Source organism: Cupressus sempervirens, chromosome 10, assembly GCF_028749045.1.
Source record: "Cupressus sempervirens isolate cs-2001-9-10 chromosome 10, ASM2874904v1, whole genome shotgun sequence".
NCBI lineage: Eukaryota > Viridiplantae > Streptophyta > Pinopsida > Cupressales > Cupressaceae > Cupressus > Cupressus sempervirens.
Genome location: NC_143127.1, coordinates 77,644,701 through 77,788,879, shown reverse-complemented (window position 1 = coordinate 77,788,879; position 144,179 = coordinate 77,644,701). Strand labels below are relative to the sequence as shown.

At 35.6% G+C, this 144,179-nt stretch overlaps 1 protein-coding gene across 4 annotated transcripts; it reads right to left on the bottom strand.

The window, feature by feature from the left end:
- Window positions 1-68,456: 68,456 nt before the first annotated feature.
- On the bottom strand, window positions 68,457-130,691 carry LIP2 (lipoyltransferase 2). 4 transcript variants are annotated; one of them, XM_089805500.1, is made up of 4 exons: window positions 130,460-130,690; window positions 130,163-130,333; window positions 122,243-122,306; window positions 68,457-69,275 (listed from the first exon to the last, which is right to left on the bottom strand). In XM_089805500.1, the coding sequence occupies exon 4, from the start codon at window positions 69,222-69,224 to the stop codon at window positions 68,517-68,519; it is 708 nt and encodes a 235-aa protein (XP_089661626.1). In that variant the 5' UTR covers window positions 69,225-69,275; window positions 122,243-122,306; window positions 130,163-130,333; window positions 130,460-130,690; the 3' UTR covers window positions 68,457-68,516. The 4 variants fall into 4 exon arrangements, with proteins under 4 accessions (XP_089661626.1, XP_089661625.1, XP_089661627.1 ...); XM_089805499.1 differs by having other exon boundaries at window positions 130,163-130,690; XM_089805501.1 differs by lacking the exon at window positions 122,243-122,306 and having other exon boundaries at window positions 130,163-130,691.
- Between the last annotated feature and the right edge of the window lie 13,488 nt (window positions 130,692-144,179).

Here is a 144,179-nt window from a genome sequence, read left to right as displayed (position 1 = left end):
AATGAAATGACCTAAATGAGATGCAACTAAAATTTTTGACTGCAAATCTATATTCTACTCCACTAGATCCTTTCTGATCAAATATATATTTGTTAATCCTCAAGGATATCTAACCATCCTTCAAATTTTGTTCTTACAAATAATCAATCCACTTGCATGCTTGCCCATTCATTCATTCACTTTCACATTCACTTGCACATTTAGAATTCACAACTTGACCTTTCATATATACCATTCAAATTGTCAAGTTGGATCATTTACAAGTTACAATCACCAATAACTATTACCATAGTTGACTGAAAATAATACTTAAAACATTTAAGCCTTAATTCACAATTTAACAAATTCCTTCATTGGTCGACCCTACTCAGTAAATGTTGTTCCAAAAATGATTTCTTGAGTTAATGATTAGAAGCTCGATTAACACTATGAACCATGCAAAATCCTTTGGTTATCGAGTGAACTCTGTAAATACTAACTTTTCTTTGCTAACCTTGCGAGCTCGGTAAACATTGACTTCTACCATACTTTCCTTCGACGCTCAAGTGAACTTGGTAGACACTGTCTGTGCAAGGTAATGTCCAAGAATGCTCGGTAGACACTAAAAATCATCCTGTAGACCAAGTGATCTCGGTAGATGCTGATAGATAATCGGTATGACATTTGTGTAACATCAAAGACAACACACAATTGGATAATTGTATCCAACACCTATCTTCATAGGATTTTCATTCTCCTAATACAATGGCTAGAAAGTATAGTAGAATGTTTTGACCTGATCACTTACTATCTTGAATTGCTGATTTCAGATCGATGTTCTTTCCATTTTGATCTAATCCTTATTGATCTGATATGACTCTGTTCAAAGTGTTGATGCTTTATTCTATTGCTAACTAATCTGACAATTCCTCTACTTTTCTAAGTCGCCTGTACTCTTCACCTTCCTACTCTTCACTCTCTTTCACTCTTCTTAATCTTCTCAATTCTTGAATTATGAGGCTTTTTCCTTCGTAAAAAGGTTTTGTGACTTAGGGTTAGGTATGAATCTATGACTAAGATTCATCCATTTCACCTCTTTATCTTTTCAATTACTTGATTGGTTGCATGCAAGGTGCATGGGAACTCTAAAAGATTCAATCTTATTTTTAGAATTTGAAATCTATATATTAGCTATCATGAAACATGATTTGCATCTGATTTTGTGAAGGCACAAACTCATATGTTGATACTGTGTCACTCGACACTTGTTGATTACTGATGGTCGACATATATAGGAATTTTGTATTGGTCAGCACCTATAGTTTACTTTGCACATATAGTGGCTCAGCATCTATTGTCACTCGGCACTTGAAAATTGCTTGGCACTGTCTATCTACTTGGCATCTAAATAATTCGACACTTGATGAATTTTTGACTCGGCACATACTGTAACTCGGCATCTATATTATACTCAGCATCAACTTAGAAAATTTCTTAAGTGTGTTGACACTCAATTGTCAAAACCAATCTGAGATAAAAAATCTCCCCCTATGACATGAGTGTCAAAAACACTTAACTAAACATTATGAATCTGATCTCTTCAAGTATAATATACATTTTGTTTGGCATATGTACAAAACTTCAAAAATTTCTCAAAATTTTGTAAAAGACTTTATACCTCAAAACTTGTAACTCCCCCTGAGTTGATGTGCCTTTTTTGTATCCAAAACTTCTCATGTTGGATTTGTCTCATGCTAATTATGATACTATTTATCTCTATCTTTCCTTGCAATTCTTTCTCTATTTGCTCTATACTAACTCCCCCTTTCACACATTTCCCCTTGTAGTTTTGATTTCCTTTTGGCATTTCTATTTCTCCCCCTTGAAAATTTATCTCCTCAAAATTTTATCTCCCCCAATTTATAATATCTCCCCCTTTTTTATACTTATGTCAAAGGGTTCTATACATTAACTGAATATTTATCCAAAAAGGATTTATTTACCTCCATAATTACTCTTAGAGTAGCATCCCAATTTTCAAGTGTAATTTCCAATGATTTAAGCTAGATGACTAACTTTGCTATAAGGTGAACTAGGCCTTCCAATGTAGAAATATTGGGATCTTTCTTCAACACATTCTTAGCATAGGCTAGTTCCTTTTGCAAAACTTCCATGTGTGGGGTGATGGCAGATTGAATCTATATTAACTTGGCCTTTACATTTGCCCCATATGTTGTTAACACGGCTAGTTCCTTCTAAGTTGAAGAATAGTTTGAAAATGCTTCTCACTTTGAGATGGATCCTTGGGCAGTTGCATGCTTGATATTTTTAGGTTCCTCTCCAAGCTCATTATTCATTGGTTGGTTTCTTGTGTGAAAATTCATGGGTCACACAATTTGGAGTACAATGAGAATATGTTCTTAAGTACTGTCTTCACCTTTTCTATCTTCTTTGCTAGCTCTGATTGTGAGATTTCTATTTCACTAAATATTCTTTCATTCACCTTCATTTGGAAATTCTTTTCAGACCATTCTAACAATTTTACATTAGTGTCTAGGTCTTCTTTCTGTACCTGGTCCACTATACTAGATAGTCATTCCATGATTGGCTTGGTTTCATCAGGTACCTACAAGCTGAATGCATCTAGAAAGATGTCTTTTATCTCTATTAATGCTTGCTTTCATTTATACTCATTTCTGATTATCTCTTGTTTCTTTTTCTTTTCCAATGCCTCTTGCACTTCATTTATATATTCAATATTCATGGTTGCATAGTCATACTTAGGAATGACTATTTCTTCAACAAGATTAGGGTCTCCATAGTGAAGTACCCTTGCAACCTTAGTAGAGCTCGAGCCTAGTGCTGAAATTTGGAGTGGTATTGCTTCATTGCTCGATTGTTGAGTTGTTCTAGTTGGAGTCCCTGTTGTAGATAAATTTATCAATGTTTGTATTGCACCTTTTTCCTTCTCCTTAGGACTTTCCTCCTTTGTTCCACCTTGATAAATTATTGTTATTTGAGGTAATGCACCTTTTTCTTCTGTTATAGAGACAAGGGTATCCATCTATCATGCTTGATCCTTTGTTTACTACTCGGCAGTTGTAGTGACTGCAATTGTGGAGTCAACCTTAGCTGATGTATCTTGTGTAGCTTGCTCTTTAGGTTGTCCACTTGTAGTAGTTTGGATATGAGAAAGTTATTCTTATTGATTCACCTTCTCCTTTGTGAAATTAGCTATAGCATTTTATAGTTCTTCGACACTCACCAAAACTAGATTCGTACATAATTGGGCTTGTAGTGTATTCTAGTGAAGGATCTTTTTAAGGTCCTCTATAGTTAATGGGTTTATGTTCTGACTAGAAGTGTCAAGAATATCTTGTACAGTGACTATGTCTACAGGTGTGGATGTAACATGTAGAGGACTTGGTCGTGGCAATTGTGTGTCTTACACACTCTGATCTGTTTGCTATTGTTCAGCAATTGCCATATCATCTTTTTGTATTTCCTTCTACACTATAACATCTACGTTATCTTTTTCACCTTATTCTTTCTTATCATTTTCCTTTTCATCTCCATTATTTCTTCCCTCAAAGGGATCTTCTTGTCCTTCTTTCACAATTGTGAGGCCATAGATTAACTTCCACATTAAAGTAGACTTCTTCACAACATCCTCAATTTTATTCTATAAAATATTGAAGGCTCTATACTTGGGTGCAAATTTTCTCCCATGTTTCTTATTTGCTTTTTTTATTTTCCCTTTAGTGAGTTTAGGCATCACTCGAGCCAATGTTGACTCTCTTATTTCTTTTTCCATATTTAAGCAATAATGTCATTTATTCCCTACAATAGAATATAACTCCTTAGGCATTGAATTGTCAAGTTCAAGTGGAGTGTTCTTGAACTTTTCTATCATGGTGTAGACTAATTCTTCAACCATGTTTTGTTCCTCTCTATTCAACTTATTAAACTCAATATTTTTTAAACTTGAAAAGTCTACATTATCTCTAATATTATCACATATATTCTCTGAGTCAGACTTGGTGGTGTGACTTACCACTCTAGATTGGCTATTGTCATCAAATTTTATCCTTTCTGTAGACACCTAAAAACCTTTAGAAAATAAAGTATTTTTATTTTCTTAAAAAGTCCTGATGACATCATCATTTATTAATTAATTATTTATTTATTTTATTTATTTATTTTTATGCCATTAAATCCCTTTATCTTAATTAAAAATATTTAATTAAGGAATCCCTCCCAAAAATGTTTAAATCTTATTTAAACATTATTTCCTTATTTATTAATTATTTAATTAATAAATTGACCAAAAAACCCAAAATAAATAAAAAAATTATTTTTTGCCCAACACTTGGCCAATTTCCTTAAGACCACTAACCTCTTCCAAAATCTTCTAATCCTTCTTTAATTTTGATTAAAGGCTAATCCCATCATTTCCTACCCCTAATCCCAACTCAAAATATTTAATTAAGATTAAATATTAATCTTCATGTTTATTAAAAAAATTTTAATAAATATCTCCTCAACCCAAACCCTTGAAATAAATAAAACTTTATTTATTTCCTAAAAATCTAATTTATCCTCATCCTAAGAAGTTCTAGACTCTTCTAGAAAGTCTTCATCCTCATCCTAGGAAGTTCTAGACTATTCTAGAAAGTCTTTATCCTCATCCAAAGTCTAGACTCTTCTAGAAGATGTCTTTAAACCTAATCCTAATCCCCTCCTAACCTTGTCACATTCCCTAAAAATGGTTTAAGACTTACTAACCCAAGCCAAAGTTAACAAATATCTCCTCCTTCATCCACCCTCATTAAATGCCATCCACTTGCCTATCCCTAAGCTAATCCTAAACCATCCTTATCCATCTTCTAATCATTTTCACAATCCTAAGCAAGCTTAAAACCCTCCTAATCAAGTCCAAGTCGAAATTCCTCTCATCTCCTTCAAAATATCTCAACCATAAAACTTTATGAAGCCCATTAGGCCATAAATGACTCTTCCAAGCCCTTTTATTGCTCTTACAAGCCATTATGAGGGTCTTTATGAAGATTTTATCCCTTGAGCCTCCTTTGTTGACTCATCCTTCCCCTTTCCTCCATCCTCTCACCATGTGACATGTGTCACTCCTTGATTGGTTGTAAGGAAGCACAATCCATGTGCTCTCCTCTCATGCAATCTGAGCCCTCCATGAGCTTTTTCCCATCCTTGCATCTTAGCCCTCAATCCCTCAAGCCTCTTGCCTATAAATTGGATCCTTCCCCTTTGCAAAATAACACAATCCATGAAGTAAAGTCATAATGCCATTTTAAGAAGCCATTTTACATCAAAATCATACACTCACACCCAAATTCCAACTCCATTTGAAGCCCTTTTTGAAGCATAAGCTTGAGCATACATCCTATCTATTTAGACAAAGCCACTCAACAAGAGAGCTTCTCATTGAGAGAGCCCATTAATGGCTCATATTCTCAATTGAGAGCTCATCTTAGTCTATCTCGAAGTTTATGAATTTTTTTTAGTTTGTAGAAGCTTTATTTAAATTTGGTTTCTATTAGAATACTAACATTGCTCATATACACTTTCCTCATCTGATTTAGGAGGTGCAACATATTTTCTTCTCAACTTCTTCTTGGTTGGACCTCCCTATTTAGTAGCCTTCTTTTCTTGATCCTTTGTCTCCTTTGTTATAGCCCGTGTACTTTCCCTTGTAGTAGATTTTGATGGGCTTGGCTTGGCTATTTTTTTGCCTTTTGGCTTAGATATAGGCATTTTTTGTGTTTTTATCTTCTTAGGCTCTAGCTTCAATGCTTCCTTGGCTTGCTCTTCCTCCTTGACACCTTCTTGTTCTTCTACATCTTCTCCCATGCCTTGGGTTAATGTAAGTGGCTCTTGGCCCTATTCCTCTTCTTCTTCTTCTTCTTCTTCTTCTTCTTCTTCTTCCTCTTCTTCTTCTTCTTCTTCTTCTTCTTCTTCCTCTTCTTCTGCAATCCCTTCACCAAATCTAACTTTTAGCTTCTTTACCAATCTATCCTAATTTCTTCAAGGTAGAGGCAATTTTCAACTCCATTTCAACTTTTGACTTCACAACATCAAAAGTGCCAAAAGGCTTTGTACTTTTGTCAATGTCTTCAACTAGCAATGTTGTGATTGTTGTAGAAGCCTCATCAATGTTGATTTCATATCCAAGTGGCTTTAGCAAGCTTACCCTTGGTATTTCTGCTTGGATGTATGTGAAATCAATTTCAACCAAGAAACATATGTCATTTATGTGTTGTTCAACAAGAGATACTGGTATCCTTAGTCTCTGTTTCATTGACTTCTTGAAATCCTCAAAGTAGCTGGTCATTATAGTTTCAAAATTTGCCCCCATCTGCTCTATATATTCATTAACCTACACTACCACTAACCTGTTTGTCTTCCAGCTTACTTTTCCAAAAGAGGGGAATTCATTTTGTACATAGAAGAATAAACATATCAAAATTGATCCAAACTTGTATTGTGCACTCTTGGATCTCCTTATAGCTCCCAGATTCTCCATAATCTATTGTAATTGCAATTTTGCCATATCATAAGTATGATCCTTCTTTAAAAATTTGTATCCAACATCTACTACAATACAAGGTACACTATTCAGTCAGCTTGACTGGTAGAGTTTATGGGATATGACCCTAACAGAAAATTCTACAAGTGGATCCTTGATTGTGTCTATTGTCATCCCTCTCTTATTCCATTTTGCCTCAATGTTCTTTTTAATTGCTTCTTTAGAATCATTCCTTAAGGTTTTTGGCCATTCTAGGGTTGGATACCCAGTTACCCTATGTATAATTCTTTTAGACAATTTTACAGGCTCATCCTCCAACCACAAACACCCATCATGTATTCTACTCAACATAATTCTAATCCATTCTATTTTGAATACAGTAGGGAAATCAAGGGCACGGGTTAAGCCCTTCCCCTCAACAATTTGAAACTCTTCCTTCAATACCTTGTTCTCACACAGTTTATTATATGCTTCCCTAATCTCCATATCACCAATAGCACCTATCTTTCAATTGTAGCATCTTCTTACATCTTGTACCATCACAACTTTGAGTGGAATTATGGATAAATCTCCGGCAGGGTCATTTTTATAAGCAAATTTGGGAATTGGTCTAAAGTCTAGTTGTTTGACTTCATTACTGACCATTGGACCTCAAAAATCTCCTTATCCTAGGGTTTCCTAGTGTTGGAGTACATTTCTATAAACTAGGGTTTCAAAATGTAGAACTTACTTAACTACATAGCTTGGCACAAGTGTAAATACCTTGAATTGATGAAACAATGTTGAATCTATGTTAGAATCTTCTTAAATGTGTCAATCTCTACATGGAAGTCATTTTTGTGCTCTTCTTACTCTTGCTTTTGGTTCACAATGATGAAAAATGAGCAAAATTTTGACCTTATACCCTTCATTTCATAGCATTTAATGCTTAATGCATATATAGTTGTCCACTTGGCTTCACAAGCAATTTTGTTTCACTCGATTTCCACTGATTTTCCAACACTTAGCATACACTAGAGTTTCCCTTACTTGGCTTCAATAGGAATTTACCCTTCACTCAAGATCCACTACTAACTCTGCTTCTAATGACTTTGGCAAACAACTCAGCTACACTAGGATTTTACTCAGCATCTAAAGGAAACTTTCCTTACTCGACAACAATGTGAAGATTTTGAAGATTTAACCTTGCATCTTTATTCATGTTCATCTATCCTTTTCAGTGATAATTTATTCATGGAACTGATGTATGATAAAATATTTAAGTATCAATCCCACATACCTTCTTCTCCTTAATTGGATGAAGTGTGACCACTTGACCTTTTAGGTGAAGTGATCCCTCCATTGGATGTGCTGCCTCCATCTCTACTTTTCCATGTCTTATTCATCTCTCCTCTAATGTGTTCAACATCAACTTTTCCTTTTCCTTTGTTGAACTTAGAGTTGGGTGCCTTTGACCTAGTTTGGAAATACTTGCTGATGTGTCTTGTCTTTAGATGGTTGAAACAAGTGGTGTGACTCAACCATCTATTGTAGTTGCCACTAAAATATGTTCTTATGCAGTTCTCAAGAACGTGTCCATATTCTTGATGGTGGTGATAGCTCTACCTAGTGTTGTAGTCCTAATTGTATTGATGTCTATGATTATATGTCTTTGCTGGTTGATTTGATGTCCACATAGGCTTTGATCTACATTCAAAGGCTCTATGTCCATACTTCTTGCAATTTTAGCAATGACCTTCAAATCTTGGTGTGTTGATGGTTCTAGTCCTACAGTCATGTGCCTAATGACCTTGCTTATTGCACTTGTGACAGTGACCCATATTTTTGAGCTTGTCATGCTGATTGGAATTCTTACTCTTGCACACATTAGAGGTATGTCCCTTTTTACCACAAAAATGACAAGTGAGTTTTGTGTTCTTACCTATGTCACTTCTTTCTTCTATAGTCTTGGATGACTCTCCTTCTTCAGTGCTAGTGTATCCTAGTCCTGAAGTGTCATTGATGGATCTTGGTGATTTTAGTAGCTATTCAAAGTTTTTGATAGCTTCATTAGGTTTGTTGAAGCTTTTTGCAATCTCCTTCTCTCTTCTCAAGTCATTTTGTAGTTTTTCATTTTGCATCTTCAGTGTGGAGATCTCAATGTCCTTGACATTCAGCACATGATAGGCATTCATCATTTGGCTTAGGGTGTCTAGCTGCATGTTGGAAACTCTTGCAAGCTCAATTCACTTTTCCTCTAGTTTATTGGCAAGGTTTCTCTTGTCATCTTCTATCATAGCTTTATCTTCAATGGCTCTCTTCTTCTGTTCAGTTACTTCACAAAGCATCATGGCTTCTGATTCTTGCTCAATCTTGAGAGATCTAATCTCTTCTACTTGAGCTCTATTCTTCTCCATCAGGTCTGTAATTACTACATCAAACTCCTTGGAATCTCCATTAGCAAACACTTTTGAGGTGTCAATCTCCTTATACTATGTATCATTATCAACTATGGCAATTTCTCTTCTTCTCTTTATAGATTTCCTCAATTCTTCCCTAGCTTCTTCCATTGAATGTAGAATGAGATTTATCTCAATCTCCTGGTTTTCTATGATCTTCCCTAGTTTGTAGACTTCCATTTTTGGATCTTTTCTTCAAGTTTTAAGGATTCTCCTTGTAAGAACTTGGCTCTGATACCAATTGCTGAAATTCACAAGTGGGGATATTTACTTCTGAGAGGGGGGTGAATCAGAACTAACAAACTTTATGCTATAAAAATTTTAACTAAAATCAATACATGCATACAACATTTCTAATTAACATGAAAGTAAATACATGCATGAAAATAGACAACACACTATTTGATCACCCTGAAACCCTCCAAAATGAAAAGGTAAAACTGGGGTGGGGATGACGCCCACAACTTATCACTAGAGCAATATTTAACTGGTTAAGGTTACAATGTTTGACCATCAATAATGGTCTGCCCTGTGAGAGGCCTGTCCTATTAAAGGCTCTAATACCCTATTAAAAGTGCACCTATCTAAATGATTTACAAACATTCACTTGGAATCTCACCTTGTTAAAGGATTTACAAAATAGTTGTTAAACCAACCTATCTTCATAGGATTTTCATTCTCCTAATATAATGGCTAGAAATTATAGTAGAATGTTTTGATCTAATCACTTACAATCTTGAATTGTTGATTTCAAATTGATGTTCTGTCCATTCTGATCTTATCCTCTTTGATCTAATATGACTCTGTTTGAAGTGATGATGCTCTATTATGTTGCTAACTCATCTAACAACTCCTCTTCTTTTCTAAGTCACCTATACTCTTCACCCTTCTACTCTTCACTCTCTTTCACTTTTCTTAATCTTCTCAACACTTGAATTATGAGGCTTCATCCTTCTTAAAAAGGTTTTGTGACTTAGGGTTAGGTATGAATCTATGGTTGAGATTCATCCATTTTTCTCTTTAGCTTTACAATTATTTGATTGGTTGCATGCAGGGTGCATAAGAACTCTAAAGGATTTGATCTTATCTTTAGAATTATAAATCTATATATTAATTGTCATGCAACATGATTTGAATCTAATTTTGTGAAGGCACAAACTCATATGTTGATACTATGTCACTCAGCACTTGTTGATTATTGATGCTCGACAAATATAGGAATTATGTCTTGCTCGGCACCTATAGTTTACTTGGCACATATAGTGGCTCAGCATCTATTATCACTTGGCACTTGAAACTTTCTCAACACTATCTATCTACTTGACATCTGAATAACTCGGCACTTGATGAATTTCTAACTCAACACATACTATAACTTGGCATCTATATTATACTCGACATCAACTTAGAAAATTTCTTAAGTGTGTTGAAACTCAATTGTCAAAACCACTCTAAGATCAACATAGATTTGAAAAGGTACTAGAGGCCTATTAGGAATGAGGAAGTAGAATAAATCAATTGGGGGCTCAAATTTCTCAAATGGACAAGCAATTGGGAAAGAGAAAAGTAGGAGAATCTAGCCAAACCAGGATTACTTATCCTCCTCATCCTCCAATTGAACCTTTCAAGTCAAAACCCCTTGTAGAAATACTAGCTACCCCACAAGGACTTCAAGAATGCACAGCTAAATATCTTGAATAAGAAAGGGCTAAAATATGGTGATTACATGTGGAGTTGGGTGTCTAGTATGAAAATAAATTAAGCAATTCCATTATGTATGTAGTAGACAAGTAGAATGGCATGTATTTTATGATAAATTGTTAAAACTAATGGATATATGGAATGAGTTAAAAGGTAATGAGGACGTCTTGAAGCCTATTGTCAAAAAATGGAATAGTAGGTATAACGATGTCACAATTTTGTGTTGTTCAGTCATTGATCTTTCTTGTGACCAAATAGAGAAGACTTTTGACATGACTAATGACCTCTTTGATTTTGATAATAAGAGAGTTTCATTGCAGAGGTGGATTGTTAATTATTTTTCAAAGTATCTTAGTGAAAGTTTAGAACTTTTCCCTCGTGCACTCAAGGCCATGGATAAATTAAAAGATAAAGAAGAGTGGACCAAGAATCTTGATGAACTAATATGTATCAGATTGAACAAAGTTGTCAATGAAAAGGGTCACGCATGGTTTGCCAAAAAAACCAAAGAAGTTGTTAGAATTCAAATATTCTTTGATTCTTTTAGAAAGGGGATTTATTAAACTGATAAACTTGGAGAAGATGTTCTAAAGAAGTAGTAGGAAATATTGAATTTTAATTAGCCAAATGACTCATTGTTCAACAAATGGATGTCAAATCGTGGCCAATAAAATCAATTGATAGCTGATTAAACTGATGAAAGTATTGTAGACCCATATGAATTAAAAATATTAAATGCACAAAAAGAAAGAAAAGAAGATCAATCGGTTGTACACAATGAAGCACTTAGTCAAACTGATGATATGGCAATAGAAAAACCAATTGTAACTATTGGCTTGTCAGTTTAGGGTATTTTGGAGGGAGATCCACAAGTTATATTGAGTTTCTAAATATTAGAACTAGACACCTCATATGTAGATCAAGCTATCTCATAGTTGAAAAAGAAACGACAACATGTAGTGCCTACCCTCATTCACACCTTTTCTGGACATATTGTTGCTATTATTATCATACTATGATGGACTAGTTTTATGTTAATGGATTAGTGGTATTTTTTTGAGACTATCAGACATTATGTTATGGATTCAAAGGTTATGTGATGAGATCATTTAGACTTTACATTTCATGCATACATGATGATCATTATATTTTTTTCAGCTATTGTTGATGATTAGTTGATGGTTATTATCTCATGTGTTTTATTATGGATACTTACCCCATACTTGCATGTGTATGGTGTGCATGTTTTCTTATTGTATGGTGTTTCTGATGTGGTTAAGGAAGGGAGTCGTAGTCACCTGCTTAGTCAGGATCTACACGATGCACCACTTCTTTCCATTTTCTGTTTAGCTTAGCATTATATATTGTATGTACATGCATGGTTTTTCTGCAGGTTGCAGGAACTGGGTATCGACTTCGCTGAATTGCCAGGATGAGCGTACACTATTACACTATCTCAATGATAAGAGAAGGGAGATAAATTCTCAAGTCCAAATCTCAAACCTTTAAGCCAATTGTCCTAGTGAGGTAGGACAAGTATCTGGATATTTTACCCACCGAATGTGTCGGATGACATAATTCGTGATTTTTAACCCTTTAGACTAATTTTGAGTGATTTGCTCTATGATGGGTTTTCATATTTTATCTTGGAGGTCTATGGTGAATCTTCTATTAATTAAGTCTTAATAAATAGATTTAATTAATAAATTAATTATTTGAGAAAATTAATATAAAATATCATGTTATTTGATATTTTGATTATAATTAATTAAATGGGAATTAATTGAAGAAAAAGAATTAAATAAAAGAGAATTAGAAATTAAAATTTATAATAATAATAAAATAATAATAAAGTAATAAATAAATAATAATAATTAAAGTTATAAAAAATTAAAATGAAAGTTATAAAGATTAAAATGGAAGTTATAAATATTTAATAGAAAATTATATTAGAAGTGAATTGGAGTTGTAAGCTTGCATGGGAGTTAACGCACTTTTCTATTTCTCAAGTGTCAACAACATGGAGGTTTGTGCATCAATTAAGCACATAGTTTCTACAACCCTATGGCTCATCTTGAAAGTTGGAAAAGACCCATGTTTAGTTGGTGACACCTTCCAGCTATTTCTAGAAGCATTCTAGATGTTTCCTGAGAGCTCTTTATATTCAGGCATTCTTATAGGCTTAGACATAGCGTTTGGAGTGCAATTGGAGCATTGGAGGACTCGAGAACTCTGAAGAAGGGAGGAGCTTGCTCTGTGGGTTTTCTGAGAAAGAGCGATTTAGCATCAGAATCTGAGTAGATTCTTGTGATTTTACTTATGCTATTCTGCATCATGCATTCCCTGTCTTCTTCGTGTCTTCCATATGTTTTCTGAGAAATTTCATATTTCTATTGTATGCATTCTCAATATGGGTGGTTTAATTTATTTGAGAATTTTATGCAAAAATCTGAAAAAACACGGAGCTAGGGTTTAAATTTGTAGCCAAAACCATTAGATGATTTATTGGATAAATTTTGAGACCAAATAGTTTATTGGAATAATCTGAAAATTGAGATCTTTAAATGAATTGTGTATATGCTCATTATAAAATATACATGTTCATAATTTTCACATCTACATATGTGTGTGTGTGTGTGTGTGTGTGTGTGTGTGTGTGTGTGTGTGTGTGTGTGTGTGTGTGTGTGTGTGTGTGTGTGTGTGTGCTATGATGTTTAATTTTGCGAGTACATATAAATACACATATGTATATATGTATATATATATATATATATATATATATATATACATTGTAATCGTACTTTATAAATCGCAGTAAAAATATATATATAAACGCATTGCAATTTATATGAGATCAATGTTTGAAAAAATGTTATTGATATCATTTGTTAAAAAAATGTATATAATAATGTGTGGAGGGGCGGGTTATACCCGTACCCCCCCTTTTTCTCCCCACTGATCTTTACATAGGCGGGTCATAGGGTACCTACATGCACAGTGTAACTGCAACATCGTACTGCCATACGACAGTGGTCGTAGGGTACCTGCAGATGCTAAGTACCCGCGACAGGTTTAAGTCACACGCTAGCAATATGATCGGCGGCGAATTCAATATAAATTGCCTTTGGTTTGGTTATTAATTGTTATATATGGAAATCAATTTTTATAATTCAATATTGTATTTCGTTTTAATGTGAATATTAATAATTTTATATATATATATATATATATATATATATATATATATATATGTATATATATGTATATATGTATATATGTATATATATGTATATATGTATATATATGTATATATGTATATATATGTATATATGTAAGTATGTATATATGTAAATTTAAGTTATTGTAAAAGATTTAATAATATGAATAATAACTTATCAATTACTATTAAAATAAAGAGATATTAATAATTAACTTAATTAAACTTAGTTTAATTAAGGTTGATTATTAGAACGTGTCATAAATTGAAGTTTTGAAATATGTAGATTTTGTTGATAATATTGGAATCATTGGGAATGTTATTTTCAAACAATGTTTATATAAATAAAATATTATTAGATCAATTAGAAAATTGAGTCTAATGGTTTTGGGAAGAAACTTTTATCTATTAAACAAAAACATGGGTTAGGTTAAACATGAAATTTCTCCACTTGATATTTAAATTGGAAAACTTAAACCGAGACTCTTGCATTTAAATTCAAGTATGTAAATTTAGCAAAACCAAAACATGTGTTTGCATTGTGTATTCTTTATGCTATTGTTTTGTGTTTTGGGTTGACTACTGTTGACCAGTTATAGGACGTCTACCAGAGGCTTGGGAGTTATGTGATTGTGATGTCACGATGATGTTTTAATCTCGATCTTTATAAACCCAACCATGGTTATGTGATGGAATACTCTATGTATTGGATGTGATTACTGATTGTTATAGTTGAGATTTTTATGTATGAGACACTTGACTTAACCATTATTTTTGGTCATCGATCAGTTATCCTTGGTTATTTTCTAGTCACCATGATGGGACTGTGATGTGGATTTATTCTTGATGATGTCATGTTGTGACATGTTTGACTCAACCATTTTTGGAGTCTTCGATCAGTATGATTGAGATATATTTTGGTTATTGAGAACCATTGGATACTTGATTATCAGTGATACTTCAATTGCCAATAGAGAGTTGTTGTGTTCATGATTTTCTATGGATGTTTGCTCATGGAGATTTGATGCTTTTATGCATATTTGATGATTTTATTATGGATTTATCTTTGTGATTTTGAGATTTATGATTTCATGAGCATTAGGGTAGGATATCTACATGTAGTGACGAGAAGTGGCTTGCAATGGGGGTCGGGGCCCTAAGAGGCTACCAAGGTAACTCATTGTAAGTTGGATTAATAAGTGATAACATTCACACCTAATACTAACTAAATGAACCTAAAAAGATAAGTTTTTTGTTCTCACCCATGCCTTGAGTGCTTGTACAGGCTAGGATGGGAGTAGTGAGATGCATGGTTGTGACCTTGCATTCCGTAGTATGCCTCGTCAGTATGAGAGGATACTAGTGGCCACATGAGATCAGTATGGACCTGTGGAGTTTAGCTAACTTTCAGGGTAACTTGTATGTGATAAATGCGATGACACTTTCCCACTTGCATAGTAGGTTCCTACATGTCATTGTGTGCCTCTGGGATTAGATGTCAGATTTTGTGTTTGGAACCTCTGAGTTAGTTTACTTTTAAGATTCCTGGACTTATATAGATTTATGCTATGTGATTTTGATAGCCTGTTTGGGACTTGAGATTATCTCCTTAGCACGGTGGGAGTGGACCACTTAGGTACCACACAATCAGTTGGTAGTGTATTTTCCACTCTTATCATTTGAGATTCATTGAGACATCGTGGCTGATGTGTCCTTCATGATGGTGGTTATGTAACCTTTTGCTGATGATTAGCATATGTTAGATGATGTTATCTTTTGTTAGATTACTTTCTGCATATGATGTAGTATGATTTAGGTGTGACATTTCTCCTATGTTAATATTGATGATCTCTTCGATGATTTGGAATGTTACGCACCGAGGGATGGCTAGGATCCACAATGATCTAATGATGCTATTAATGGTTGGGAGGAACCGTGCACTTAGTTTATTATGTTTGATCTTTATGATGGATGTATATGTCTTCTATGAAGATGTATCATGTATTTCATGTGATTATCTTTACTTTGGTGTATCATGGATTAGAATAGGATGATGTACCTTATTCTATGTATGTATATTCTTTTGAACTTTTCATACCCTATGACATGTACAGTGGATGATTGAGCATTTTGAAATGTAATGAGTAAACATTGGACTTATCATTATTATTTCATGTGGTTGTTGTACTAGATGGATTCATGTATGTTAGTTAATTTGGATGTAATTCAATGTTAAGGGATCTTAAAGAATGTAATCTATTTTGTATGTTATGTTTATTTTCAGATGGACATTACTATTGCTTTCGTTATTGTGCATAAGTTATATGTGGTATTTACTTTCATGTTGGGAAAAAAAAAAAAAACCTACTACCAAACTTAGTGAAATTCTAGGTTAATTCTTTGGATCCCTTGGCGGGGCATTACACAACAAGACACTGCAACAAAATTGGCCTCACAAAAAGAAGATTCATGATGTAAATTTTATGTTACACAATTTTTTGTCTTATTATGACAGTAACCTTTTGTATGTAATATCTTTATGTCTTAAGGATAGCTATCACTTTTCTCTTAGTGTGAAGCTTGTTGTATCTCATGCTATATAAATGAGATCCCAAGCCTATAGAAAGGGTTTGAACTCTTATGTAATTTTTAGTATTTTCTAGTCTTGCATTCAATCCATTTTTCTTGATGTTAACTTTGTGATGTATATTTCTCTGCAAATCTAAGAGTACATTAACATTAAAGGATCATGTTGTCTTGTCCTAGATTGTTTTGAGTTTTACATATTATTGTGTGGTTTTAAATGAAAATTAATACAAAGAAGAGTTACCACCATATATGTTATCTATGAGTCTTGTCTCCATTTTTATTAGCTGGTTATTAGCAAAGCTTATTCAACTTAATGCAACTAGGATAGGTTTTATATCAGTTTTCTATTGCTTTTAATCTAATGAATTAAGTAAATGCTTTAGTAAGGTGATAGGATTTCCAATCAGTAAGAAGGATATGATTAAGAATGAGGTTTAGGGTAAATTGTTGATAATATTGATTGTAATACATTTGATTAGATCAAAATTTCTAGGTAGACTCTGAATGCCAATGGATGAGGCACTGATCATTTATTTAGATTGCATGAGAAGAGATCATAGAATTGCATGAAGAAGAAATTCAAAATCTGTGAGGCCTCACCCTGACTCATCATAGCATAGACTTTTTATTACATTTTGATATTCAAGACTTCGATATTTTGACAGCTATTCAAGACTTAGATGGATAGTGGATTGTTTTATCTATTGATTTTGATACTACAGTAGTATTTTACATTATGATATGCACTGACAACCTGTTATTGTGTATGAAATGATTGAACACATATGGATGCAATTTTATGACATGATACTATTAGATTTTGATGCGATGCAAAATGTTAATTTGATTATGATGACTTATGATTTGTAGATAAATGTTAATTTGATTATGATACTTTATGAGATGAATGATTATGATATGCAGATAATTGTTAATTTCATAGTGATGACTTATGACATGCAAATTTTGATATTTTAACATTTTGAATGGAATAATTGAAATGACTATGAAAAGAAAATTTATTTGGATTATGTTAATATGGATTTTGTAAAATTTGAATTATGCATTTATGATATACATTTTATATGACATCCTTAGACTATTGATGCTTGAGTTTAATGTGCAAAAAGTGGAACCATGGAAATTCTTAGGGGGAAACAAGTTCCAAACCTATGTGAACATAGTTTAACCATGGCGAATCTTTGGAAGGTTCAAAAGCCTCGTTGTGAAAGTATTTTGTTTTGTAATGTAAGTTTTCTTGTATGAGGAAATGCTTAACCATAATGCATGAAGGACATGTCATGGTGAAGTGTAATATATTTTAATGTGTCACTTGACACTTGTAACTGTCTATGTATTGATGACATGTCACCTAGAGTGTTGGTCACAAGGTCACTTAATCTAAGTCCTTTCCTTTTCTTCTAATTAATGTTTAAGTACACCCGCTAGGGGGAGAGTGTTAGGATGGGTCACCATCATGTTGATTTTCGAATTCAAACTTGTCAGGAATGTTAGAGGGCCTAAATGGGATCCTAAAGTGCCATTTTATTGAAAACAAGCCACCCTAATGGTAGTATAACATGTTAGGCACCTAAATTCAACCATTTTAGTGCTTAGCTAACTTAGGGGACCTCTTAAACAATGCATTCTTGAACCAATTCGAAATTTGGGTTTTCCCCATGAGTGTACCTTCACAATCCCACTTGGTCAACTTTCTTATTTTGAAGGAGCAACAATGTAAGAAATGGGGGGGCTAATGTTCCTACTAAAAAAAGGTTGGAAGAGAGTCTTTTTAGGGGAATTGTGACAAATTAGTGGTTGTTCACCCACTTTCTAAGTTTAGAGACAATTAAGTTTTGGATGGAGATTGAGGGAGCTCTACTACAACCATCATTGCCTTAGCTTGGATCAAGTTTGGTGTTTCAAACCATGCTTCATTTTCTTTCTTTTAGTATTGCAAAATAAATCTGCAAGTATGGAAAATTTTCCAATGGAGTATGCATTTTATTCTGAGCCTTTTCTTTGTGGATTTTGGTATGGTGTTGTGGCAATGTGAATGTGTATTGTGTTCTTGAAGATTTCTTGGTTTTCCTTTTTGATTTTTTTCTTGTTTGTATTGGAATGTGAATGTGATCATAGGTGTGAGGGCTTCACTCACCCTTTTGGGAAGGGAAGAGAAGTCCAAGGTGAAGGGCATAGTTGGGCTTGAAATATAGTTGAGGACCTTGGAGTATGGGCTCCATTGTATGCCATTTTCATTCATATCTTTCTTTGGGGGTGATAAGGGAAAAATGGTGAAGAAAGGAAGTTAATGAAGTATGGGTTTTCAAGGAAGCTATAGTTGTCGATAGTGTGTTTTGGAGGATGTTTGTGGAAGCCCCAAAAGAGCATGGTATTTTTTTTATTTATGAAGCATCGAAAGGGCATGAAAGTTTTTTATTGTAGATATGATATGATATGGCAAACCTCCTTTTGAAAAGCACACCTTCACCCTATGGTTAAGGTTCCATTGGTTAACCATTTTGAAATACCTTGGGATGGGATTGTTGAAACTTGTAATGTGATGTTTATGCATTTGTAAGCTTGGAATGAAACCCGGTTTCTATCTTGTTTCCCCTGCTTGGTGGGTGGCTTCATAGAAGCCTAGGATGGGAGGTGAGCCTCCATGGTTCCTATTTTGTGAGTTATATGCAAGTTTTCAGATGATGGATTTTCCTTGAAGGTGTTAGAGTTTCACCCTTGACAAGTTGAAAAAAACCAATTGTGCAAAGAGAGACCAATGTTTTATGTTATCTTAAATGTGTGGTGATTCTAAGTCTCCATTGTTATTTCAATATGATGTAAAATGAAAATTTTATATTATTGTATATTGATGAAAGGAGGAAGGATATCATTGAGAAGTTGTATATAATTTTACTTGCAAGGAAATATACATTGTAAGATTTGATGTATTAGGAGGAAGTTATGTATGAGATCTATCTTCTCATTTTATTTGTAAAATAATCGGTAGACATATGTAAAAAATGTTTTGTGGAAGAAAATTATGGATATAGTTGGCAAATGAAAAACCATAGTCGTTTGCTTTGCAATTTTATATGCACTCAATAAGATAGAATAAAATTGTTATGTTGGATAGCTCTTTGTATATGCATGATTATTTTTTCCTTTGGATTCCAAGTAGATAACAACATCTTCTTATCAAAATGATCACTAAAATTCATGGTAGGATAAACCAAAATTTTCTTGAAAAAAAAAAATCCAAATCTATGAGAAAGTCTTGTTGTAGGTATACATTTCCTCTCTAGAAAATATATGGGGGAACAAATTAAGTCTCTCCCCAAAATATAGAGGATTAAAATAATCAACAGAATATACCCTAGAACCAAGTACATTAAATATTAATAGTATAACATATATCCTATGAACAATATATATATATATTTTACCTATATATAAGCTAACACTATGTCAAGGTACCTACCCCTTAATACTAGCTTCTCCTATGTCAAATTCCTAAAGTCACTATACTTTTAAAAGTGACATATATAATAATACAAATCGATATGGTACAAAAAAATAATAATAAAGAAAAAAAAATCAACATCAAGAACCGAATCCAAAATGCTAATATATTTACAAACAAGTTTGCAACATTGGTTTTCCTTGCCCAACCTAGGTGTTACCTTTTTGTTGCATATCATCATATTTAAATATGGAAGTGGGGTTGTGGTCTGCCCCCCCCCACTAGGCATCCTAGCCTTGCCACATCTCATGCTCATGTGAACAAGATAATGATGGGTAGGCCTCTTTCCTAGGCACCATCAAATCTTAATTAAACTTGCAATGTCCTTGTTGTTGACTTCCACCCAACCAAAATTTACCTAGGGAGGATTCAAGAGGTGGGGAAAAGTGTATGTTAGTTTAAGTGTTCCTTGGGATCAATGATGACCCATTCTTCAACTTAGGTTCCTATGGAGGGAGTTTGATGGAAAAGTCCCATCACTTTGAAAAGGGAGGATGAAAGGGTCACGTGGCCCAAATTGTATGGAATTTTCACATGGGATATGGGATTTTAATAAAAGGGAAAAGTTGCAAGACATGGTGAAGGTAATTAGGATGGGGTTAGAAGTAACAAGGTGGTTAGCAGATAAGTTAAGGATTAACGTTTGATTAGATAGGTGATTTAAGAATGTGGTGGGTTGTTAGAAACTTAATAAGCCTAATTGTATAATACTAGTTACCTAATTACATAACTAGAGGGTTGGGAGGTGAGTAGACTTGGTTATTCTAATGTAACTATGAAACAATTTAAGAAGGGATAAACTTTATAAAATATAACTTATGGTGTAAAAAATTTAATGGTTAAGTTAAAATTAATTATTTATGTAGGACTTAGAATTATTTTGTAGGTTTTGTTTTTAATAAGAAGCAGCCAATTATAGGATGATTCTTTTGTCATAAAAGACTTGGGATTATGGAATTTACATAGTAAGCTAACTGATTCATGCATATGTCTATATACGTTAAAATATTGAAAATAAATTTATTTCCTTTCTTACCATTGAGTGTAGCTTGGTTTAGAAATGAGTATTTCGTATTTGGGTAAAAGTAAAGTATGACATAAGAATAATAATAATAATAATAATAATAGTAATAGTAATAGTAATAATATTAATAATAAATATTACGTTAAGATGGGACATGCAAAAGATTGATTTAATATGTATATCATTCGATGATGATTAAGTACGTGTATTATATAATATTAGGGCTATCTAAGAGTAACACATAATAAAAACTTTGAGGCAGAAGTAATTTTTCAGTAGAATTGAAATGCCTAGTCAAAAGACATTGAGTTGGTTAGATTTAATAATGAAAAGATAAATAAATGAAAATTAAAAATTAAAAATTTAAAAAAAAAATTAAAGAAAAAACCGGTTGAGTTTTGCCTCATAAATTTAGGGCATGACAAAATCCAAATCAAATTTGCTTTCATGTATGACGAATTTAATAGTTGGTCATCACTTGTTTGCATTTAAGCTCTATGTGTTTTGGATAGCTATTGTAACCCAAACTTACCTGTAAATCTGAGAAGAATTATGGCCAAATATCTACTATAGAGGATAATTATTGTGAAATAATATCATTAAGTGAGTGAAGTGCGAAGATAATATATAGTATTGAACCCTTTTATCCATCTGGTGCACCCACCTTGGTTTTACAAAACCTAAAGAATAAAAAATCCTTGTGATTTTGTTGAAGTTGGGTCTAGATCTGGGGACTTCTTATTTGAATATAGGAAATAGCTAAACCTTAGACTAATTTGGTCTTCATTATCCTAGTATCAAGTATTTTGTTGCTTGGTAGTTTTGAAACATTAACAAACCTGACAGAAATTGTCTAGCAAAGATTAATCCCCTATTGTTGAGCATAACAATTATAGATCTATGATTAGTGGATTGCAGTATTTGACAAATACTAGACCTAATATAGCTAGTACAATTGGAATTGTTGAAAGATTTTAGGAAGATCCTAACAATACATGTTATGCACAAGTGAAAATTATTTTCAAACATTTGAAAGGCATGCTTGATTATGGACTATGGTATGATATATCACATGATTTTACTTTATGTGTGTAGACTAATGCTAATTGGATAGGAAGCATTAATGACGGAAAAAGAACCAGCAATGGAGCAATTTTCTTGTGAAGAAGATTGGTTTCTTGGCTAAGAAATAAATAGTATTTTATTTTAGAGTATACATCAGAAACAGAGTATATAGCAGCAGCAAATAGTTTTAATTAGATTATTTGGATGAAGGAAATATTGATAGACAATAGAAATTATCTTATAGAGATTGTTATTATACAATGTGATAATACAAGCACAATGAGTATGTCAAAGATTCTATTATTACATTGAAAGACAAAATGTATATCTATTAAGTGTTGTTTTTTGAGAGAGAAAACTACAAAAAAAGGCATCAGGTTGGAGTTTGTTAGCACAATGGAACAGATAGTGTAGACATATTTAACAAACCTTTGGTGAAAGAAACATTTAATTACTTGAAAGGTATGCCTTGGGTTATGCCTCAACCTATTTTAGAGAAGTTGATGTAGAGACTAAATTAGTCCAGTTGTAATAGGGCACTAACTCTTTATTTGGACTAGATGTTTGATGCCTCTCCTTTGGGGGAGTATCTATTTTTCAACTTTTTCATGAAGGATTGTTAGTAATAATATTTAATAGTTTCTTTGGACACTTGAGATTATTGTATATCATAATTAGAAAATTTACATAATGATACATTTTTCATTGATGTTTTGATTAAGTAAAAATAGGTTTTGAAAGGACCCAAAATCTTGTACAAAGGTACAAGAAAGATATAACAATGAGGATTTTAAAACAACTATGGAAAACCACTTGAAAAACTAGAGGGACACACTAAGTTTTCCAACAAGAGGGAAAACAACCAAAGAGACCATAGACCATCAAGATTTACATTTTGGTCCATTCTTTTGAGAATGTGAGGACATATCAAATGAAGGTTTAGAGGATTTTCCTTTTTTTTCTTTAACTGAAGTCCAACCATCCTCCACCTTTCCCACAACTTTTTGTCAATCCCCACTAACCCCCAAAATGCCCATAGTAGTAGAACTAGTAACAGTGTTCTGGACAGAGTTAGTAGTAGAAGGGATGGCAACAAAATTTTCACTCAAAGATATCAAAGGAACAGTAGAGTCAGCAACAAGAAATGGGTCAGCAATAACCTTTTGTGTCAAAATTGTCGTAGGGACAACATGTGAATCATCAGAGACATTAATAGAATCATTTTTCATTGATGTTAATGGGGTAGACTAATATACATAAAAAAACATCCTTTGATATGAATTTTTGCAGACACTATTAGCATGAATGTTGATTATACTATATTAGGGCAATATCCTAAGCATTGGAGAGCATTGGCATATTACATTCATGACTGTGTTTTTCATTGATGTCAACATAGCAGTAAGTCTATAAAGAATGGCAGAGTAATAAAGAGAGATTGTAGTTGTACAAACAAGGTTATTCTTGTTTGGTGATGCGTTACAGACATGTTTAGTATAGTATTCTAATGACATGGTTCAATGCACAGCACATAAGTCAAAGACTTACAGACATTTTACTTAATTTACAAAGAACAAATGAGAGACGAGGTGCTTGGAAAGTAATTTTTGATGTTTGTATTATATCTTTTATCTAAGATGTAATGAGAAGATGCACAGTCAAAAAGTGACAAAGGAAAGTCAGATGATGACATCAGTGGATATGCAAGCCCTATTATCACACGTGTGAAGTTTTCTATAGAGTGCGAGCTAATAGTGTTATTGTAATTATTATTAATTAATTATCTTATAATAATTAATTGAGAAAGCCTCAAAGCTGACTCAAGGAATTATTTTGAAGATATAGTATAGAGGAATTTTTTTTACTTGTTTTTAAATGAATTAAGCATTATATGAAGTGTGAAGTGAGAAAAGGAGCAAAGTGTTTACTGAATGCAAGTAAGTAATCGAAGGGATTATTAGATGCAATTTTTGTGATCTAGTTACAAGATCAAAAGGAGAAAAGTTTTGGTTGATAGGATAGAAGAAGGAAGTACTATTCAAATATATTATTCGACAAGGAATAATACAAAGATCATTTTGACAGTGGGTTCATTGGTCTTTCCCTTGAAGTTGTTTGGGCAGTGGGTCCAGCTGTCTTCTACAACTCCTAATAGGGTTGGCACAACTCCTAACAGGGTTGGAATCTCCTAACAGGGATCCAAAGTCTCCTAATAGGGATTGATATGTACTGAATTTCTTAATAGACTCCTAACAGGGTCCATTCTCTAACAAGGAAAATTTATATAAGTATAATATCGTGTGGGTAGCAACCCCACTGAGTTTTTCCCTCTAATCAAGGGTTTCCCTTATTAACATATCTATTGTTACTTTCTATGAGTATCTTGTTGTGGTTTCTAATTATATTATTCATATGGTTAAGTTTTTTTTAATTTGATAATTGTGATATTAGCTAGATAACTTATTCACACCCCCCCTCTTAGTTATATTGATGGACTAAATATTCTAAAAATTGGTATCAGAGCATCAGATCCTTGAAGGATAAGCTTAACATCTTTAGGATATTGATGAAAAATATTTTTAAAAAGGATAGTCCTATATTTGATGGGGCCACCTATGATGTATAGTTGGAAGGAGAAGATGAAGACTCATGTGTTGTGCATGGGTTTGAGTTATTGGATCTTGACAAAGAATCATAAGATGATTGTGAAAGAAGAGAAGATTGAAGATTGCAGTGAAGTAGAGAGAGATTTTTTCATGTGCAACATGAGATCTAGAGAATCCCTACTCTCATCTCTTCTAGAGAATGTTCATACAGTTACTTAAAGAAACTTCAAACATCTCATGAAATTTGGAAAGCATTAGAATCTATTTTTGAAGTTGATACACATACAAAGATAGTAAGATTAAAAATTGGATATGTACATTTAAAGAGGTTAAAATGATGTAAGATGAATCTATAAAAATTTATATTGGTAGGATATCAAAGATAGTTGTAGGAATTAAATCACATAGTTCAACCAAGGAAGAAGATGAGGTTTTGTGAAAGATCTTGAAAACTTTGACACCACCATTCAAGAAAGTTTCTCATATGATTCAGCTACTAATACCTTGCACTAAGGAGTTTACCAAGGAAATGTTGCTTGGAAGATTGGAAGCAGTAAAAGTAGATCTTAAGCAATCTGGACAACTGACAAGAGTTGAGACAACTTTCAATGCCTTGAATGTTTAGCCAAGCCTATCTAGAAGTGCAAGCACACATGGAGATTTTGCTCGTAGCAACAGAACTAGATATGATGAAGACAAGAAGATTGAGGAAGGTATAACTATTCTTGTTAGAAGAGAAAAAGATGGTAAGAATATCTTTAAATGTTGGACATGTAATGAGTTTGGTCCTTATGCATCTAAATGTCCTAAAAGAGAGATAAAGTATAAGGGAAAATTTAAACCTAGAAGAGATAGAAATTATTTTTATGCTAATTAAGAAGAATAATTTGATGAAAGAGCTCTAATTGAAAGTGATGATGAGCTAGGATTTGTAGCTATTAAGTAAGATGATCTTGATACAAAAATTAGAGAAGAAAATGCTCTAGTTTCCCAAGTTGAAAAGAAATTCGATTAGATAATAGACAGTGGTTGTTCACATCACATGACCAGTGAAATGAATAAGTTTGTTAAATTTAGGAAGTGTGATGGAGGTATTGTTAGAGTTCGTAACAATGCAGCCTATCATATTACAAGGGTTGGATCCATTACTTTAGATGGAAGAACTAATACTAGCGATGTTTATTTTAATGATGGATTGAAGCATAATTTGTTGAGTGTTGGATAGTTGGTTGACAAAGGGTATCAGTTGCAATTCATAGAGAAGACTTGCACTATCAAGGATAAGGTTGGTAAGATGATTGGAACTGAAACTAGGTCCAGAAGTAATGTATTTCAATTTAATCCTAGTAAAATGACTTGTTTGGTTACTAAAGTGGATAATAGTGGGTTATGGCATAGGAGATTCTGCCGTATAGACTTTGGTAATGTTGTAAAGGTTAGTAGCATGTTTGTAGTTAGAGATCTGCCTAAGATAATTAAGCCTACTAATGTAGTTTGTAAAAAATGTATTTTGGCTAAGCAGAAGAAGGTATCTTCTTCCTAGCAAGAAGTTCACTACCACAAAGAAGCTAGAGATTGTTCACATAGATCTGAGTGGTCCCTCAAGAATAAGAGGATTCTATGGTGAAACATATTTCATGATTTTTGTTGATGATTTCACTAGAATGATGTGGGTAGCATTTCTTAAAGAGAAGTCTAAAGCTTTTGATAAGTTAAAGATATTCAAGAATAGGGTTGAGAATGAATTTGGTATTAAGATAAAATGTTTTATATCATATAGAGGAGGAGAATTCACCTCTAAAGAGTTTAAAATATTTTGTGAAGAGAATGGAATCAAAAGGAAATATCTTCACCTAGGACACCTAAATAGAATGGGATTATAGAAAGAAGAAATAGATCAGTAGTAGAGGCACTAAGAGTGACGTTGTTTAAGAATGATGTATCCAATACATTTTAGAGAGAAGCAGTCAATACAATATTGTACACTATGAACAGAATATAGATCAAAAAGGTGTGATCAAGACACCTTATGAACTATGGTTTGGTCATTCACCATTAGTTAAATATTTCATAATATTTGGTATAAAATGCTATATTAAGAGAGATGATGATGTTGGAAAGTTTGATCCAAGAAGTGATGAAGTTATGTTTCTTGGCTATTCATTAAAAATCAAGGCATACAGATGCTTTAATCATAGAACTAAGATAGTAGTTGAATGCATAAATGTTAAGATTGATGAAAAGTTTAGAACTAAGGAAAAGATGTTAGAGTACAATTTAGATGAAGAAGAACATAATTCTAGAATTGTTAGACAAAATGCAAAAAATTTCTTTGAGACTAACAATGATCTGCAGAAGTGTTAATTTTTGAGAAAAGAAGAGAGAAAATATATGAACCTAGAGATAAGAGTTGAGATGTCAACTCCTACCCCTAACAAGAATCTAACAAAGAATCACCCTCTAGGGTAGATAATTGGAAGCAAAGAAAAAGTTGTGATGATAAGAAATGGAGTTAATGAAGAGATGCACTTGAACCTAAAAGTGTAGATGAAGCATGTAAATATGATCATTGGATTCAAGAAATGAAGTAATAATTAGATTGGATTGTGAAGAATGAAACATGGGAGTTAGTTCCTCGACCTAAAGATAAGAATGTAATAGAAACCAAATGGGTATTCAGGAGCAAAATGAATGAGCAAGGTGAAGTTGTGACGAACAAGGCTAGATTTGTATGCAAAGGATATTCACAGCAAGAAGGCATAGACTATGAGGAAACATATGCACCTATAACTAGAATGGAAGCAGTAAGAATGTTCTTGGCTTATGCCACAAATAAGAAGTTCAAGGTATATCAGATGGATGTATATCAGAATGTTTTTGAGTTACCAATAGGGGTACCCTCACTTTTCCAAGTTAGACACTCTATTGATTTGATACTAAGAACCCCGTTGCCTAATGAGCCAGTATATAGGTGATCAATTCTAGAAAATGATGAGATAAAAAGGCAGATACAAGAATTACTTTAGAAATGACATATCCACCCAAGTGCATATCCCTATGGTAGCCCAATTGTTCTTGCAAAGAAAAAGGATGGTACATGGAGGCTCTATATTGATTAAAAATCATTAAATAAGATCATTGTGAAAAATAGATATCCAATTCCTCAGATAGATGATCTCTTAGACCAGCTTAGAGGGGAAAAATTCTTTACTAAAATTGACTTGAAATCTTGATACCATAAAGTACCAATTGATCCAACAGATGTATGGAAGACTACTTTTAAATCTAAAGAGGGACAATTTGAATGTTTCATGATGCATTTTGGTCTCACAAATGCCCCAACCACATTATGAGGATGATGAATGATGTTCTTAGCTCATTCATTGACTCATTTTTAGTCGTATATCTAGATGATATTCTACTTTATACTAAAATTTGGGAAGAACATCTGCAACATGTAGAATAGATACTTTTTATGTTACAAGACCATGGACTCTATGAAAATATAGAAAAAGTTCATTTTTCTATGCAAAGTATTAAGTACTTGGGATATGTTATTGATAGTGAAGGTGTTCGTGTTGATCCTAAAAAGATCCAAGTAATTACATATTGGTTTGCTCCAATGAATCTCATAGATTTGCATAGCATCTTGGGGTTAGCTAACTTTAATGGTAGATTCGTGTTTGGATTTTCAAATTTGTCTTGGCCTTTGAATCAGTCATTACAAGGAGGTATGAAAGTGAAATTCAAGTGGACATGTGCTCAACAAAAAGCATTTGAGGACTTAAAACAAAGGTTGTATTTTTCACCAATTTTATCTCTTCCTAATTTACAATGGTCTTTTGAAATACAAAGTAATGCATCAGAATATGCCTTGGGGGAAGTCCTCATGCAACATGGACATATAGTTGCCTACCATAGTGAGGCTTTTTTTGACATAGTGCATAGATATCCCACCTATGACAAAGAATTATATGCTATTGTTCAAGCTTGCAAGAAATGGAAACATTATATATTGGGAAAGGAGACTACCATCCACACAGATCACAAATGCCTTCAATTTTTGCAAACATAAGATAAATTACAAAATGATAGGCATCAAAGATGGTCATCTTATCTTCAACAATTTCATTTCAACATTTGTCATAAGAAAGGAAGCACGAATAAGGTAGAAAATTGTTGAGTAGGCCTCCAATTGTAGGAATAAGTATGGTATTAGAATCATGTGGTCACCAAACAAAAAATTGGCCCCACTTATATGGACATGATAATGAATTTTTTGATGTTCATACTTAGCTTGTGGAAGGTAAACTCGTGAATAATTTTCACTTGAAAGATGGAATGCTTTGCCACTTTGGCCAAATCTTTGTTCTTGTGGAAGAACATAAGAAGTTAATATGGGAAGCCCACTAGGGTAAGGTTGATGGTAATTTTGGAATAGGTAAGACTGCTACTATACTACAAATTGTAGGATGGGTTTATATTTACCACTTCCTATCCTAGATAAACCTTGGCATTCAATTTCAGTGGATTTTATGTTTGGTTTTCCTACCACTAAACATGGGCATGATTGTGTATATGTTGTAGTTGATAGATTTTCAAAAATGGCAATCTTGGTGGCTTGCAAAAATGCAATCTCTGCAAAAGAAACTACAAAACTCTTTTTTTATCATGTTTGGGTTTATTTTGGGCTACCAAAAAGCATTATTTAATATAGGGATTGTTAGTTTCTTAGTAAATGTTGGTCTTCATTATGGGCAATGATGGACACAAAACTAAAAAAGACTACTACTTTCCACCCTCAAACAGATCGTCAGACAGAGGTTGTTAATCAAATGATTATTCAAATCTTACATATGTATCACTCCAAACACTTGTGTACATGGGATGAGAGCCTTCCCTATGTACAACATAGCTACAATAGGGAAATTCATAGTTCAACTGGCCATAACCCATTTGAAGTTTGTCTCAAATATCATCCCTTAGCACCAGTAAATTTTTCTATTCCTATTATGCAACCTAACTGGGTACATGCTTGGATAAGGAGAAGGACAAAGAAATGAAGTTCATTGATAGAATTCATCATTTGCAGTAGCAAGTTCATGAAATTTTGGAGCAAACCACTAAGAAATATAAATAGAGGCATGATGAGCATCGAACTCCTCATAATTTTCAAGTTGGGGATAAGGTATGGCTACATTTCCAGAAGGAATGCTTACAAGGCCCTCATAGGAAGCTTCGTCATGTTCACTATGGTCCCTATAAGATTATAAAGAAAGTTGGTGAAAATTTATTTAAACTCAACTTGTCTCCATTTTTGGGATTTCACCTTGCCATCAATGTAGAACTATTGAAGCCATATTTCCCTCCTTTACTAAATATCACATATGTTGTTGAAGAAATCAATCATACATATTTGAATCTAGAAGCTATCAATCCACTTCAAAGTGATCAAATTGTGAAGGTTATCATGAATAATTTGAGGAACTATAAAATCTATTTGTACTATGTGGTAAAATCAGGATAGTTTGTTCAACAGATTAACTGGCTTATATGTGAACAAATCCAGCTTCATTTTCCACATTTGATGCAAAGTGTGGATGAAATGGAGCCCATTTCCTCTCAAGGAGGAAGGAATGATCAAAACATAGTCCAGGAACATGATGAGGATATTCTCATAAGTAAAATTGAGAAAAAATCTGAAATATAATTTTTTGGTATTTTCTATGTTCTAGTATTTTACATTTTTGGAGGCCTCCAGGGCATTTATGGGCTTTACCAGGGTCAAGAAGCCATAGGTATTGAATCATCTTAAAATGGAAGTAGTTCTATGTTAAGAGTGTTTATCCCTCTGAGTAACTAGTCTAGGCTCATGTCAAGTGCCTTGAATGGGTCTTTGCATGGAGCTAGTTGTTTTCCCCTTGTTATGCTTCTCTCTCTCTCTATTTCTAACAACTTTCTCTGTGAAACTAGGGACTTTGAATTTTTGGGTCAAGGTTGACCTCAACCCTAACCTTTCAAGGATGACCTTGACCCTAACCTATGGTAGGGTCAACCTCATCCCTAATCCCAGGTCCATTTTTTATTTTTTGGGAATTTTGAGACATCAAGCTTTGGAAAGTTTCTTTTTCCCATTTCTGGGTCGGTTGTTTTAAGTTTTAGAATGGTAGACTTTTAAATTACATTTAATCTAGGTCCACTTTTAGGGGTTAAGGTTAAATGGAATTTAATGCTCCCATGGTGGCCTTCTCTAAGAGTTAGTGCCCTAGATCTCTATATAAGGAATCCTTCTTCCCTCATTTTGACATCCAATTTTCATGAACACATACACCGTCTATGAGAAAAAATATTATCCACCTACTATGAAGTGAAGATCTACTTTCTATCAAGCACTCAAGAATCCAAGTGTTCAAGCATCCAATTCATCAAGGAGGTCCATTGTTTGGCATTGAAGAATTCAATCTCTATGGAGCCCCCTTGTTGAAGATTTATCCATCCACATTCATTCAAGCCTTCTTCTATGAAATGGTAGATTCAAGATTGGTGTTGAAGATCTAATGTCATTGATTTGAAATGTCCTACACACATTTGTACATTCATTTGGAGCATTCGTAATTGTGGATTCAAGGATTCAAATCCTCCATAAGGATTTCAATATAAGAAAGATACAAGTGTGGAACAGTGAATTGAAGAGCAAATTTGAATTCCCTTTTCGTAAAACTTGCAGGGTCCATGAACAAAAATTTTGGTAGAGCAGTGTAGGTCAAGGTCAAATTTTCATGGTACAATTGTTCCCCGGGGTAAGATTGTGCCCTGTAATTAGGGTCAAGGTCAACCTCCCTTCAAAAGGACAAAATTTTTATGGGTTTTCTCCATCTCAACATTTCCAAGCCAAGATAGGTTGCAGAGATCCCCAAAATTATACACAGACACCAAAAATCAGCATTTTCTAGAATTATTCCACTTCAAGGTTAGTATTTGTCTTTTGTCTATTTTAGGATTTAAGCACATACTTCTCAAATAGGAAGATCATAGGACCTCTTTTCTCCTTATTTTCCATTACATGATCTATTTATGCATTGATCACTCTCTTGTGCTTAATCAATTTGGATCATTGCTAATAGAAATTAGGGTTGAGGATAGGCACTATTTTCACACTATTCATTTTGGTTAACCTAACATGCTTACCCTCTTTTATTATTTAGAATTAGATGCCCTGTTGTGTTTTATAGTGTTGAATTTCATTTTCTATATTTGTAGGTCTTTTCTTGCATTAAGACTAAATTTAGCTTATTCTCTTGCATTTTAAAATTCAAAAATACAAAAAATTGTGAAATTTCTTTCAAAATACAAAAAATATTTATGTTTTATGTTTTCTTAGGTTAGTTCATTTACATTACATTGGTTTATGATCTTTATTACTTCTATTCCTACTTCCAATCTTAGGGTTAGATGCAGTCATACACTTATGGGTACCTTTGAGCCTAAGTCTTTTTCTCCTTTCCTTGGGATTTTGGATGAGACTTTGATTCTTCCTAATTCTAATCCTCTTGTGGAGAAAAATTCTTCTCACTTATCTCATGATGAGGATGATTCTTTAAGAGTTCCTCCTAAACAAATCAAAAAACTTTCAAGTGAACTTCTGGCTTCTTCAAGAAAACCATAATTAAGATTATATTCAAGCTATTGGGGCTCTTAAGAAAGTTCTTCATGATAGTGACCAAGGTATTAATATTTTGCATGGTATAACACACCTTGTTCATTCCAATGTTAAACCTTTAGCTCAAGAAGCTCAAGATTTAGGTTTTTTTTCCCCCTATCACTAGTGTAGAACCTTATTCTATTCCTCTTTTTAGTATTCCTATTTATACTCCTTCTTTGGTGACTGCTACAGTTCCCTCTATCTCTATGAGTGTTCCTCTTGTGTCCCTTTCTACATCACAACCTTCTTATCATATTGTTCCTTTTACTAATTCTACTCCTATTCCAACTGTAGTTCATAGTGTTCCTCCAATTATATCTTCTATTCCTATAGCTTTGTACACTTTACCTAGTGTTTCTAATGTTTCTAGTTCTCCTATTTCTTCTAATGATTCTACAATTATTAGTTTGGCTCAAACTATTTCATCTTTACAACAATAACTTGCATCCTTGACTCAAAACAAGTTTAGTATTCCTACATGTGACATGGGAAGTCCTTTGTCCCAAGATATTATTCATACTCTCATTCCTCAGCAAGTTGATATGCCTTGTCTTGAGAATTACAATGGTAAGGGAGACCTTGTTCATCATGTTAAAACATTTCAAATCCTTTGTAGTGCTGGAAATGATTGAAAATATCATGAATGAAGAGTAATGGAACTGGTAAATAATAACTTCAATCATTATTTTTTCATTGATGTCAAACTTGCTACTTTGATGCAGGAGCATCCAGAGGTATAAGGGCAATCCTGTGTCACCCAAAAAAATGTACTTAGACTTAGTTTCTGTTTCATGTCTTTACATTTTTGGATACCCATTTGGGTCAAATAAAGGTTCCAACTCTCACAGTTCCACTATTAGTGTGTTTGAAAATCTCAAAAAAATAGGAGCATGCAATTTGGCCATCATTTTGGTGACCTAGAAGGTGTGAATTGACCAGATGAATGTAATTGTGATTTAGAGCATTCTAGAAAAAGAATCAGGTCAAAAGGCCCCACGGTTTGAAAGTTATTGCAATTTTTCGGGTTTTGGAGACCCCCTAAGAATGTTTTGAAGTCAGGTTAGGAGCATTAAATGACCTCAAAAAGGGCCAAAAAATGGGGGACGAGAAAAGCTGGTCCATAGGGCTATAGAGTGCTTCGAGAACTTTCTGAAAATGTAAACGGTTCGTCAATCGGAGCTACAGTTCAAAAGTTATGCCTCCCGAAAGTTCGATTACCATTTCTGGATTCTTCTAGAATTGCACCGACTTCTAACGCAGCTTCCGGAACCTTCTATTTGGTCGGTGGATGCCTACTAGCACTTTCTAGAATGTACTCCTAGTCCTTAACCCTTTGGGGTCTATTTAAGGAGATTTCTAGCATTGTAAAAGGCAGTTCGGAGTGGAGTTTGAGAGGAGGTGCTAAAAGGAGAAATATTCTCCAGATTTATGCTATTGTAAGCCCTTAGGGCATGTTCTGAAGTTTATTTTCTCTGTACTATTTGAACTAGCTTATTTTCTCAGTTAATATAATTTCCCTTTTCTATTGTGTTCATTCTGTTCTTGGGTTGTGTCCCCATCATACTTGCAGGAATGACAATTGCTTTAGTGATTCAAATACTATCAATTGGTTGATTGACAAGGAGGTGGCAATCAATAAAGTGTAACTAAAGTACCTAAAGAAAGGTTGAAGTTGTGATGTTGTAATGAAGTATAAGGATCAGATAAGCCATTGATGAAATAGTGTATTGATGACATACTCTAAGACACAAAGGATGGACACACTGAGACACATCAAAGATGTAAGGATTAACTAAGTTCATTGGAGAGAGAACCGAGCTAGCTAGTAAGTGCCGAACAGATTCTCAGTTGAAGCTGAGCAAGTTCAACTTAGTGTGTGCCGAGTGATCTTCAAGTGTCGAGTGATCTTCAGGTGTCGAGCAGCCTTCTGGTGCCAAGTGAAGATCAGGTGTTGAGTAACACAAAATTTCTTCAGGTGCTGAGCACCAGTAAAATAACAATAGAAGCTGAGTAACACAGAAGGAGCTGAGCATCAGTAAATCAATGATGCCAAATTGTTGCATTATTTGTTAACTCAAAGATTCGCCAAATCAGCAGCGATAAGTTTGTTACATCGAATTTTGTGAATTAGTTGGATGATAAGGATGATGAGTAGATGTCACAGAATTTTATGTAAACCATGCAAACCAATTCAAGGCAAATGCTAATGGATTTATCATGAAGTTCCTAGAAGAAACAATTTGGAGGGAAAACACTATCATTTTCTCAAGATCAAATTAAGATTTGAGCAAGAAATGAGGAACAAAACTTCTTTATAAGGAGTTACAGGTCAGAGATCAAATGCGCATGTGAGAGAGGGAGTTGGTCTTAAGTGTGGTCATGTTAAGGAACCAAGAGGAGTAAGAACAGGGCATCAAGACTCAGAGTTGATCAAATGATCATGGAGTGCATTGGCATAACGAGTGGAAGAACTCAAGGAGATAGATCTTGAAGGGTGAACAAGCTATCAACACTGCGAGGGAGGAAAGTAAAGAAAAGAAAAGGACTCAAGAGCGATCTGAAATCTGCAAGCTTGAAGTTGCAATTTGTATCAGGTCAAAACCCTTCTAATACTTTCTTACCATTGTATTAGATATTGAAATCCTACATTGCTAGGTTATCTTAACAGCTAGGTGGATAAGCCTCAGGAAAAGGATAAAGAGATCCCCAGGAGAAGGATAAAGAGATCCTCAGGAAAAGGATAAGAGATCCTTAGGAGGAGGATAGGAGATCCTTAGAGAGGGATGAAAGATTCTTTTGAGAATGTGACTATAAATCCCATGGACTTGGGTGAGCCTAACAGCTCTGTGTAAATCCTTTAACAGGGTGACATTCCAAGTTGGATGTTCTTAAGTCCTTTAATAGGGCACACTCCTAACAGGGTGTAGAAATCATTTAACAGGGTCACATTTAACAGTGTGGTGTAGCCTTTAACAGGGCAGGCCTTTAACAGGGCAGACCATCAGAAGTGGTTAAAATTGATTGCACAGTTATTCAGTGGGTATCATCCCCACCCCAGTTTTACCTTCTTATTCCTAGAGGGTTTATGGGTCATCAAAATTCTTAGTGTTATGGTGTGATGCATGTTTACTTTTCATGATTGTTTAATGTTCAATTGCATGCATGATAATTTCAGTTATGTGCCCTTAAGGATTAAAAGAAAAAGTTGTATTGGACATCATTGGACCTTGAATAACTGATTCACCCCCCCTCTCAATTATTCTAAATAATTCTAACATGTAGTGATTATGCTCATGATCATAGGGTTTTAGCCAGGTTGTTTGCTCAAAATTTTCATGACAAGGCTTTACAATGGTTTTGTTCCTTGACACCTTATTCAATTAATTCATTTCCTCAACTTGCCAATGCTTTTATTCAAAAATTTCAAAACAACATTGGCCAGCAAGTGTCTTTGACCAATTTGATGCATTGTAAACAAAATTTTAAAGATAATTTGACCAAATTTATTGATAGATTTAAGCATTTGCATGCTCATATTTCCTATCATGTTCTTGATATTGATATTCAATGTATGTTTATTTCAAATTTTCAAAAAGACATTAGAGATAAGATTTTGCTTACTGAATTTACTTCCTTTCAACAACTTTTTGCAGCATTTGATCATTATCAATTACAAGTGAGTCAATTTGAGAGCACCACTTCAATGGCTCCTATTCATGTTGATAAAAGTGATGTTGCTCCTAATCCAAATAAAGTTCAAAAATTCAATAGCAATGTCAAGATAAATAAACAAGAAAAAGTAGTTGTTGATCAAGTTATTGTTGCATCTCATAATGCCACCTCTGTAACCACTACTTTTCAATTAAATCATATGTTTACTCGTCTCTCTGAAACTTTATATTATATTATGAATAGGTTGTTAACTGCTAATATGATTACTTTACCTCATATTCGACCTCTTTTACCTACTACAATGGTGTCTAAATCTTTTGACCTAAAAGCTTTTTGTCAATATCATTGTCAGGATGGTCATCATACTAAGAAATGTTCTTCTTTAAAATATAAGGTTCAAGACTTAATTGATTCTAATACTTTATCTATTGATAGTTTTGATGGTAGTGGGGATAAGTCAATTTCTCCTCCTAATCAAATTCTGTAAAGCTATATGAATCCTTTACCTACACATGATACTAATACTAGTGCTCAGCCATCTTCTATGGATATTGTGTATGATTCAAAGATGGATGATCTTAACCATGTTGTTAATCGAGTGGAGCATGTGGTTCAATCTGTATTTCCACCTAAGTCTCAACCTCCACTTCAATTCAAGTTTTGAGTTTACCTCAATTGAAACTTAAGCCTAAATTGAAGCCTCAACCTAAACCTTGACAACAACCTAAGAAAAAATGACCTCAGGAACTTCTTACTACCTTTGATGATTCTGAGACTATTAAAGCTCCTGATGGTCCCCTTTATATTCATGCTAATATTTTTGAGATACTCACTCATGGTTGTCTTGTTGATTCTACCTCCTTAGTTAATGTGATTATACAAGAAAGAAAAAATTATGAAAGGTTTTCAATGTGATTTTTATGATACATTATATGTGTGGATTCAAAATTTTAATGGTTTTCTTTATCCATCATTTTGTTCTATTGATTTATTTGTTGAACTTTGTGGAAAAATTGTGAACACTACCTTTGTTGATGTTCCTACTTTTTAATAGTTTCAAGTTAAGCTTGTTTTATGGTATAGGAGCACCTAAAGTACAAGAACATGAGAATATTAAGATTTTTTATTTGAGATATTTAATCCATTTGATTCATTTATTTTCTATTTGGGTCAAGATGTAAAACTATGAAGTCATTTTGTCATAAATTGTAAATGTTGTCAATTTGCCCTAGTTATCCTAGTAAGGTCATGAATTGGTCAAGAGGTCAAAATGTGTTTGTAAACCCAAGGAAGGATAAAAATATTTTAAATGGTGATTAATATTTCATCATAACATGTTTGTAAGGTTGGAACAAAGTTGTGAGGTCAAAATATCTAAAATGAAAAAGTTGCTTAAATGTTGCAACTTTAAAACTTTGCAAAAAGTTAAAAAAAAAGGGTTAAAAAAAGTAATAAGTTGGTTCAAAAGTTAGTTGGGAAGTTATAAACTATCAAAAATCCTATAAAATCATTGTAATGGTCATTCCAAATCAATTAATGAAAGGAAGAGATACATTTTGAAACTAATTTGGTAATATTCTGAGTTGTTGTTTTGATTGGTTTTTCAATTTTAGTGTTGGTTCCAGGTCTTGTACAGCCATGTACAGCTCAAAAACCATGTAATATAGTAATGGATAGATAGAATTATGAATCATCCTTCTTATGTTTTTGATTTGGTTCAATTTTATAAATAAATGAATGAGTTATGAGCATTTTGGTGAAAATGGGTATTTGTAGATTTGAGATTCCCTGAATACAGTCATGCTGTAGCATGTAGTACAGATACATTTTGGAGACTCAAGAACTCTAATAATATTCATTGGAAAGCCATATATGAATTATCTTTCATTTCCTTTTGGTTTGAGCCATTTTTTTGCATATTTGAGAAGGTTATGCATATTTTAGTGGAAACTAATTTTTAAAGATCTATGTTGGAGTTGCAAGTAGTGATTCGTGGTTGGAAAAATATTAATAATGGGGAAAAATTAATGTCTTACATATTCTTAAACTATATTCATAAGGTTTTCACATAGAATTGGTTTAGTATAATTTTGATTCATTTTGATAAAGATATGGGATGCCCTAGGCAGGGTTTGGTGTTTTAATTCTGAATCATGATAGGAATATGGACCAAAATTTGTAGTCTAAAATAATAATTGTCTGAGGAAATAAATGGGGTCCTAAGACTTCATGATTTGGTGAGGAGATAATTACTGTAGTTATCTACAAACTTTATTGTTTCTAAAAATTTTGGTTTTGAGTTTTAGTGGGTCAAATGACTCAATTCTTGGAAATTGTAAAACTTGGAACAGTATTCAAGTTGTTCGTTAAAAGAAAACAAGTGGTATTTTCCTCTTTCAATTATTTCAATGATTAAATGAACATTGGATCATCAATATCTTAGATGATTGTTTGGTTTTTAAGATGCTTTGCATCAGATTGCATCAATTTACCATGGTTAAATTCCATGCATGTTATTGCTTCACCTATTCATAAATGTCTTAAATTTGTTTATGATGAAGTGAAGATAGTTAATCATAGTTTATATCATACTTCTAGGCCCATGGGTTCTACTACTATTGACTTCTTTTGGCCTTGATTACCTAATTTATGTCCTTTTTGACCTGATCATCTTTTCCATTCATATCAAGCCTATAAGCATCATAAGATTCTTGAGTTAAGTTTACCTCCTATGGATCTTAACCATTGTCTTTTGCCTACACCTTCCATACCTCCTTTATCTATGGCTTCTACATCTGTTAATCAAGCTCCTATAGAACCTGTGAAGGATCCTATAGTTGTTCTTCCAAGTTCTCAACAGAGTTCAAGTAAGAAAAAATGTAATTGATCTGCTAACGAATGTCATAAAAATTGTCATGCTCAAGCTAAAGCTCATAATTATATTCTTCAAAAATCTTTACCTTCTTTGGATACAACTATGCATGAAGTGTTAGAAGAAGTTTTTACTAATAATGATGTTAATTTGCATGATTATGATGATTCTATTTGTATCTTGGATCCTATTTTGATTAATCTAGATGAAAAAGATACTCTTGATGATGTTGATGATGTTAATGATGAAAATGAAACTATTGAAATTGATTTTGATTTACCTAATGTGCTTTACTCACAAGTAACAATTATACCTAGTATTGAACATTGTGATTCTCAAGAGGATCCTTGTTTGGAACTAGCTATCATTCCTACTATGTTGGATATAGTCCCTCTTGCAAGTTACCCACCTTCCCTAAATGATATAAAATGAGATTGGGAGAGTAAGCAGCATGCTTGATTGGATAGCCCTTTTGTGTTTGTTTGTTGTATTATGCTTCTCCTGTGATATGTTTGCTAAATGTTTTTAGATTCTTTTATACAATCTTTGTTGCTCTGTTGGTACAAGGTGATAAAAGCATCGAACCTATTGTATTATTCCTTTATATGTATTTCTATTCTTCATATATTGTTTCATGTTATATTGTACTTGTGCTATTGTTCGTACATGTTTTCTTATGTAATCTGTTTGGATTCGAGACTTGGTAGAACTGATTTTTTTTGGTCTCCAGGTCATGGTCCAAAAAGATTCTCCTTTGTATCTCTTATGTGATCTTTCCTCCTTTGCGATTGTAGTTCTACTTTGTTTGGGGAATGATGTTAATTCATTTGTAATAATATATATATATATATATATATATATATATATATATATATATATATATAATCTTATGATCATACTAACCCCATAGTAGGTAGATCCCTTCTATTTTCTCTGTATGTTTATGTACTATTTCACTTGAGTTGTCTTTGTCTAGGGGGCATCTCATAGTGGAAACGTAATTAGTAGAGCTATTTATGTTTTTTTCAAAGCCATTATTTCTATTAAAGTGTTAGCAATGACTTTAACGTGGGAGCATACGCTTTGCTCACCTATTGCACACATGCACTTTTTAATACATATATTATTTTTCAAGATACTTTTTTCTCCCTTTCTAGATTAGTGACTAATCCTTAAAGCATGGATTTATATTTTAGTATCTCTTGATCCCTCTAGCTTCAAATATTTTTTTGATCCCTTAAGGTCGAAGGTGTCCTTAAGATTGGATCTCTTTTTACTTTTTGGTTTTACTCTTATACAATAGAATATTCTTGAGTGAATCTTTAATGGGTTGACTAGTGAGTAGTCACATTCACTAGGCGGTTCAATTTCATCTTTCCAATTGTGCAGTTTCCTTATGTGGTACACAATGAGACATAAGTTCTCATTGGGCGAGATAATCACACTCTTTTTTTTCTCTCTTTTTTTCAGATATGTCTCTCTTATTGTGATCTTAGAGTCGACAAAGACTTGATTCTCTAGGGGTTTGAGGATCTCTTTTTCCCTTTGATTTTAATAAGATTATCTTTTCATTACAATCTACTTTACCAAGAGTTTGCATCGATTCCATACTCTTGCTAAAGTGGGGCCTAAGTGTATCATCTTAAACTGGAAGCACTTCTATGTTAAGAGTGTTTAGCCCTCCAAGTAAGTGGTATGGGGTCATGTCAAGCACCTTGAATGGGTCTTTGCATGGAGCTAGTTGTTTTCCCCCGATTCTACTTCTCTCTCTCTCTATTTCTAGCCTATTTCTGACAATTTTCTCTGTGAAACTGAGGACTTTGACTTTCTAAGTCAAGGATGACCTTTTAGGTCAAGGTCAACCTCAACCTTGACCCCAAGTCAATTTTTCAATTTCTAGGAGTTCTAGGACATCAAGCTTCGAAAATTTTCTTTTTACTGCTTCTAGGTCAGTTGTCTCAGGTTTTGGAATGGTAAACTCTTAAATTAAATTTAATCTAGGTCCACTTCTAGGGCTTAAGGTAAAATGGGATTTAATGCTTCCATGTTGGCCTTCTCTAGGAGTTAGTACCTTAGATCTCTATATAAGGAAGCCTTATTCCCTCATTTTGACATCCATATTTCATGAACGCATACACTATCTATGAGCAATGTTATTATCCACCTACTATGAAGTGAAGATCTACTATCTGTCAAGGATTTAAGAATTTAACTGTTCAAGCATCCAATTCATCAAGGAGGTCCATTATTTTCCATTGAAGGATTCAATCTCTATGGAGCACCCTTGTTGAAGATTTCTCTATCCACATTCATTCAAGCCTTCTTCTATGCAAAGATACATTCAAGATTGGTGTTGAAGATCTAATGCCATTGATTTGAGACATCCTACATACATTTGTGCATTCATTTGGGGCATCCGTACTTGTGGATTCAAGGATTCAAATCCTCCACAAGGATTTCAATATAAGAAACATACAGGTGTGGAATAGAAAATTGAAGAGCAAATTTGAATTCCCTTCTTGTCGAACTTGTGGGATCCACACAAAAAAAAAATTGTCGAAGCAGTACAGTTCAAGGTCGACTTTTCAGGGTACAATTGTTCCTCGAGGTAAGATTGTGCCCCACTATCAAGGTCAAGGTCGACCTTCCTTCAAAAAGACAAAGTTTTCTAGGTTTTCTCTGTCTCAACATTTCCAGTCCAAGACAGGTTGCAGAGATCCCCAAAACTACATCCAGACACTAGAAATTAGCATTTTCTAAAATTATTCTTCTTTAAGGTTAGTATTTTACTTTTGTCTATTTTAATATTTAATGTTAAAATTACAATAGGAAAGGTGAACTTCTAAGGGAGGGTGAATCAGTAGTTCAAACTTGGATCCATAAAACTTTCACCACATATCCATCTCATACATTCAATGATAAAATTGAAACAATCATGTAAAGCATATGCATCTAAATCATATAAACATGCAAGCATTCACACACATAACACCAGATATGATTACACAGAAACCCTCCAAGTGAGAAGGTAAAACTGGGGTGGGGATAACACTCACAAATCTTTACTACTACAGCAATAAAGTGCATCCAATGAAGGTTACAATATTTTGACCATGAAAAATGATCTACCCTGTGAAAGGTCTACCCTATTAAAGGCTTACAAAGACTATTAGCTCTCACCTTGTTAGAGGATTTCAACACCTTGTTAGAAGTGTGTCTTGTTAGAGTACTTCAACTTACAATTAAGTAAGCACCCTGTTAAAGGATTTCATATAGTATATTAGGACTACTCTGCTTAAGAGATTTAATTAAAATCACCTATTAAAATGTTTTAGCATAGATCTTCCAGTTGGCACTTGCTTTCTTGATAACAGATCACCTCTAAACAATGTCTTCTTGATCCTTTTTTATTAGATGTCTCAATGTTTTATCTTTTCCTTTATCTTCTCTTCTTCTCTAATTAATTCTGCAATTCACTCTTTCTTCTAAGTCACCATGAATGCTTTTTTGTGCATGCAAACTATTCTCATCGTTCCTTCAATTTATTTTTACTCTCTTTATTAAAGTTTGGGGTTTTGTCCTACTTAAGAAGACTTTGGTGACTTAGGGTTAGGTATGAATATATGGCTGAGATTCATCCATTTTGTTGCTTAAACCTTCCCATTTTTTGATTGGTTGCATGTAATTGCATATGGAATCCAAATAGAGATTCTTCCTTATTTCCAAAATATTGAAATATAATCTTAAGTCGGCTCAAAAAATGTTAGCATAGTTGTTTTTGCTTTAAAAAAAAAATGTCAAAACTATCTTACTCAACATTTGAAGTCTTTGATGCTTAGCATACACTATTTTGTATATTGCGACTCGGCACCTGTATTGCTCGGCATCCACTATTTACTTGGATCCTAAATCACTCAGCATTGTCTATCTACTCGGCACTTGAGTGACTTAGCACTCATTGCAACTCGGCATGGTCTAATATTTACTTGTTGTTCTCAACATGTATTACTAGTTTGGCATGAACTAAGTAAATAGCTTAAGTGTGTTGACATTCACTTGTCAAAACCAATCTGAGATCAACATTTAAGCACATGCTTCTCAAATAGGAAGATCATAGGACCTCTTTTATCCTTATTTTCCATTATATGATCCATTTATGCATTGATCACTCTCTTGTGCTTAATCAATTTGGATCATTCCTATTAGAAATTAGGGTTGATGATAGGTACTATTTTCACACTATTTAGTTATGATTAAAACTTTGGACAATAAATGTAGAGCTCTAGAAGATCTTTCCATAAATTCTAATAGTTCATGATTTTGAGCTACGAGTAGAAAGTTATGACTTCTATAAGTAGATGTAAAATTTAATTTAGATTTTTGTAGTTTTTATAGTTGTTAGATTTTATTTTGTAATTAATTAGCTTGTGGAATTTTCATTTTCATTTCCAAGGGATAATGGTGACCCTTGGGATCCATCAAACTTGTATAAACTTTATTTTTTGAAATAAATGGATCATGTTTTTGGCTTGCAGAAATGTCTATTGTTTCATTTTAATTGCTTTCAATTTAGTCACAATACTACAAGGTCTACACTAGGTATCGTAATCTGAATTCCTAATTCAGATCAATGAGTTAAAGTCTAGAAGAGATGGTTAATGAAAGACAAAAATAAGAGTAATACACTAAGCTTGACCAAGTGATAGTTTTACAAGGTCAATGAAAAATTTTAAACAAAAGAGTAAGGAACTTAAGTAATAGCTGAGAAAAATAGTATTAGTCGAGTCATAGTAATGGCCAAGCAAGATGAAGAAGAAAATTGTACTAGAGACCAAGTGCAATGAAGACCAAGGGAGCAAGTATAATCTAAGCAAAACAAAATAGTAGAGACCGATCTACCCAATTATGATTGAGTTGAAGAACATAGTGATGATCGAGCATCAGCAAAAATAATAGTTTTTTAAAGAATTAATATTTGAGGCTGACATAGTTGAATTTATGAGTTGGTCAAGATGTGTAAATGATAAGGATTGATGAGTTGGTGTATTTAATACACTAATTTTTTTTTTTAAGCAATCTAAGGAAGGATTTAGGGAGAAGTTTCTAGAATTTTCAAGGAAAAGAGTAGAAGGACAAATTGATGAATAGATTCAATGGGTATGATCAAACACTAAGATCTATGGTGATGTTTAAGCACAAAACATCAAAGCTACCTATTTATGGAGGCATAAGAGATTTTTATGTTATTGTTGATTAACGAACTTATGAAGAACCTATGAAGAACATAGTAGCAAAGGAAAAGTGAAGAGTTGGTGAAGAGTGATTGCTTGAAGGGTTGCCAAGCAGATCAGAAATGAAGTATATGATGAAGTCTAGAGTCAATGAACCAAGAATGAGCTGAATGGAGATTTGAATTTGCAAAGTGAGTTGTATTTTATCAAATAAAAACTAGTTGTTACTTTCTAACCATTGTGGCAATAAAATCCTTCAATCAAGGTTGACCTAATAGTCATATTGTAATTCCTTTAATCAAGATGACATTCTAATGGAATGAACTAAATTCCTCTAACAAGGCCACTCCTAACAGGGTGATTAAATCCTTTAACAGGGTTACACCTAACAGTGTATTGTGAAACCTTTAACAGGGTTGGCTATTAACTGAGCTCACTTCAGAAGAGTGAAAAGTGGTAGCATGTTACTTGGTGGTTTTTTTTCTAATTGGGTGTCCATATTAAATCATGGTTTCATACATGTGTGAATGTTGTTCTCATGTTGCATGTTATTTACTGTTATATTTCTGTTATTTTGCATATACTAGATAGAGAGCTAAGTGTTGGACGAATAAGATGAATTGATGATGAGTTCCTATATTGGCCAAGTGGATTAATGAGTTTGATTAAGTTGTTTGAAATTGTTAAATGTTGAATTGGTACATCTAGACCTAACGATAACTATTTCACCCCCGCCCCTCTCAGTTATTCTAAATATTCTAATAGTAGCTAGCCACGTGAACACTCATTCTCTAAGAGGACGGTGTTTACCCAAAAATAGTTCAATCAACCACTTTTCCTTTGCTAATGCTTATTCATTTACTTTATAACAAGGCTTGACCTTGTAAATGTTAGTCTTGAAGTAGCACCACCAAATAGTATCATATTTATAACAATGCTTGACCTTGTAAATATTAGTTTTGAAGTAGCACCACCAAATAGTGTCATCCTCTAGAGCATTAACATTCTAAAGGGATTTCCTCCTCCATAAATTATGTCCTCCAACTTCCATAATCGCCCCACATTTTCTCACTTTATCTCCCCAAACTCGACACACCTCTTTATTGATGTCTTGAAGATCTACATTTCTATCAAGACTACCAAAACCTTCCCAAGAGTCCTTCCAAAATAAGACATTGTCTACTCTTATTGTTTTTCCCAATTAATGTGCCTTTTGATGACCGTTCTACCCTCCAAAACAATACTTCTAATATAGAAAACCCACACAAGAATTCTTAATGGTGTTAATTATATTTGAGGGCTCTAGATCCAAGTATTTCTTTCCAAGAATTTTGACCCACTACTGATAGCTTGTCTACATGTTCCATACAAGTTTATCTCTACTACTAGATTCATCAAAATGATCTATTAGATTCAGGTATCCCCTAACTCCTTGGGTTGGATAGTCTTGTTCTAACCAATCAATGGCAATTTACCTTGCCTTTCTAGTCCATTTAGAAGATGATGTGCATAATTTGGACATGGAAGTCTTCCACTAGTTTGGGAATCTTCATACAAGAAATTGAATATATAGAAATCACTAATAGGACAAGTTTAAGCATCAAAATTCTTCCACCAAACATAATCCATTTTCCCTTTCAAGATTCCATTAGGTGATCCCAATAGCAATTCTTGTTTGCTCCCTCAAATAGTGGCATCCCCAGACATAATTTTCTAGGGAAAGCAACAATAGAAAGGCCCAAAAATCTAGGAATATCAATATAAAGGCTAGGTTGTGTATTTAGAAAATAAACCTCTAATTTTACCCAATTGAGATACTATCTAGAGGCATTCCTATATGATTCCAAGATCAATTTGATCCTCCTTTCCACTTGATTGTTGGCTTGCCCAATAATATTGAGTCATTGTGAATTGTTGATGTATAATCATATCCACACTAGAAGAAACACTCATCTCAATCCAATATATTTCAGCCCTACTTTGTCCTATGATCAATTCTAGAGCTTCAAAAATAACTATAAAGACTAAAGGAGATAGATGATTCCCCTACCTCAACCTTCTTGAAGCATGAAAAAAACTTGATTGGCTCCATTGATTAGAATTGAAATTTAGGACTAGAACCCATTTTTCCCAAATCCAAATCTTGTTAAACATCCAAAGGAAGCTCACTATCAACATAGACACGTATGATTTAAAATACCTAATATAGTAATCATAAAAAACAATTTCTTTACTAGCATTTAATACAATTTTTTTAAGGTTTTTCAAAAATTTATTAAGTTTTTAAAAACATATTTCTTGTTTTATAAGAAACTTTCTATCAACTAAGTCATATGCTCAAAAACATATCTAATGATAATTATAAAAAAATAAATTTCTTTACTAGCATTTAATACAAGTTTTTAAATGATTTTTTTAAATTCAAATAAATTTGAAAAACAAATTTCTTGTTTAATAAGTAAATTTGAGAACACAAATTTAATGTCCAACTATCAATCATATGTATCACAGTCTTCAGAGTACTTTGTTATTTCATGCTTCTTTAGATGGCATACCTGTATTCAAGTGATCGGGCTCTATATCATGAAATTTGGTGCATGCCTCCAATTGGGATTAGAATGTACCATTTTTTTAGCATCCACTTGATGCTCATGTAGTTGTCTCCTTAATCCCTATCTTATTCTTGTTGTAATGTGAGGTAGCAATTCTTCATTGATATTTTCTACACTAGTGACTTGATATTCTTTGTGCAACATAGACTCTATTTCTTCTAAGGGGAGAAAAGTTGTTCGACAACATTGGATCATCATTAGCATTTGGGAGATTTATCATTGAGAGGGGTCACTTGAATTTTTCATATAGTCATGATTTATTCATTCGATTATCAGTATATAATCCAACAATCACTAGTTTGTATGAACAAATTGCCAAGGAGGATGAAAGTAAATCCTATTTGCAAAGTAAAGAGTGATTTGATAAACTATCTAACTCTATCAATGTGGGGATAAAGTGGGGGTGGATGGGGTATTTATCCTTTTATTTTTCATTAGAAATTAAGATGAAGGCATTTAGAACGTCAATATATTGGGCAATGGCTTTAGATCTCGCATATGTTTCACAAAATTGGCATTACACAGATGACTCCAAAAGAGGATCCAAGAAACCATGAGCAAAGATCCACAGGGAACTTGCAGATCCGTGAGTACAGAGCTCATTTCCTCTGACCGTGATTGAGCTACAAGTGTAGTCGTGAGAGTAGAGGCGGAGTCGTGAGTGAGTGGCAGTCGTGTGTAGAGTTGTGAGTGAGTAACAATAATAGGGGTATCTGTGAAGATGCAGGAATAGCTATGAGTGTAGAGCAGAGCCATTAGTGAGTCATGGTTTTTTACTATTGGTTTCTTAATTGAGTGAGTCGTGGTTTTTTGTAGTTGAGGACTGAAAATTCTCTGCATTTATTCTATCTTTTGTCTTCTCAAATGTTCCTTTTTTGTGAGTTGTTTCTTACACCCAAATCAAGTCACTTGGTGTTTCTTGTCAACTATTTGAAAGAATGCCTTTGAAGTTAGCCTCTATAGTAAGGGTCAGTTGTCAGTAAAATATTAGACAGAATACCTAAGTTGTGTTAATATAATGATTTTTTGGCAAAGACTTCTTCTGGCTGGTAGTGCACCTCCTTGTGAGTCATGGACCCCCTACCTAACCCTGTTACTCTCCAACATATCATTGACCACTTGACTAAAGTAGAGTTTGAGAATGAAATCTTGTCTAAGAAAATGTTTGATCAGTTGTCTATATTGGAAGCTGAGAATCATAGTCCCTGGGATAATGTGCAATCCCTAGTCACTAGTAATGTAGGCCATAGATCAGATACAAACTTTGTTATCAAGAAGCTCAAGGAATTGAATATTATCAAATAGTTACAATCTAAGGTTATGGAGAGGCATTCCTCTTTGTTGATGGAAACTGAAGCCAAGATGAATACTTGGTCCTCTTTGTGCAACTATGTTGTTGGTGCACCACTTTCAAGTGTCGAGAAGTTAGTTCAAGGGAAGATAGATGATGAGCGTGTTAGGTAGGCTCGTGAATTAAACCTATGGGATTATGGTCTCCTCTCCAATGCTAACCCCTAGGTGGTTGGGCACTCCTTCCTCAAGGACCACTTTGGCATCTTAGACATCACACTTGACAAGTGTTGGCTAGGCCTGGATGGCACTCTATTTATCTGGTTTCTCTCCCTCTTTGATAGATTGTGGGCTCTTAGGGTGAAGAGAAAGTTATTCCCTCTTTCCCCTAAGATTTACTTAGATGAGGAACTCACAAAATCCTAGATGGTAGAGCTGAAACATTCTAGGAGCCTCATGGATGAGGTGAGGCACAATGGTAAGTGGGTGGTTATCTACAACCTCAGGGAAGTTATCCACGATTCTCCTCCTAGCAGTTGGGTATCAAGGAAAGCTTCCAAGACCACATGATGCTCTCAAAATCATTTGGTCAAGTATGGACCCTCCTCGTAATCTTTTCTTATCAACTACTGGAATGGTAATGGCTCTTTGTGGTCACTCCCTGGTCTCCTCCATGATGATTTTGGTTATGCGTATATCCTGGTAGTCATTAAGACACATTAGAGTTATGTTCATCCTCTTCTAGGTTATGTTGGATATTCAGTGGATTTCAATATGTAGAGAGGAGGTTCCATCTTCTGGGGGTGTGTGTGGCTCTGGTGGCATTGCATGTTTGATTAGATATGATCTATTCATCACTAAATAAGCAATTCATTCTGACACTTATGCTAGATTCATGTGGATCCACATTGGTCACTCCATTTGTCGTAAGAGAGATATCTTCATTGTTGTTTGTTGCTTTACATCGGTCTCCTAACCTTACACCATGCACAGTTCAGAGGATGGGGACCCTTTTACTGACTTATATGACTATATCTCAAAGTTTGGGGCTATAGGTGATGTCATCATCTTAGGGGACTTCAATGTGCAGACTAGAGATCTTCAGGCTCCTCAGCAGGACCAGAGTTCTGACTTGAATCGTACTTCAAATAGAGATCCTACTAGTATGGGGCTTCAAAACTTATCCGAGGATCACAATGGGCTTCTTTCTAGCTACGTTCACCACCTTCTCCATCTTTGTGAATCATTTGACCTAGTGATCCTAAACGGCCTCTCTTGCTTCCTAAGCTCTAAGAATTTTACTTGTTGGCCTCATAGTGAGGGTGCAAGCATGGCTCACTACATCCTTAGTCTTGCTTCCTTCATCCCCCTCATCCACAACTTTACCATTTCCCACCTCCCCTTGTCCAATCACACTCTCATCAGCCTTTTGGTTTGTGTCTCTTCTTCTTCCCACCCTCTACCTCCCATTTTCTTACCCAACCCTCCCATGCTTTTCTCCACCCCCTACTCATTTCTGCTTCTATGAGAGTGACTAAGACCTTTTTCTCCTCCATCTAAGAAGATTACTCTGCTCTAATAGCTTTACGGAACACAACCAGGGGTCCACCATGATCCACCTACTTGCCTCTGTGATATGAGAATCTAATCTCCTCTCTATCGTCCACCACCCCTTTCTCTACACCCCCAAATCTACATGGCAGAATACTTGTCTCATGAACCAATGGTATGATGATACCTATAAAACTTTCCACTGCTCCTTGTGCTTGGCCTTTGACGCTCATTTCCCTACTTTCACCGACTTACAGCTCTCCTACTATCACCCTCTTTTCCATAAGAAGAGGCTATTCATTTCCTCGCAGTGTAGGTCCCTCTATGACACGCTTACTCATTGTCCCAATGTTTTTGGTGCATCATGTTCCCCTCATCGCTCCCAACCCCCATCCACCTCAAACCTTCGCTCCCTTGCCTCCCATGTTTCCACGCTTTGTGACATCCCTGGTCAACTTGCTCCCTATCCCATCCCACCTCCCCATTGTCACTTGTTCTCCACATCCGGCATTTATGAGGCCATTAGACTTATAAGATGTAGTAGGGTGGCTGATGAGGAGGGTTTTCATGCTAATCTCTTCAAGCTGGATACCTCGATCCTAGGTCCTTTCCTCTCTACACTCTTTAATAGAGTGGTTTGTACTAGGTTTACAGACTCTTGGTCAATGCACGCTATCCACTTGATCCATAAGTCTGTAATGGTTTTAGACCCCAAAAACTATAAGACCATCATGATCGGGCATACTTTTGCCAAATTCTATGCCATAGCTTTGAATACCATCTTATCTAGAGAGCTTGACATGAGAGGATGCAAGGCCAAGGGTCATGCAAGCTTTCTTGCATACTACCAAACCACAAACCATATTTTCACACTACGATCTATTATCGAGGAGGCCCACCACCAAAAGATGAAATTCTATTATTGTTTGTAGACTTTCATAAGGCTTTCAACTCCATACCCTATGCAGCCCTTTTTCAGAGGCTTAGAGATATTGGCATTTCTAAGATCTTATTGACAACAATCATGAGGTTATATGAGAAGGTGGTTGGTAGAATCAGGACCCCCGAGGGCCTCTCTGATCCTATCCAAAGCACCATTAGGATGAAGCAGGGTTTCCCACTCTCACCCACCTTGTTTGAGATCTACATTGACAAGCTTAAGGCCGTTCTTAGTGACTCCTCGTCCCCAAGTGATAGTTGCCATCTACACCAACTACTGATCTTTGTCCTCCTTTTTGTTGATGATGTGGCTCTTTTAGCTTCTTCTCTTGAGTAGCTTCAAAGGCTCCTTGATAAACTTGCATCTTTTTGTGACTTGAGACAGATGGTTGTGAACCTTGAGAAGACCCATGTTATGGTCTTCAATGGTCTGAAGACCTCACATCTCCATTTCCACTTCTAGGGTCAGGAAGTTGAGATTACTTCATCTTACACATACCTTTGCATTAAGTTTTATGGGCCCCATTTCAGCTTGTGCCCAGCGATTCAGCCTCGAATTTGCAAAGCGTTGGGTTCCCTTGCCATGCTTGAGAGACAGTGCTTTATGCATCACTTCTACGACACCTCAACTAAGTTATCCCTCCTAGATTCCTTAGTCAGACCCACGGTTCTCTATGGTTAGATGGTATGGAGGCCTTCCCTTTTAGACTCAAATTGGGCCTCGATCAAGCATATCCATATTTTTCTCTTCTATTAGATTATCAGATGCCAGAGATCCACCCCATATTGTGTTATTTTGGCTGAGCTTTGTGCCCACCCTTTCATATTCGCGGCCTTTTTTGACCTGATCTAGTTCCTCCATCGTCTTTGTGGCTTTGTGTACTCTATTAACAGTCGACACAGATACCCTCACTTGGTGCATATTGCTCCTCAATTGCTATTATAGAATCTGATCCCGCCTCTAGAGCTCGTTGTTGGTACACTCAAGCTACTATCCTACTAATATTGGTTGGGATAGACATCAACCGTCTCCCTCACTACTAGTTCTCATTAGACGCTCCACCTCACCTCCTCCCCTCTCAATAGGAGTTGAACAGATATGTCATACTTGATATCTACAAGCAATATATTATCTAGACCTAGGTCGATCCTCCAAGGGGTTTACGCCCAAGGATAGTATTCTATGTCGAACACTTCTTGGATATTCAAGATGGGATCATTTGGCACCCTGGCTACTTACATAGATAGTGGAACCATGTCCTACATATATCTCTTGGCTCCTTTAGGGTGGGCTCTCACTGACTCCAAATTCAGATTGACTACCATATCGATAGAGAGGATTGGGTTTGTAGACTTTGTACCATGGTAGAGGTAGAATCTGAGACCCATTTCCTTTTTAGATGCCCCATATACAATGAGATCATAGGCAGATTCTATTGTTTGTTTAGAGAGTGCATATCCCTCTTGGACTTCTTTAGGTACACAAATCAGCGTTGCCTTGCGCTCATTCTTCGTGAATCCATACAGCTTCGCAACCACACTTTGCAGCTATCTTTCCTCATGAGTCAGACCCAAGTTCAACTTATTATAACCTTCTTCTCACCCTTATCTCTTGCCTAAGGTACGAAGAGATCATATAGTTTCCCTGACACAGGCCACTCCATATCAGTGAAACCCCATAGTGTTCCTCTTTGCCAACAACACTCCTCCCACAACACTCAGCGATAGAACAGAGCCCCTAGCCACCCCCATCCATCTCATTCATTTTTTTCCTTCTTCTCTTTGAGGAAAGATACCTACTCCCATTTGGGATGGCTCTTTCTGTCTTCTTTGTCTTCTATTTTAGGTTTGTGCTTGCTCTTTTGTCGGCACCATTTGGTGTTCCTTTGGTGCTATCTTATTGGTTGTAAGCTCCTAGTCCCATAGACCTGTGTTGTGGTCTCTTGTTGGACATTAATATTATCTTATCTTATCCTAGCTAGAGCTTGGGTGGCTACCTCAAGAGCCAAATCTTATGAATATTGTATAATCAAATTAATATTTCATCAATTTGGGTATTGTTCCCATGGATTTTTGGTAACTGGGAAACTTGTTTATATTCATTTTAATTGTTAAAAATATCAAATTTGTCAAACATATAGAATACTGAGAGGGTAGGGGTGAATCAATATTCCCTTGAAGAATTAAAAACTTTTAAACAATGATCCACATAACATAATTGAACTTGTTGGAAAAGGAAAGAGCGGAAAGAAAATAACACAACACCACATTTTTATCACAAAAACATAAGATGGAAAAAATTTAGAGAGAGATCACTCTCAAGCATTAAGTAATTGGTTACGAAGTACAAAGATGGCTCACTATCAGTGTGGTTGGATGTTGGTGGGGCTCATTGTCCAAATCACAAAACCAAGTATTATAATTGAAAGGCAACTTGTAGCTAAGGTATAAAATACAAAATTTGAATAGTCAAATTTGCATTTATATATGCACAAAATATAGTTCTCATTGAAGTGAGAAGATTCTTATACATAGCCACTAATTTACCTATATCACTTTGTTGCATACATCAATAGATCGCATTTACATATCGCTTATATAATTTAACATAGTTATCTATCTTCATGTATTGATGTGGTTCTAATATATAGAAGCACAGGTGTAATATTTTTTCATATTGGATTGGACCAAAGATATAATCTTGTGAACAGGCTACTAAGAGATAAAATCTTGTGAATGGGCTAGTAAGAAGTGTTAGAGATTTTAACCATATCAAAAACATCTCATGCTAAGTAGCATATGTTTGGACCAAACCATTAATGCACCATGCAATAGATCGAAACAAGTATTGGTAAGATCGTTTTGTGCCCAGAGATTGATTGAAGATATGAATGTTGGAACCAATAAAAAAATGAATCAATGACAACATATTAATGATGATAATAAACAATCTACCCCTTTGTCATTAATGAAAACCAAAACTTCTAGAAATTCAAAACTATAAAAATCCAAAACTCCCCTTGCGGGGTAACCTTGTTTTTGTTATTTTTCAAAAAAAAATCCAAACTCTTTTGTTTCTATCCATTACTCTCCCTCTTCACATCAATAGAAAAGGGTAGTGTCTCAATAACTATGTACAACATACAAATTTTCAACAACTCAAAACACATCAAGTTTTGCCAAATTTTCCTTCCTCGAAGGACCTCTTAAGTTTATGGAGTGTTGCAACCCATTTTTCCTTGTTCCATTGTTGAATACCCTCTATCAGAAGATGAATATGAACATGAATTGATGCAAGTGACAATTGATTCATGGTTGATCAAGGTGACTTGTTCCTTAAAAATAACATAATTCGTTAAAGTAATACAATCTACACACAATTCATGAAGATTACCCAAGGGAAAAGTAATGTTCTCTCTCTGTTGTTTGTTAAATTTGATCAAATTTAGAGGTTACAGTATTTTAAATTTTAATTACTACTTTCATATGTATATATTGATTCTATATGATATGTTTATCACAATATCTCAATAATTTTACACGGATATATATTAATATAAACGTCACATGAATATATATTGATTTGTTGAGATCATAATATGAATACCAATGAGATGATGCTATAATGAGAATGCAATACAGATCTGAACTTTATATATAATGCCACCAATGTACTTAATGTATATATTGTTGTGTCTTTCTTACCACTTTTTGATTTTATGTACTTCACAAGATATTTTGATCGATCATCATATATACTATAGTGTGGAGACATGTCTCTTGTAGGGACATGTCTCTACATGAACATAGTTCTTGTAGAGACATGTTTATACAAGAGACATGTCTTATTGCCGATCTTTAACTAATCACAATCAATATACAAATTGATGTGTTTGCTAATTATTGATACTTATTATTGATTGACATTATTAGTGCCAAATTCGATGCATATTCATAATATAGTCAATGCAAGGTCGTTATTAAATATCGATACCATATTATGCTTGATATATATTATCAAAAGCATAGTAATATGATATTGATATTTATTATCAATACTTTGCAATGTGGATTTCGGTATCCAATATTGATACATGGCATAATTAACAGCAATGTTATGATAAATATTAATAGCATTATTAATGTCAACAATATGAACTGTATGATTGATATCAACATGATTAATAATTGTTATATCAAACTCAATCATGAATACATGTGTATTTAATAATACACATACATATATTTATTTATTTATTTAGAGAGAGAGAGAGAGAGAGAGAGAGGATTTTTTATTTACTAATTATTAATCATGCATCGTAATAACCGTAATCATAGCAATGTGGAAAAGAAAGATAGTAATCAAATGCTCAAGGTTGATAGGTCACTTATGCATTTGATTTCATCAATAGAATTAATCCGACCAAAGCTACAATTCATCAACATTATTGCGATGCAAATAACTTGTAATGTAACTGCTCGACTATGTCCTCCTGGTACCAGTTAGATCTTCTAAAATTTTAAAAGTATGATGAACTTGTTGGATGGATAACTCTATAGACTCAATTGCTTTACAAATTTCATTAGTGGCCTCCCGCCACTAAAGACTATTCATATGGAGAATTACCTTCCTCAAGAAGGTCATGACTTTTCCCAATAAGCTAATGAAGATTGGTAAAAGCCTTTGCACATCCACCCTTTAATTCTTGTAACAACTTATCCTTTCTGGCCTCCTCTTTTAGATGAAAATTTCCGTCTATAGATGCAATCAAAACCTTACCACATTGACAAGTGTCTTGCACTTCTCTTTCAAACTACTAAACTAATTTGTGGTACCTAAGTTCTATTCAAAGATGTTATCTGTTTCTTCTAAATCTTTAAACAAAACATCTTTAACCGAAGCCAAAATAGACTCACTTCTCTGAAACTTTTTTAATAGGGTAACTTTGTCAAAATCAATAAAAACTCTGAAGTAGTAACAAGACAAATCATGAGAGGTGTGGCAAGTAAGTTCCTCGAAGAATAATTGGAGCCTGAATTGGTGAAATTGCTAGCAACTTCCCGTCTTCTCTCAGTAATCCTTGTTATTGGTTCTCTGTCTTTTCTTTCGTGCACTTTATTTGTACCTCCTTATGTGGTCAACAATCTAATTTGCTACTAGTTTGTTAGATGATCAAATACTAGTAAATTGACTAGACAAGTTGTTGATGAAGGAGAAAAAAAAGCACAATGCAAGGGTTCTGAACCGGAACACATCATTTTTCTCACTTGTCTTGCACTGGTTCAAATTCTCAATAAATTGCTCCATGATGAGCTCACACGGATCATATTCAAGATCATTTACAACCACATCATAAATCGTGATCATTGTTGTAGAAGAAATTGAGTTCTCCCAAATTGAGCAGCATACTTTGTCTCCTATAACTTGAGCTACAAATTTCACTGTAGGATTTGTCACAGTGTGAACAACCAAAGCCCTGTCACCATGAACTACTTTTGTAAGCTATTCAACACCTTTGTTCTTTATTGCCTTTGATTTCAATAGAACGCCAGTATCATTTAATTTTGTAACTGCTTACTTCCTTGTTGATTAAACATGACTCATCCAACCACATAAACGTATCATGAAACCTACTTATTTTCATTCAGACCCATATCTCATCACCATAAAAGTATGAGAAGTCGTATTGTACATCTAATTTTTTTTCAACATAAACCCTAAATTCTGGTTTGACCCCCAAATCTTTGTTAGATGATTCAACTACCCATGAATCCAATAATTTTGAGTGATTAAACTCATCCAACTTATAATAGAGATGAAATCTAACATGCTTTGCAAGTACAAAACCATGAGCAATTACTGACAAACACCAAACCATATCATTCTCGGTCGAAGTTTCTAGGAATCATTTAAATCTAGGTAAGGCCTTAGGGGATGCATTTATTGAAATGGGAGTAGCAGCAGGGGGCCCGTGGCTATACAGCCACAAAAATGCACTTCCTTTACATTGCTTTTTCTAACTTTTTAAAAAATAAACCAAGTCCTCTCCTTCGAATGGAAGTGCATTTTCGTGGCTGTATAGACGTTGCCCAGCAGGGGTGGCAATAGTAGATAATGTGGATGAAATATAAGACACAGAAAAATATATATCTATCAAAACTATAAACCGTAGTTCACATGTCAACTCTTCCCCTTAGCACCCTCAAAAAAGAGAAAATGACTTGTTTAAGCCCTTTTAAACTAATTTTGTAATAAATGCACTTTTTTGCATTTAATGCTTTGTATTCCCACTATGCAATTACTTTTCCAACAATTGGATGTGACATTTATCGAATTTCCTTTATTGCTTCGTTTCTTGTTCTTTCTTTAACGGTGACTCTTTGACAATGTAGATCTGTCATGATTGTAAACCATTTCACACTTGCCAGAAAGTGGATGACCTTTGAACATTTCCCTCCCTAACAACAGCCGAAGGACTACTAACTATTAGAGAAAATCATATACCAAAGTCAAACCATTTCCTTTTTCTCCAGATCTTATTCATCTTTGTCTTAACCTCTTTGTTGATCTTATTCATTGGTTTAGTTGAGTTGACTTCGATAAATTTGTAGATCTTGCTATATGCCCAAACTTATTACACTTGAAAGACTTGTTGGTCTTATTTTCTCGCCTTGACCTACACATGTTAGCCTTTTGTCCAAATACATTAAAGTATAACAATACTAGTAAAATGAATTTTTAATTTGGTCTCCTAAATTAATTTTCTTTATGACCATAGATGTTGTAGTTAAAATATACCAGAGTAGGATCTATCATTTTGATTTTTATATTCTTACAATTCAATGTTTTATGACCTAATTTATTGCGTTGAAGCAATGACCATTAAATAAACAGGGTTACTTACTTGATGGTTCATTAAAGACTTACATTTGTCCTCCTTGTCAAATTTGGTGTTATCTTCTCTTAGCTAATCTAGTTCTTTCTTTTCGTTAGGTTTTCTTTGTGAGCATTTTCTAATTTCACATCCTAGGTCTTTCTTATCTGTCGGAAGTCTTTGAGTAGTTAACATTTCATTGAGCTTTTCCAAACTAGTTTTGAATTTTTCTTCATTCTTCTTTGATTCTTCCAGATCTGATTTGAGAGATCTATCTTCTTGCATTTAGTAGATTTTCTCTTGATTTTACCATTTAGATGTTCCTGGGTCTTTTCATCTTCTTCACTTTTATCTCTTAGATCAATGATAGTATCATTTGCTAACTTGAGTCCATCATTGACCACTTTATGCCTTAGCTTCAATAGATTCAAGACCTACATATAGACATAAGTTCTCTTTTATCCATCATAGACCTAGGCATAGAATGTTAAACCTTTCGTTCGACTTGTTAGACTCTTCCAAAGTAACTAGCTTTGATACCAACTATTGAACATTCAAAAACCTGGAAAGGGAGGGGGCAAGGGAGGGGGTGAATCAATATTCCCTTGAATTTAATTTAGGACTTTTAAGCAACTATCAACATAACAGAAAACACCACCAAATAACAAAAGAAATTTATCGTAGAAACCCGAGATGGAAAAAACCAAGGAGAGGGTTAGCTCCCAAAAATCATTACAAGATGGGAAAAAAACCACATTGGGAGGGTTAGCTCTCAAAAATTATTACAAGATTCTTGAGAGGGTTAGCTCTCAAGAATCATTACAATATGGAAAAACACCATATTGGTGAAACCTAGAGATTAGATGTTTCGTCCAACATTATCAGTCAACAAATTTCAACTTTCATGGTTTTGCAAAAGGCAATCTAGTTTGTGTTCATAATGAAGAAAAAGTAGAGCATACAAATTGTCACTCATTTCTGATTTGTGCCATAATGTAGGTAAGTAAACTATTACTTTAATTCAAGCTCAAATATGTTGAAGAGCCTACAAATTTTTAAATGGAAGAAGATGGTGAAAAAATAAGATTTATAAGTTGTTATAAATGCCATGGAGGATAGCAAGGCTTCAGATTGAAAATTGAGAGTCATAACCAAGAAAGCATGATAGTGATCAAGGAAAATTGACAATAATAGATTTCAGTATAACAGAGGAGAAAGAAAAACTTTTCTTATTTGGCAACAGGTAATGATTGAGGTGTTTACATTTGGAAGGGGTCCTAAATAAATTTGATTACTATCCTATCCCAAAGTTGATATGCACGGCTAGAGATTTGAATCACGTTCTAAAATAACAAAATAATCTATTGAATTTATACATACCCAAGTTAGAAATTGTGGATTTAGGTTATTATTTATAAATGGCCAATGAGAAACAAATGGAAATATAATTAAGACACCAACATGTTTAAGAACACTTAAAAGAAACATTTAAAATAATCTCTTAAAGGAGCCAACCCTTGGAGTCTCAGAACCCCTTGATATGGCCAACCCCTCTTGAATGGATTGCCCATCTTGGGAAGAGTCGTGTTCCCTGGTTAAGGAAATGTTAGATCATGTACAAAAAAATGTTAAAAGATGTGAATGGGAGGTTTTTAAGGAAAATGATGTAATAGGATGGCTTCCACTAGCACTTACCTTTACTAAGGACCTCCTAGGCTTCACTCCTTGCCTACTAGGATTCCCCTTTGTCACCCTAATCTCATAAGATTGTTAATTTATCATCTACACCTTCCTATCCAGATATACCAATGATTTTTCCACTTGCATTCACCATCGAGTCACTTCAACAAGCCATTCAAACTCCCATTTTCACCAAACTTGTTCCTTCCACCTTCTACAAGGAGTGAGGGATTCATCCTAGGGGTTTTGAACCTCACCTATGCTCCTAGTCTCAAAATCCATAATCCTCCTTACCAATTTCACCAATTTAGACAAGCTAGCCTAATTAGGCCTAGTTGAATTAGGCATCTAAACTAGGTTTTTGGGTTATACTGCCAAACTCACCATAACAAGATGGCAATCGAATTCACTATCCGGGTACCCTTTTGGGAGAGGTTAAAGATTTTGTTGGTTTCAAGTTCCCAACTCATTTGTACACCTCATTCCTACATAGGTGCCTAAAAATAAGGGTTTTAGGCCTTCTTGTCAGCGTTCACTAGGGTCTATTGAAAACCTTAGTGAAATTGATCATGGAAGCTTGCCCTTTCACATGGGGCTTCCTTACACATCTCTCCTCCTACAACTCACGGATTGAACCATCTGATGCATTCAATCTACTCAAATCCACTTGCTAGCTCTGTGACCACCTAGCCATGCATCAAAGGCTTGTCTAGGGCACTACATGAAAAATAGTTGCCTTTCTTTCCCGCATCTCTTCTTGGCTATGTACATTGTACAAAGCCTACACTTCCATATCCCCAAGAACCATGATGATCCCACAGTGAGGTTTTATGGGGGAGTCATTCTTCCAAAACTTGTCAAAACTGAACCGGTGAACTGGAAAACTACAAAAGATTTTAAAACTATGAACAAATGTACTCTAAAAAACTTGAAAGTCTAAAACAAAAATTATTGTAATTACATAAATTTCAAGAATCCAAAACAAAACTTAATCTTTCAATCCATTATTTGATTCTAGCAATCAGGAAGTATAAAACTTCAACTAGCAACTGTATTTCGTAGTCTTGCTTGCAAAAACTTAACTTCTTATAACTCCCAACCCTTGGAATGGGTTTATTTCGTGGTTTTATATGTTTTCAAAGAGGTTTCAGGAAGTCAGAGTAACCACCAACCTCTAATCCACAACATGTATGAATCTTGCACAAATGTTGACATTCAACTTTTCAAATTTGCTAACAACTTTTCCATTTTTGCAATTTTTGAACCTTGAACATTTGGAACTCTTAAAGTAGGTCCAGTGTGGCCTAATTATGATGTCTATTCATGATTTAGCCTCTAGACCATCAAGTTGCAACTTTTGACCATACAAACCCAAGTTGACATCTTTTGCAAGAAACCAACAACTTTTTCACTATTTAACCAAATGATGAACCATGACCTCCAATCTATGAAAAACAATGGAAGAACATCCCAAAGGACATAGTAACCTCAAATCCAACTTCTCTACCATTTCTAGGGCATAAGACTCATTAACCTACCTTGCCACCTAAACCACTAAACACAAGCAACAAAACTAAGCCAAAACACATAGAGTGTATTGAACTTAGTCAAATCTGCCTAATAACAACTCACTTGACCTTCTAAGGTCCAAAACCCACTCAACTAACTTGGCTAGGGTTGGTACAAGCCAAAACAAACCAAAAATCTAAGAAGTTAGCCTAGGTGCTCCTACACTAGAAGATCTTTCCATTTATTAGCAGACTTATAAGCAGATCTCAACTTATTTGGAAGAGAAGATCAAGTTGTTATAAGACATCAACAATGAAGTACATATATATCAATTTAATTAAAGATTATTATATAGCCTGTATTCATTCAGAAGATCAGTTTATTGCAGGCAACAACAATCTTATTCATTTGTGACATACACCGGCAACCACCAAGTAAATGAAGGATTAATGATCGAGGGAGATTAGTTAAGGAAAATGTATTCTAAGAGATGTGATGGATAAAGGATAGGACTTCAAGGAAAAATACGGCCATCTTGCAAACTATTAGTAATAACAAGTGGCATGCCTTTTCACTTGATGGGGGGATATAAATGAACAACACCCTCCAAGGAAAAAGAAAACATTCACATTTAAAGAAGCAAATAGACTTTAGATTGAAACTCTGTAGTTCCATCAGAAAATACATCAAGTATTACCAATGGTGGAGAACATTCAGATTATGATTAAAAGTAGCAGATATATATTCTTCCTAGATCTGTTTTTTCCAGCATTTCATATCCTTAGCAATTGCTCTTGTGGTACATGCGTATTTGTAGACAAACTCTTATACATGTGCATTCATATAATGGAATGTAAAGTGCATATGCTTGATGATGAAACTGTTTGAAACCCCCATCTTCTATGATAAGTAGTCTGTGTAAGAGGGGAGTTATAAGATTGCTATCTAAGGAGGCCATCCTTGGGATGTCCATGTTGCACCAATCTGATCTTGGACTTAAATAGAACAATTAAGAAACGGTGTTTACAATATCCTCTCAAATTTCGCAATGATGGCTATTGCCTTAAGGAGGATGAAGCATAGATAGGGAATGGAAGTGCAAGCACTCCTCTAAGTAGGCCACCTTGGTGAATGTCCATGTCGCCTACCCACTAGGGCCAAGAAGGTGAGTGTCCACTCTTGGACTTAGAGTGGATATTTCTCTGGGTGGACCTAGCATGTCTCTTCCTCCATTCCCTGATGTGTTTGAATAATATTATAGATATTATCTAAATGTTATGTGTTCTTGTCTAGCCCTAATATTTGGAAGAGTGTGTGGGTGTGTGTGTCTATATATATCACATGAATGCATATGGCTTGCATGCCTTACTGCATGTCTTACATGGATGCATCATGCTTTACACATATGCTTCACTGTCTTGCTTGTATTTGTGTATTATTCATGCCTTGTGTATTCATGGGTATTGCTCCATGCCTTACATGTCTTATGTGGATATTCCAAGCCTTTCACAACTTATGGGTATTGCTCCATGCCTTACATGTCTTATGTTGATATTCCACGCCTTACATGTGTACTCAACACCTTACATATATTTATGCTTCTCATCTTAGTGTATTTATGGATATGCTTCTTATCTTATGTATGTTTATATGTTTTTTTGCATGATTACTTCATGCTTAATGTATGCCTTATGTCTTGAAAAGGCTTTGCATCATGTCTAATGTCTTATCAACAAGTTTATTCCATGTGTGTTCCATGAGCACTTATAATTGTATCAAGAGCCACATACAGATTTGAGAAAAAAAACATTATCAGTTTACCAAATATGAGAATAATGAAAATGAACTAACGGGATATAAATTCATTGCATTTAAGCCTATAGATGTGTGGCATGCTTCTAATCCTTGTCTTAATATATCTTAAGTTGGCCCTTTCTTTAACACAAAGGGATAGCATGATCTTGTGCAGACTGTGGGTTAGCCAAATCAATCCCTTGCAAATACATGTGATACAAAAGGAGAAAACGATTTTCAAATTGATGATCTTTTGACTTCTCTTAATGGATGAGGGGGAACTTATCTGAAATTCTGGACTATCCAAATTTCCAACTCTTGATTACTGAAAATTGATTTTGAATTTAAGGTCAAAACATATATTGGTCCAAATTAACAACCCAATATAATATTATAGTAGTGTTGCTGAAGTAAATTCAGAAATGGGTCCTCACAAAGTCAAAGTTAGCTCCATGATTGAGGACAAGCAATTTTGGGACAGCCTCATGTCCCATGTTACATCCAAAATTTTGACCTAATTTTAATTTTGTTCATAGCTGTTAGATTTAACGGATTTTTCTTTCATAATTATGTGAAGTAGGTAGTTATTTATACCCGTTGTATTAACTGTTTAATGAAGATGGTCGTTATCCATTATTTGTCATGTGATATTTAGCAGTTGCTTGATTTTGGAATTATGATTAATAATTAAATTCTTTTAAATGTTAATATAAAAATTATTATGGAACTTGTTATTATCGTGGAAATGTTGCATGGGTGATTGCAAGAGAAGATGAAGGGGGGAAGTATTGCTAAACGGGATCAACGGAATGGGATACTACCTTAGTCCAATCATCAGGATGACAAGTATGACCTTAAATTGCATTGGTAAGGACCTAGCGACTTGAACTTCAGGATACAATTGAAGGACCCGCATGAGCTATTAAGTAAACATTTTAAAACATAAAATAATTTAATTGAAATATAATATGTACCTCAAAGGATTTTGATTGACCTTTCCATTACGTAATTATAATAAATACCTATGTACATACACATAGATATAAGAATAAAATGACACCATAATATTAATATTTCTTTTATAATAGTATGATGTTACCCCATAATTATATCTACGTGCATGTAGATAGATATAAACCATAATTATTTTGGATTTATAACCTTCAAATCTTTTTCCATTTTTTATTTCATTTTCTTACTTGAAACCGATTATAACACTTGGCATATTTATTTGGCATTCAAGAGCCAAGACATTTCTTTTATGTTACGGCTTCTTGGAAGCCAAAGAGCCACATTATCTTTTTATTTAAGAAGTCAAAAGAGGCTGAAGACTTATATATTTCAAGCACCCGACATATATTTCAAGTACCCGAATTATATATTTCAGGCACCAAACTTCTATATTTCCAAGCATCCGACCTCTCCAAATACCATCTAATATATCTCTACATCTATTGCCAATCTCTTTTCTGCCTTGCATTAATTTTCCTGCTGAAAACGTGATATATTTTGTACTGGTTTTTGCACCTGAAGATCATTTCGAGGAAGAGTAGAGTCGAATCACAACGTCCAGCTAGACTCCTATCTTCCTGATTATATCAAGTTATGTGGTCAATCATGTTCCAAGCATTGCTAAGTATTTCTTTATCAGATGTTACTGAAATCCGATTACCATAATAATAAATTGTGGTTATACTCATCATAAGTATTATAGGTTAGTTCCTCTTTAAGAAAGAGTTGTTTATGATGTAATGAAATCATGATTTAAATATACCATTTGGAAGTCAGAACCAATGATATTTCTACAAGTCTTAAAGAACATATTCTTTCAACTCACAGATCGTGAGACGCTAGAAACATATAATATTCATGAATCAGTTGAAAATCAACAGACAGAGTTGATTGCTCTAAATTTTCGAGCACCTAGGACTCACGGGCTATATAGTTATGGAAAAGGTGAAGAGGTGAGATGAAATCTGCAATGACATGGAAATAAAGTCAAACATGATACAATAATCCTAAATTTATTTTATAGCTCATGTTTGTCCATAAAATTGTTTCCCCATTGTCAAGTCGAGCGGTGGTGATCGGGTTACTGAACCCATCAGAAAAACCTTGGCCAAGGTCATTTAAAAGCATGTTTGCTATCCATGATCACTTGATGTAAGTGGTTTCAGTTATTCAAACATGTTCGTCCATAACTGTGCAGACATTCTATACACCGGAATGCTCAGGTGGTTTGACTAAAAGTATCCCAAGCTCGATCTCAAGGTAAGGAGGGTCTTTCTAATTCAATAGATTGTGTGGGGATAAGTATGGTCCGAGGTTGGGAGGTTAAGCCTAAATCAATGCTTCTCATCTTACCAAAAGCCAAGGCTTGCACAACCAACTAAAGACTCATCGGATATTACCTATATGTTCTTCTTTTCATGTTGAGCATTTACTTTACTTGTATGTAGAAAAAGATAGTTAATTGTTATTCCAGTTACTACAGATGATCATTGATACAATTATTTCAGTTAATCATTATTTTAGTTATTTCAATTGATCATTGATACAGTTATTTTCAGTTAATCGTTATTATAGATATTACAATTGATCATTGTTTCAGTTATCTAAGTTGAACATGGTTATTTCAGTTGATCATTGGTAGTTAAAAGAAGCTAATATCCCATGAAAAGGAACTCGGTTATTTGTTCAATAATTTGTTGGGAAAAACTCTTTATAGATCATCTTTGTTTTGTTATTAAAAAAAAAAACGTTTGTTACATCCCATCTAAATTTTAGCCACAAAACCAAGTGCGGCCTTAAATAACAAACTAAACCTGGATGATGGCCAAAAAATGGAGGTAGCCCAACTAGTATTAGACAGAGATTTAGTACTAAAAAAGAGGGCTAACTAGGATTAACTAAACTATGATTGAAGTTGTCTGATAAGATAAGATAAATTTATTAATGTCCAACAAAAGACCAACGAGGGTCTAAGGGACTAGAAACAGTACAAAGGGCAAATGCCAGCAGAGGGAGCAGCAAACGGTGTCCGCAGAAAGAACGTGAAAGCAAAACAAAAAAAAAACCAAGAAAAGGGAATAACAATAGCTAAGAATTCCTCACAAGTGAGAAGTAGTCCAGAATGGAAAGGTGGGTATTAGGGCAATCAAGTACTCTGGAAGGTCGCCTCTGAGGTCTACTAGAAAAATGTTGCTGAGTGTAATCTTTGCGGGGTCTCACTGATCTGGTGTGCACCGAGATAGTGCAGAGAGGTCGCTTTGATCCTCAGGCAGGAACTGTAGGACTGAAGAAAGAGGTGGTAAGCTGTGCAGGGGTCGATGTCGAGCAAAGTTGGACCTGTATAGTGTGCTCGCGAAGCTACATGGTCTCCTGAAGATAGATTGCAATACAATGCTGGTCGGCATATCCAAAGAATGAGGGAAGAGACTGACACTCTCTAAACAAAGAGTAGAATCTCCCTTGGACCTCATAGTAAATTGGACAACAAAAATTAAAGTGAGACTCGGTCTTGACCTCCCCGAGGTGACAAAGCCATCAAATTCTGTCCTCCCTACCAATCTGGTGATCAATCTGAATACGTAGTCGGTGAGAACCCAGCCTGAAAGATCCCAAGGAGATGCGAAGAGCATGAGTCCAACAACGAGTGAGGTACCAAGGACGTAAGATGATCTCATCCTGGATCTCAAGAAAGTGCTCAACATAGAAAGCCATGCGCAGACGGAGCCCACCTGGGGGACTCTTCCACGTCATGATAACATACTGTCTGCAGATGTCAAGTCTAACATGCTCATTCAACTCCCGCTGAGGTGGAAGAAGATGAGCTAGAGCGTCCAAAGAAAACTGGAAGGGGTGAAGACAATCCAAACTAATACCAATCGAGCCCAAGAGAGTAGAGACCTGGGTGTACCAACAACGAGACCTGTGACCAAAGTTTGAACTCGGAACCTCCATAGAGGAACAATAAGCCAAGTAGGAATATCTGTGACGATCGTCAGAGGAATTAGCGAAGCTCCAGAGCCGATGAAGAAGCCAAACTAAATCAAAGATGGTCTCCAATCTGAAAGGGTGAGCACCAAACTCAGCCAGAATGATGTTGTTTGGTGTGAACCGGTGACATCTGATAATGCACCGAAGGAAATGAGTTTGGACTCTCTCAACATAGACCCAGTCTGACTCCAAGAGGGAGGGGGCCCAAATAGTAGAACCATAGAGGACAGTTGGCTTGACCAAAGAGTCAAGAAGAGACATCTTAGTCGTGATGTCCTAGGTGTCGAAAGCACTATCGCTCAAGAATAGCAAGGAAGTCGAACCCCTTGTTGACTCTAGGCTACATGGCTGGTCTCAGGCTAAATCGAGGTCCAAAAAACTTAACCCCCAAGTAAGTATATGAAGATGCAATCTCGATCTCGATACCCTGGAAGTAAAAATGGAGATTGTATGTCCTCAAACAATTGAAGACCATAACCCGAGTCTTGCCCAGATTTACAACTAGCTCACGTGAGTCGCAAAAAGAGGCCAAACCATCAAGGAGTTGTTGAAGATCATTAGGAGAAGATGCTAGGAGAATCACATCATCAGCAAATAGGAGAATAGTGATCAATACCTAATGTAAATAACAACCATCTCCAGGGAGCAAGCAATCACGGAGAAAAGCCTCAAGCTCATCGATGTAGATGCCAAAGAGAGTGGGGGAGACAGGACAACCCTATTTCACCCCAATGTAGATCAATACCTAATTAAACATATAGGTAATAGTTAAATAATGATTTCTTAAAAGGGTCAACTGAGCCTTGTCAAGACAGCGAACAGCTTTAGAATGGTGTGACTCTTGCCAAAGGCACGAAGTTTCATGGAGAGGTATGATTCCTCTAAATAGGATATATAAAAGAAAGAATACTACAATCAAGGAAGCAAATAAAAAAAGGGAAGCATTGGATCTATAATAAAATATTGGCAAATAAGCCCTACCATAATCACTTAGCAATTAAAAGGCAGCAATTTTGTAAGAGTTCATTTAAATATATTTAAGTTTTAAGCGAGTGGCTAAGAGGAAGAGCAATGACTCTTTCAAAAGGGAAAAAATATTGGAGGATATAGAAGATCTGATCTTAAGTAAAAAGAAAAACAATAGAGTTCTGCTCTGAATGATAAAGCAATCAGACTTGGGACTATAAAGCAGTAATAATCTGAAATAATCAATCAGACCAGAGAATTTTCAATATAAATTGCATTCAGAAATACAACAGCCCTTTATATTTAAGAGAATAATTTGGGAACATTACACTCTCTGTGGATATCTGTGTTCTTTTGTATTGCACTTGAGTTTCAGATGTGAACAAAGATAAGTCAGAAAGAGGATATAGTTATTTTGTTGAAAGGCAAGTGATGTTTGGAAGCCTTTTTAATGCTTCTTGATTTCAATGATTGATAAGATTGACATGATGAATTACAGAACAAGTTAAGAAGGCAAGATATAGAGTGATACAGTGAGTTGGTATGTACCCTATTCTGCCATCTTTGTTGCAGCTTTAACATTTTTGTAATGTAGTGTGGGAAGAGTGAAAAGATTCACTGCATTTTGGCTGGTAGTTTCTCTAAAAAGTCTAATAATAATCAGAACAGAAGCTCAGCTTTATGACAGTTAACTTGCTTCGATAATTATGATAGCTAATCCCTTGGTCATAAGGGATTTGTCAACTTTTAATTCAATTATACTCTTGAGTGAGATTAGTTATATAAATGAATCATGTGTTTGTATCTTGCTAGAAACAGATCTTGGATCTCTTATCCCTAGATATCCTGAGAAGAAAGAAGTTATTTGAGCCAACATAGTTTTCTATCTCAAAGTTGCAGAAACTCTCAAAGGAAGCATGCAAATGACTTCCAACAAATAGTAAAATAAAAAGGTATTCTATTTAAAAGATAGTAGAGCACAGGTTCAGAGCTTTCAAAAATCATAAAATGTGATTCCACTCAGATTCAGAGAAGTATTCCCACATGGACACATGCAAACAAGTTAACCATAAAAGAAGATAAAGATAGATTTTACTGGAAGTGAATGAAAGCAAAAAATAACTTAATTCGATTCTTCAATATGATCTAGAACAGATATACCATCTTTGAATATTACATCTTGAAAGCCAAAGACATCAATGAAGCACTCAAGAAGATGATCTGTAATCGCAGTCTCTTCTGGAAATGGCATCTGAAATTCTTTTCTAAAAGAAGTTACTTCTTTGTCAGGAATACCACAAGGTACAATATGTGAGTAGAAACTCAAATCTGGGTCTATATTGAATGCCAAACCATGAGAAGTAATACCTGAAGATATTCTTACTCCAATAGCACCTATCTTTCTATTTGAGACCCAAACCCCCGTTTCTCCTTTCATGCCACGCCGAGCTTCAATCCCATATAACAATGCCAATTTGATCATGGTATTCTCTAAATTTTCAATATATCTTCTGGCACCAAGTCCAAATTCTCTGAGAGAGATGATTGGGTACAAAATTGCTTGTCGAGGTCCATGAAAAGTTACATCTCCACCTCTTTGGGTGTAATGTATCTCAGCTCCAATGTTTTTAAGATCAGTTTGAGAAACAAGCAAATTATGATCTGTTTTCCGCTTTCCAAGTGTGTACGTGGGAGGGTGTTGCAAAGATAAGAGTGTATTTGGAATTATTCCCATCCGCCTCTTATTAACAAGTTCTTCTTGAAGTTTTAGAGAATTTGAGTATTTAACTATTCCCATTTTCCAAATTTCTAGTGTTCCTTTGACATTCATTGTTTCACTTGTTCTTCTCTGTTGAATTCTGCAAAGGTAAAACCATTAATCCTGCAAAAAAATTCATAAACATAAGTTGTGTGGGACATTTATTCTATTTCTCACTAGATAAGAAGTTTTCTAACACAAACATATGATAATCTTTCATAAACCAAATATACACAAAAAGCTCAGTTTCAGAGAGGTTGAAATGACTTCTGCCAATTATAATGCAATAACATCAGAGTCTAAGGCAATCAGGTGAAATAATAATAATGTCATTAAAAGTGAGGAGAAAAAACTAGGAAAACTTCAAAATGGTGCATTCCAATCATGTCTTTAATATAACAAAATATTTAATTGCATAAATACTATCAAATAATTAACTTTTACAAGTTCAATTTTCAAAGTTGCTAGATATCATACTGCTCTCTACATAGAACCCTCACACCAATTCGCAATTCTTAAATTCCATCTAAATGAAATGCCAGAAATTGTAGGAACTATTGTTTGTTGAAACAGCACAAGTATCAAAAAGTTCAATGAAAAGGGAACATTTAGAAACCATTCATTCTTATAATTATTTAGTTCTTAAGTTACAGTCAAGGTGAAATAATGGGCTTTTACAAATGAAAAAGTTTATTAATCTTTTAAAAAGTTGTTTGGGTGGGAAAATGAATAATTTTGTAATTTCAAATTAGATTTTCTCTCCAAAAAGCTATAAAAGGGGGCATTAGATCTCATTGTTGCATACAATGTTGACTGATACAATCATGTTGTTGGATTGAATCTGAGAGTTCTTCCACAATCTTTAGAGGACAAAAACTCTCTCAAGTCTAGTTTCAGATTTGAGAAATAATCTGTCAGATTCCTCCTGACTACTGAAACGTTTGATGCTTGATTAGACTGATACACTAGATAATATCTGGTTTCCGTAAACCATGGTTTTGTTTATATTGATGCCCTAAATGGTATTTGGTTTTCGTAAAACAATAGTTTTATTTGTATGGATGCTTTATGTGGTATTTGAGTATAAAAAACAGTGGGTTTGATTAAATTGACGCCTTAGATGGTAAATGGTTTTCATTTCCTGCTTTCATGGAACACTAGTTCAGATATTGCAGAAGGAATAATTTGATGATTTTGTTCCTATCTCGAATAATGTAATTTGATTGTTTTATATAAATATATTAATGTTGGAATATCTATTATTATGGACTGACTACTATTTTTTCTTGACAAATGGATGCAGGAATGGTTTCTCCTCCAAGGAAAAGGGTCATGGAAAGTATCACTGGGAAGGCAGGTGGGGGGCAAACTTGGATTTTGGGAAATGATAAGTATTGACTAGATATGGACTAGTGCGAACTAGGTGGTATACATATGTCTGGATAAGGATCACAGGGGGTCTATTGATGACACTGAGTCTTTTGACAGCAGTCCTAAAGTTGGATAGAAGCCATGTCACCGAGTAGAACTTAGTTCAAAACATGCTTTGTTTTATTGTTCAAATAGAATATTATGCTATATCATATCAACTGTATATGTATATGTATATGTATGTGTGTGTGTGTGTGTGTATATGTATATGTATATATCTATGTATATATGCTTATATCTATGTCTGTATGTATGTATGTTTGTATATATACATATATATGTATATATGTATATGTAAATATAGATACTAATGGCATAACTGATGCTGATGAGATGAGGAAGTATACTCTTAGTTTGACCACGTGTTCTGTTAGTTATGATGTTGTTTAAAGGATAAGTTTTATCAGATCTAAATATTGATTTGTGGTAGATTACTAATTCACCCCCACCTCTCAGTAATTTCAGAGTCTGATTAATGAGAGGACTTTGTTATTTAAAACACTCGAACATAGATTATAATTAAGAGTAAATTTGATAATAAATTATCACTTTATAGCAACATAGGATACCGCCTATTATATTTATCAACAATTTTCTTTTATTAAAATGGCTGGTGGAATTCTAAATGGGAATGCCAACCATTCATAGGACATTAAGTTCTGACCCCACTAGGTTGACGCGGAGAGTCACTCAACGGCTCGGATTTATATGTCTTGCATATTAAAATCATCGGGCTCATTCTGGTAAATCAAACATTACTAATTCTTACCCTCTTAGCCATGAAAGATATCATGGTGGCATGATGAATCTTTTTTATGCTTCTTGCTTGCTTGCTTGGATACACATTATCATAATGTTCCTTCATTGCATAGTGGAATTCATCTAAAAAGAATGCATCGTAAAAGACATAGCATATGAAATATGAAATAAGACTTGCGAAATGATTTCATGATCTGAAATGCAAATTTAGAATCTGTTGTCGTGATCTAACAACACAGCTCCAACACGGGAATATTGTCAAAAGCGTGGCCAATACTACAGTTGAGGTATTGTAATATGATCCAAGAATAATGTTTGTCTACATAAAGAGTTATCGAAAGAGGAAGAGCTTCGGCTCAAAGCAATCACATGAGGAAGAAAAATAATTTACCGTCAGCTTGTCCTTAGTCATGGGGAGTGTAAAATAATGCCTCCAATGGCTTCATCGGTTACAAGAAGGAAGTCTCGATCAAGGCCAAACATCAGTAACAAAAAACTTCTCATATCTTTCAAAATTTAAAAGGATGTTTGTATTAATGCATTATACAAGTATTTGTTCAACAATCATAATAGAGTCACTTCGGGTCTGACTCTGCAGGTCTGTACTTGCACCCAATATGCATGGATAAAAGAACTATTATGTATAATGGAAGCCAGTGCTGATGTTTTATCGGAATTCTTAATACTCTTTAGCAGAACTATGGTACCCCAAGCCTAATTCCAAGGTAGGGAGGGCCTTTCTCCTAAGACATTGTGTGAGGATATGTTAAGGTCCGCAGTTGAGAGGTTAAGCCTATGTCAATGCTTCTCCTCTTCACCAAATGTCGAGGCTTGTACAACACATTAACAGTTATTTCAATAGATGTATGAATTCTTTATCTTTTGCTTGTATGTATTACAAAGTAATTGGAAAATACTTGTTTGTTATTAACAGTGATCAAGAGATCAATTTATACAAGAGACTAAACAATATTTCCTTAAGAAACAATCGTAAAGAATAGAAACATTCTATTCTAGAAACAAAAAACTAAATATTAGAAACATTCTAATATTTACAAAAGATTAAAATAGATAACCATTAGATACTAAACAAAGCTAATAGAAACTATCTATTATCGTAATACCCTCGCTTAATGGTTAATCGATCCAGAGCATGGAGTTGTTAAAAAACGTAAAAGGCAAGTTCTGTCTGCTCAAGGTGCTCTGCATTGGTCGCTTTGGGCTACGAATGAGATTGCTTAGATAGGTCAGCTAAGTGCTTCCAACATTCAACCTTCATGTGCCCAAACTTGTGGCAATTTTTGCATTGAATGTTTTCCTTTCGGGAGCCTTTTGAATCTGAAGCAGAGGATGACTACCGAGAAGACTGTTGATGGTATTTTGGATAATGCTACAAGATTTTGCAAATGAGCATAATGCTCCAAAACAAACTGCAAAAAGCCATGATTTTTGAGGTGAAAAATCAATCAAAAGCCAACATGATTTTTGTGGTGAAAAATCAATCAAAACCCAACATTACAAAGCCTCGTTTTTTTTTGTTTAGGGAAAACGATAAAACCCAACAGATAATTTTTGAGGAAAAATTACAAACCCACAAAGGAATCCCACACAACTTTGTAAATTACAGAATCAGAAATTTTTAAAGGAAAATTTATAGAAACCCATAAAAAAAATTTGGGGAAAAAATATGAAAACCTATCAAAAATTTTTTTTTAGGAAAAAAATTATGAAAACCCATCAGGATTTTTAAGGGACACAAAACACGAGACTTTGCATGGTAAAGCAGCAAATGCAAACAACATGCAAGTACATGCAAACCTCAAAAAGTAGACCGAGAAAATTTGAAGGGTGACCCAAAAGAGAGCTCGAAAAACCCCAAATAGAATATGTTGTCAGTTTCTCAATCAACGAGCTCGAAAATCAAGGCACAGAAATTGAGGCACCCAACAAATCTGACAACCCAATTGAGCTCTCGAAAAACACACTCAAAACTCTGAAATTAGAAAAAAAATCTAAACTCGAAAATTAGAGTTTTGAACAAAAACGGCCTTGCTACAAAAAATCACAAAAAATGGCAGTTAAGATAATATCTTATACTTTCTATAATAGTCAACTACTTGTCTGTAGTCCATCTTTCAGTCTAAATAGGAATGTTTCCTATCCTATTATAGGAATGTTTCCTATCCTGTCTCTAGTTTTGTTTCTAATTCCGTCTTCAGTCTACGTTTATTCTTTTAGCAACAACGTCCTTGTAATTCTTTATAAGGAACACATTTGTTCCTCTGTTAATTAATCAATCATCCGAAAATCCGTTAATCTGCCAACTCTTCTTGAATCTTGTAACATGGTATCAGAGCATCTTTCTTAATTTTTTCGAAAATTATAATTTCTTTTCTGAAATTATCAAAGCCAATTTTCGAAATTATTATGTGAACCTTGCTTCCTAATCTAAAAACCCTGAGATTTTCATAATAGCTTTTTGTCTGAGATTTTTGAAACTCGCGGATTTTTTCTGGCAGACCTGCGGATATTTTTCTGGGCGTTTTTTTGAAATCACGGATTTCTTTTCCTGGTGTTTTTTTTGAGATTTGCGGCCTGCAAGCATCCTTCCTCCACTGGCGACCTTGTCTCCTCATGCAATCGCGTCACATGGCAGCGCAAATCTGAACAAATGTATGCAGAAAACGACGCGATTTTCTAGACTTGCAAAACGCCTGCAGAAAACGACTATCTCGAACGCCGAAGATCACTGCTGAAGCATTCACGACCCTCTTTGCCAGCATTTCTTCCTTTTTTTCAGGTGTTCATTTATCCAAATCTGCCATTTTTTCCTGCAAATCCGACCTTCAAATCCACCGACTAGGGTTTTGCTCGAAACCCTAATTTTTGGGGTCGAAAAAATATTTTGTTTGCAGATTCTTGATGGGTTTTTCGAGAGCTCAACTGGGTTGTCGTCCATTTTTTCTGGGTGCCTCGATTTTTGTGCCTCAATTTTCGAGCCAACAGATCTAGAAAACAACAGCAGATTCCTTTTGGGTTTTTCAAGCTCTCTTCTGGGTCATTCTCTGATTCTTGTGGGTCTTTCGTATTTTTGCTTCGAAGAACGTGTCTTCACAGATTTTCACAATTTTCATTGAAAAACGTGCCATGGCATCTCTGACAAATATTTTGCTCGAACATAATTCCAAATTCAATGGTCGCAATTATGGAACCTGGAAGCAGCGCATCATCGCAATCTTCGAATATCGCAACACCGCTCAACTTGTTCTGGGTGTTACGCAGCGTCCGACGTCTCCGGGTCCTGATCAAGATACATGGGATCTGAACAATCGAGAGGCAGTAATGCTTCTAAACTATCCGTAGCTGATGAACAGATTTCTCAGATTCCATCCGGCAAGACAACTGCTGAAATCTGGACACATCTAAAAGGTCTTCATGAGACTTCTGACAAGAGCAGAGCCTTCTTTCTGAAAAACACTCTGTTTTCTATTGTCATGGATGAGCGCACCTCGCTCCAAGCACACCTGAATCAGATTCAGGAAATCCGTGATGAGTTACCATCGGTCGCAAGATGGAGGAAGAGGATATTGTGGTAATCACTCTTCGGAGTTTACCAAAATCCTATGAGCATTTCATCGAGACTCTCAACATCACATCTACTGGTGTTGATCTAAAGTTCACTGATCTCTGCACCCTGCTGCTTCAGCAAGATCGGTGGAAACAACAGTTTGGTAGCAGCTCTAGTTCCACCTCCACTGAGCAAGCCTTTGCTGCAAAATCCTTTTAACAAAACATTGGCAACCATTAGTCTTCTCAACCTTCCCAGCATCAACCTTCTGCTCAATCCTTGGATGGCTCTACGAAGCAAAATGTACAATGTAATTACTGTCACAAGTTCGGCCATATGAAATTCGAGTGCCGGAAACGTTTGGCTGCCCAAGCAAGGCAAGATGCTTCCCAGCCAACAACACAAGTTGTCGAGCTTCTTGATCAAGGCGAAGCTGCATTTTTCGCCTTCTAAATTTGTTTCTGTTTTTCTGGGTTTGTTGATTTTCTCCTCAAAAATAATTTCAAGTTGTCTGTAATACGCAAGGTTGTGTGAGATTCTGGGTTTTACCATTTTTTCCACAAAAACTAAGTTTTGTAATTGCAACTTATTTTGAGTCATAGCACTCTTCTGGCAAAGCTTCTTGGTTTCAACATTCTGTAGATCCAGGGAGGGTCTCAGTTATCACAGAATGTTCCGACATCCGTACGTTGACCATTAAGGGAGGGTGTTAAGATAATATCTTACACTTTCTATAATAGTCAACTACTTGTCTGTAGTCCATCTTTCAGTCTAGATAGGAATGTTTCCTATCCTATTATAGGAATGTTTCCTATCCTGTCTCTAGTTTTGTTTCTAATTCCGTCTTCAGTCTACGTTGTTTCTTTTAGCAACAACGTCCTTGTAATTCTTTATAAGGAACACATTTGTTCCTCTGTTAATCAATCAATCATCCGGAAATCCGTTAATCTGCCAACTCTTCTTGAATCTTGTAACAAGAATTGTGCAGAAAAAATAGATGGATCTAGATAGAAATGGGTTGTAGAACCGAACCAAAAGTTGGCAGATTCAAATCTCTCAAAATGTAAACCCTAGTCAGATTATAGAGAGAGTTGGAAGCAAATATGCGTGTAAATAATTTCGAATATAAAAGGCAGATAATTTCAACCAAGAAATTATAATTATTTTCAAAAAAAATTTAGAGTATTGGCTCTGAGACCATATTACGAAGTAATTGGAAAATATTTTCTTGTTATTAACAGTGATCAAGAGATCAATTTATACAAGAGACTGAAGGATGTTTCCTTAAGAAACAATCGTAAAGAACAGAAACATTCTATTCTAGAAATAGAAAACTAAATATTTGAAACATTCTAATATTTATAGAGGATTACAAATGATAACCATTAGATACTAAATAGAGCTAATAGAAAGTATCTATTATCGTAATAGTACAGACTTTACATGTTTATTTGAAATGCATAATCGTATATATAGTTTGATTATTAGTTTCATTCAAAATGTAATTATAGAAGTTGATTATGGAAGTTATAGTAGTTTTCTTTCATATAAAATGGATATAGTCGATGCTTTAATTCTGATTTCTTATCCTTGTAAAATGAATTCAGTTTATAGTTCTTTCCTAACTGATGTAGTGGATAAAAACTACCTTATGTCATTCTATTATGAAAGTCAATTATAATCTTAGAATATGTTCTCTATTTTTCAGCTTAGTAAATTGGTATGTTAAGAATATACAACAAAAAAAACCAACAATAGAGACCCTAACACACAAATATTTGGGAAAATCATGGGAAGTTTGGTGCTTGATGGTTGGGAAATAGAGCGAACTTTTGAGACTTAGCTACAATAGTGGGAGTGAATGGAGACATCAATTTACCTAGGGACTGAATAGAAATCGTAGAGAGGGAATTACTAGTTTTGCTAGAAAAGTCAAATAATTATTTTGGACGTGCCATATTGAGGCGTGAGCTTCCAAGACAAATCCAAGGCAAAAGAAATTATTTGTGAGACTCTCAGGATAATTGAAGAATCATAGCAGTTCAAGATCCCTTGTGTGCTGAGATCTATCTTGAGGAATATTAGACAATAAAAAGATAAGTATTTTTTATTATACCTTTGAATATTGTTTATGAATTTTATGTAGTTAATTTATGCAATAACATAGTGAAGAATGAATCTTGTATGCTTCTAGCATTAGTTTGAATGTTTCTTTGTGGGACATCAGTTGAGTCTATTACTAATCTCTCTAAAAAAATGCTTCTAGGACGGATTGAGAAGCAATAGGATGATGAGAGATTACATGCGAAGTCACACAGGCTGTAGAAATGAACATGAGGGCACTGCATGCAACCATGGGACTGAATTGGTGACACATAACATCATTAAAGAGGAAGAACCTAAATAGTTTGTCATTATGATTTGTTTCTTCGAAGAGAAAGAAATGATATTTCAGAGGGGGCCTCTTTAATTGCAGAGAACAAATTTGCACAGTCAAATTGAATTTCAAATTGGTAGCTCCAAATTAGGGTGATCTAGAATGAGGTAGACGAGGATAGTATTGAATTTGAGTATGTCAGAAGTCGTAGAGTTGTGTTTTGAAAACCATTCCCCTAAGCCATAAATTTTAGGTAATCTTGTATAAGGAAGTCAAATTGATGCAAGTGCTTGAAGATTTAGAGGGAGGTTGAGTGGAAGATGGAGAGTGCTAAGAACTTTGTAGAGGATTTACAAGCTTGTGTAGTAGTTCGACTGCAAAATATCCTTGTTTGGTCAAGCATTGAAGTCTTTTGTAATTTATTGTGATAATTTAGTTGCGGAAATGTCGCTCTTGTTGAAAGGAAGTCTCGGCATTCGATTGTTCTTATTGTGTACTCTAATGTGTTTTTCTCTGAGATAGAGAAATTTGAGGTGAAAGTTCTTGAAATGCATTTGTCTCTGAGAGATAAATTTGAGGTGAAAACACTTGTTAATGCATACTTCTTTGTTAAAGAAGTATAAGGTGCAAGCCTTGTTGGTTTGAGGTGTAAGCCCTTGTTAATGCATTTTGCTTTGCCAAAGAAGTTTGAGATGCAAGCCCTTGTTAATGCCTTCTTCTTTCAAGAGAAGTTTGAGGTGAAAGCCCTTGTTTCGCGCTCTATATGTAGCCATGGCAGATCCACCCTGTGGGAGTACCCATGGTGGATATCATGTGAGAGACTCCATGACTTAACTTTTGTGTTTTTCACCCTCTAGGAGTAGCCGTGGTGAATTTCATGTTGCGATGACAAAATCACATAGAGAGAATCCCTAATAAAGTTTTTTTGCTGACACACATGAATTAGCCATTGTCTTTGTCATGATGACTTTAAAACTGCAAATGATATCTCCTTTGCTAAGAGGGAGTTTATCATCATAACATGAAACCTGCAAATGAGAGTTAAAGTTTGGTAGCTGCAGGAGATATCTGGGAATCTAGGATTATATCATTGAATTTGAGATATTTGCTACTGCATTATCTAATCCTTTAACATGATGAGGCTACAAAAAGTCTTCATTTATAAACGGACTTTCATATGAAGAGTCACATCTTTTGAAGATCATGAAGACTCTCCAGTGTTAGCTAATGAGCGAGACCATGTGTGGATATTGAACAGTCAAGACAACAAAGGAGTCTGCACTTTGTAACAGGAAAGGGTCGAGGCAGATTTATACGTTCTTTAGGAGTAATCCATATAGATAAAGATTGAACGGACATGTGTTTTTTTTGCAAAATTGTAATTCAGACTTCTGTATTTGCATAATAAAAGAAATATTTTTTTGGTGTCGCTGGGTTTTTCCCCTCAAATTGGAGGGTTTTCCCAGGATAAATGTTGTGTCTTATTGTTCCTATTCTATCTCTTAAAATCTTATGATCAGATTCTATTTAAACTTCAAATTTCAATTTACTGAATTACAGATTAATCCAATTATTCCTTAATCCCTTTGACAGAATTTTAGATCAACATACATAAAAAAGGTTTATATATTAATAAACCTTTGAAACACCAATTTCAATTTATATGTTGATATACTTTATAAAACCTTTGAATCACTGATTTCAATATATACGTTGATATACTTTCAGCCTCTGCACGATGTCAGTCCTGTCTGACATGATTGACAGAACTAAGTATAAAAAATTTAAAAACAGTAAATGTGAATTACAATTAAAGGAAGCGTTGTTGACCAATAACCAGCGACTGAAGACTTTTTGAATTAAATGTGTTTAATGTCAGATTGGTACAATCGACCGCAGATTTATGGGGAGAGTTTTGGAGACCTGTCCCTGAATGGACGTGTCTCCTACGTGGGAGGCACGTCCATTTAGTGACATGTCTCCCTCCATTCAATCGGTAAAACCAATATAATATGACCATCGTGATTTTCATACAATCACTAAATTTTGTTATGTTAGGTTAGTCGAATTTAATGATTTGACATCAAATAAAATTAAATGAATGATAAAGTAGATTGTGTGTGTGTGTGTGTGTGTATGTCAATTTATATAAATATAATGTAAAATAGAATTGTATATATTACATTTCATTTGTAATCACAATTCATCATTATCCGACTAAACTATAACATTAACACTTTCTTTTTTGTTCATCTTCAATTTTAGTCAAAATATTAACAAAAGATTGTGAAGCTTTGATGGAGTGTGACTTTGAGTCAATTTTAGGAACTTAATGTAAGTTCTACAGCTTGTACTATAGTGCCTCTCCCAATAGATTTGTGTAAGTCATCCTAATGGATGCAAACTTGGTGATATTGCTTTGTGATGCTTTATGCAAAAGTGAGTGATGTAAATGGATTATTTCAATACAATTAAATAAATGGTTAAATTAGGTGATTTAATGCATTTATCGCTTCGGCTATATTATTATATGCAATTGCACTTGATTGTGTTGTTTAATGTGCAGGATTTATATCCCTAGCAGTGGAACGTGGAGTTAGTGATTCAGTTGTTCATATTTAACCAATGTCGTCTCTGTATGGTCGACGTATCTTGTTTAAATGTTAAGTTAAACCTTCCAATGATTTCATTAAATCCAGACTCATTTGCATTGTGACTAGACCTGTGAACGTGTCTATGCATTTAGAGGTTCACATTTGTCACGAAAGTTGTTAAGGAATTATGTGATTTTGGTTTAAGGGAATTTCGGAATTTATTTTATTTAATTTTAATTTCTGGCAGCTTTGCCATAGATGAAATCCAATTACTTGGAATAGCTTATTTTCGTTTGAGTTGATTCAGGATTTAACTAGGTTACCTAGTTATTTGCCCTAATCCTCTATTCATTCGAAAAGTGAATAAGTATCCAAAAAGAAATTTAATTCCTCACTTCTCACTTTTGAATTAGAAAGTTTGAGAGTAAAACCCAAAATCCTCTTCATGAGGAATTATTGTTATATTCGTTGTGGGAGCTACCGGCTTGGGATCGTCGCGAGATCGATCTAGTTGGATCCAGCTCAAGGAGACCTTAACTTGCTTTGATTTTCGGCTACTTCTACAAAATTTTCATTTTATGGTTCAGATTCCCGTTTTGCCCTTTTGGCTAAGAGGTAGGGCTCTCCCGTTTTATTGTTTCAGCTCCATTTCTACTTTTGTTTTTGGTAGCCATTTATTAGGAGGCTGAGAACTAATGTTCCCTTTTGTTTCTGTATGCTAGCTCTACCCGATTGGGCAGGTATAAACATTTTCCTGTTTTCTAAGATGAGGGTTTGGGGTTTTGCACCATTATGCTGGTCATTTTTGCATACGGACTCCAAACCCAATTTTTATTTGATATTTGTGGCTTTTGTGCCCTAAGACCAAATGGTTTTTAATTTCAAAGTTTTTGAGTTTTGAGGTTTTTCACCTTAGTTTGTGTGCCACCCAATTTTCTCAGGTCTTTTTGGTATGGTGTTGGTCATGGATTTAGATTATCTATAGGATGTCAATCTAACCATTGTTACATCTTTATGTTTGCATTAAAATGTGTGTCGCATCCATACTCCCGACGTGTTTAGTTGAGTGATTTTATACCTGGTGTTATGGTTCCTTTTGGACCCTTGTTATTATTTCATGGACACTAGGATTCATTTAGAATCCATACTCCCAGATTGAGGCCGGTTGAGCGAGTTCATGATGTTTGGTTTTGTTGCATCATTGGGATTTGTATAGAATCCATACTCTCAGATTGAAGCCGGTTGAGTGAGTTCATGATGTATGGTTTTATTGTTCTTTGTGATTCGTGTAGAATCCATACTCCCGAGGTTGTATTCGGTTGAGTGTTATTTTTCTTGTGTTCTCATCCAACCCTTGTTTTATGACCTTCGTAAAGGTAGTGCGCCACACACGAGCACGCGCACGTGCATTTGTCAAGTGACTTGCAAGGGCCAAACTCCCGATTGTATTACGATGGAGTTATGTTCATTGGGTTTGGGTTGGGAACTTGCATTGCCTTTGGGCACTCATCATGTGATGAGCATGGGTATCTAGGGTAGGCGTGTGTAGTGGCTTCTCTCGTGTACAACAAGGTAACGTGAAGAGGTTCTAACAAGTGATAACTAAATAAATAAATGGGTACTAAACTTAATGAAAGGTAAGATCTTAAAACACTTGGCCTCCCAAAGGAGTTGATCGAAGGTGTGTGTGTCTAGCATCCTAAGGGAGTTAATCGAAGGCACAGTATCTGACCTCCTGCAGGAGTTGGTCAAAGATACATTGCGAGTCTAGCCTCCTGAGGGAGTTGATTGAAGGCTTGAGACTTGCACTACTCGATGGCAAGTAGTGACACTCTTGCGCTACTCGATGACAAGTAGTGACACTCCATTGAGTCCCTGCATAATTGACCCATAGAGTGTCTGACCAGTGACCTATTGTACTTGCATTGTCTCATGATCTTGGTTTCAATCCTCTTTACTATCTAGCATGAGTGATAGCCATGGACATGTGTTTTATGTGTGTGGTTGGATCATTGTCTCCATCAGCATGGCGGGAGTGGACCTACGGGTTCCATGTGATTGGGAAGCGTAACTACCTTCACCATTGCTAGGGACCGGTGTACAAAGATGATTCTTTATTCCAATACGACCATTGCTTATGTTTCACTTGGTACTTCGGGTTCTAGAGTATGCTTTCTTGTGATTTATACTTTCATTGGAATGCTTGGATATCATGTTAGATGATGATAGTTTAATTGACACATTCTTCTATTATGATATTTAGCATATGTTAGATGATGAGTTGGATTTGTGGGATTATCTTATGCTTTACTTCTAGCATGTTAGATTTCCTTATTCTTATGTTGTACGTTTTAGTAGTGACATCCTCATGAGATAGCTTTGACAACTGGTCGGTAGTTTGGGATGTTACGCATGGGGGATGGCTAGGACCTTCGAGGTCTCATGATGCTATTACGGCTGGGAGGAACTGCATACTTAGTTTGGTTGTTCAGTTCATTGCGATCTTGCTTTTGTATACTGCAATGTTGCTTTTAGTATGTTCTTCTACTGCTATGTTTCAGATGGTTGTAGTTCTGTCTTGCAGTAATAGTATTCGAGTGCCTATGCCTCGATTTGTGGATCCAGTACTCCCCAATGTGGAGGAAATTCATTTCTTAGCTTTGTACTTCAATGTTTGTTGTTTTGTTGTTTTGGATCCTCGCGTGAAATTGTTCTTTCACGTGCGAGAATGCAAAAGTTCACGTGGTGTGCTGGGTTTTCTCGCAAAGTTCTTGGTACTTTCTCAAGCGAAACCCCACACCAGTTTTGGGTATTTTGGCTACTAGGCCAAGTACTTCCTCGCGTCGTTCGGTACATTTCCTCGTGGGAAAGGTATGTTCTCACATGGCTTGCTGCACTTCCTTGCGCGAGATTTTTTTCTTTTGTTGGTCCTCGTGCGAAAAACAAGGGGCATCTCCAGTAGTTTTCGGGGATCAATTTTTGGTGTTTTAAGTACCCTTTGGGTTTACTTAATTTTCCATGCTTTGTCAAATCTTAGATTCTTCGTTCTGTTTGTCGTCTTTTGTTTTCATTTCTCAGTTTGTGTGTGTCAATTTAGTGGTGGCGTTTGGAGATTCATTGGTTGTCGGGATTGTGGATTAAGTCTTTTGTTGAGATCTATGCGATCCTCATATGTTGAGTAGTGTGTGCATCCATACTTGTTCAAAAAAAAATTATCTTGGCTTGTATTGAATCCTTGTTCCAAGGATCTCCAGGCAGGGCATTACATGTCCTTCGGGCCATATTATCTCATTTGGTCACCATTTGTGGGAAATGAGTTAAGCATTTGTTAGCTTTTTGGGGATTCTATTGTTGTTGCACTTGCAGGCCATGCAGAATTCATTATGTCTTTATTTAATATTGTTAGGCCATAACACTTGAATTCTAGGTCATACATCTTCTAGAAGGATGTGGAAAAATGCTAGTTAGGGTGCTTGGTTTTGGGGTTTGATAATATTTGTTGTTGGGCCACCAGGACCTGTTTGATCACTCTCATGCTCTGTTGGAAAGGAACAATGTTCATAAAATTTTCCGCAGTTCTTTGCAGCTGTACCTGTCATAACAGCACAGAATATTTTGTTTCAGATCTGAGTAAGCGTGAAGTTTTATATCAAACTGATACGAATATCATTATTTCATGATTGGCACATATTCTTAGGAGATTTTAAGTGTTTTTTTGGGAAGGTGCAGTTTGGGATGTTTGTAGAATGAATTAAAAAAAGTTCTCAAGTATTTTTGCTGCCAAACCTGATGCAACACCCTTTCAAAGTACTTAAGAGACTTTAGATCAGCATAATACCTCACCCATTGAGGTATAATGTTATTTATACTAGTCGGATGGTGTTACATCCTTGACAACTCTTTAACTAACCGTAATAACTAATTCATGTGATCTCAGATGTTAGATGATTATGAGATTTTCCATTATTTGAATTCATAAAATATGATTATTGATTATTTGGATTACGTATGTGGAATATTGAGAAAGAATTATGATGGTTTTCATTATTAATGATCAATGTATACTATAATTCTATTGTAATGTCCCTTCCCTAATATTGCCTAGAATTTCACCGTAAAATTATAATTGTCAAGATTAGGGTTGTGATTTACCATACATAGGGTTTCTTCAATGATGTGATCTATAAGTACAAATCTACAACATAGTTAGGGTTCATTCATAATCATAATGTCATTGTTCGGTTTCTTTAAAAACAAATATGAGAAAATCAACCCTTGGTCCAAGAGCGGATACACCATTCCCCCTGGCCTCATGTGGCCCTTGCAATGCATATGAGGTGGGCTACCTAGTGGGGTCCTATCACCATTCTCCTCTATCTTGATCTGATGAGGTGCCATAGAAACCTCCTACCCTAGGCCCAAGAGTGAATACATTGTTTTCCCTTGGCCTCGTGTGGACCTTGCCATACATATGAGGTGCGCTACCTAGTGTGGGATCCTATCAAGTTCTCCATCTTTGAACTCCTACCCTAGGCCCAAGAGAGGATACATCATTCCTCCTTGGCCTCATGTGGCCCTTGCCAAACATACGAGGTGAGCTACTTATTATGGGGTCCTATCACCATTCTCCTTCTGAAATGATTTGATGATGTATTAATGCTTGCTTGGAGTGATCTTCCTTTTATAATTTAGAAGTGAAAGGATGACATCTTTCATAAGATTTGAGACACCACATTTCATTGTTGCCTTTGAGAATAATATTCTCCCAATTGATTTCCACTTTTGACGTCTTCTGTAACAAACAGTTTTTTTCATAGCAAGAACAAAGACAATCTATATAAGATTTTCCAACATTCATTGAATAGATAACTGAAATTCCTTTTCATATGACATTAACTGATTAAACAATTAACTGAAGTAACCATAATCATATCAAGATCATCAAAAATATAGCTAGTTTAATGATTAACTGAAAATAACTATATCCAAGATCATCAGAAATAACTAGATTAACGATTAACTGAAAATAACTGTATCCAAGATCATCAAAAATAACTAGATTAACAATTAACTGAAAATAACTATATCCAAGATCATCAAAAATAACTAGATTAACGATTAACTGAAAATAACTTAGTTATCGATTAACTACATACTAGTAATTAAATGCTTATCAAGAAAGGAAGAAAAGAAACATACAAGTCCCTTATGGAGCATCTTTAGCTAGTTGTGCAAGCCTTGGCTTTTGGTAAGAGAAGAAGCATTGACATAGGCTTAACCTCCCAACCTTGGACCATACTTATCCCCACACAATCTATTGAATTAGAAAGGTCCTCCCTACCTCGAGATCAGGCTTGGGATGTTGTTAGTCCAACCACCCGAGCATCCTGGTGTTTAGAATGTCCGCACAGTTATGAAACAGACATGTCTACATAACTGGTACCATAGACATCAAGTGATCAATAGATGGCAAACACACTTTTAAACTACTTTGGCCAAGGGTTTCTGATGGGTTCAAGGACTCGATCACCACCGCTTGACTTGACAATAGGTTACATTTATAAGGACGAGCATAAGCTAATAAATATGGTTATATAATTTATTTAACCATATCTGATTTCATCTTTCGTGTTCTTACAGATATCATTCTCACCTCTTCACCTTTACATGGCTATACAGCCGGTGAGTCCTAGGTGTTCGGATTCTTAGAGCAATCAACTTTGTTAATTTATGGCAAATGGTTGCTTCTAGCATTTCACATTCTATGATTAAAGACTTGCAAAAAAAAAAAAAAACTTTGTATTTTAACTTCCATTTGCTAAATGATTTATGATTCCATGACTTGGTACTTTACTAAGAATTATAATAACATTTTTCTATGATTATTCAAGAAATGAATATAACTTGCAATCTATTGTTATTGAATTGGAAAGCATTACTAGTTATGAAGGAAACATAGCAACATTGAAAAAATGATCATTCACATAACCTAGTATATTTTCTGAAATTGCCTGAGCTTTGCTAGACGCTAGATATCTGCCCTTCTTCAATTGATCTCTCAGTGTATAGAGGCAGCTTCAACTTCAGAAAGAAAAAAAAATGTACGGCACCATGTACAAAGCGGCAACACTTATAATCTGCAGAAAGTTCTGAGTTTAGCAGAGGTTCAAAGGTTGTATGAAGTCGAAACTATGAGCATGAAAAAAAATGGCGGAATAAGGGAGGAGTCGAGATTAAAAGGAGTTGATTTGAGTATGACAATCGAGTGGAAAAGGTAGAAATGTTTTTACTGAATATATTGTAGCTCAACAAGGCAGTCGAGTGTATTTAAAAGATGTTTGTCTTCCATACACGGCTTCAATTAAAAGAAAAGAGTCGTGACTTCTTGGCTTCCGTAACATAAAAATATTTGTCAATTAAATTTGCCAAGTGTTTAATCGATTATAAACAAGGAAAATAATAAAATAAAATAAAAGAGTTGGAAGGTTATAATTCGAATATTATTGTTATAATTTATTATTATGTATGTACATGTAATATATTAGTGAGGTGGTATTGTTTTATTATAAGAAAATAATTTAACGGTGTCACTTCATTTTTATATCTATATGTACGTACATATATATATATATATGGTTAAAAATCATGTTAAATCCTTTGAGGTACGTTTTATATTTTAATTCAATTATTTTATGTTTCTTAAGTTATTTATTTAATAGCTCATGCAGGTCCCACAGATGTATCCTGTGATCAAGTCGTTAGGTCCTTAGCAAAGAAGTTTAAGGTCATACCTATCAATCTTGTTGACTAGACTAAGCAAGTATCTCATTCCAATGATCCCATTTAGCAATGCTTCGCCCCCCCCCCCCCCCCTTTCATCTTCTCCTGCAATCACCCGTGAAAACACTTCCACCATAATAACAATTCCATAATAATTTTCATATAAACATTTAAAAGAATTTAAATTATTAACCATAATTCCAAAATCAAGCAATTGCTAAACATCTTATAACAATTAATGGTTAACGACCATCTTCATTAATAGTTAATACAACGGATATAAATAACTACCTACTTCACATGATCATGAAAAAAGAATCCGTTAAATCCAATGGCTATAAGCAAATTTAAAACTAGGTAAAAAATTTGGGATGTAACATCTTCAAGTAAAATTTCCTCTTTAGTATCTTGATTAATTAATGGTCTCATAGTTTAAATAATAATATAAAAGGAACTTTAATTAATTAATAAAGGGGCCCATTTTTTTTTTTTCATAAGCGTTGGTCATGTCAACACCTTTTGTAAACCATGGGAGTTTCTTCGAAGGAGTACTACCTACTTGTAGGTAATTGTTGGTATTCAAATTTGGTATTTTCTTTGTATTCGCGAATTCTAGTGAGACTTATGTTATTTGCCATTTCAAAGGTGAAAAATCCTCCCTATTTGGTTTTGTAGTTTCAATGGGAGAACTCCTCACCCTATTTTGCTCTTGGTCCAATCCTGTTGTATTGAACATCCAATTGATGTAATCTGGAGTGTTATCATTATTTACAAATTCCCTCTTGCATGTGTGAATCTTCATTTCCATCTAAGATCTACCTTCATGTCATTGGTGATCTAATCCACAACTTACATTTATGTATCCGAGTACAGATAACATAGTATTCATTGTGCAGAAAGACCATCGTATAATGGAATTAGGAGGTAGTACAAAATTGTTATGGAGGTTGTATGAAGCTAGCACGAATGTGGTACAGAGCTAATACAAAGTTGGTATGAAGGTGGTATAGAGGTGCTACATAGCTGGCACGGTACCAGTATAGAGGTACTGCAGAGGTGGTACAATGCTAATGGAGCTAGTACAAAGGTAGTATATAGGTATCGAGTTGTCGCCAAAGGTGAAGTAGTCAAATAGAGTTGGCATTGGTCATGATAGACTGAGGAGGCCTTCAGGACATTACAGTGGTATAAAAGTTGGTGATCTTGCCAGCTCGTTGGGTGATTGAGAGATTTTGGAATTTGGATCACACTATGGCATCTAGCAGCCATGGAAAGTTGTGGTTGGAGGAGCTAAAAAAGATCAGCAAAGAGCTCAATGATAGTATTGGCCTTCCTCTTGATATATTGTAAGTATGTGTATGGCGGACCAATCTCCTTCAAGATTTATACAAAGGATCCTTGCTCCGATTAAGGACACCTTAGGACAACCCAATTTGTTGAGACGCCATGAAAAGGAAATCAAGTTGGCCACTGCAACATGTCTAAGTGAGATTTTAAGAATCTCAACTCCTTGATCACCATATGATGATAACACCATGATAGAGATATTACACTTTATCATTGACAACTTTTAGAGCCTTGATGGCACCATGGTGATCCAACGGGCAAGACACTTACAATACTGGAGAATTGTGCAAATATCAAAGTAACCTCCTCTTAGATCTTGAGTTGCAAGATTTGATCCACGATATGTTTCATCACTTATTGGTCACAAACAATAATAAGGTTTCAGTTGCTTTGGAGAGCTTTCAGATTTCATTCATTGAAGGGATGGAGGAAATAATCTAAACCTATAATATATATGCTATGAGTTGTTTGCAATCCAGCATGTGTTCCTTCTATTGCAGAATGTAGATTGATCAATAATTTATTCAAGCATAAGGATTGTGACGACAAGTTAAATTCTCATTCACACAACTGTGAGGAAGTTGGTGATGGAACAAGAGTGATGCACTACATGAGGAAAATGAAGGGCCACACGAGTATATGCAAGAATATGTTGCTACCCCTACAAGTGGAGAACACCTGAGCCTACATGACAAAATCAAGGTTGACAAAGATACTTGCATGGAGCTTGTCTAGAAGACAGCATTGTTCAATCCGCTACATGGAGAAGTAGAGACTACCAGTGATCCTTTTTATGGGCATGACTGAATGAAGATTTTGGATCAAAGCTCTGATGTCTTTTTAGATTGGCTTCCATGGGATTTGATGACTCTACGCATGACAATAGGAGCAACAAAAGCTTGATGGAGAGTTACTCTTCACTTTTATGGCGATAGTGTTGACTAATACAAATACAGTGGCACTGTCGACTAGCATGGTGGCAATGTCAACTAGTACGGGTACTGTAGCAGGTCGTCTGGCGTCATGGAAGCGTTGACTAGTATGGTGTAAGTGTCGACTGGCATGGTGGAAGTGGCAACCGGTATGGGCACATTGGTAGTGCCAATTCGCATCGTACTAGTGTTGATACTATGGAAGTGCTAATTGGCATATTAGCAATAACAACTGGAACGATGGCGGTACTACTAACTAGCACAATGCCAATGCCCACTAGTACGATAGCAGTGCCAAATGGTATAGTAGCAATGTTGACTAATACAATGGTAATGTCAATTAGCACTGTGGTAACGTTAGTTGGCACAATGGCAATGTTGACTAGTACAAAGGCAATATTGATTGGTACAATGACAGTGGTGGAGTGCAATGCATTCGGTGAAAGCGTTGGAGTCGTGCTAATGCAAGACAATCCTCATGGAAGCAGCAAGATTTACCGAGGTTATAAGATTCTAGAAGAGATTGATGAGCATGATGCCAGCAAAGCTTTGGATCGAAGCATGGATGTGTTTTATAATTGGCTTGTTTGGGATCTTGGTGACTTTGAATGTGGCAATGCATATATCAAAGTGGAGAAGTGAAAACTTGACAACAATTTACTTGTCTCACCTACATCCACTTGTGTGCATGCGATTGTGTTGTAGCATGGAAATTTCAACAGATATGGCTCTCAATGTTTGTGCTTGATTTGGGATCCTAGAGCTGAAGGCGTTTGGTCTGATGACAAATTACTTGAGGGGAAGCAATCTTTGAGTGGTAAGGATTTGTAATGTTCCCAATTTTGATAACGTATTTTAATTAATTGTCCCAAAATTTATATTATAATATAAATGGACTTTTTAATTAATTAATAAAGGGGGCCATTTTTATTTTATTTTCATAGGTGTTAGTCGTGTCAACACCTTTTCCAAACCCTCAGGAATTTCTCTAAAGGAGTATTTAATACCAGTCTGTGGGTTATTGTCGGTATGCAAATTTGGTAAGTTCTTTGTATCTGCGAATTCCTATTGGAGTTTTATTATCTGCCATTTTGGAGATGAAAGATCCTCCCTATTGGGTTTTGCAGGTTCAATGGGAGAACTCCTCACCCTATTCTACTCTTGGTCCAATCTTGTTCTATTAAACATCTAATTGGTGTAATTTGAATTAGTTACGAATTTCCTCTTGCATGTGCAAATCTTCATTTCCAACTGAGACCTATCTTCCTGTCATTAGTGATCTAATTCACAACTTGCATTTTGGTATCCAAGTACAAATAGTGTAGTATTCATTGTGTGGAATATCATCGTATGGTGGAATTAGGAGCTAGTAAGGGATGGTACAGAGGTGGTACAAAGTTAGTAAAAAGCTGGTACAAAGTTGCCTGGGCCTAGTATAAAGGTGGTATGGAAGTGGTTCAGAGCTAGTAGTGTACTAATATAGAGATAGTGTTGAGGTGGTAGAGTACTAGTATAAAAGTAGTATAAAGTTAGTACAGAGCTAGTACAGATGTAGTGTGAAAATATCGAGTTGTCGTTGAAGGTGAAGTAGTCGCACGGAGTTGGCATTGGTTATCATACAACTAGGGAGGCCTTTGGGACATTACATGAATCATCCAATTCCTTAAGCTGAACACAAATGCTCAAATTTCATTGGCCTATCGCAGCATGACTACCAATTGGGTCTAACTGCAAAGAACATGGCAACCTGATCAAAGTCACCATGATTTTACACACCAACTCAAGCATTTAAAAGTGAATAGATATCTAGAAAGTTGATTGTCGTGGAAATCTATTCAAGAAAGAATATTCCTCAAAAAATGCATAAGTGGCTCTATTAAGAAATTACGATCAGATTTAATACCTTTTATTTTATGTATATATGATTTATATAATGATTATTAATCAGAGATAATAATAATTAACTAGTAATCATAATGATTGAATAGAACAATTTATCTCTTGATCAAATCAATTCGACTAAAGCTACCACACTAACACTCCCTCTTAGCTTGGGAGGATTGTTTATAAGATCAAAACACTATTCTCTTGAGCAATGGAGATAGATATCATCCCAATATGATAATTTGGAAATTGGTGTGACTAATCATTTAGATGTTACCCTACAGTATCATCAGATGTATGATATATCCATGAATATCAACCATAAGATATTTGCCATACTTATGTTTTCTTTGGTATGTGCACTGTCATCAAGTCTCATGATGCCTACCAAGGAAAATCTATGCACATGGTGTCTCCAATTATACTACATCTCATAGTATACACCATGTCATATCTCAGTAATGTAACTTCAAAAGTTATATAAGAGATTGTAAGAATTTGCCTTAGGGCAAAATTCACCCAAGATCGTAGAACTCAACACAAGCACAACTGTAGACCAAAAATGGATATGATCAATTAATCAGAGTATGTCCTAATACATTGCTCTATTCAATATGTACAAACACACTAGGAGTGCCTATATATAAAAGCCTCTCAGGAAGCACCTAGAATGTCTCTAGAAAGAACCAGGAGATAAGATAAGCATCATGACAACTAAGCACATGCCTTATCGTCCATTCTAGATGACTGGATAAGAATGACAAGGTTGTAGACACCATGTGCTTAATTAATGTGCTAACTCCTATGTTGTAGACAACATGTGCATAAAAGAGGTGCGGACTCCTATGTTGTCAACATGACAACTCACAAGAGTGCACATACTCCTAGGTGACTAATAAATAAATAATAAAAATATGCATTAACCTAAGTAAACTTAAGTGTAAATAATAAATACTTATTTACACCAACAGAGATATATACTATCATGATCTCCATAAACATTAACCAAATGATATCCATCATGATAGAAGGTTAAACTATTGTTAAGATCATCACCTTACAATAGTAACCAAAATCAAACATCAATGAAAGATCATCACCTTTCATGGTGTTCCACATAATCATGTAGTAACTCATATGATAAAAAGAATATACACATATCTATCCTTTAATTAAAAATTTAACTGAGACTCAACCTTAGAAAATGTAATTACATTTTAATCATACCAAGTTTACCTCTGAAGTGATACATCTTTAATTTTGAGAGGGACGTGGTAAGAATGTAAGCAGTTTTCTTACTTGTGCTAATAAATCTCAGTTGTATGACATTTATTTCCACCATATCCCTGATATAATGGTAGGGGATCTCAATATGTTTTGATCTGTTATGAAACACTGGATTTACTGAAAGTTTTAAACAACTCTAATTGGCACAGTGTATAACACTGGGGCCCACGGATTGTCCAAACAATCCTACCAGTAATTTGCTCAACCATATTGCTTCTCGAGCTCCCATGTATTGTTAGGATTAACAAGACAGAAATAAGAATTACATGCAAATATACCCAATATCAAAAAATAATAAATCACACAGAAGAGAACACAAGACAAAGATTTAACGTGGTTCACCCAATCCCTGGGTTACGTCCACCAAACAGCAAGTCCAATATTCTTATTTTCCAGCGATTACAACCTGTAATCCCTTACATATCAATATCACTACAAGAACATATGATCCCATCACACACCATGAAAACTCTAACCCTAAGCCATTTTATACAAGCTTTTGCCACTTGCAAAATTAGGGCTAGATAATTTGACAAGTTAACCTAAAATACAAAAAACCCTTGACAAGTCAACCTTGCAAAATGGTTGACGAGTCAACTCAAAAATCCTCGACAAGTCAACCATAAATAAAAAATTATTGATCAGTCACCACATATCAACATGTATGTTGCAATTTACTCGACTTCCATAGAGCTATGTGCAACTAAAATTATATATGTTGAACTAGGTATCATGGTAGTAACTAACCTGAAACATCATCTTGAGGTACTTTTACGATCAACTGCACTGCCAACCCAATCTGAGTCTGAATATCCATGTAGACGTATATCAACATTATCATAATTTAATCCAAGTCCAATAGTTCCATGTAGATGCCTCATGATATGTTTTGTTGTTACATGATGCTTTTTCCTAGGTTCACACACGAACTGAATTAGAGCATTTGTAGCATAACAAATGCCTAGCTTGGTATTCACCAAATACATTAAGGATCCAATTATTTGTCGATAGAGAGTAGGATTGGGTAATTCCGACACAAAGGCTGCATCTTTTAACTTATCTTCTTACCATACTTCTAGTCCCATGAGATAATGCAGGAAACCCAGGTCCTTCTGATGGAACCTTAATTTTCACAAATTGGGGCTTCCATTTTAAATACTTTTCACATTGCTTTTCATCATCATTTTATCCTCTCTTATAGGAGTAGACCTAAAAAAAGCATATTACGATGAAGATCTTGAACATGCGTGCACAGTGGATATGATGGCAACCAGGATATCATGAACAAACTATGGATAGCAGGGATAGATGTTTCACCATTGCATTGGCTTCCATTTTCTAACTTGAATGCAGATAGAGGTTTACTTGATAAAGCTCCTATGTTTCCTATTCTAGAAACATGTCACACTAAAGACTATGTCCCTACTCTCTTAGATTCATTGGGTATGTCGTGGCTCAAATGACTTACCTCAGCATATGAGTGCATTGTAATAGAGCTGAAGGTTCACAGAGAATCAATCCGATTGAAGTGATCAGAAGAGTCTTTTCCACACGAACTAGAGACTGTGCCTCTCATTCCGCGTCTTTCATATTCCACCTATAATACAATACACTAAAAAGTAGAGGATATGACGACCTACAGCACCTAACTAACAAGCCACTTCTCAAGAACATTACTTCTTTTTTGGCAGCCATCCAATCTTCAATGTATAGCAATACAAATTGATCTATATGGAAGCCATAAAAAGCACAAGCACAATGGAAAGTAAAAGGGGAAGTCAAAGTTACATAAGTTGAATCCAGTACTGAATATGGTGTCACGAATCACTATGGTATCACGCTAATCTATTATGCAGGCCGTGGACATGGCCCCAGATGTCAAGAATAGGTTCTTTCAAGAACCATGGTCTTGCAATGAACAGACTTGCAGATGTTTGGAGGTCATAAAGGAAGTAATAACAATAGCCAATACCAAATATTGAGGGATTGACAAGAGCATGTAAAGATGGTATTGGTTCTGAAGACAAAACTTCCGATGTCAAAGAAAAGGAGAGTGCTAGAGTATGAACGGTAATAGAGAATCGGGTCCATACAAACAAATTAAAAATTATGTCCGAACATGAATTCCGGAGCCTTGTCAAAAATAAAGGAAATTCATGTGTCTGCGTGTAGTAAAAAGGAATACGGGCATGCTATGTTTCCATATTCTATACGCGACTTCTGCTGGTTAAGAAGATGATACCGGTGATGGATTTGAGGCGATGTCTCTCCCAGGCAATCTTTGACGAGAAAATACATACATTTGTGCGATTCTAGAAACCTTTCTCTTCGACATTGATATTATTCGGAAATACAGTGTGCCCACATTTTAGTGATATACTATTCTTCCAAAAGGTCCGCTTCAGGGGGAAAATGTTTTAATTTATTATCCCCGATAATAATCAAGTAAAATAACAATAACAATAAAGGAATGTGATTAATTAAAAGAAAAGCAACATGGCTTTTCATTTTGAAAAGTCACAATTTCAAACTTAAAAGATATATATAGGAGTTGTAGGATATGAGAAGGGGATATATTAAAAAAAAAAAAAAAAAAAAAGATTCGAACATTCACATCCATATTCTCAGAAGACATATCCGAACATTTTTTATTCTCTGAGGAAAAATTATTTTATGTTTATTTATTGTATGGAGGTATAAGGAGCTGATTATGACTTTGTAATAAAAATTCTATTATTTCATTTCAATAATAAAATAAAATGTTCTTTGTTTATTATTAAAGGTGTGAAGATTTAAACTACAGGTGAATCATCCTTTGTAATTATTTTTTTTGGAATTCTGTTTACAATTTAAATGTCAAACAAGTGGACATGGTCATTTCGCATTTTAAATTGGATCATTACAGATATTGTGAAATATCAGATCATTTTCGTATTTGTATCCAGTTTGTCTCTCTGCCAGAGGAGTTAAAATTCAATCTGGACTAATTTAAGATTGCATAATATTTGATTTGTCGCATCTCGATTATTTAATTGTTGGTAGTAAAGTGTGTAAAGCATTATATAAAGTTGTACATGATAATTCATTGATGTTGACTCTAATGCCCAGATGAGCAGAGGCACTAGTCTTTCTATTATTGAAGTCAAAAAATCTATATGTTCCTTCTACAAGCAACATATCCATTATCCATTTTTAGAATCTTATACAAAACATTCTACTATTATCCAACATCCAATTTTCATTATGATCGAGTTCGAGGACCTTGCCAGCCAAAGAACTCCAGAAGCTTAAATTTGCTATAGAAAAGCCTTAAACCAGACATTCAGCACTTGAGAAGAAGGTCTACCAGCCTAGGTGTAGCGGAACTTGAAGTGCAAGGGAATCGAGAGGTATTCCCATTCATTGGCCAGAACTGATTGAGAAGTTCTATCGGAGAAGTGGCAGGCTCTTGGATTTCTAATCTGGGGTTTTGAGAACCAACACCTTCGTATCAAATTCAAAAGCAAGATCTTGTTTGCATTTCATAATGAAATGATCACCTGTCATTGGTAAATCATCACCATAAAGAACAAGGATCAATATATCACCATTTGTTACCTTGAAATAGAGGTAAGGATCTGCTTCATTTTTGGAGATACCCAACTTGGTAAGATAATTGTCTATCCTTTCATACCAGGTTCTAGGGGCTTGTTTGAGGCCATAGAGAGCCTTCTTCAATCTGAAGGAAGTGCTATCATGAATAATAAAGCCTTTAGGTTGCTCTAGAAACACTTCCACTACTATAATACCATTCAGAAATGCAATCTTTACATCCATCTGGTATATCTTCCATCCTTTTGAGGCAGTGATAGCAATTATAGTCTTTACTGAAGTGCACCTAGCAACGAGGGCACATGTTTCTTCGTAATCAATTCATGCCTTTGGGAGAAGCCTCTGGCAACAAATCTAGCAATGTATTTTTCAATACTTCCATCTATTATGTGTTTGATTTTAAATAGCCATTTGGATGAGACAACTGATTTTCCTTTGCGCTTGGCCACAATGTCCCAAACATCGTTCTTTAGAATGGATTGACTCTTTAATCATGGCATCCTTCCAAACTTAATGTTTTAGTGCTTCTTCAGTATTTGAAGGCTTAGACCTAATAAGTTTGCTCATTAGAGTGACATAATTTGTGTGACTTCTTGCTTTCTCTAAATTTGCCTTTGTGTAAAATAATTTTCTGCTTCTTTAAGAACTTTCCTTGCCCAAAGTGGTCTTTTTCTATTATTAGCAGGCTCAAGAGGTTAGGGAGTAGAGTTCATAGGTTCATTATTTTCTATAAGTATCTCCCTTTGAAGTCAAGTGTCAGGATCCTTTTCAATTTCTTGAGGTGACTCATCATTTGTCTCACTAATGTTTTTAGATGTTTTGAATGTTGTCCTCTTCAAAGGTTACATCTCTGCTTAATTTGATTATTTTTTCAGCAGGGACATACATCTTGTAAGCCTTAGAGGATTCACTATATCCAACAAATATCCCTTTCTTTCTTGATTGTTCTTGTTTTGATCTTGTCTCCTTAGGAATGTGAATATAGACTAGGCAACCAAATATTCTTAAGTGACTTAAGTCATGCTTCTTTCTAGAAAAAGCTTCTTCAGGAGTTATGTTGTCAAGACTAGAGTGAGAACATCTATTTTGAATGTAAAATCCAGTGTTAGGCTTCTGCCCAAAATGAGGTATGAAGGATCTGATCATGCATCATAGCTTTAGCAGCTTCTACTATGGTCATGTTCTTCCTTTCTGCTATCCCATTTAGTTGAAGATTATATGAAACACTATAGTCCCTCTTAATCCCAGTAATAAAAATTAAGGTTTCGGAGATATACTATATTTAGTTTGTTCTTTATTATCGCGATGACTCCTACTGAACTCCCATGTACAACTAGTCTTGAATGCCATTCCTACAACCTTGCATGCGCTCTGGATTTGGATCATGGCTCCATCGAGCGTCACCCTTGTTTTTTGTGTGCATCTGCAGTGTTTTCCTAGTTTGGCGTTCATCCATTTCGTTGGTGCCCTTGTTTCCATGCATGTACATTTGCAATGTTCCTGGTCTCGTGTTCATCCTTGTCACAGGTGTTTGTTCTCCTTTGGCAGTGGCTCTTTTTGTGCTTGTTTGCTGGTCTCTTTCCCGCATGTTGATTGTGTGCTCTACTCGACAAACCCCCGCATTTCTGTTTTCCTCTACTACACTCTCACACAAAGCATGTGTTGGTTGTTTGCTTGACTTACTAACCCCTGCATTTTTCCTCTGCTGCACTCTCACGTTAGTTGTTGCGTGTACTCCTTCACCTATTCTTTTAGCTATTGTTTACAACAGTGAATAACAAATTTTGGAAATCAGTTGGGTTTATTTGCAATTTCCACTATTCAAATCACCTTCTTGGTCGTTACTAATTCTGTTGCGGGTGTCGTTTATACTAGAGTTTGTTTGAGTACTTACCTGCAGTTCCAAGTGTGCTATTGTATTTGTGTGCGTTTTAGAGGGCTGCTCTTGTTACTATTATTATAGAACCTATATGTTGCATGCTTATGTGGTTTTGTAGTAACTCTGTTGTTGTTTATTTTTATTACTTCCGTCTAGCATCTCCGACACTCTTTGTGACCCAATGGGAAGTTCGGAGGCAATGGTTGGCTCTGTCTCGATGCTCTCTACGGCTGCTATTCCCACACCCTCTTTAACATACCAGAGACTGTATGATAGAATGCTAAAATTGGAAGCAGAAAATCATTGCTTGAGAGATACTATCTGTGAAATCTCAAAGACCATTGCAGCTATCAAATTGCAAGTTGAATCCAACTCATCTGCCATCTCCAATTCCTCGGCCACTCTCCTCTCCGAAACATCGGACATCAAAAAACACTTTGACACAGTCATTGTGCACTTAGGAGACCTTGACACCTTTAAAAAATAACAGTATGATCTTGTGACCAAGCACACTTCCCTTCTATCTAAAACTGAGGAGAAGGCCAAATCTTGGGCCTCTATTTGCACCAATCCCAATTCTTCTCCCTTAGTGGGTGTTGAGAAGATTGTACTGGGACAGATTCGAGAAGCATTGGAGGTGTGCCCATGAGCTTAACCTCAGAGTTTAGGGCCTGTCTACTGTCACTATAGACCCTATGACAATTAGATAGTGCTTTCGTGTTGACCAGCTTGGCATTTTTTATATCACTTTAGACAGGGGTTGGGTGGGACAAAATGGTACCCTTTTCTACGATTCCTGTCACTTTTCGATAGGTTAAGGGTCCTTAGATCGAAGACGAAGTTATTCCCTCTTCGACGATCTTTTTAGATGAGGACCTCACTAAAGCACAAGTTGCCAAGCTGTGACACTCGAGGGGTTTGGTTGTGGAGGCAAGGCGTGCTAGTATGTGGACTGTGATCCAAAACCTCAGAGCTATTATTCAGGACTCCCCTCCTAGCAGATGGGAAAAGCGACAGACTCTTCATGCCAAATGAGGATCTCACTAGCAATCACATGGTGGAGAAACTTTCTCCGATTCTCTCAATGTCAACTGTTGGAATGGTAATGGTACTCTTTAGTCATTACCTAACCTATTTTTGAATGCGATGGGTTCAACAAATATTTTGGTTGTCACAGAGACTTTTGAGAATCTAGTCCGCCCTCTTCCAGTGTTTGTTGGGTACCAATGGCTTTCTATCTGTAGGGAAGAGGTTTGTGCATCCGGCAGTGCTTGTGGTTCCAGTGGTGTGGCTTGTTTGATCAGAGACGACCTCTTCAGTGTCACTACTATTGTCCACTCTGACACCTCTGCCAGATTTATGTGGATCCAAATCAGCCACACTGATCACCGTCTCAGAGACATCTTCATAGTTGTTTGTTATTCCCTACTGGCCACCTCTCTGTATGCCATCCATAGTCTTGTGGATAGAAATCCCTTCTCCGATTTGCACGAGTGCATCTCAAAGGACATATCATTTTAGGGGACTTCAATGCACGGACCAGAGATCTTCAGACTCCTCTACATGACTATACTTCAGAGGGAGACTGATCTAACCAGTATGGGTTTTCAGCACCACTCTCTGGACTGCCTTAGGCCCCTTTCTTGTTACAATCGTCATCTCCTCCAGTTCTATGAGTCTTCAGACTGTTGATCCTAAATAGCCTCCCTTACTTCCCGAGCTCGAGGACTTTCACTTGTTGCCCTCATTATGGAGGTGCGAGTGTGGTCAACTACGTCCTCACACCTGCCTCTGTTATTCCCTCCATTAGCCGCTTCACCGCCCCGCTTTGGCTTACCACTCCATTCTCAACCTTGTTGCCCGCTTCACCCCTCTGTCTTCACCCCGGCTCCACCCCCTGCTCTCACCCTTGAGCCCCCGTACCACCTTTTGTTTCTCTGAATGTGATTGCTACCTCTTCGCCTTCCACCTCAAAAGCCTTCTCCCCCCCCGACCGCTTCACTAATTCCTCTCAAGGTTTGTCCTTATTTGACTTGGTGGTTACTAGTATCCAGGAGTCCGCCCTCCTCTCCATCCTTCACCACACCTCCCCCCCTAGGCCACATTAGTCGTAAATCCTATCCCATGAACCTTTGGTATGATGTTGAACGTAAATCCTTCCACCGCTCCCTGTGTGCTTCCTTTGTTGCTCATTCCCCCTCTTATACTCAGTTGCGCTCTTTGTACCACTGCCTTCTACGTCACAAGAAGCGGTTGCTCGTGGCTTCGCAATGTAGATTACTCTACAATATGCTTGCTTGTGACCCGATATCTTTTTGGCGTACCTTGTTCCTCCACCACCCTCCACTGTCTTCCACTCTCGACTGGCACTCTCTAGTTTCCCGTGCCTCCACTCTTTATGATATCCCTAGCTAGCAGCCCATTCATCTGATTCTTTTCTCTTTAACAGAGTGGTGTGCATTGGGTTTCTTAATTCTTGGTCGAGACACGTGATATACCTGATTTACATGTCCGGGTTGGTATCAAACCTCAACAACTATAGGACCATCAAAATTGGGCATACCTTTGTGGAGCTTTATGCCACAATCCTGAACATTGCTCTTACCAAACAACTTGACAAGAGACAGTGTCGTGCTAGAAGGCAAGCGGGGTTCTATACTGATTACCAGAATATGGATTACATTTCGACTTTGTGGGCTATAATTGAGGAGGCTTGGCATCGTGCTGCAAAAGTCTATTGTAGTTTTGTAGGCTTTCGTAAGGCTTTTGAATCCGTACCTCGGGGGACCCTTTTCCAAAGACTCAGAGACATTAGTATTTCAAATATTCTTGTGACAGCGATTATGAGACTCTATGAGACTGTGGTTGGCAGATTTACAACACCTAAGGGCTACTCTGTTCCGATTCAAAACACCGTCGAAGTGAAGCAAGCCTGCCCTCTCTCCCCTACGTTATTTGATATCTATATTGATGAACTCGAGGCCTTTCTCCGTGAGGCTTCACTCCCCAATGATGCCTGCTACTTGCACCAAGTTCTGATCTCCATTCTTCTGTTCGCCGATGATGTGATTCTTCTTGCATCCTCTCTAGAGGGGCTCCAGAGGCTTATTGATGCACTAGCCTCTTTCTACGACCAGCATCAGCTGGTGGTGAACTTGAACATGTTGAATGTATAGCATCAGTCGGATATTTGGACTAGTTAGTGCTCAGAATATATATATATATATATATATATATATATATATATATATATATGTTTGTATATCAGTATCAAATGATTATTCAGATGGTTCAATCTGATCTTGGTAGTGTTTGACCCAAGATGCAAGACGATCAAATTGTGTAACTGTCACATTCGATCTACACATAATCATGACTAAAGATTGTGTACAATCTGTGAATATATTGCTATCGTAGGCAATGGAAATCAGGCTCATTTTGTATGCCATCAGCGATCATGATTATGATAGCTTTGTTAATTATGTTTTGGAAAGGGATGCCTTATGTAAAGAGATGGCTCTACGTGTCCCTCGGACAAGGGACACGTAGAGCCATATTTCTACATGAGACTGCCCATTCAACATGTATATATATTGAGTGTTGTGGGTCGCTAGAAACATATAATACACATATTATTACTAGCGATCTGCATATGATATACCTGCAATAAACAAAGAACAATATCAGTATTATCCATTGCTTAGTTTGAACACAAGAGTAATAGATCAGAATAATCTTGACGCACTACATACTTCAGCCATTGTACTATTGCTGAATAGAAGGTTGTGTAAGAGTACTTATTCACAGTAAATCAGACCACTGAATCAGAGGTTAAACTCTACCTATATTCATTTCCTTACATGGTATCAAAGCTTGGCTGGTAGAACAAGCTTTATTCGACTGCTGCTGATTCAATAGCACTGAAATATTTCTTTTCTATAACAACCATGGTAAACAATATAAGAGTTGAGGATAGACTGGAAAGGGCCTCTAACTTCATTTCATGTAAAATTTTAATCACAGCAATACTTCAAGAACTTGAATTGGAGTCATTTTATAGAGGAAAACAAGGAATTACCTAAAGATGAATCAGAATTGATAACTTGGTAAAGACGGAATAATAAGGCCAAGAAAATTATCATTGATGGAGTTAAAGATCATATTCTTCCATCAATAGCAAAACTTACAACCACTTATGATGTGTTCAAAACTATTCAAGACACATTTGATATAAACAATGAAAGCAGATTGCTTACATTAAAACAACTCCTAAGCATCAAGATGGACGAAGGAGATACAATCACCTCCTACTTCTCCAAAATTTCTGAATTAAGAGATCAACTCTCTACCATTGGAAACAATGTTGAAGATGTCAAATTATCTCTAATAGCTCTTACAGGACTACCAATATCATGGGAATCATTTATTCAATGCATCAGTCCTCATCTATACCCAAATTTGATCAACTCAAAAATGAATGTACCAAAGAAGAGGCTCAATTAATCTCAAGAGGTATCATGTCTAACAAAGAAGAAGAGATTCAAGCATTGCATATAAATTCAAGCAATAAAAAGGGAAAATTCAAAATGAAGAGATGGAAGAAAACCTATAAGAAAAGAGACCTGTCAAAAGTTCAATGTTATAAATGTGACAAGTTTGGACATACTCACATGCGTTGTCCAGAAATGAAGAAAAATCATGTCAACATGGCCGAAGTCAAGGAAGTAGAAGACAAGAATGAAAAATATTCATTATTCTACCTTGCCCCATCTAGGGAGATAAACTCCAATAAAACCACTTGGATAGTTGACAGTGGAGCTTCCATACATATAACCAGATTTAGAGATAAATTTGAGACTCTTGAAGAGTATTCAACTGAAGTAGTGAAATAGGCAACAACTCCACTTACCCTATGAAAGGAATTGAGACCTGTTCAGTACAACTAAGTACCGGAGCTAATTTGTACCTAAAAGATGTCCTATTTGTTCGTGGAATCAAAAGAAATATTATCTCTATATCCAGTCTAGCAGATCAAGGATATCGAATTTCTTTTCAAGAAAACAAAGTGTTGTGCTGGACAAAGAATTCAAACATTAAAAATGTTATTTCTATTGGAGTTAGAGAAGGAAGTTTTATACAAACTTTGTAATTCCACAAACCTAGCACTACATCATGAAACTGGAAAGACAAATGAGATCTGGCATAGGAGACTAGGTAATTTAAGCTTTAGAGCATTACCTTCTATAGAGAAAATTGTAAAAGGTCTACCCAACCTTAAGCTTGAACATGAAGGAATATATAAAGGATGTGCATTAGGAAAGAACCCTAAAACTCCTTTCCATTCCAGTGAACATAAATCTAAGAGGATTCTTGAATTCATTCATACTGACCTATGTGGACCCATGTCAGTACCTTCATTGGGAGGATTTTCATACTACATCATCTTTGTAGATGACTTCTAGGAAAACCTAGATATATTTTCTTAAATTAAAAGATTCAAATGAGGTCCTCAAATTTAAAGAATTCAAAGCTTTAGTTGAAAACCAAACTAAGATCAAAATTTTAAGATTTGATAATGGAGGAGAATATATCTCCGAGAACTTAAAAGATTTTTGTATATATCTATTGGGATTAAGAGGGAGTCTATTGTACCATATAACCCTCAACAGAATGGGGTAGCAAAAAGAAAAAAAAAAGAAAAAAAAAACTACCATTGAAGCAACTAAAGCAATGATGCATGATCAAAAACTACATACATCATTTTGGGCTGAAGCATCTAATATTGTTGTATATATTCAAAACAGATGTCCTCATGCAATTCTGGAAAACATAACTCCTAAAGAAGTTTTCTCAGGAAACAAACTTGACCTAAGTCATCTTCAAATCTTTGGTTATCCAATATATATCCACATTCCTAAGGAGAAAAGAACTAAACTAGAGCCATCTAGGAAGAAAGGCATATTCATTGGCTATAGTGATTCTTCTAAAGCCTATAGAGTATATGTGCTAAGATCAAGAACAATTGAAATCAGTAGAGATGTCAAGTTTGAGGAAGACACTGCATTCAAAACTTCTAAAGATATAGAAGAACCTAATGATGATTCCATTCCTGAAAATGATGAAAGTTCTATGATTGAGAGGGAGAGTGGCATAGAAGATAATGGACCCACTGCATCTAATCCTGAAGAAAATTCAAATCCACTTAAAAAGAAAAGACCTTTATGGGCAAGAAAAATGTTTGAAGAAAACAATGTGGTACTTGATGAAGTACTTAGAGAAATCAAGAGGACAAGAAATCATTCATGTTATGTTACTCACATAAATGAATCCACAAAGTCTGAACCTTCTGATGTTGAAGAAGCTCTAAAACCTCAAGCCTGGAAAGATGCCATGATTGAGGAATATCAATCTATTATAAAAAACAATATTTGGGATATTGTGCCAAGACCCAAAGACAAATTTGTTGTCTCCTTAAGATCATTATTCAAAATCAAGCAGGCACCTGATGGCAGTATTGAGAAACACAAAGCCAAATTTATGGCCAAAGGGTTCTCACAAAAGGAAGGGATCGACTACTATGAAACATTTCTCCAATTGCTCGGTACACATCTGTCAGAACTATACTTGCAATAATTACATCCAAAGGTTGGAAGGTATATCAGATGGATGTAAAGACGGCATTCATGAATGGAGTTATTAATGAAGAAGGATACTTGGAACAGCCAAAAGGGTTTGTTATCCACAAGAAAAAGTCACATGTATACAAACTGAAGAAAGCCCTTTATGGTCTTAAACAAGCACCCCGAGCCTAGTATGAAAGAATAGATAGCTACCTTACCAAACTAAGGTATTCAAGAAATGAAGCAAACCCCAATATATACTTTAGGAGATAAGAGGGAGACATGTTAATACTAGCTGTCTATGTTGATTATCTTCTGATTATAGGTGAAGACCATCTCATTATCAAATGTAAGCAAGACCTCGTAGCTGAATTTAAAATGAAAGATTTAGGGCTTCTACACTAGTTCTTGGGATTAGAAGTAAGACAAAAGAGAGAATACATTTTCCTAAATCAAGGGAAATATACCACTGACATATTGAATAGATTTGGCATGATGGACTGCAAACCACTATCCATACCTATGGAGACAAATCTTCATATGGAGACAAATCTTCATAAACTCAAAACTGAAGCACATGAGTTTGAGGTTGTTGATCCTACATATTATAGACAAATAATCGGATCATTAATGTACTTAGTGAACACTCGTCTAGATATTTGTTATGTCACAAATGCACTAAGTCAGTTTATGTGTGAACCTAAGAAGATTCACCTCGTGACAGCAAAACACATCTTGAGGTACTTACGAGGCACTATTGGACTTGGGCTGAAATATGAAAGAGTTGAGTTACAGCTTCATGGATATTTAGGTTCTTATTGGGTTGGATGTTCGACTGATCGGAAGAGCACTACAGGAAGTGTTTTAGCCTTGGTTCTACAATGATATCCTAGTTTAGCAAGAAGCAATCGTCTATTGCTCTAAGTTCCATTGAAGCAGAATACATAGCCACATCCATGGCAACTTGAGAAGCAGTCTGGTTAAGGAATGTACTAGTTGGGCTATTTGGAAAGCCTCTAAAACCTACAATCGTTCATTGTGATAGTCAAAGTTGCATCAAACTCTTAGTGAATCTAGTCTTCCACACAAGATCGAAACATATAGAGATACCTATTTACTACATCAGAGATATGGTGGATAGAGGTGTTATCGAGTCGAAATACATCAGCACTGAAGAACAATCTGCCGACATATTTACCAAACCTCTTGCTAAGGTGAAAGTAAATTACTTTAGAGTAAAACTTGGTATGGTAACATTGTGATTGTTATTGTAAACTCCTGAGACTAACAATCTCAGTTTATTTTGTGTGTGTGTATATATGTATATATATATATATATATATGTGTGTGTGTGTGTGTGTATATATATATATATATATATATATATATATATATATATATATATATATATATATATCTATGTGTGTGTGTGTATTTTCTCTTGAATTTAGAGTTACTATTGTGCATATGTCTATTTGTGGAAAGATGACGATCATCATTTTATGAGATGTTAGGTTTCTATTGTAAGGTGACGACCTCAACAATAGATTAACCTGTTATCATAAACTTCATTATATTGTTGTCCCGGAATGTGCCGGATCATGTGATAGCAAAGATATCATGATTGATTTTTTTTTTAATTATTTTTTTGTCCCAAAATGAGCTGGAGGTCATGATATCATGTGTGTTGATTTTTGTCATATTATTGATTATGGGCTATGCCAAAAACTATGACAGTAAAATCGTGATAGTCTACATCAGTCCTAAAATGGGCTAGAGATAACGATTCTACCAAATTCTATCAAAGTTGTCTAATAGACTATACTTAGTATTGTCCTGGAATGTGTCGGAGATCAAATGATTAACATCCTTCTAGGATGTCTGTGTTGATAAGCATCTTGTTGATAAGATTGATAAGAATCTGAGACCACCATCTTGTGAGATAATCATATCCTCCCTCGCTAAGAGGGAGTGTTGCATGTATAGCATTAGTTGGATATTTTGACTAGTTAGTGCTCAGAATACATATGTTTGCATATCAATATATATACATATGTTTGCATATCAATATTAGATGATTATTCAAATGGTTCAATCTGATCTTGGTAGTGTTTGACCCAAGATTCAAGGTGGTCAAATTGTGTAACTATCACATTCGATTTGCACATAATCATGACTAAAGATCGTGTACGATCTGTGAATATCCTTGTGAATATATTGCTATCGTGGGCAATGGAAATCGGGCTCATTTTGCATGCCATCAGCAATCATGATTATGATAACAACTTTGTTAATTATGTTTTGGAAAGGGATGTTTCATGTAAAGACATGGCTCTACGTGTCCAAGGGACACTCATGTCTCTACATTTGACTGCCCATTCAACATGTATATATATATATATCAATACACACATATTATTACTAGCAATCTTCATATGATATACCTGCAATAAACAAAGAACAATATCAGTATTATCTCTTGCTAAGTTTGAAGACAAGAGTAATAGATCAGAATAATCTTGAAGCACTACATACTTCAGCCACTGTACTATTGTTGAATAGAAAGTTGTGTAAGAGTACTTATTCACAGTAAATCAGACCATTGAATCAGAAGTTAAACTCTACCTAGGTTCATTTCCTTAACAGAACAAGACTCGGGTTATGGTCTTCAATTGTTTGAAGAATTCACATTTTCACTTCAGCTTCCAGGGTCAGCAAATTGAGATTGTCTCTTCATACACTTATCTCGGGGTTAATTTCTCTCTTCCCCGCTTCAGCATGAGGCCCGCCCACCTGCCTAGAGTGGCCAAGGGTATGGGCTCCCTTGCCCTTCTGGAGAGATAGTACTTCCGATATCACTTGTCGGGCACTAAGTCCAAGCTATCCCTCTTGGACTCTTTGGTCAAACCTACTGTTTTATATGGTTCAGTGATTTGGGGGCCCTCTCTTTTGGATTCAGATTGGGCCTCGATTGAGCAGGTGCAGACCATTTTACTTTGTTGGATCATCCATTGTCGCTGATAAACTCCACACAATATTGTTCTAGCCAAGTTCGAGGCTCACCGTTTCCGGCTTAACACCATCTTTGATTTGATCTGGTTCATTCACCGCCTCAGGGGCTCTGCAGACTCTACGGAGGGCTGCCACAGATACTCCTACATTGCTTGTTGCTCCTCAGTGGGTATCGCCAGCTCTATGGGGGAGACAAGGGCTCACTGTTGGTATACCGAGGCCACTACCTTATTGAGCTTGATCGGCATTGACATTGATCGTCTTCTGCCTTACCATTTCTCTTTAGATGCTCCCATCCATCTCCTCCCCTCACAGCAGGGGTTGAATGGGCACGTCAAAGTTGACATTTATAGACAGTACATCTCCATGTCCGAAATTTTCCCTCCAGGGGGTTTGCGTCCGCGAATGGCCTTCTACTTTGAACACTTTTTGGAGACCCATGATGGGATTATTGTATGTCCCTTTTACTTGAGCCGACGTTGGTGTCACACCCTCCGCATCTCTCTGGGCTCATTTAGCGTCGGCTCTCACTGGCTTCGATGCCAGACTGATCATCACCTGACTAGAGAAAACCAGATTTGCCGCCTTTGCACTTTATCCGAGACGGAGACTAAGATCCATTTCTTCTTCAGGTGCCCCATCTATTATGAGATCAGAGGAAGGTTCCACTACTTATTTAGAAACTGCAGATCTCTCTCGGCTTTTTGCAATTATTCCGACCAGTGGTGTTTAGCTCTTTATCTCCAAGAGACCTCCTAGGTTTGGTACCACACTTTACAACTCATGTCTGCTCTGAGCCAAGCCTCCGATCAACTCATTACCTCTTTCTTTCCACCCATGCCCCCTTCCAGGGGTATGAAGCGGCTGCCTACTACACCCGTCTCCGGGCACACCAAATCGATCAAAACTCATCACAGATTTCTCAGACAACGACACCCTATCTCCAACGTTTCTCAAAGACAGGCTCAGACCCTTGCTTGTCCTGGGCCTTACCCTTCAGTGTTGGATTTCTTTGTACCGAGAAAGGATATTTAGTCCTTCTCTCATATGTTGTTGTTTCCCTTTATTTGATTTCTTGTTTGTTCTTTCCTAGACGCCGTTTGGGGCTCCTGTCGGGTTGCTCATTTCTGCGTTATTGTATCTTTCAATCCTTTAGACCCTTGTTGGTCTCTTGTTGGACATCAATATCATTATCTTATCTTATCTTATCTCCCCCATTATCTGACCTTAGAATTTTGATTCTTTTTCCAATCATATTTACAACTAAGGCTATAATTTCTTTTTATTTGCTAGTACTTCATTTCATTCTTTAAGTTTTACAAAATAAATCCAACTATTACTAGAGTGATCATCAACAAAAATAACATATTATAGAAATCCTCCTAAAGAGGGTACTGTCATTGGTCCACATAAATTAGTGTGAATAAGTTAAAGTACATTTTTAGATTTTTGTTCACTCTAATTAAATGCCCTTTAGAATTCTTACCTAATGCACAACCTTTACATATTCCATCTTGTTCAAGGTTTAATTTAGGTAAGTCTTATAACAAGTTTTCCTATGGGAGGTAGGGCATGGAAGTGAAGATGTCCTAACCTTCTATGCAACATTACATTTGTAGTGGAAACATCATGGGTCAAGGCTTGGTTTTGAGTATTGCATAATTTATACAAACATCCATCACGAGCTCCAATTGTATATGCATCCTTCATGTTAGAGTTCTAGGCCAGGTAAGGACTTTCCCATCCAAGGTTGATACAATACCCATTCTCTTCAAGAGCTAAGATGGATCTAGGTTTCTTTTGATTACTAGCACAAATAGCACTCTTGTTAGTTGTAGAGAAACTCGGGATTTTAATTGGATTGTGCATGTCCCAATTCCTTTCATAGGGTATGTGGAATTATCTCCGATCATGACTTATTCATTTGAATTTTCTTCAAGCCTATCCAGTTGTTTTCTGAATCTAGTTATATGACAGGATGCTCCATTGTCTTTGACCCTAGTATTTCTATTGGTCATTAATTAACTTGATAATGCTGCATAAAATATCATTCTTTATGTGTCCTTGACTTTTGCAAAGAAGGCTTGATTCTTGAGTCTTTTCGGCCATTTTACCACAAGATGTCCATACTTGTCACATCTATAGCGTTGTAACTTACACATATCCTTCTTTCTTTTGAATGAGTGTTTATTGTTGTCTTTTCCCCTCTTTCGTTTGAAGTTTCCTTTCTAATTGTGTGAGTTTGTCTTCAATACTTGAATCTCTTCAATAGATTTATTTATTATGATTCCTATGGAGATTAGTCTCAACTCTTCTTGAATACACTCAGTTTTCAATTGGTTGAATTTCGGAAATTTGGATTAGGCACTTATCCCTTGTATAAATGATTCTCCTGATGTGGGAAGTTTGTTTAGAGCCAACATTGTTAATTCTTTATTGTCAATTATCTGTCCAATTGCAGATAATCGGTCGCTTAATGCAGTTATTCTTATAAAGTACAATGTAATAGTTCCACCATTATTCATTTTTGTATGGTGTACTTGTTGCTTTAGTGCAAGGGCTCGACTAGTATTGTTTATCTGATACATGTTTTCTAAGAAGGTGAACATGGCATAAGCAATCTCTAATTTTGATATAACAGGAACTATATCAAGGTTGACCCTTTACTGAGTCCACTGGGATCTTCATAGCTTATTTGTTATTCTTTTGCCATTGAGTTTTCTCAGTTTCATCATCCAGAATAGGTATAGTATTTTTTGTAAATATGTCTAAGTCTAGTTCTCATTCTCTTTGATCGTGTTTTAGATTTTTGAGGTTGTATTTGCTCTTCTATTTATTTCCAACCTGGATTTGATACCATGTTAAGAAAATAGGATCAAATTTAATACCTTTTATTTTATGTATACATGAATTATCTAATGATTATTTATCAGAAATAATAATGATTAACTAATAATCATAATGAGTAAAACAATTTATCTCTTGATCAAATCAATCTTAGTGAAACTACAACATTAATAGGGTTCTATCAAAACAAGGGTGTCCAGAGGGATACGTGGCAGCCGGTCGGAACTTGGGGAGGTTGCATCCTCTGAGGAGTGGCTAGAAACTCCGATGGGTTGACATTTGTCAACCAACATTAGGGTTGCGGAGGTGGTGATTTGCTCCTAAGTGATCAAAACACAAAAGGTGGTTATGGGTGTTCAGATGTAGTAGGGATCTACACATCCACAACTACTTTCCTTCAACTACACTACATTAAGTTGAAGGGAAAGGACATGTGGAAATGGAAAATGGAGAATTCAAAGATGTTCTCTACGTTCCTAACCTTAGCTCCAATCTCCTCTCAATTTACCAAATCACTCACCTTGGAGATGGTCACAAAGTTGAGTTCCTTCCAGATTCAATGATGGTGCGCAGTCTTAGAGAAGATTCATTGGTTGCAGTGGGGAAAGTCAATCATGACAAGAGACTTTATTCATTCTCCCATTTTGTGCCTAAGTCTCCTTCTCAAGCCTTGTTGACTCACTCACATCCACAAACCAAATTTTGGCATGAGCGATTTGGTCATCTTGACTTCCACTATCTTCAACAACTTTGCTCCAAACACATGGTCAAAGGTCTACCTAACATCAACTTTTCTAAGGGTGAATGTTCATCATGTTCAGTGGATATGCATCTCGAGAAGAAGTATGATAAAGGCAAGTCTTCTAGAGCACCGGTTGTTCTCCAGTTGGTTCACATGGTACTAGCAAGACCTTTTGCAGTGACATCATTCAGCCAAGGCCGCTACATCCTTACTTTCATTGATAACTTTTCACGTTTCACATGGGTCTATTTTCTTCATCACAAGAATGAAGTGGTTGCTAAGCTTCAAGCCTTTAAGACTCATGTTGCACCAAAATCAAGGAAAGTCATCAAGGTTCTACGGATGGACAACGAAAGCAGATATGTGGACAGAAGACTTAAAGACTTTTGCAAACTTGAGGGAATGATCTTCAGAATCCACCAGCATTTAGTCCGCACAAGACAGATGTTGCAGCACTGAGGATTAGGACTCTTAAGACCATGGCAAGTTGCATGACACAAGCCAAGTCTCTTGATCCTACACTAGAAGTTGAAGCTATCAGCAATGCCACTCACATACTTAACAGGTCTCCTCATATTGCCTTAGATGGGAAGACTCCTTTTGAGGCATGGTGCGGCGGAAAACCAATTGTGAGTCACTTTAGAGTCTTCAGTTGTCTAGCATGGGCAAACCTATCTTCCAGGGGATGCAAGGCACTAGCACCTAGGCCTTGTACTTTCATCAGATATGAAGATAGTGTGAAGGCATATTGACTTATGGATCCAGAGACTCATGAGATTTTTGTGAAGGATGTATACTTTGAGGAAAGTTCATCCAACTTATCCTTTAATCCTCTCCGCACTTCATACACTGTGGAAATTGATAGTGACACCAACAATAGTGCTTCAACAGATTCAGACACATGGGGTTCTATCGACAATTGCAGCGAGCGGTCATGACATCAGTATAGTCCACATGCTTATATTGCCACAATTAAAGGTCCAACACAGCACAGTACATCTCGTCTGCCAGCTCCAGCTTCAGTTGATGACTTCTTGGCAGACATTGCAAGTTTGTTCGTGGAGTCACACACCGCAGATTTGGGAGACATCCTCAATGATTTACATCTTCTCTTTGACAAAGATGATCCTTCTACAGTTGTTGTGAAGGCTCACTCTGACCCTCGTGTCCATTCTCTACGTGATCAATCTTCACAGGTTGGCGTGATTGTGGATCCTTATGTACAGCAGTTGGAGAAGGTCTCTTTATCAGTTGAGGAGACAATTGGCTCTATGAGACAGGTTCTACAGACATCCTTGCCAAATCTGCACTTGTTCTTTTCAGCATCGTTGGAAGGGGCGACCATCAGCATCGACACAGGGACACTTGAGCAGGTTTCCGAGCCACCATACATCTACAGGGGAAGCATCTCACCAATACCTCTGCCATTGTTTCTTCCAAAGGGGAGGAAAATTATACAGCGGTCATGGATCAACTTCTACATTGGAGTGTTTCTCATTGATCAGCACACTACATTTGGGGGGGGGGACTACCTTTTCTCCTCCTTCTCCTCTTTTATGGGGGGACTTTTTCCTCTTAGGGGGTTTTGTCCTTCTCCCATTTCTCTCTTGTATATACTTGATATATGTTGTAATGGGGGGGTCTTGATTACTTCATCCATCCATGCATCTTGCTTTTTCATCTCTCTTTTTGGGGGAGGGCTTTTCCCATGAGGTTTTCTCTCTTTCTCCACTTTATGAGAATTTGCATTTCATTATGTACATGGGTACCTAACATGGCCTAGTAGTCGAGACCCATCATGCATTTCATCCTTGCTTTTGTAAACTTAAGTGCATTCCCCTAAGTTGCACTTAAGGGGGGGTGTTGGTGTAAATAAGTATTTACTATTTACACTTAGGTTTACTTAGGTTAATACATTAGTTTATTATTTATCTATTAGTCACCTAAAAGTATGTGTACTCTTGTGAGATGTCATATTGACAACACAGGAGTTCGCACCTCTTTTATGCACATGGTGTCTACAACACAAGAGTTAGCACACTAATTAAGTACATGGTGTCTACAACATCTCCACTTGAGATACACCTTGTCATGCTTATCCTCTCATCTACAATGAAGGATAAGAGATGTGTTTAGTTGTCATGCTTATCTCAACTCCTGGTTCCTTCTAGACCCATTCTAGATGCATCTTGAGAGACCTTTATATACAGGCACTCCTAGTGTGTATGTACATAGCGATGTATGAGGACATGCTTTGATTATTGATCATACTTTTTTTGGTCTACAGTTGTGCTTGTGTATAAGTTCTTCAATCTTGGGCGAATTTTGCCCTAAGGCAAATTCTTACAAAAATAAATCTACTCCAAGTCAAAGATTGAGGAAACCGTGCAATACTTCAAAGCAACATTAAGTAATTCACCATGAAAAACCAAAAATGAATTATCCATCACTTCAAAAGCATCATGGAACCAATTGATCTTGTCTCTCCCTTAGCTAGCCTAAACCAATTCTTCTACAAGCTCTCTAGCTTCTAGCCCTCCAACTAACTTTTTACAAATGAGCAGGCCTTGGCCTTTATAGTTGCTCAATTATAATGAAGGCCAAAGATTAATCTAAGATGAAGGGCTAGGATTTAACCCTCCAAACCCTAATACAATTGCCACATTTATAACCAATTACATAAAGGCACCAATTCATGGGCCAATAAAAATTACAAAGCTTTTGATAGTCAATGAGAAAACTATACACGACATGATTGATTGACTATGCTTGAATCAGGGAATTTTTTTATTAAAGGAGATAACCAACTACAACATCATCATCCTTATCTTGTTGATCAATTTAAGAACATGTACTTTGAATCTTGGCTTTGTTGGTAAATATATTTGTCACTGCGATATTATCTTCAAAACTGACCCTACTTGCCCTATGGGCAATGACAACTGTGCCAGCAGTTGGAGAGATTGCAATCAGATCACTATCTAATTGCTACCTTCCTTTGCATTTGACAAGGGCAGTTCCCTTGTATAATAGGGGTATTTAAGATTTTCATGTACTTTTAACCTGAAAGTACATAAAGGAGAAAAAGTAAAACTAAAGAAAGAAAACTGAAACTTCAAAGGTAGACATACGAATATCATTTAAGATTCTAGACAGACAACAGATTATCACAAAGAGGGTTTCAAGCACATAATATAATAATGACAATGAATGGATAGTAGACCCTGACATACACAAAGATGCGCTATCCTAGTAAATTTCCCTCAAGATGCTAGGAAATGAATGTCTATCAGCATATCAATTGCATAGATAGAAGAACAAGTGGAGCTTTCCATTACATAAAGAGCTTACCAACTTGACATATGAAAAATCAATAATAACAATTTGTGAATACATTTGAGACATATCACTAAATGTATTATTCATTATCTTGTTGAAAGTATACGATTTCAAAAAAAACTTTGTACATAACGTAAATCCAAAAGTCTAAGGAAATTTCGCCATAATTTCCCCTTTGCAAAAAGTTCCCCACCCCCTCCCCCCATTTACAATGCAAAGCCTCATACTTATAGGCTATAGAGGATAACTACCTAATAACTCCCTTTTCGAGTCAGTAACCAAGTTAGAGTGTAGTAGGTATTCATGCTTTTAAAATCAACTCTAACCTTTACAAAATAAAAGTTAAAACCTTAACTTTAACTAAATAAAAGTCAAAATCCTAACTTAAGAGTTGCAATAAGTGACACGTATCACTTTTTGCCACTAGGTAATTATAAACCTCCAGTGAGTAAAGATCAAATTACCAGCTTTGCCATGATAGTATTCTACCCCAATCTGCTTCCTTCATAATTGTACAATCAACTCGCCATTGTAGCCACACACTAAAACATGTGTTTTGAAACCGATAAATTAACAAAATTCAGTCACCAAATTGCTTTCCGCTAAAGTCATCGATTTGAATATGTGTTTTGAATTAAGTTCAACTTATTCAACAACATCTTGATTTTCAATGATAGATGTTTTGATTGCATTTTCTAAGAAACTTTCCTCTCTGTGACTCTAATATCCTCTTGAATAATAAGTTGCATAACCCATTCCCATTGTGTTTATCCTTCATTACCACCTTTAAAAAAGGATCAACTTGAATTTTATAACTTAAATGGATAATACAAATTATCACTTCCAATGAAGTGAGAGCTTTCCTTCTTCCAATCTGCGAACCTTCCATTAAATAGACTCTTCATGTCAAGTTTCTTGAATGATGTTGTTGTGCCTTCTTTTAGTACTCTACACAAACCTATGGTCTCTTTCACATTTGTGATGGGAAAGGACACAATAAGTGCTCCTTACATTGTTTTGCCAATTCAATTTCTTCCCAAGCATGAACTCACCAACTAATATCTCATCATAGTAGAATTCCTTTGCAATAAATAGCTCATCTACTTAAACTTCATGTGTCATAGATGTTATTGAGAGGATATGTTCTTTGGATAGTTATCAAAGTGCAATTCCAAAGCCACTAATGTACACCTCAGCATTAATAATCTCAACTACATTTAGGAGACTAGGTACAAGCAAGGATCATTTTTCTTGAGATTGTAGTCTTTTCACTATTGCTTTGACCATTCATTAACAACCTCTTTCCTGCAATAAGGAGAAGATAAAATAAGACTTCACACCTTTCATGGGATGATGCCTCCTTGAGGCATTTTATCAAACAATTTGGTGCTTCCCTGTGATATCAGCTGAACTACACAACTTTGTTGTCATACTTTCATACACATTTGAATATAGGCACTCATTATATTGCATAGATGGCATCCATCTAAGCAATTTGATTTCTTTTGTGTCTTGGACACCGTTTATAACTCTATTATTAACCGATAGGCTATTTATGTGGGGACTGCCCATCAGAATTCAATGTCTGATGCTGGTGAAATAACAAACGATCACTGAAAAGGATGAGAAGTCGGATTTTCCGGCCACTGGATGCAATGATTGTTGGATACGCACAAAATGGATTTGTTGAAAAGACGTCAAGGCTTTTCAAAGAAATGCCTCACAGAAATGTTTTGCACAAGGGCCACGGACTGTGTGCACTTGTTGTACTTGAAGAGGTTGCTCTGTGAGTCGTTGCAGTTGGTTTTCATGGCAGTCGTGTCAAATGTTGTTTTGAAGGATTGCAGGGTGTTGATTCCATTGCAGGAGTTTGAAACCGCAACCAAGAGGTGGGATTTTAGGTGGCAACTCATGGCAGCCTGTTTGTTGATCCCCTGTTGTGTGAGGTGAGTGTAGACCGCGCTTACACACAGGTTTGTTGTGGGTTTGTTGGGAAGGAGGAAGTGGTCACTGCATTGAAGCCCTGAGAAAAGGAGGTCTTGATGAGGTTTGCTATGGCCTCACAGCAGTTGGTCCTGGAGGTATTTTGACTACTTTGAGCAGTCGATAGATTCAATGAGATTGGGAGAATGATTGGAAATCAACACCCTCTCTCTTCACTAACAATCGATTGCTCTCCTAGCTCTAAGATCCAAGTTTTGTGCTTCCTCTGGACCCTCATAATTTGAAAGCACAAACTAATCACCGGGTGAATTTAATCCTACCCACTTGGACAAAGATTAATTTGATTACAGAGGCCAAAATGATGAGAATCAAGAGCAAGGGAGCATGAAATTATGGGAATGGTGTTTGTAATCAGCTTGGCAGGCTTAAAAAGGAGGTGAGGAGAGAAGATTAATGAGAGGAGAGGAAAGGACAGAGCAGGTCAAACAGACTAGATATAAATTTGGGATGGTTGTTGAGCGGTAAAAGGTTATGTTGAAACCATCGTAAAAAATTCTAATTGCTGACTCATTGTGGGTGCATACAAAACATCACAGAATCTTTCAATCTGCACAGTGTATAATTAGCAATTAGATAAATCGGTGGTTCCTTTGAGTTTTTTGTTAGAAATGTTGAAGTTTGTAGCTGCGATAGAGATATCTCTCTCTGATTTAATGAGAGAAATTTGTTTGTTATGACCATTATGGTCATCTTCAGCTGAAAGAGATATTTGCGATTATATTTAAGTTATTATTATGTTAAAAAGTCATGCAAACTACATCATGCGAAGAGGCGTACGTATGGAAATGTGAAGAGTTGTATATGTGGAAATATGAAAGGTCTTTTTTTGGGGACTCAAAGAGACCTTCGTTTGGAAGATGAAGAGTCATATGCAATCTATTTATGTGATTGCTTGTTTTATTGTAAATCAGTCGAGAAGAAAGCCATGTACTTGAATATTTTATGATCAATAAAGACATCTTTTGCTGGTGTGGCTGGGCTTTTCCCTCCAAGTGGAAGGGTTTTTCCCTTCAAGTGAAAGGGTTTTCTGTATTGTTTATGCTCTTTTGTTGTTGTTTATCTCTATTTCTGGGTCAAAACATTAACATTGTATCAGAGCCAGGTTAGATAACAGCAAGCAAAGGGGTCTTTGTGTTCATTCAGCTCTGAAAAGTACATTTGCAGTATTGCTTCTTCTGCTATTTCATGGTATCTTAGAGTAATGTATTATTATCTTAATTAAAGCCTTGGTGTCTATCTGCTGATAGAAGTTTTTTTTTTTTTGTGAGCTATTATTTGATAAGATTATGAATGATCTAATTATGTATTGTTTTATCATATCTGTTGGGTTAATATTTCATTGCACTGTATTATAGTGCAATAAGAATACTATGAAACCTGGTATCGATGATCATTTCATCTTCCAAGAGAGATGCTACAGTTTTGGGCAGAGGAAGGCAGTGCTGCTAGGGCCGTGGATGCCCGAGTTCACAACAGATGCATACATTAATCTAACAAGGTGGACAGTAGTTGCAGATAATTGCTTGTAATGATCAGAACCGTCTCTGAATCACTATTGTCATCAATGTGACTTGAGAATTGAGAAGCTCAGGTTGAATAATGTTATCCAGTCATGTTTAACAAGCGTTCAAGACGGCATTGCTCATCCCGAATGCTGTTTGCAGCTTCTCCTTCTGGCAGAGTATTTCAAGCAGAGTGAAACTTGCATTTGATACAGTCGGCTGAACATTTCTGGTTACCTTTATGATATGTTTTTATTCTATTTAGTTTTCAATAGCTTCCTCTTATTCATGGTGTATGAAGGAATGGGATGAAGAATAAAAGTGATGTTTTTCTGCTATTAATCAAGTCTTCCACAGCATACAGAGTGATATGTCATTGTCGGAAGTGTCGGTCTTCCCTTATCTAAAACAGCAGCTACTATCGAGCAAGAGGGGAAACAGATGCTTCAAGACTCATTTTTTTTATAACTGACATCATTTTGTTTTTTGTGGTAACCCACATTGTTTTGAAGGAACCGGCGATAATTTTATAGTGGATGGCTGACTTTCCCAACTTAGCTGATCGTAAGATATTGCAGACTCTTCAATAGCACTAAATAATGCTCGTTGAGTGTAGTTCAGTAAACAGACTCATTCATCTATGTTGCAATAGGAATACATGCAGTGCACCTGTGCATTGATAAGTTTCCACTTTTATAATTTCCTATGCATCAATATATATGTGGAGTGGAGTCACTAGTATCGCAAAGGGAATTTTTCTGAGCTCACGCTGGGTGTGGTTGGATGAGCAAGACTGGTCAGGATGATTCTGCTTACCGTTCACACAGGGAATCAGCCAAGAACTGAGCGACAGAAGACATAGTGATGTTTTTGAAGGTTTCTCCCAAGGTTATTGAGGACGAGGATTGTGTTGAGGGAGTTGGGATTTGGATGCATGGCCACCACTTATTCCAATCCTAGCAAAATTGTGCCATTGATTCCCTCTATCGCGATGGTCAAGACGAGTTGCTTTTGTAACGTAATTGTTTTCTGAAAAATGGCCCAATTTGTCGCAAATTCTCACCGCTTTGAAGATGGTACTAAACAAGAATTAGAGCAAAATTCTGAATAAAAATATGTTTGTGGTATGCACAATATCAGGTATGTTTTCTTTTACTGCATTCTCCTTGATTTGAAGACACTGGATTTGATAAGCATGGTTCAGGGAGCTTCATGATATTTAATATGCAAGAATATATTGGTTTGAAATGCAAATTCTGAATAAAAATCTGTTTGTGATATGCACGTGATCAGGTATGTTTTCTTTTACTGCATTCTCCTTGATTTGAAGACACTGGATTTGATAAGCATGTTTCAGGGAGGTTCGCGATATTTAATATGCAAGAATATATTGGTTTGAAATGCAAATTCTGAATAAAAATCTGTTTGTGATATGCACAATATCAGGTATGTTTTCTTTTACTGCATTCTTCTTCATTTGAAGACACTGGAATTGATAAGCATGTTTCAGGGAGCTTCACGATATTTAATATGCAAGAATATATTGGTTTGAAATCTCGTCTTTACTAATAGTTGCTTTCAGGAAAGGTGGTTGTTTGATTTTATAACCATGCGCATTAAAAGAAAAACGGTTGGTAAGCATTAAGAGCTGTAAAATTATCCTTGTGCCTCGTAGATGTTTTATGATTACAACTGGTGCTCAACACCAGCGTGTTGTGTTTATTAAAATTGTATAAAAATCTTGTTCACTGGACTGATAGTTTTTTTTAATGTGTAGAAGTCGCATTGAACTATTTGTGACACTGAAGCTCGTCAGTTTCTTTCATACTGGCAATGATTTCTTTTTATGCTCTTTACAATATATGTCATCAGAAATATTATTTTTGTATCTATCTGGTTGTATCTATCTGGAAAGAGAGTATACCTTTTCTTTGATCTCTATGATAAGTGGATCTTATGAGTTGTTATAATTCTCTTGGTTGCAAGGTGCAATGGGATAGTGAGAGATTTTGCAAACGTTGTTTGCAGTCTTGATACTAAATTGGTGACAAATTATCTTCATTAAAAGAGGAAGATCATGTTTAGAGAGAGACTATTCAGCTTCAGAGGGAGGTTACATGATAAAGGGAGATGTCCAACTCCTTGCAAAGCTGGCATGACAACAAATGACTTGGAACCAACATCTCATTGTGGTTATTAAAGCTGTCCCTACTGAGAGAGAGTTTCTATTAAGAGAAAATCTCAATTATTGAAGTTGTCCTTGCTGAGAGGGAGTCTCTGTTAAGAGAAAATCTTAGTTATTAAAGTTGTCCTTACTGAGAGAGAGTCTCTGTTAGGGAAAAATCTCAATTATTAATTTATTCTTCTTTGGGAGAAGTTTGAAGTAAAAGCCCTTGTTCCACCCTCTACAAGTAGGTACGGTGAACCACCCTCTGTGAGTAGGCAAGGTGGAAATGTATTGTTCTCTGGGAGAAGTCCGAGGTGAAAACCCTCGCTCCACCCTCTGTGTGTAGGTACAGTGGACCACCCTTTGCAAGTAGGCATGGTGGAAATGTATCCTTCTCTAGGAGAAGTTTTGAGATAAAAGTCTTCGTTCTACCCTCTGCAAGCAAGCATTGTGAAAGTCATGTGTGTGTGACTCCATTCTATGTACCAATGAAGTAACTTCGGTGGATTATGTTTTGCTGAGATAACCAAGGTTGCATGGGTACTCGTACCCACACCCCTGGTACTCGTACCCACCGAGTACCCACGTACCCAAGTACCGGGTACACGTATCCCACGTACCAGGTACTCGGTGGAGAGCATCATAGCTAAGGAACTTGATTAAGATTCTGAATTTTTTTTTGGTTTTTTATTTTTGTATTAGCTTGTTGTTTATCAAACGTAATTCAATACCAAATCAGTTTGAAACTTTGATACTTTGAAACTTTGATACTCATTAACAATAAACTTTATCACTGTTCAAGTCATAAGTTTATCATTTGCAATATGTCATTGTTATATGATTTAGGATCCTCTTGTTCATGTTTAAAGTCTGCCTTCTTTGTTATGCATCTAAGCATTTATCATGTATTATTATTTCAAACATATAGCAAATCTGAAACTGAAAACAATACATTACATTTGCAAACTTTATCACTATTCTTATTTTGAAAAACCATTGTCATGTCTCATAATTTCAGATGTTTTATAAATATAAAGGTATAATTTTTAAATAAGTTTGACATACCCAAGTACCTCCGTCCCCTATTATGAAAAATACTTTAACCATTAAACATTCAGCAATAGCATATATATATATTTCAAATTTCTTGTTTTGAATGCTCAATGTCATGACTCATGACATATATTTTGATTTTTATATTTTCTATAAAATATTAATTATATAGAAAAAAATAGGCATACACACGTACCCCCGTCCCCTATTTTGAAAAATATGCGTACCCGTACCCGTTCCCGTACCCACGGACCCGTGCAACTTTGGAGATAACATATGTTATGTGAATTTATCATTTTTGGTTGCAGTTATGTGTGCATACCTGACTAAAGATCTGTCCCTTACTAAGAGGAAGTGTTGAAATTTCTAGTGCGATAAAGATTTCTATCTCTGATTTATGAGAGAGAAATTTGTTTGTTAGAACCGTTATGATCATCTTCAGCTGAAAGAGATATTTTTAATTATAATTAAGTTATTATTATATAAAAAGACGTGTCATACATCATGCGAAGAGGCATACATATGGAAATGTGAAGTGTTGTATATGTGGAAATTTTTTGGGACTCAAAAAGACCTTCATTTGGAAAATGAAGAGTCATATGCAATCTATTTATGTGATTGCTTGCCATATTGTAAATCAGTCAAGAAGAAAGCCATGTACTTGAATATTTTATGATCAATAAAGACATCTTTTGCTGCTGTGGCTGGGGTTTTCCCAGGATAAATCTTTTGAGTCTTTTATGTATTGTTTATGCTCTTTTCTTTTTGTTTATCTCTATTTCTGGGTCAAAACATTAACAAGAAATATATATTGTATTTTATGGATATGATGGTAGCGGTTGATTCTTCAGTGGCTGTCAACTGTCATCAGTTTAGGAGTAACTCCCAACTCCCTATGAATGTAGATTGACTGTTTAGAGGGTGTGTTATTTAGTTACCTGCCAATATTTGAAGAAATTAATTGTCACTTAGTTGCCAGTGTTTATGGACTCACTTACTGTAATTGAGAATAACTGGGAAATGCTCTAGCAAACATTCAACTCTCATTTAAGTCAGTGGCATTGCCACAGCAGCTGAATGCATTAAAGACAAAAGCCTTTAAGCGTGAAACTATCATGTTGGGGATGCAGACCATGGACGTAGTACATATCACTCAGTGTAGGGTTTGTAAGCTGGGAGTACCCATTAAGTCATATTACACTGACAGACTTCCCTCTTAATGTATGTCTTCCGCAAGAAATTATGAAAAAATATTCAAAAGTATAATTGTTGCTGGAGTATTGTGAGTCTGTTATTTCTGCATTAAGGGTTACTATAAGCAAATACTCTCAACATGCAATATTTACCAAAATCAGAATAAATAAGGAGCACTCACAATATTGACCCTGAAAATATGGGATTGAATACAACACATTCGCCCTGCCCCGAGGATCTGCTCCCTGTAATAGAAGTCACCAACAAAAGTGCTAACAATAAGTTAAATTTCTTTCTAACTCGAGTCATGGAAGTAAGTCTAGAAGTATTTTGCAAAATATAGCCACAAGTTGCATTCTAGTGGAAGCATAACATATATGTGCATAAAATACATTATAACACCTATGCAAAAAGAAACGAACAATCATGTACCTAAGCTCACACTCAGAGACAATTTGTTAAGTGATTCACACTCCGCGTAGAAACTTACTTACAAGCTCAAAACTAAATAATGCTCTCGTATCTACGATTGCTCAACTATGAAAATATATGAGCAATGATTTCACATACACATTTTCTTGAATATGAGACAAGGGCAGCTCAAAACCAAATAATGCTCTTGTATCTACGATTGCTCGAGTATGAAAATATATGAGCAATGATTTCACATACACGTTTTCTTGAATATAAGACAAGGGCAGCGACTGTGGGCAATAGTAGATCTGGATTTATATGTGTGTAAGCTATGACAACTATAGGAGCAACTTTTTATAATTTTCTTCAAAACCAATCTTCAATGTAACTACCAGTGATATCAATATATAAAGATCAAAGAAACTGAGAACAGGAGTAACAATGTCATTCTTTATTGTAAAAAATTCTGAAAGTGAAAGTAACTGAGAGATTTCTATTTGTAATCTATTGTAATTCTTTATGGTTATCTATTTGTAATCTATTGTAACTATTAGAATGTTTGTAATATTTAGTTAGGCTGTAGATAACTGTTAATTTTCTATTAGCTAGAATAGAAAGTTTCTATTATTTGCGATCGTTTCCTAAGGATACATCGTTTCATTCTTTTGTATATATTGACTTCTCGGTCTCTATTAATATTAAGCAACTATTTACCAATTACTTTGTAATATGGTATCAAAGCATAGTGGAATTTTTTTTCGAAAGTCATAATTTCTTGTTGAAATTATCTGAATCTGACCTTATTTTCAAAATTATAGTTTCCATATTTTATCTGCTTCATGATACCTAGCTTTGACTAAGGTTTTAATACAAGGTCTACAAATCGCGACTGGAAAATTGCAATTTCCTACACACATTTTTTGGAAATTTCTCTATAAATCGCGGCTAGGAAAATATGCCCTAGAAAGTTTTTTTCCATCTGCAACTCATGATCTTTGTTGCTGGGCACCACTTCCAAGTCTGATCCATGGTAAAAAAATGAGCCACAAAAATTACAAGTGCGAGCTGTTTTTGAAGAATTCTTCATGCCTATATCTGCAACAAAACACAATTTTTGGGTCTGATTCTTCATCTACTGTGACAACCAGGTAGGAAACCCCTCTTTGAGGAAGAAATCAGTCCATTTTCTGCCTGCACTCACCTTTTTCTGTGCAACTTTTTCCTTCCATGGCCAACTATTAGGGTTTTGTTCAAAAACCCTAAATTTTTTTGCTCGAAAAAAATTCTGATTACAAATTCTTGGAGGGTTTTTTGCGAGCTAAACTAGGTTGTCTTCAAATGTTTTTGGGTGCCTCGATTTTCGAGCTAGTGGATCCGGAAATGGACAACATATTCTTTATGGGTTTTTCAAGCTCTCTTCTAGGTACCCATTCAAATTTTCAAGGTCTTCCATTTTTTTGCTTCGAAGTATATGTTTTCACAAATTTTCACACTTTTTCATTGAAAAATGTGCTATGGCATCTCTGACTAATATTTTGCTCAAGAGCAATTCAGAATTCAATGGTCGAAATTATGGCACTTGGAAGCAACAAATAATAGCAATTTTGAATATCGGAATACTGATAAAATTGTTCAGGGTGTTACATAGCATCAACAGCACTTGGTCCTAATCAAGATACTTGAGATCTGAATAATTAGGAGGCAGTGATGCTTCTCAAATTATCTGTAGCTGATGATCAGCTCTCTTAGATTCCATCCGACAAGACAACTGCGGAGATATGAGCATATCTCAAGAATCTTCATATACTTCTGACAAAAGCAGAGCCTTCTTTTTGAAGAACACTTTGTTTTCTATTATTATGGATGAGCGAACCTCGATCCAAGCTCACCTAAATCAGATTTAGGAAATCCGTGATCAATTGCTTGCCATTAGTCGCAAGATGGAAGAAGAGGACATTTTGGTCATAACTCTGAAGAGTGTACCCAAGTCCTATGAGCATTTTATCGAGACTCTCAAGATCACTTCTACTGGTCTGAAATTCATAGAACTCTGCACAAATCTGCTTCAACAAGATCAGTGGAAACAACAATTCAGTAGCAGTTCCAGCTCCACCTCCACAAAGCAAACCTTTGCTACTAAATCCTTTCAAAAGAATAAAGGCAAGTCTCAACAGTCTTCTCAGCAAAAGTCCTCTGCTCTAGCTTCAGAAAGCTCCCAGAAGAACAGTCAATGTGCAACTATTGCCACGAGTTTCATCACATGAAGGTTGAATGTCGGAAACACTTAGTTGCCCAATCTAAGCAATCAGGTTCGCAACCCAAAGCAAACAGTCCAGAGCACACTAAGTAGACAGAATCTACCTTTTATGCCTTCATGGCTAAAAGACTTGCAAATCATGTGAAGTCATCTGCCTGGTACATTGATTCAGGTGCCTCTCGTCATTTCACCCACCGCAAAGACTGGTTCACTAACTACCAGCCTTATTCAAATTCTGTTATTTTTGGTGGCGAAGAAGAGTACACCGTTGTCAGCAAAGGCAACACTCAAATTCAATCTGTTGGGAAGAATCTCATTTTCCTTGATGTGTACTACGTTACTTGGATGGAACTAAATCTACTCTCAATCAATCAGTTACCAACTTACCGCAACACTCTCCACAATCGGATGTCACCTTCAGTTCGCATTAGTGAACCATCGTTGATAAGGTGATTCAATCTATTGTTGCAGTAGGTCTTGAGGATCATGGTCTTTTCTGACTTACTGATTCTGGTGATTCTCATGACTTAGCTATGGTTGCTTGGCAATCTTCTATTAGCACAGTTTGGCATCAGCGGTATGGGCACTTAAATGTGCATTACCTCTCTCAGCTTGTTGGAGAAGAGCTTGTCCTCAAATTTGCCAAAGATTGAGACTTAACAGCGTCGAGTTTGTGATGCATGTCAAGTTGGGAAGCAACATTGCACAGCTTTCACTAGTGGCGATTCATGGCGAGTTTCTTAGGTACTTCAACTTGTTCATGTTGATATCTGTGGCCCTATGGCCACTCCTTTTGTTCTTGGGTCCAGGTATTTAAATTGTTTGTTGATGATTTCAATAGAAAAATGTGGATATATTTTGTCAAAAAGAAATCCAATGCATTTACTCTATTTCAGAAGTTTAAACCTTTAGTTGAAAAAGAGTATGGTAAATCTATTATTACTCTTAGGTCAAACAAGGGGGGGGGGGGGGGGGGAATTTTGTTCTAATGACTTCTCTAGCTTCTTGGATACTCATGGCATCAAAAGCCAGTTAACCACACCCCACACACCATAGCAGAACAATGTAATTGAATATCGGAACGGATCAATCATCGAGATGGCTTGATCCATGCTTGAACACAGACATGTATAGAAGAATTTTTGGGCAGAAGTAGTTAACACTGCAGTTAATCTTTTGAACCAATCAACCATAGTGGCAGTCAAAGGTAAGACTTTGGAAGAGGCATGGTCAAGTCGCAAGCCCAGAATCGGTCGCTTGAAGGTTTTTGGCTCTCTCACTTTTGTTTGGATCCCTGATGCGTCATGCACCAACTTGGATGCCAAGAGTCAGAAACTCATGCTTGTTGGATACAATAATCTTCACAAAGCCTATCGCTTGATCGACACTAAGACATCCCGTCTCCTGTACAGTCGAGGTGTAGGCTTTAATGAGAAGCGAGGACCTTTCATGCATGTTTCTCCTATCCCTAATCCAGCAAACCAGCCTATGAAGGCTCATGATTTGGGAGTTAGACTTCCATTAGGTCCACTTGATGGGAAGGCTCCAATAGCTCCTACAACTCCAATTATACCAGTGATCCCTATACAGACACCTCATGCTTCTCTTATGGGATCGGCCAAATTTGTAGATGCTTCATCTGAGTTTGATCCAAATTCTTCTAGTGATGAACTTGATCATAGAGCATCTCTTGATACTAATGTTGGTCATTCTCCTCTCTGGCCCAAGTGGTGGGCTAAGACACTTGTTGATCTTCGCAATGATGAACTCATTGATGGGAGAACTGCTCGGAAAAAGAGCAAACCTACAAAGTTAGTTAACTTTGCTCTCATGGCCAACATTCACAGTGTTTGAACCTCAAATATATTTCGAGGCTAAAGGAATTCTAGAGTGGGAATAGGCCATGCTAAACACCAGAACCTGCTGAAGAATAACACTTGGGTCCTTTCTGATCTCCCACCAGGGAAGAAAACCATTGGTTACAAATGGGTTTACAAAATTAAATACAAATTTGATGGTACTTTGGATAAGTACAAAGCTCGTTTAGTTGCAAAGCGCTTTTCTCAATGTCAGGGCATTGATTATGAAGAGACCTTTGCTCCTACTACAAAGATGAGCACAATCAGATTAGTCCTAGCCATGGTAGCATAGTTTGGCCGAAAGGTCCATTAGATGGGCGTCAAGAGTGCTTTCCTGAATGATGATCTCCATGAAGAAGTTTACATGACGTAACCTCCTAGTGTCAAGGTTGCTAGTAAAGAACATCAATTTCTCAGAGTAGTGAAAGCTCTCTATGGCTTGAAGCAGGCCCCTCGGGCATGGTACAAAAAATCAATAAGTACCTCAATGATCAAGGCTTCTAGAAGAGTTCTTCAAACTCAAATTTGTACATCGAGACTACTGACGGTGGCATCATCCTTTTGGTTATTTATGTGGATGATTTGATCATCACTGGCAGTTCGGCATCTTTGATTTGGGGAATCAAACAGAATTTATGTCAGTCTTTTGATATGACTTACCTTGGGCTCATGCATTATTGCCTACGTGTTGAGATTTGGCAATAGTCTTCTGGTATATTCATCTCTCAATCCAAATATGGCAGGGCTCTGTTAAAAAAAAATTCAGATGCAAGATTGCAAGCCTGCATCTAAACCCATGGAGAAATATCTCAAGTTATCAACCAAGTCTGATTCTCCTCCCATTAATGATACTACATATAGGCAACTCGTAGGCAACCTCATCAACCTCTCTGCTACTAGGCCCAATATCAACTTCGTAGTTAGCTACATCTCCCGCTTTATGACAGCTCCCAAGGCTAACCATTGAATGTCAGCAAAGCGTGTGCTTCGTTATGTGAAGGGCACTTCAAATTATGGACTTCTTTACTCTCGGAGTTCTAATCCTAGACTCAATGGGTTCACAGATTCAGATTGGGCAAACTATGTTGACGATAAAAAGAAAACTTTAGGATGTGTTCAGTTTGGGATCCAATGCCATCACATGGACCAGTAAGAAGCAACAGGCAGTTTCTCTCTCCTCTACAAAGGTTGACTACAGAGGGATAAATAAAGCAAGTTATGAAGTTGTTTGGCTTCGTTGGATGCTTGGGGATATGCAGATGTCACCAGCAGGACCGACCACATTTGTTTGTTGATAACAAAGGCGTTATCAAATTAGCACGGAATCCAGTATTCCATGAATGAACCAAGCATGTAGATGTTCATTGTCACTACATATGACAGCTAGTTGAAGATGAGACAATAGACTTGCAGTATATTCCTACAACGGATCAGACTGCAGACATTCTCACCAAGCCTTACAATGGATAAGTTTGTCAAATTCAGAGGACCGCTTGGTGTTGTGGATAGATTAGGCATTAAGGGAGAGTATTACAATAATAAATAGCTTCTATTATTAGTTAATGGTTATCTATTTGTGATTTATTGTAAATATTAGAATGTTTCTAATATTTAGTTAGGTTGTAGATCTATGTTCCCCCAAGTTTCTGAGATGGGGACAGCAAGGGACAGCAGGACGGGTTTTCAGGACGGCAAAAACTTTTGCTGATTTTGGAGACAGGGAGGGACGGAAAATGGAGACAACTATATAGCAATGGGGGAAATTAAAATATATAGATGAATTTTAAAATATTTATATGAAAACATGGATAAAGCATGTACTTATACATATAGAACCTTAAAATATAAGAATCAGCAGAATTCATATGCCAATTTTTTGTTACTTTATGAGTTAAAGTCTAATTTGCTCTAGAAGTCAATGTGAAAGTCCCCTAGGTGTCCCCAAGTCTCTGAGACGTTTACAAGGCAGGGACAGCTGAAAATATACTGGGGATGTGTCCCCAAGTAACATTGTTGTAGATAACTATTAATTTTCTACTAGCTAAAATAGAAAGTTTTTATTCTTTACAATCGTTTCCTAAGGAAACATCATTCCATTCTTTTGCATATACTAACCTCTCGGTGTCTATTAATATTAAGCAAATATTTACCAATTACTTCATAATAATTTATTGAATTATATCTTTTTATAATTTTAAGCTTTTGGAGTCAATTGTGTCTTTCTTTTTTGCATCACTGTTTAGGATCATACTCTATGGTCCATCATCGTGATAAAGAAGTGCAAGCAGAAAACATGAGTAAATGACATACTAGAAAGAATAAAAAGATGTGGATGGTGTGAGAAGACGTAACCTTGGACACAAAATCCAAGACCAAAGTTGACAAAAGAAAGATATAGAAGAGAAACAACTACACAACAAGTTTACAAACACAAATGAAAACATAATTAATTACAAGAAGACACTTAGCAGGCACGGTTATAGATAATTACATGTGACAACATGTCTTTGCTTCATTCGCCAAACAATTATCATGTATGGCCCACGATTCTACATTTTGTATGCATGTCTACCGTAAATCATTGTAACTACAACGTTGAGAACAGTTTCTATGTCTCCTCCGCAAAGAGGAATCCACACATTGTATTGAATTAAATGTTTCTAAAGTTGTTTTGAAAACCCATCTCAATACATATTTGGCAGTCATGAATATGTGATGAGACTACATTTCTTTGAGGCGTCCGATCAAGCAGTTAGCAGGTAGCCTCCACATTTCACGCAAAGGCCCAGTAGAGCACTTGCTACTATGGCATCATACAAAATTTGCTGTGCTTCTTTGGATACCATACAATGTTCCAAAGCTTCCATATTGGCTTAGGCCGGAAGGAAGTTGGCAAAGGTCGTGGTACTTGGCTCTGCACCCATCGACTGCATTTGAATGAAAGTTTCTTAAAGCCTCTTCAGAAATCCATTTTGTGTATAAACTGTGATAAAAAGAAAGCTAGAGAACTGTATTCTCTCATGGCGTTTTGTAAAATAGTGCAAGTGCCTTATTTATGAGTCTCTATGTGCATGATTTCACCAAATTTGCTGTTTGCAGGTTGTGGTAGCCACTGCACTACTTGAGAGTTTCTAGAGACTTTTCAAGCAATCCCATTTTCTGCGATTCTTGCTGACAGTCCATTCTGTGATCTGCTTTGAGATGACTTACCTTGGCTCTTATGTAAGAATCCTTACTGAAACTGATAACAAATTTCATACACACACCGATTCATTGAACAAGCATTTGGTCAAACATAATTCAGAAATTATCATATCCGTCAGCGTAATTCCGTCAAACACTTTGCAAACTCCTCCTGTTTATTAATATGTCTTTGTTCTATGTTCTGAATCTCATAGTTCGCTGTTTACTGGATAACAATACATGTAATATGCGTTTTTAACAAATGAGTGCATTCAGACACACTTAAGTGAATATAGCAGAACCAAAATCAATTGATACATCAATGTCACGGCTGTTGCGATATTTTGATTTTAATTCAAATCAATGTATGGCAGTTCTTTACACATACCCGGAAAATGTCCCTTCCTTCAGGCGTCCTTGGGTTTGCAAAAGAGAAACCAGCTCGAGTATGCAGCTCCTGTCACCACAAAACATTGGCAGTAATCTATTTCGTCACGATGTCTTCTACCGTGAGGGCTGCATACGGATAGATTTAACACAGCTACCAAAATGAATCGCGCTGGGATTTTGCAGCAGAAGAAATCAAAGCTAAATCACTCAACAACCATAACAAGCAATCTGAAATCAAAGGATAGCCCGTCCTAATATTTCTCACGGCAAACCTAAATCGATACACATTCAAAACCTTGGAATAGGCTTTCAGAATAAAGCTCGAGCCAAGATGAATATTCCCGGTGAGGTTTCAACATAGCCCAGCCAAGACACGAACCCTGCTGGCTACCAACCAGTAAGGCCACCGCTTCAACAATTTTCAAGAATTGAGGGGCACATGCACTGTCAAAATCCCAAAGATGTGAGTCATTCAATTTCGCTATGGACCAACCAATAATCTTTTAGTCCTCCATTTTTTTTATTTAATCAGATGCAATAATCCCTCCTATAGAGAATTAAAACTAGCAATGGCACCCTAAGGTGCAATGTGTACATTAAAGATATATTAAAGTTCAATTCAGAAATGTATTTGGTTTATTTTGTTTGGATAATAATTTACAAAAAGGGGCGCATGCGCCAAAGTTCTTCTTTCATGTTTTTATGGTTAAATGACTTGTGTTTTCATATGACTTTAGTTTAGATTGTTTATTATTTCTCACCTAGTTGTTACACCTTAGTAGCTTTTGATAAAATTGACATTTTTTTAAGTATTCTTACCCCTCATTAGCTTTTGATAAAATTGATAGTTTATGAAGTACTATAATTTTGCTCTTGTATTTCTAAAAAAAAAATCAAAGAGGTGTTGAAGACCAATCAATTTGCATGCATTAATTACATTGAAAAATGTTCCTTACAACAACTCAATGGAAATGAACTATTTGCGTACATGAAAAAGAATCAATTACAAACATTGATTTATGTATCTCTATTTCATGAAAAGAAACTAATTTAGTTATTTTATAACAATTAATCAATGGTGTCAGCTTTATAAGGATTTGAAATTTCATGGTAATGGTTTTAAAAGGAATTTTGTACAATTCATAATCCAAAGTTTGCAGATAGAAAATATATGATCCTCTCATCACACTACTTTTATCCATAGAAGAGTAGATCGTTAATAGGCATCCAAATACACATATTTTTAATCATCCTATCCATTTTCATGTCCTTGCTCTGGAGATAGGGCTTTTGTGTACTCATTTTGTTTAGTTTAAAAGTTTTTATTTAGAATAGAGCCTCTTCTTTCCATTTTATTTATTTAATTTGTTGACTTTCAATTTATGAAATATGAGTTGTCTTCTTAAAATCCATCCAACCATACATACACGAGTAAAAATATTTATGTATGTATATGTATATAACATGCCACATCAATGTAAAACTAATAAGAAATATATATAAAATAAGAAAAAACATTTTTAATTTTATATTTGAACTTGGTAAGATAGCTAGTAAAATATAGTATAAACTTTAAAAATAACATTTTACAAATTACAAGTCTGCAATCTTGCCACCCTTCGTCTGCAATCTTGCCGCCCTTTTACATTTTGAATTTTGAATGATGGCGGACCCTAAGCCTCTAGATCCGTCACCATGCTCGGACCTGCAACTTGTGCTTGCAGTGTGCAAAGACTTGGTTGACCCGCTGAATGGTTGTGGGTCCATTGGTGTTGATGGGATGTCTTGTGTTGACAATTCTACTTTGGAGGATGGGATGTCATGTGATGACATTGCTGCTTTGGGGGGTGGAATCTCTGCTTGCTATCAGTTGTGGGGAGCCCAAAAGTCGGATGTTGGTTCTTTGTCTGGGTGGAAGAGTGCGCTTGTGGGTGCCCCAATGATGAGTCTCAATACAAAGAATCCCAAGATAACTCGTGGTCAAGATGGCCCAGTGATTGCACTTCCTAATAGTATTATGGACAATGTGACTTATGGCCTCAAACTTTGTTCTGTTGGCAAATTTGTTGCTTTTCGTCCTACTATTGAAATGGTACAAAAATGAATGGATCAAAAGTGGAAGGTCAAAGGCAGTGTAAGTGTTTCTGCTATGCCTAGTGGACTATTCTATTTCAAATTTACCACGAAAGAGGATTTCAATAATGTTCTCTCTAGGACTTGGTATTTTGAGAAGCGTTGTTTGGCTCTAACTAGATGGCATCCGAGCTTTGATGCTAGCTTGGAGCTAAACAAACTTGCCCCTATCTGGGTAAGATTACTACGTCTCCCCCTGGAATTTTGGGATGAAAAGATATTAAGGTGGGTGGGGAATTCTTTCGGTCATTTTGTCACTACTAATAAAGTGACAATGCAAAAATCGAGGCTGGTCTATGCTAGATTTTGTGTGAATGTAGCGCTAAATAGAACACTACCTATTGTTGTTACGTTGAAGACTAAATGGGGTGAGAGAGTTCAACCCATAGAGTATGGGAATGTAAGTTTGTACTACCAAAGGTGTGGGCAATTTGGCCACCTTATAGTGGATTGCAAGGCTAAAATACAGAAAGATAAACAGAAGGAGGGCTCACTAGGGATTGTTATTAAAACCATGGGGGAACCTTCTGAAGTGTCTGAGAAGGCAGTAAAGACACCCTCTAAGGCTTTCTCCGCTATGCTCCCCACTCAAGAAAATGGTTTGATTCCTGGGGGGAGGATTACTATGGAGGATAAGAAGGACTCGGATGAATACCCTTTCAAAAGATATCTGGAGGATCTTCTGTGCTCACCTAAGGAGAGGTCTTCGGAGGAGGCATTATTGGAAGAAGGGGAAATTGAGGTATCACGCTCTCTCCTAGGTTCCTCAACAACTCAGGAAGGGGACGGCCAACAGGATGCTCCTTCCAAGGAAATGGGGGTATCCCACTGTCTCCCGGGCTCCTCTACAACACAGGTTGGGGATTGCCAGCTGATAATGCCTTCCAAGGGATGTAAAAATAGGGAGACAATTTGCACCCCTTTGAGGATGGTTAAAGCTTCTCAGGTCGAGATTGCTGCGAAAGTACTGGCAAGTATTGATAAGATGGATATGGAGATGAGCCTTTCTTCACCTCAGGATGAGGATAATGGAGAATGGAAAGTGCAGAAGAAGAAGAGGAGGGGGGGGAGAAAACCAAATATAGGTGCCTCAGAGACAGTTGGAAGACCATCGAGTAGAATAACCAGGACAAAGCAAACTATTAGGGATGTGGCCAGTGGTAAGCAACTTACACTGGAGATAGTAACAAAAGGTAAAAAATGAAATTCCTTTCCTGGAATATGAGGGGATTAAATAATTCTCAGAAGCAATATCCTCTCAAACAATTTATTTTTCAAGAAAAAATTGACTGTGTGCTAATACAAGAAACAAAAATGTCTAGTGCAAGTTTTGTTAAAATAGCAAGTTATATCTGGCAAGGGGTTGGGTACTTACAAATGGATGCGGATGGAGCCTCGAGGGGTATTGCCACCATGTGGAACCTGAACTCCATGAAGGGGTATGAGGTCTGGAAGGAAAAAAAAAAATTTATCAACTATTTCCAATCTAATAGTCATTGTTGGAGGTTGATCAATATCTATGCCTCTAATAGCAGAATTGGGAGGAAGGAAACATATGATAAGCTAACTAGGATTACTGAAACTATGAAGGAAGAGCAATGGATGTGTATAGATGATTTCAATACTCCCCTTTACCATTTAAAAAAGCTGGGTGGTAGCAAAGAATGTCTGAAGAGCTTGCAAGACCTTAATGAATTCATGAGGAAGTTGGATTTGATGGATGTGGAGTTGTGAGGAAACCCATATACTTGGACTAACAATAGGAAAGGAGAGGATCTTATCCAAGTTAAGCTAGATAGACGATTAGTGTTAGGGAATTGGAGCAGAATGGGTAATTCCTATCTTGAGAACCTCACCCAAATGGTTTCAGACCACTCCCTCATTGTATTCCATTGCGAGGATGGTTTTAAAGGGGGGTAGAAACCTTTCAGATATGAAATAATGTGGGAGTCTCACCCGAAATTCAGAGAAAGAATTTAGGATTGGTGGAACATAAGGATAGATGGTACTGCGATGTACAGGCTTACTTAGAAACTTGATAATATTCAAAGGAATGTCAGAGCCTGGGCTAAAAGTTCATTTGGTGACTTATTTAAAATTAAAGGTGAAGTGGAGGAAAAGCTCAAAAAACTCCAAGGTGTCATTGCAGAAGGGAATAATTCAGAGGAGGATATTCAGGAAGAAGGGAGCTATAGAAAGAAGTGGAAAGGGATCCTTCAAAGGGAGGAAATCTTCTGGAAACAAAGATCTAGAATCCAATGGCTAAAGGAAGGGGATAAAAATACTACTTTTTTTCACAAGTTAACATCCAACCACAAAAGAAGAAACACTATATCAAGATTGAATGATGTAGGGGGAAGGGTTTTGAAAGAGCAGGAGGAGATGGGTAAACATGTGGTAGAACACTTTAGTAAAGCGCTTGAGAAAGACAACTTTACTAGGAACCCAGTTATCAAGAGAAGTTTGATTAATTCAATCCCAAGGATTCTTGGAGAAGAGGAAAATAGTCTGATCCTTGGTAATATCACAGAAGAGGAAGTGAAAAGGGTTATGTTTTCTATGAAAGCCTTTTTCCAGCATTTCTAGGAGGTGGTTAAATAAGATGTGATTTGGGCCACTAGGGATTTTTTCAGAATAGGTAAACTACTAAGGAGAATAAATAAGACCTTTATTGCCTTAGTTCCAAAAAGTTCAAATCCTCTAAACTTGCTTGACTTTAGACCTATAAGTTTATGTAATACTATTTATAAGATCTTTGCCAAGGTTTTAATGAATAGATTAAAGCCTTTCTTGGAAAGAATCATTGGAAGTCCTCATAAGGGATTTGTGCTAGGAAGACAAATACTGGATGCGATTATAACCACCCATGAGTTTATCCATTCAATGGAAAAGAATAGGCAACTTGGGATGGCATTCAAGTTGGACATTTCCAAAGCATATGATAAGGTCAATTGGGACTTCCTTCATGATGTGCTAGAAAGAATATGATAATTTAGTAATAGGATCATTAACCTAATCATGACGATGGTGGGCTCAATACAATATTCGGTCCTGCTAAATGGTTCCCCCTGGGGTAACTTGAATGCAGAGAAAGGCTTAAGACAGGGCAACCCACTTTCTCCTTATCTTTTTATTACGATAGTTGAAGTTTTAGGAAGGTCTTTCTTTAAATTAGTTAACATGGGTTGTATTAAAGGTGTTAAACCAGTTACTAATGTTGTAACTAAGGTTATACAATAGTTTGTGGATGATACCTTCCTATTTAGGGAATCTTCACTTATGGAGGCAGAAGCTTGGAAGATGATTTTACACAATTATGAAGAAAGCTCAGGGCAACGAGTGAATTACCATAAGAGTAAGATTTATTTCTTTAACATTGAAGCCTCGCTTCAAAGAAGGATTAGGAAAATCTTGGATTGCCAATCTACTTTCCTCCCGGACACTTATCTAGGTCTTCCCCTTACTACTAAGGAAGTAACTAATGAATTCTGGAACACGATTGTGGAGAGAATTCAGAGGAAGCTTGCAAGTTGGAAAGGGAAGATATTAAGGAATGTTGGAAAATTACAACTGCTTACTACTTCTCTTTAGGGAATCCCTATCTACTTCTTATCCATTTTCAAAATCAACCAAAACATGGCAGAGAAAATTGAGAGAATTCAAAGGAATTTTCTATGGTCAAGGACAGAGGAGAAAAATAAATTGAATCTAGTCAACTAGGAGGAGGTGTGTAAACCAAAATTTAAGGGGGTGTTAGGGGTTAGAAGGCTGAAGGATCTTAATAAATCTCTCCTCACAAAAATTGGTTGGAGACTAGCAGAAGGAAACACAGGATGGGGAAATATCATGAAGGCTAAATATTTGTCTAATACCTCCTTTAGGTGGAACCTATATAATAATGACCTCCCTAGAGGTTCAAAGATTTGGCAGAATATTGTTAGGAATAGAGGTTTTTTGAGAGAAGGATTGAGGTGGATTGTGGGGAATGGCTTCAATATCAAATTTTGGGAAGACAGGTGGAGATGGATGGGAAACCGTTGGCCTTGAGTAAATATAGTGGTTTAATGGAACTGCTCAAAGAGGATATAGGGGAGAAAAGTTGGGGACTATATTGATCAAGGGAGGAGGTGGAAGAAGCTTCATAAGGAGGGTTACTCACATGAGGATGTTGTTCTCTTGAAGGAACTGGAAGAATTGATAAAAGAATAGAGACTCCCCTTATTGCCTCAAGAGGATATTATGGCTTGGGACTTAACCCCAAATGGGAACTTCACTATAAAATATGCATATACTTTCATGTTCAGTAAGGATCCTAGCCCAATTCTATAGCATAAGGTATGAATTACTAACCTTATTCCTAAAATCAATTTGTTTTGGTGGATGGCACAGCATGGCAAAATTTTAACACTTGGCAATTTGAAAAAAAGGGGGTTCTATATAACAAACCGTTGTTGTCTGTGTAAGGAAAAGGAAGAAAGTATTTCCCACCTTTTCATAGAATGTCAGTTTGCTTTAGGGATTTGGACTAAGGTTTGGGAAAGATTTGGTGTAGCTTGGGTTATGAAGGATAACTTTGGCCAGTTTGTGGAGTGCTAGGATTGCCCCTTTTACCACCCAAGATTAGCTTTTTTATGGAAAATTATTCCACCATATGTTTGCTGGCATATATGGAAAGAAAGAAATAACAGGATATTTAGGGAGGAAAGTAAGACAGTGGAAGTGGTTTTTGGAATAATGAATAAATTGTTAAAGGAAAATTTAAGAGTGGCTAAATGTAAAATACCAAAGGAGGAGCTAGGTAGACATGAAGGCCTGGTGGCTGAAAATTGGGGTTGTCAAGAGGATTTCTTCCTTTTTGATAACTTAGCTAGGAGGAGGAGACAACAGACAAAATGGAGACCTCCCACCATAATACAGTATAAACTAAACTTTGATTGTGCTACAAAAGGAGGATTTGGAGCTGCTAGAGGTGTGCTATGGGACAAGAATGGTGATGTGTTGTTGGTTTATGTGGGTAAGGTGGCAAATGGTAGCAATAATGTGGCAAAGGCTATGGCATTATTATGGGGTCTTCAACTCTTTAGGGAAAGACAAATTATGGAGTTAACAATAGAAGGGGACTCCAAATTAGTGATTGATTTGGTTAAGGGGGAGGCTAGATCGAGATGGAAGATTAGAAATATCATCTTGGATACTAAGCAAATCTTGAATGAAATGAAAATGGCCCACCTGCAACACATCTACAAGGAGGGCAATCAAGTGGCAAATGCGGCAATTGCCATGGGGTTTAATGCAATGGCAATCATGTGTTCAGAGAATTTAGCTGATCTCAACAAAGATTTAAGGGTGTTGATATCCAAGGAAAAAGGTGAAAAAAATCAAGATGAAGTCTATAAACTTTAAAAGTAAGGCCAAATTTGGCAAGACAACGATTTTAATTGCTAAATTAAACTATTGCATTTTGGAAGTAAAGGGCAAACGTGGTCGTACAAATGGTAAGTGGAGTGATTATGAATTAAGAAAAATGTCTTTTCATAATTATGGAAACCCATTGCGAGTTTCAAATTGCTCTCCAAAGGGAAGTACGAAAGATATTATTGATTAGGGTGTCAGAAATCGTCGAGGTGAGAAAATTATGATTTTTCACATCCATAAATCCCATAATAACTTGGTATGGGATTTTGGAGCTCATCAAAACGGGTCTGCACTTTTTTTTTCATTTTTTCAAAAGAGTTAAGGATAGTAGTAGCAGAAAGATCGAAGCCGAAAAAGTTCAAATGCGTATTTTTGAAGAAGGGGAATCAGAAATTGGAGAAATTGAAATGGGAGGGGACCTGAATCGGTTGGAGCCAACAAAAATTAAGAACTTTAAGAACAGAATGGCTACCTAGTTTTTACTGAAGGAAGGGGGTTTTTTGCCCTACATAATGTCGATGGCTGGATATGATGAGAATTGCACGCACAAGTTTGTGAATAGCTGGAATGATAGGAAGGTTACCATCAATGGTATCACCTTCCAAGTCACAGAGGAAGTAATCGCCATGGCGATCGGCCTCTCCATGAAGGGAAAAAAATGGAGGAAAGTTACCAAAATTACTGATGAGGCTAGCAAGAATAGCTTTTTTGTGGAGGGTGAGGAGTCGATTCATTACAGAGGTGGGTTTAAAAGAGATAAGTTACCCGCTCCCTGGGATGATGTGTGCCTCGTCCTTATGAGGTATCTGACACTGGAGGGCATGTTTGGTGTATGCTATTACTACCATTTTCCTCTATTAAATCATTTTAGAAATAGGGACTTCATTTCTATTCCTTTTTTTCTTCTGCACTCTCTTGAAGACATGGTTGCTAATGTTAGGGAAAAAAAGAGTAAAGGTTTAAATTTTACCATAATTCATCAAGGCTTAATTTTTTGCCTTTATCAATTTCACCTCGCATTGTGTCCCCCCAGAGAGGTGGTTGTGGAAAACCCACGCCATGGTCAGAACTCCCCCCCGAGCTCAAGTATAGGGACAAAAATGCACACCCCAGGCCATTCCCTAGTAAGGAAACTAAGAAAAAGAAAAAATCTGACATAGCCTTAGAACAAAAGGGAAACAAGAAGATTAAAATTGAAAAATTAGTGGAGGTTGTTGGAGAGGATTTGGGGGAGGATAATGGGGGTAAACCTAGAAGGAGGTCTGGTAGGCTTGTCCAATCCTAGGCTAGGTACAAACAGAAGTCCCTTAGATACCCAGTGGAGGAGGTTGAAGAAGATAGCTCTGACAACAACAGTGATAGAAGGGAGGAGGAAGGTATTCCCAACTCCAAGAAGGATGATGGTAATGAGGAGGGGGAGAAAATTTTTAACTCTGAGAACAATTCAGTGGATGATACTCAAACCTAGGCGTCTGATGGAAAAGCAGGGAAAACTGAGACCACCCATGTGTCTGCTAGCTTCTTCCTCAAACCTATTACCTTTTGTGAAGAGAACAACAAGAAGTATAATTCCCCCATAACCATTTCATCCCCTATTAAGGAGAATTCAAAGGTTTCCTCTAACCTACGAGTTTTGCAGGATAAATCACAGGTGCAAAAAATGAAGGAGGTTGTTGCAAAGGGAGACGTAGGGCCTAAAGATAGGACTGAGGTGATGGACTAGCAATACATGCATATGGAAAGAAGGGTCAAAGCTTTAGAGGAGGGGGTCTTCACCTTCTCCAAATTCGGCCTTAAAGTTACCCATGTTGCGGCAACAACCCTTCAATTGCTGGCACAGGAAAAGGAGGACGCGAGCTTGGACATGGAGGACCATAAGTTGCTCTTCAAGTTTCTTGATGATGACTGGGTCCAGATCCTACTACATGCAAAGGGGAAGGGGAAAAAAGAAAACTAAGTTTTTTCATGTTCTTATCAGTTATTGGGATCTTTGGATCCAAAGACTTTTAATACTTTACTAGCAATATTGGTTTTGTTGGTTATCAGCTATAATTAAGACTTGGGTTGGCTTGGGTACCTTTTTGGACAGTGTGGAAATCTAGTAGTTAGTTTGTCTCCTTTTTGGTTTTAGCTTAGTTGCTGGTCTTTGTTCGTGGTTGCAAACTTTTGGATCTTTGCTTAGTTAATTTTTTGACTGTTGGTGTTACTGGCTGGAATGTGCTGGTTACCAGCTTTTTGATTGTATCTGGGCTGACCCCCTTGCTTTTGGTCACTTTTAATTTCAAAAACATTTTACAAATTACAAAAATAAACATCAATGTAAAACTAATAATAAACATATTTAAAATAAGAAATATAAAACATTTAACTCTATATTTGATTAAAATATCTAAATTATACAACTTAAAAAACATTTAACTCTATAAATTCATATGACTTCTTCTTCATAAACTATCTTCAAAAATAAATGTATTTAAAATAAGAAATATAAAATATTTCACTTTATATTTGATTAAAATATCTATATTTGAATAACATTTTATAAATTACAAAAATAAACATCAATGTATAACTAATAATTAATATATTTAAAATAATAAATATAAAACATTTAACTCTATATTTGAAGAAAATAGAAAGAGATAATTAATATTGATTAGACATTCATTTGTGAGGTGAAAGATAAAAATGATTGTTTTTTTTAATCCACTTGTCACAAATGTGGAAAAGATAAAGTTGTAATTAATGCATTCATTAATAGAATTGTTAGAAAATATTTGTATTTTTGTTGGAGAAAATTAAAATTTTCATTGCCTTTTTTATCATGAGCCAATACAATTTACAAAAACTTGTTATTTTCAATTTCAAAAAATATGCAAATTAATATAACTTTTGCAAACATCAATATATCTTCAAATTTTTAGATAATGAAACTAATATGGAACCTCAAGATTCTATTAGTTTCTGCAAAAGGAAGGAACTAATAACACATATGGAACCATTGATGTTTGAGCTAATTCATTATTCAAACAACCAAAGAGATTTTATTTAGGGTTTTGAATACATAGATTGTTCTTATTTGTAATTTGTTTAGTTTAAAGCATACACACTTATTGGGTTTATTTGGATTCAGCGATATTTGAGCTTTTATTTTTATGAGCTTTAAGGGTTTTAAATGGATGGATGAAACAAAGCAAATGAGGTTGGCATGGAAAGCAAAAAAAATCCATTTTTTGCTACTATCCATCATAAACCTCAATTAAATTTAACTTAACAATGAGGAAGATAATCATGTTCTATTGTCGTAATCCTTAACCTTGAATCTTATTGCAAATATCAAAGTATGATCTTAACCATAATTATAATTCTAAATAAAATCAAAGCCCAAATTGTAACTACACCCCTAACCCTAGTCACCACATAAATTGAAACCATTATCCTACCTATAATAAAAGCCCTAACTTTAACCATAAAATTAGCTAAATTAGCAAATAAAGCCTAAAACCTAACCTTAATCATAATCGTAATCAAAATTGTAACCCTAACCATAATAAAATGTATGATGCAAAACCTTACCCTTGCAATGACAACAATCCTAATCCTATACATACAGATCTTGTTTACATGCATGTCAAGTGTAGAAGTTTGGTGAGCAATAATATTTCTTTTTTAACCTATGATCAAAGAAAAATGAGATTATGGGTTACAATTATTGCAACATACACTAATACACACCAAGAGGAGATGGCCACACAATGAAGAGTGAATGTTTATTACAAGTGATGGAAATAAATCAATTTTCCTACATTAGAGTTAAGTAGATTAGATTGATTCAACTAAGATATTTTTGCATCTATAAATATTTATTTGAGTATGAAATATAATTAATTTTTACCTAAATTATGCTTTCCTAATATAAGAATGATGATTTGATTATGCTTAATAATACACCTATCTTCACCATATAAATAAATGTATTTATCATGCAAAATATTCAAAATTGGTGTATTCTTCTTACACAGTTGGACACAATTGGATTTAGAGAATTAGTTTACAAAAAATATATTTATACTAAAATTCAAAGATTAATAAATAATATAAATAATAATAAATAATAAATTTTTAATAGTTAAATTAAAATGAAGATAACTTTAAGAAGTAATATCTTTGTTAGAAACAAGAGCTCTACAGAGCTAGAGTCCCTGTCTTGTGAAAAAAAATGCATTAAATGCGCATCATAGTGAGGAGAAAATAATAAATGTTAATACATCAATCTATGTGTGTGTGTGTGTGTGTTTAAAAATACACAATTTAGCCATGGTTATATGTGTAATGAACTCGATTTTAATTTTCATAGTAACTCTGTAACTTCTTATATTTAAACAAAAAAAAAAGCTCAAACAGTAGAAAAAGAAAATGAAGGGACCTAGAGACACCAAGAATTAGCCATTCTCAAACTATTAGTTAGGTAGAAATGCAAATGATTGTAAAAGGCCTCTCTTTAAATGACTAGGTATTGATTCATTATGAATGGTTATAGGAGACAAGAAATAGCCTATTATTGTTTTAAAGAAGATATTGAAGGTAATATTTAATAAAATTATTATTGTGGAAGATATTGAAGGCAATATTTAATACAAGAGACACAATGCGTCATAGTTCCTGCCTAACACATAATGGTTGTAGAGGTATAGATGAGTGAGAATTTAAATTAACATTGTGAATGCATTAATTTTTGCTTGAAAATGCACTTGTGATCTGATAGGATTGCTCATATTTTGTTGTTAAATTCTCGTCTTAGAAATGCGCTTGTGATCTGATAGGATGGCTCATATTTTTTTGTTAAGTTCTCGTGCTATATTATTATATCTTTGGGCATTTAAGCCCAAGAATAAGAGGCCAAAGTCCCCAATATGGCACTAAGTACTTAATATCATATTACGATCAATACATATGTTTTAGACAAATTTGCACTTTCTACATCGACAACTTAAATTATTTGCAATGAGGAAAGATATCCATACGAATATTTTAATTATAGAACTTGAAGAAGTGACGAAGCATTTGGAGTATCACATTATATGTTTAAGCATACCATGCATGTGACTAGAGAACCATAAGTAGTTGGAAAAACTCCCCCAACTATGTATTATTCACATCTTGATTATCAAATGGAACTCACACTATTTTTAATCATTAGCACTGGACAAAAACTAGGATAGAGATATAGATAGAGATAAATAGCAGTATACAACAATAACAACATAAACATATATGCAGAGGAAAAAAGGATAGATAATATAGAGGAGGAAGAGGAAGAGAGATAAAATAGTAAGATAGACCGATACCAACATAAGTTGTGTGTCTGAGAGAGAGAGAGAGAGAGAGAGAGAGAGAGAGAGAGAGAGAGAGAATTAACTATAATTATTTTTCTTAATAAAACAAATAGTCAAAATAGCATCATAGTTATAATAAAAAAATAATATATATTATATTTTAATTAATGAAACTACGAATTTAATTTTTATATTAAAACTCACATTTCTATAAGAAAAAATGAAATGTATTGAAATATAAAAATATTTTATAAGCAAGACTAATTGTTTAATTTTACACAATTAGAGAAGGTTTACTATTTAATGTTTTGTATTTCCAAATTTTTCATAAAATTAAGTAATTTTTAATTATGAAATAATATCTATATAATTTAAATGTACATTTGTAAATAATAAATAGATGTTATATATATATATATATATATATATATATATATACTGATGTTGATGAATAAATATGATGTAATAAATAAGAAATAAAATATAACTATTTAATTTTAATACATAGTTTATAAAAACTTAATAATAATTTATATATCTTTTAGAATCGAATTATTTCTTTTTTGTGGTTATTTCTTTAGTATTTTTTTGATATAAAATATAATTATTAATTTAATATTAAAATATATATTTAAGTTTTAAATGTATTTAAACGAAATGATAAATTGTTTAAATAAAAATATTAATAATAATAAATGATATAATTTATAAATTGTAACACTTATCAATTATACATTTTTTTTTAAAATTTTTTTTGACAAAAATTTATATTTTTATTAATATATTCAACTGGTTCAAAAGGGGTTTCCGGAGAAAGAACCAGGAAAGAAAACTCCGTTCATAACCCACAACATAAAAAAGTATATAGCACCTAAAACTACCCAAGAAGTGAGTTGGCATAAAGGAGGCCAAAACTCAATTACAATGTGGAAGCCATAAATGGCATGGAAGAAGAAACATTAAGCATCTGAACCCAAATTACACGATACAGTACAATTATACATTTATACAATGTGTCACTTGATACATGGAGTCCCTGAGGGATCGTAACAGAAATTTATGAGAATAATCAGCATGTCAAAAAAGAGTAGATAACTAAGAAGCACCAAGCCACATGAGAGCATCAAGTTG

Bases quoted from the DNA above. Each gene is read 5' to 3' on its own strand.
- LIP2 (XM_089805501.1), bottom strand. From the start codon at position 69,224: ATGAATGTCAAAGGAACACTAGAAATTTGGAAAATGGGAATAGTTAAA.